The 144,179-nt window shown below is 44.3% G+C and overlaps 3 protein-coding genes, 1 long non-coding RNA gene and 2 other non-coding genes across 7 annotated transcripts; 2 read left to right on the top strand and 4 right to left on the bottom strand.

Moving 5' to 3' along the window:
• Positions 1-6,681: 6,681 nt before the first annotated feature.
• HMGB1 (high mobility group box 1) lies at positions 6,682-14,155 on the bottom strand. Its single transcript, XM_076364302.1, has 5 exons — positions 14,006-14,155; positions 10,958-11,120; positions 10,529-10,674; positions 9,370-9,544; positions 6,682-7,322 (listed from the first exon to the last, which is right to left on the bottom strand). Exons 2-5 carry the CDS (start codon positions 11,105-11,107, stop codon positions 7,149-7,151), a joined length of 645 nt encoding a protein of 214 aa, XP_076220417.1. The 5' UTR covers positions 11,108-11,120; positions 14,006-14,155; the 3' UTR covers positions 6,682-7,148.
• A 13,076-nt stretch (positions 14,156-27,231) lies between these two features.
• On the bottom strand, positions 27,232-61,832 carry LOC143174125 (uncharacterized). The gene is made up of 5 exons (XR_012997912.1): positions 61,021-61,832; positions 59,242-59,416; positions 57,290-57,386; positions 43,705-43,848; positions 27,232-27,836 (listed from the first exon to the last, which is right to left on the bottom strand). It is a non-coding gene; the product is annotated as an uncharacterized LOC143174125 (long non-coding RNA).
• A 10,210-nt stretch (positions 61,833-72,042) lies between these two features.
• On the top strand, positions 72,043-91,487 carry USPL1 (ubiquitin specific peptidase like 1). 2 transcript variants are annotated; one of them, XM_076364300.1, is made up of 9 exons: positions 72,043-72,108; positions 79,189-79,355; positions 79,932-80,060; positions 81,220-81,874; positions 84,025-84,111; positions 84,524-84,653; positions 85,864-85,989; positions 86,666-86,826; positions 88,006-91,487. In XM_076364300.1, exons 2-9 carry the CDS (start codon positions 79,257-79,259, stop codon positions 89,910-89,912), a joined length of 3,294 nt encoding a protein of 1,097 aa, XP_076220415.1. In that variant the 5' UTR covers positions 72,043-72,108; positions 79,189-79,256; the 3' UTR covers positions 89,913-91,487. The 2 variants fall into 2 exon arrangements, with proteins under 2 accessions (XP_076220415.1, XP_076220416.1); XM_076364301.1 differs by lacking the exon at positions 72,043-72,108 and having other exon boundaries at positions 77,851-79,284.
• A 3,737-nt stretch (positions 91,488-95,224) lies between these two features.
• On the bottom strand, positions 95,225-95,297 carry TRNAV-AAC (transfer RNA valine (anticodon AAC)). Its single transcript has one exon. It is a non-coding gene; the product is annotated as a tRNA-Val (tRNA).
• Positions 95,298-95,514: 217 nt separating this feature from the next.
• TRNAN-GUU (transfer RNA asparagine (anticodon GUU)) lies at positions 95,515-95,588 on the bottom strand. The gene has a single exon. It is a non-coding gene; the product is annotated as a tRNA-Asn (tRNA).
• Positions 95,589-101,575: 5,987 nt separating this feature from the next.
• On the top strand, positions 101,576-111,865 carry ALOX5AP (arachidonate 5-lipoxygenase activating protein). The gene is made up of 6 exons (XM_076359531.1): positions 101,576-101,597; positions 102,697-102,818; positions 108,041-108,140; positions 109,353-109,423; positions 110,403-110,484; positions 110,991-111,865. Exons 2-6 carry the CDS (start codon positions 102,749-102,751, stop codon positions 111,151-111,153), a joined length of 486 nt encoding a protein of 161 aa, XP_076215646.1. The 5' UTR covers positions 101,576-101,597; positions 102,697-102,748; the 3' UTR covers positions 111,154-111,865.
• Positions 111,866-144,179: the final 32,314 nt, after the last annotated feature.

Below are 144,179 nucleotides of genomic sequence, written 5' to 3'. Positions count from 1 at the left end.
CTCAAGTTTTGAGAGTGCTGAACAGAGAAAGTCCACGTAAAATTCACATTTTTGCATGTTTGCCTTTGAAAAACCGCCTGTCGAGTCTCCTCTGCCTTTTGCCCGTTCTCATTAAACCCAAGACGTCTTGGTGCTGTGAGGTTTCTGTATGCCACAGGTACGAGCCATCGCTCAGAGCGGTGCTCTGGGACTTGCAATCTCCATGTTTCTATTTCAGTGCTACGCGTGATTAATCCTCCATTTCATTCATTGTCTTTTTACTTCTGTGCTACTGGGAACAGTAAATAAGAGGGAAGTTGTAACAAGAGCCTCCCTTTTATTCAGAGACCTTCTGTTTCCTGCAGGCTGGCAGCTTCGAAAAAAATCACAGCTCCATTGTGCTCCAAAGTCATGTTAAATGATTCGGATGGAAAGAAAAACCCATGTCAGTAGGAACAGGGGACTCACAGAGGAGCGTCGAGGCCGGCGGACCACGGACACCGATCCTGGGTGGCAGCACATGCTGAGGATGCTGCACCCTGTGGCAGCACCCACATTATGGTTTTTCCCCCCATTTTGTGGGTCTGTGGAAGGCGGGAGCTGCTCCTGCCATTAGGTGCGCTTTGGTGGGTGTCCCTGAGCACCCCTGGCACCACGGGAATGGCATTGATCGCCTGGGGGTGGTGGGGCAGCAGGACAACCCTCCTGTCTAACCCGGGGAGCATGGATCCAGCCCCCAGCAGCCAGGGGTACGGGGACTCGCTCCTACCCTCCGGAGCGGGGCTGGCAGCGGTGGATGCCGGGCAGGGCAGGAGGAAGGGGCAGGGGCACTGCCGGGTGACCCCCGGGCACAGGCAGGGAGGCAGAGCCCGCCCGGGTGGTCCTGCACAGAGAGAGAGCGTGCAGACCCGAAACGCCATCGATGTAGCTGAACATCTGGTACAAATGCTCCCCAAAAATAGATCATTTCCTTCTTCCACCTCAAAGGAAACGGCGTTGGAAGGAGGCTCAGTTGCAGCCGGGCCAGTGCAAGGAGGGGTCCCCATCACAGGTGTGTTCACCAGCAGGCTCCCGCTGGGAGCCGGTTACACATCCCAGACAAGCCATCAGTCCCAGGCAGGACCCAAGGGGTCAGTCCTGCGAAACGCCCAAAAGCCCGGGCGGGTGCTGTGCCCGTCAGCCCCCATGAGCGGAAACCCACCAGCACTTTGCCATCGGTGGCTGGTATAGCAAAACCGAACCCTCTTGTCTGCAAAACCTGCCGTTCAAGCTGCTCCCGTGCCGAGGGGCTCAGGCTGTGATCAATCCTCACCTGCATTTTCCAGTATCAGTTTTACAATATCAGTGCTTGTTCGTGGCATCTTCCTTATTGGAAGGTGTCGGTAGAAACGTGTGTCAACAGAACTAAAACAAGCGTAAGTGCGGCTACAGTCAAGTCTGATAATAAAACATGAGTCACTGTTGTTCAATCATTTACTAACGCATGTTTTGCAAGAAAGTTCTCTCTTCTAGGAATCATCACCACACAAATTTGAGATTTTCTTCCTTATAAAAAGAGCACCGTGATTTTGCTTTTTACTGCATAGCTGAGTCTTCACAGGGCTGGTGCCTGTGATCCCTACCTGCAGCCCGCCGCCCCGCTCCCTTTGCATCTCCATTTCAAACCCGGGCATGAGCCCCTCGCCCCGGAGCGACCCGCCACTTAGGCTCTGCATCACGCGGCCGCGGGCAGGAGCCTGCCAGCTTTTCAATGCCGTCCTTCCTCCCGGCAGTTTTCACGCCCAACGTCTCCCTGGCACCGGGAGCGAGCGGGCAGCAAGGAGGGGGCTGCCGGGGCCACCCCAGCTGCCATCGGTACCCCCGCACTGCCGCAAGCCTGCATCATCTGTAGTACCGCTGGCTGGCGTTAGTTTAGGGGACGGGCATTTTCCCTGTGGGTAGGCTGAGGAAGAGCGTGGTCAACCCCAGCACTTCGGCAAGGGAGACTTTATTCCCAGAAGGGCATTATTCGCGTTGCTTTCTTGTGGTTCGGTTTGTGAAGGAGCAAGGGGGGGTGTCAGGGATGTCGCGCCTCGGCTGGAATTTCTTCCCAGACATTTCTTCGAAAACGTTGTTTTTAGTCTCGATAACAAATGCACTCGCCAAACATCGTAGCACGTGTCCTCGGTTTCCCCTTGATAAGGTTAATTCTTTGAATGGCGTCTTGCAGAGAGCATTTAAATGGTGACCTCTTGCTGCTGTAAGGTGCGTGGGGGCTGGGTCCTTTCCAGGCATTCAAGCTGTAGCGTTTGGTCTTTCCTGTTTTTATTGAAGAACTTTTGGGAGGTCAGAAATGTGTGATTTAAGCTTTTGCTGCCTTAGTAGATGAAAGGCTGCTGGAAGCATTAGGATGAACTTCCTTTGTGCCAAATGCCCGTCATTTAAGTCAAACACATTTTAACAATGTAAGCAAGATTTTAAAAGGTGTAGCTAAAAAACCCACGCTTGCCCGTCTTGCTCGCTCCTTGCTGCTCCGCCGTCTCACCGCTTAGCTTGATCTGGAGCACTCCTGCTGCAGGGAAGGCTTGAAGTTCTGATGCAGCAAGCAGGTAGACTAAGCTAATTTATAACTTCAGTCTTTTATTCCATCATAAAGTAGCAAAAGGGAAGGCTCGTCTCTCTTGCGGGTCACCTCTAATAGCAATCGCTTCAGCAAGATGGATTTCAAAATTAGGTGCTCTCGAGGCAGAAGCCACGCTGTATTTTTCAACAGCACGAAGCAGCTGTAAGAGCAATCTGACCTTCATTCTTAATAGTAACTTCATTGGGGGGGGGAAAATCCATCTTTGTTTTTCTGCTTGAAGTACTGTCAAAAGAAAAGCCAGGGCACAACATACACAAAATAAAAGACAACTTTTGTAAAACTATACAAAACTCTCGGAGATTTACTTTTCCTATTCTTTTACTCAAACATTGGAAGAAAATCTGAGAGCTTGTCTACAAGTACATTATTTTGGAATAAAGGATGGTGTTAATTTAAAGTGAGCCTATTCCAGACTAAATTAATATCACCTCAAAGTGTTTTTCAGATGTAGGGTGCAATCCAGTAGCGAAGTCTGGGGAAAAGTTTATTGATAAACAAACACATTTAGGCACTGCATTGGACTAGCTTATTTGTAAAACGTCCCTTAATGTATTTCAGGGGCTAAAATAATGTCTATGGCAGCCTGCCAAAGTAAAATGTCACACACTGTTTTTTTCTTCTAAAGCAGCCCCAAAAAGATGTGATCTGGAGTCTGAAGTCAAGTACAGAGTGATGGGAAGCTAAAGAATACAACAAGGGAACGTTGTTTGAAAATACTTGGCATTTTACTGTTATTAATAAAACGATCGCTACGTTTGCATCCCAGAAGCCTGTAGCTGGTCAGCTACTCCTGGCTGAGCCTGGAAACGGTGAAAATCACCTCTTGTATTTAATACTATCTTTGTATTTTGCCATGTCTGTTAGACTTGGTATTGAGTAACCCAATGCAGGACATCGGCTTTATTCCTTTAATCTTCTGTCAAGCATAGCTGGGAAGGCAGAACGGGAACATTTATTCTAACGAGCAGGTTTAACCCTTAGGCTAGCAAGAATTAGGAAAGGTTTTTTCCAAGCTCGGCTTGTCACCCACCTAGAGAACCTAATGCTGCTGCTGCAGTCCGCCCAGCTCCTCTTCTGGCGGAGTTATTCAAACCCATGTTCCCGCTTTCTAGCAAGCCTGAACCCAGCTATTACTCGGCCTTTTCTCCTTCACGCTGGGCTTGTTACACTGATAAAAGGCACTGTGAAGGGGCTCAGAGTCAGCAGTGCCAGCGTCACCCTAATTAAGCTGCAGAAATCTTTTCAGCCACCTGGTACCTGTTACTTCAGGTTTCTAGGAGCCTGTCCGCCTGGACAGAAACATTTTGTTAAATAAGCCCAACTTTTTGCTAGAGCTGGTGTGATCATTGAAAGCCCGGCAGAAGGGATGAACGCTGTCTGTACGTTTAGCTAAACCAGTTTAAAATGAGAGCGCAAACCTAGAAAGCAGGTGGTGACAATGCAGCTCCTTTCAGGACCAACCGAGATAAACAACCATAAAATTGGTATGGCTTCATTTAGCACTCAAGACACCGTAACTACTGCTTATTAATATTAAAGTTGTCTCCAAAGCAATTCCCCAATTTTTTTTTGTTTAGAACAGGAAAAGCCTTTTTATCCTCTACGTCAAGTATTTATCTGAAGGTTAAAGCCCTTAGGAAACGCTTTTTGTTTTGACAGCGACGCCGGTGCTGTCCAGTTCCCTTGTAGGGAACCACTGCCTAAACGGTTGCAATTTCACTGCTCATTATCCCTCAGCAAGCACTGACTTCTAAGGATCATGGGGAGGCAGACTCAAGCAAAAGTGTCAGCAATAACTGACCTCAGATCAAGTAATCTTGTAGTAAAGTCTGACCTATCGGTGCTGAGAATCGGGCGGAGTTTTGACCAAGAGGATTATTTAACTGCTGGAGCTCGCAGGGGACCACAGCCAGGGCACAGGGAGGTCCTTCCCGGCAACGACTCTCAGCAGCTCTGATTTTATGTTAAAAGGAGAATTAATCCACCGAACTACGGTATTCCCCTCCAGAAATAGCGGTTTCATTGTTTCAAAAGGGTTTTCTAGAATACACAAGAGAAGACTTCCGTCTGATACACGTGTGCAAGCTCAGTTGATGTATAGGCACGTACCAGCTGCTCATGAGAAAACCGTGGCCGTCCTGGAGAGCTCTGGAGGCTTTGGTACGCTTCCCAACCATCACCAGCCTCTGCAGAGTAGTACCGCGGGTTCTTTTTCTCAGAAAGTAGCACTTACAATTATTACATTACCTACCCTCTTCAGCCTTGAGCACGCTCTGTTTGTTACCAATGTGCTAACCCCAAAGATAAAGGCAAACGCCATGCCTGGCTGCTGGGTAAGCGCTTGCTACTCGTCTTTTAAGATCAGCTGAATCCTCTAGGTTACTTCTGTCAACATCAAGCACCGAGAACAAAGGCACAAGATTATAGGGATCTCATTAAGTATGTTTGTTCCAAGAACAAGAAATGTGTCTACTTTCCTCTGATGACCTGGGGAAACAAAAAAGCCCTTCAGCACAGAAAATTTATTTGTCAGCAGTTATGAACACTTGAATAGGTAATATCCAGTTTAAGAAGAAAAAAAAAATAAAATCTATCTGTCCTAGGCTTTCTATATCGAGACTTTGTGAACAGCACTGTTCTTCTGTTTGAAACAGAAAGCAGGGATGTACATATCTGAAAACACCAACACACACACAAAAAAAACCCCTTAGGATATTAAGTAAGTCATTTAACTAAGTATTTAAAACCTCTGCAATTATTAGTTTATTAGTATCATCCAGGATTCAGATGTTCAATATTTCTCCTGAAGTTATACATAAATGCAAATTGAAATAAGAATCTGAAAGTCAAAATTGTATAACAAAACAATACTCCATCACAAAAGCGTGTAAAATTACAAGAATGCTTTTTTTTTTTTCTTAAACACTGGCACTTAAGAGAACCATAATTTTGTAACCACAAAATTGCCAAATTGTCCCCCAAACTGGTAAGCAGGTATATGTGAAAATAGTTACAGTTGCCAGCACTTGAAGTTTTACTAAATATGCAAAAAAACCCTTAGCTTTGGTTTTGGAAGAGAACTATATTTGACCAAATTAGACATTGTTGGTATACCATAAACATTTCACTTTTTAATGCAAAATTTAATAAAATGTACTTTTCCATACAGCTATATTTAACTTAAAAATGGGCAAACATCAAGAGTGCGGTATAAAACCTAACAGGAAAAATACATCTTATCTCATTTTCAATTTGAGACAATATACAACTTTGTTTAAAGGGCTAAAACTAGAATTTCAAGAATACAAATATGAATTTACATAGATTTAACAAATAATAATGGTACCATTTATAGAAATCTTAGAAAGAAAAATCATTTCTCATGGGCCATTTGCTACCAGGAGAGTTTCATGGTATAAAGCCCGTGGCCATCACCAGACCTGTCACCAAAAAATAATATGGTAATTTCATGCTTTTAACTTTACACATTTTAGGTACGCTCATCGCTCAGAAGTGTTCAGAGATTTACAAATACAACTTCCATTACATGGTAACGGAGTCACACGTGTAAATTTCTCTACACCGGATGGACGTACACTCTTCCTATGGGTCCTTCTAGGACAAAATTTAACATTCCCTCCCTCCCCCCCCTCCCCGCCCCCCCCCCCCCCCCCCCCAAAGTATTTAATTTCTGTAAAATTGAACTCTATACTTCTCAACTCTCCAAGACTGGTAAACTCATGCAACTCAATAGAATATTACATTTCACAAAAATCTGAACAAATATCAGTTTGTTGAGATTGAATTTGTTTTGTTTCCAGTTACGGAAGAATATTCTTTCATCATACGCCTATATATTTCTTTTCTTACCCTATCATGATTATGCAGGGTATGCAGATCAAAGCTTTGTTTATCAGCTGGTTATATGAAAGATGAAAACTGTAATATTCCCGTGATCCCAAATGGGCATTCAATAAAGCAAAAGATGAGTTCCCCTCAAAAAAAAAAAAAAAAAAAAAAAAAGAGAGAAAAGAAAAAGTATGATTTTTCAAGGGCACCTATTAAAAGGACAACAATACTAATAAAAAAATTGTATTTACTGAGAAGCATTCAGAATGTCAACAAAACAGCTGCAACTTTTTTTTTTCCTTTTTGCAATTACAGAGTGGTATTCAGTTAACAGAACAACAATTATTTTTATGATGCATCAGAGACAACTGAAGATGAAAAATGAACTACATCCCCATATAGAACTAATTTGTGCTGTGCACCAACAAGAACCTGCTTTAAAACTCCCATGCCAATTTACAACCCCCATACTGTACCAGGCAAGGTTAGTGGCCATTGAAATACCACTAAGGACAGGGCTATCTAAAGACACATTCGGTAGTGTGTTAACTATACAAAAAAAGAGACACTGTACAGTTTAAAAACAAATCTTACACAGCCTTACATTTCAATTTTTTTTTCTTTAAAAGGAGTGAGTTGTGTACAGGGGGGTTAAATGCTTTATAGACAAGAAAGAAATTGCTCTAAGAGAGACTTATTAATCATCATCATCATCTTCATCCTCCTCCTCTTCCTCCTCTTCATCATCTTCATCCTCTTCGTCTTCATCCTCATCTTCCTCCTCCTCCTTCTTCTTCTTGCTCTTCTCAGCCTTGGCAACTACTTTTTTGCCTGCATCAACCTTCCCTTTGGCCCGGTATGCGGCAATATCCTTGGAGGAGAAAAGCAGGAAGAATCTCTCAAAGATTTAACCAGCCAAGAGCTCTGAGCAACTTCCAAATGGCACTTGGGAAACCAGAGCCACCCAGGTATCTGCCCTTTCTCCACATCCACTGGGGTAGGACCGGGAGCTGTAGCTTCAGTTACAAGGTGAACCGAGGCCCAACGCCAAGGAAAGGGGAACCCTCTTAACACAGAAATTATACTGGCATGCTGGAACGCGCTGCTTACGGCTGTTGAGGAATCTCCGCTGTTAGGCTTCTGGGAACAGGTTGGAAAAGCTGCTGCCTCGGATGGTAAAGGCACAGCTGAGCCCACTATCCCATAAGGAAATGAAGTAGGGAGACCTCTTAAGGTCCCCTTCTAGCCCTACCTTCTACGGTGCCTAAAGAAATGCACAGGAAAATCCTTGTTTGAGGCACAGAACTGTAATTAGCCATCCGAAACACGTTAGAATGACATGGACTAATATTTGCAATGTTATGCCTCAGCAAAGAGCAATTATACAGAATTCTGCCTAACTGAAGTTTACAAAATAAAAGGTATAAGAACTTCATTAAAGGGTAGACAGTGCCACCTTCTGCATGCAATAAATTTATTCTAGTGGTTTATAACACACAAAATTCAGCTCCTCTTATAGGGAAGTCAAAACTATACCTGGAAGACCAAGCCAGAAAAACAGTTAGACTTCCTGACTTTGTGCCAAAATAATAAAAACAATTACGTAACAGAATTGATCTACAGGACTTAAACATACCAGCTACAGAGAAACGTCAACACCTTTATGCAGATGGTCCACATGTTCAAATGTTCCCCACCCAGTAAACATTACACCACTAATCTTACAGTTCCCTCAGACTCCCGTAAAGCTTAGCATGAAATTTTCAGAAGATACGATATCCACCGAGTCAAAGGCCAAGCAGTGAAATACTGAGATTACTGCACCTTAAAACCCCATTTGTAAGTGTAAGAAATAAAGACAACACTAGTGAAGATTAAAATGTCTGGGAATAAAGATTAATAATTCTGCCATTTAAAAAGTCTCTTATGAGTTGCCTTGGCTGTACGTACAATTACCGTACTGAATAGTTTACATTGCACAGGAAAGACAATATGGGAAAGCTTCTAGACCTGCAGTTCCTCTCCAGCATGTAATTAGGACTCAAAAGAGGCCACCTTGCTCACTACAATGCTACAATTTTAAAGCGGTTTTGTTTGCCAGCGGGAAAAACACCCAGAGGAAGGTCATGGCACACAAATGGATATACGTGGTATACATTAGCTATAGGTGGTTGCTGACCCACTGTAAAGCATCACCAGGGGATGCTAACATGCATCCCCCTCCTCCTTTGGTTTCCTCGTATTGGGATAGGAATCTGCCTCTGGAGATAAAAACACATCTAGCACTACCCTGCGCGTGCAACACATTTCTACAGCTCCAATAACGATGACAGGATTTAGCTTTAATAATTCAAGAAATTGTATGACATGCTGCTTCATATGTATTATTAACTATGTTAATTACTAGAAAGGAGATGGACACAAACTAGGTACAGGAAAACCACATGTCTAACACTAGCATCTCATTAGTGTTCTGACATTATCCCAAGAAACTAAAAATAGCATCTATGTGTATCAATTATCCTAACATTCAGGGATGTTCATCAATACCGAACACCTCCAAAACCAGGGAGAACCATTTTATTCTTTACTGGCGTTACTTAATACTACCAACTTAACTTGGATACCGCTGTGACCTATTGTTTTAATAACACCACAGACACCATGGTACCTATTAAACCATCATTGACGGTCCTGAATTACAGATGAATGCAAATAGTTCAACACAAAGGACGGCAATTTAGAGCTATAGTAATAAACCGTATGCTCCCTTACATGGTATTTTCCAACAAGTATCATGACATTTGTCATTAGAATATGATAATCTGCAACATCAGGTACCAGAGCACACGAGAAGGAAAAAATGTCTAAATTGAAGCTTGACCTCCCCAAACCATCTCCATAAATGTCAATGTTACCTTTTCATACTTCTCCTTCAGTTTAGCAGCCTTTTTTTCATAAGGCTGTTTATCATCTGCAGCGGTGTTGTTCCACATCTCTCCCAGTTTCTTTGCAACGTCCCCAATGGACAGACCAGGATGTTCTCCTTTGATTTTTGGACGAAACTCAGAGCAAAACAAGAAAAAAGCCGAACTACAGAGGGAAAAAAAAAGATTTTTTTAATTTTAGACTTTACTATAACAGAAAGTTTTGTGACCTTTGTTACTGTTTCTTAAGAGCGTTTTGGAAAAGCACCTAGAAGTGAGACAAACAATAATTACAATGGAAGGTATTAGAACTGAATAAACTACTTTGAAAACTTAACACATCCTTGTCTCTTAAGGAATGCTGCACATCTGGTCCCATTTTTGGCAGGACCCCCAGAAGAGCAAATTTTATATACCATATGCAGAGAAAAATCTTAAAAAAGGAGAATGAGTGAATGACACCAGGGGAGCAAATGTTATGTCAGAGCTGTTAAAGGCAGAGAAGCTGCAATATTTGTTATGAAAATTAGGACTTCCAGATGACAGCATCAGCCCAAATAAGAACATTCACTTGTACAGGAACTTCCCTGTTCCTTTCAGCATTAGCTCCATTTAAAACACACACAAAAATGGATTGCTACGAAGTACTAGTGTCTGGTACCAGGTGATCCTGAAGTCAGTAGTCTTTATGCAGTGGCTGAAGTTTTAATTTTCCAAGCTGTTTTTTGTGCAAGATCATCCCTCTAACCTGTTCCATGCAAAAGCCTCTTAATTTTAAATGGACCGCAAATCAAAAATTCTGCTCAAGCCAACAGGTGGGGAGAGCAGGGCCTGAAATATTTTACTGCCATTTTACACTAGAATTACCCTGTTAACAGAAATTGGAAACATAAGTCAAAACTGCATGTCGCCGATTTCTGCATCCATTTCTAAAGGCTGACGTTTTTCTAACTTAGATAAAGACGACCAACCTAAGACCACAAACCTGTAATTCGTAACTAACGTTTCAACCTGTCTTTATGCCACTGGTCAGAAAAATCATGTAGTCTTGTATTTCTGAAGCTCCTGAACCTGAATAAAATGATCATTTTATAGATACACTCCCGTGTGATGGTCCCGAACAAGATAAACTAACTAGAAATCTACTTACGGAGGCCTCTTCGGTGCATTTGGATCCTTGAACTTCTTTTTTGTTTCCCCCTTAGGTGGTACATAGTTTTTCATTTCTTTTTCATAACGAAGCTTGTCAGCCTTTGCCATATCTTCAAACTTCCCTTTCTCCTTAGAAGACATAGTCTGGAAGGCAATTAGAATCATGGAATATCTCAAGTTGGAAGGGACCCATAAGGATCAAAATGGTATTTTAAGATTCAAAAGCATATCCAGGTCCATTCCAAAATTTCAGTTGAGGGAGCTAAAGCTAAGGCAAGAGCAACGGATAGTTACCACTAATCTTACAGCTGCACTTCATACTTATCTAAAACCTGAACTTTTAAAGAAATAATTTACAGTCTCAAATAGAATTTTACACAAAGCAATCGTTTAAGGTTTTGCGGGGTTTTTAGGTGGTTATTCCTACCTTCCATCGTTCTGAGCATTTTTTTGAGAACTCTGAAAAGTTCACTGAAGCATCTGGATGTTTCTTCTTGTGCTCCTCCCGGCAGGTTTGCACAAAGAAGGCGTACGAAGACATTTTACCTCTCGGCTTCTTAGGATCGCCTTTGCCCATTTTTGATGATTTTCTGTAACAAAGCAAAAAAGACACCTTTAAAACTTTTACTTTTTACAAACCAACGCAGGAAGTAAGCCACGACAAAGGATCATGCCAAACAAGACCCATCGGAGCAGCATTTTGAAATCATACAAATAGGAAGAAGTTTCGCTTCTGGAAAATTTACTGAAGATTTCCGCCATCGCTGTTTGAGGTGACCTGGACGCAAGCAACCCGACATCTCAAAGGGCCTTCAAAATGGGCAGTTCTGGTCTCCTGCGAACAAAAACGTCCCTTCCAACCAATCTGAAAGCAAGTATGAGCATCAGTGCAGTGGAAACTGCACTCCTTGATTACTGCTAGTGTATCAATCCTATGCTTGGAAGGAATCAATTATACTGAAAGGAGAAGGGAAAAGGTACTAAAGTATCCTGTCTCACAGCTGGCTTTATGGGTTACTAATTTTTTTCTTCCTAAAGCTCGTATTTCTATCCCCCTCCCCTGTAGGCCTTGGGTGCTCATTTGCAAAAGATGTATTTATTATTATTATTTTTGTATGCCATGTATTATCACTCTCCTTTAAGTCTACTGCAAAAACCTACTCTCTCTTTGTACGTATACCTAGAAATACAGGAATGAAACACCACACTCAGTCAAACATGTTATAACCAAGCCAGGGACGCAAGAAGTATGACATTTACATATGACTAGCAGAGCTGTGCTCAGTGTGAGGCCGATCTGACTCTTTCAGGGACTGAGAGGGAATGAAAAAAATACCTTCCTGGAAATTTCACACCCAAGTCAGACATTCAGAATATTTCTTCATAGCTCCCTGGAAAAAGCCACTTGCACCCTGACAAACTCTGCTCTGCAGCAGGAATTAAAAGGAAAAAAAAAAAAACACGTAAAAAAAAAAGCACACGCACCGCCTGCCTGTATTGCCACAGAAGCAGTGTTTCCTATCGGTTTGGCGGATAGACAGAAACAGATTTCTGCTCTGTGACTAAACACGTCCGGTTTGAAGTTTCTATCAAGTAAACAAGCGGGCTGAAGAACCAGGAGCCGCTCCTGCCTGCCATGGAGATGTTTCCAGAGCCAGCCAGCACCCGGGGCTCAGCCAGCGGCTGGGGCACTTCCCGCTGGCTGTGGGGGGAAGGCGATGGGGGCCGGGGGGGACGGGGCAGGGGTGGTTCAGAGGCGTGGAGTGACTGTGGGAAGGATTAAGCACCACGACCGAAGCGCTGCGACCGTGAGCTGGCGTTTAAAAGCCTCCTTCCCGCCATTTTGGACGTTTCCCCTGCGAGGGGGGCAGAGGAAAACTTCAGAAGTCCCCTAAGAGACCTGCTGGGGGTGGGTGGAGGAGAAAAAAAAAAAAGAAGAGTCCCGTTATTAGGGAAAAGCAGTAGAAGTTCTATTTTGTGTTCACGCGAGGGCTCGCTGCCAGCGGGCGGCAAAGCACATGCCCTGGAGCCAGCCACCGGGGCTGCGGCTTCCCGCAGGCGGCGACCCCCGGTCCCGGCCGCCGCCGCCCCCGTCCCCCCGCGGCGGGGCGCGCCGTCCCCAGGCCTCCCCAGCTCCCCGCCGCCATGAGGCCTGGCCGGCGAGGCGAGGCGCGGCCTGCCCGCCCGCGCGGCCTGCGCCGCCGCAGCGGCGACGGCGGCGGGAGCGGCCGCCATGGCGCAGGCTCCTGGCGGAGGAGGTCACCCGCCGCCGAGGCTCCTTCCATTTTGTGCGCTGAGGAGAGCGAGCCGCACCCCCCCCCCCTCCCGCCACCACCACACCCCCCCCGCGGCCCGGCGGGCGGGGCGGGGAGGCCAGGCCGCAGGACCCCCGCCCAGGGGCCGCGGCGGAGCCGGGCGGCGACCCCCGGCCCGCGGGGGCGCGGCGGCGGCGGCGGGGCGGCGCGGAATGGCCGCTGCTGGCGTCGCCCGCGCCCGCCGCCGCGCAGAGAACATGGCTCCTTCCTCCCTTCCCTTCCCTTTGTGTGAGCGCGCCCGCTACCCTGGCGCACACGCTCAGCCATTGCAGCCGGAGGAGGGAGGGCGGGCGGGCGGGAGGGAGGGAGGGAGACGGGGGGAGGTGGGTGGGTGCGGGGGGAGCGGGGGTGTGGGGGGGCCGGCGCGCTTCCAGCGCCTGCCCGAGCCCCGGCGGAGCGGGCAGAGCCCCAGCGGGGACCCCCGCTGGCGCCCGCGCCCCGCCGAGTTGTACAGCCCCTCGGCCGCGGGCCCCGCGCCCGGGCGAGCGGCGGCGGCGGCTGGAAAAAAAGTTCCCCCGAACTGCGCCCCCGCCCGCCCGAGCGCCTCTCTGCTCCGCCGCCGCTCGCCTTGTTTTCTCGCTCGCGGCTCCCGTCAGCCATGTTACAGCCGGGCGGCCGCGGGGCCAGCGGCTCCCCGGCCCGCGCCCCGCTGCCCCCGCGCTCCTCGCGGCCCCGGCGGCGGCCGGCAGCGCGGCGCAGCCCGCCCGAAGCCGCCGCCGCCTCGCCGCGCCTGTGCCCGCCGGCTGCCCCGCCGCCGCAGCGATGGCTACGGCGAGGCACCGTAAGCGGCTTACGGCGGGGCACGGCGCGGCCCGCGCCCCCCGCGGCGGGCGACCCCCGGCCGCCTATCCCCCGCCCGGGCGGGGGATATTTCCTCGCCCGTCTCCCTCCCTCCATCCCGCCGCCCCGCTCCCGAAGTCGCCCGCCGCCCGCGCCCCTGGCGCCCCCGCCCCACCCCGGCCGGGGGGCTCGCCGCCCAGGAAGGGTCTCCCAGGCGCAGCCCGGCTCGCCTTTGTGTGCCGGCGCCCGAGCCAGAGCTGCCCCGCGCTCCGCGGCCAGGCGGCGGCGGCGGCACGGCGGGCAGCGCCGGCTCGCCGCCCGGCTGCGAGCGAGCGGGCGAGCGCGCCCGGCCGGCCCGGCGGCCCCCGGCGCGTACTCACCCGTGTCAGAGTCGGCACGCAGCCCTCGCTCGGCCCCGAGCCCCAGAGACGCTACCCCGGCCGCCCGCCCGGCCCCAGCGCTGCCTGGGTCCCTGTGTAGCCCGGTGCACCGCAATGGCTGTGAGAGCGGGATCGATACGCAGCCTCCTCACACTCTCAGCGCTGGTAACATTACTCTCAACACAGCCCCGTCCCCATTGGCTGCCGCCAAGCCAGCCGCCGCGACGATTGGCCGAGGCCCTTCCATTGTCCTGACCAGAGAGCTCCGGCGATTGGGCGCGGCGCGGGACACGTCACTGAGGATTGAAAGGGCGCGCAAATATAAAAGTGAGTGGAGGGAGCCGGGCGGCGGCGGGATGCAGAGTTCCGAGGCGGCGGCTCGGCGCCGCGCCGCCGCCTGCGAGGAGCGCGGGCCGCCTCCGCCCCGTCCGCCGCTGCGGCGGCCTCCCCGCCGCCGGGGCAGCTCCCCGCCGCCCGGGAGGTCCCCCCCGCGCCCGGTCCCCGCCGCCCCGGGGGGAGCACGGCGCAGGGCGTCGGTGCCGCGGGCGCTCCCGCGACGCCCCGGCAAGCGCCCCCGCGGCACCTCCCCGGCGGGCCGCGCCGCCCCATTTCACAGACGCGGAAACTGAGGCACGGGGTTCGGGGCGCTGCGGGGCTCGGAGAGGAGAGCCCGCGTTTTCCGGCTCCTCTTGCCCGGCTCCAGCCGTCGCACGGCGCTGGCTGGCACACGGGCGCTGCCGCCTTCTGCGGCGGCGTGCGCGGTTCTGCCTGCGCGCGTTGCGTTATGTGGTAGTTTGGGGTAGGGTTTTTGGGTTTGATTTTTTTTTTTTCAGAAACGGGTAAATTATCTGTAAGAGCAAGAATCGGAAGGTCTTGGCTCTCTTCGTAATCCCCTGGGTGACAAGGAGCAGGCTGGGGTGGCCGGGCAGCCCCCACAGTTCTCGGCGCTTCTGGAACGATGCCCCGAGTGCCAGGCCGGGCATCCCAGTGCAGAGGCAGGCTGAGCTAGCAGAAAGTCGGCAGTCTGGGCCACATCTCACCTGCCCTTCGTTGCCCCTCCTCTCCCTGCTTTTTTTTAGAGTCACTTGCACTGTACGAATCATCTGGAGGACTATCGAAGAGAAGGAATACCCCTTTACATCTGCTTCGCTGTCTACATCTACTTTACTGGTGCAAACAGTGCTGGGAGAAGCACTGTTGTGATAAATCCAAAACACCTGACCTTCCCTGAAAGGTGTTATCAGTGCACTTACTGAAGTAACAGAAACTTGAATGATGAGAGCTATACAGGTGTACGTATTAAAAACTGTTCTTACCTTGTAACTGTTGTTACCTCTGGCAATACGAGTAGCAGGTAACATTAACAGATGGTCCGTATGATCCTGTAGTGTGTTTTGTAGGCTGCCTAAATGTGAAAATAGGACAAATCCTCATCTGCCAGACCACAAACCCTTCCAAAACTTCACGGATAGGAAAAGATTTTAAGAGAACATGATAATTAAGCAGATTGTCAAAATTGACTATTTACACATGAACATTTGTGACCGATAATAAAATTTAAGTATTATCATCTGACAAGATAAACTAATTGATAAAGTCTCTTTCCTTTGCTAATAGCATTCAGTAGCAGGAATTAACTACAGCAAAAAGTGAATCCTCAGAAGTCATGTTTAAGGTCCCAAGCAAAACCAGCCCCTAAATTCAAGAATAATAATACCATGTACCTTTTCATTCAGCCCGACTCTGCTTGCTTAGTTCTTAGTAAGAGAGAAACTTAGAGAATACTAGTCTATTAACTTTAGGCCTATGCAAATGTACAAGCTGTACAAATACCGAGAATTTTAAAAAAGCCCCAAGCCCACATCTTAACGTCATAATTGTACCAATTTCCAGTGCAGCCAGGCCTAAGTTCAATAAACTAGCTTCCTCTTTCTTTAGATACGAATGTGATTAAAAAGAAACCAATATAATTATACTAGTGCTAGCTCACTGCGGACACTTTTATGCTGGGATGGCTCAATTCTCTACTTGCTTGCATCCATGTTAGGTGGATTGAATCATTTTAATTGTATCAGTAGACGAGTCATGATAAACTCCTGTGAAGCTTCTCCCAGGTGGTCCCTTGGCACGGTTTGTCTCTAAGAATTAAGCCACAGAAGAGGCTGCAGGAGATTGGCTTTGCCACAGACTTTGTTTGTTTGTTTGTTTGATGATCCTCAGACAAATGTTTGTGCTCGTTCTTCCTTCTTTAAGTGGGGTGTTATTTCTAAAATGTTTATAAGACACTGTTACAGCCAAAGTAAGTCTCAAATGAGCAGATCCCCTAGCAGAGGCCATGGGGGCTGATCTGCTAGAAAGAGTTAACATAGTGGATGGAGTGCAGCGACACTCTTTACACTAAGTCTCGGTTCGGAGTGATGGCTGGTCTCAGTGTCATGTTGACATTTGTGTCATATTGGATGATGTGAAACAAAAATTGCTTTTTTTTTTTCCTCACTGGCTTACTTCTTTCAATACGCTTTTGCACAGTACCATTAAGTCCCATGGAAGTAATATATAGGTTCTATATACGATATAATAGGTTGCTGTTTAGGAACCTGGCAACACGTGTTAAGATACATTAAGCCGAGAGCTGTTCAGCCTCACAAGATGTAAACCACCTCCCAGTAAGCATCTGAATATGCAGCAGGGCAACTTTATCATTCAAGAAATTTATACCAGGGCTTCTTCTGAGTGTCATTCAGACTTTCTACCCTTGTCCTCTGGTGATTCTCCCATCCAAGAAAACACCGATCTCTCCACAAAGTCTTCCTAAGTTAACTGGGCCCCTCACGGCTGAGGAACAGGCCCCACTAATCATACACATTTTTACACATCTGCTGACAGAATATTTGTATTAGTATTCATCTGATCCCCTTAGTTAATTCGGAGTCCAGTAATTTCTGTTCCAGATCCAATGCCCAAGCCAGTAGCTGCTGCTTGGTTATGATTGTTGCCTCCTGACATTTCTCCTCCTCGAGCTGGTGCTTCTTTCAAGATATTGCCGGTGAGAAGGCAAACAAATTCCAGATCTTCTACCGCAATTATCAATCGTTTGGCAAGGCAGGGTGCTTTATGGAAGTCAAAGATCCTTCTAAGTAATGATCCTAATTCTAAAACTGTCTCATTTGTGAAGAAGTGCCAATGGACACATAAAGACAGCGGTTCTGAGATCTGAAATCATGTGAAAATACACGAACAGTAAGGAACACTAATGTTTCTGTCTCAAGGAAAGCCTTTTTTTTGGCTTGTTTGTGTCTTAAAGTTTAAACCTTTACACAGAATATGGAGCAGAGGAAAACTGTAAAAAGCACAAGCGTTATGTGGCCTAGTGTGCAGGAGCTGATAACTTTGCACATGCTGAACTTCTTTAAAGTTCCTTCCATGAGAACCAGACCTGAAAGGAAGGAAAAGGTAGGCATTTATTCCCAGCTGTTGTCTAGAGCCAACAATTTAATAAAAGGTGAGCCACAAGGAGATTCTGATTACATGACGTATTCCTGTAAAGGTTTTCCTTCATCTCTGCTAGTTATATGCTAAGGCCTGTACAGGTTTCCATATTCCAGTGGGTTTCTTCTGCGGCCATTGATGACAGAAATAAAAAGAATTTACTCATCAGTTGCAGACAGTAGCATTTTTTACAGAAGCAGTATATGTTTCTTCTCTTGTTCATGCTGTGCCACATCCCTTCTGATACTTTACAAACATGCCTTCTGCTGCAAACCTTACTGAAGTCCAGGTCTGTTTTAAATTACACTCCACATGACAGGTGCAGTCACTGAGATCACTTGAATAACACGAGCCACCTTCAACTTCACACACAGAGGCTTTGCCCACAGAATATTCGGGTCATAACAGCCCAATATGACTGCTCTGGAAAAAAAGTTATGTAGCTGCACAGGAAGTTTCAAAATCCCTATTTAGTAATTTTGGTGTTTTGCAAACTAGAGTATACTTTGGGAAAAGTCACACGGTTTGGATGTCGTATTGCAAAGAAAGAGTAAGACTATGATTTCTATTAGATATGTGTTTCCAAATACTTCAATTTTTACAATAGCCTTTGTAGCTACTTATTTGAAAACTAGTAGAAATGTTTGTAAGGAGTCTTCTGGCTCAACTTCTTTTCCATGAAAGGCAAGCGGAACTTGGATGGAAACATCAGCTATATATTCTTAACCTTTTTTTAAAACATCCTTTTGTTTTCCATTTTCTTTAGAGATAACAGGGAAAGGCTTCTCCAAAGACAGAACTGTTCTTCTAAACAATGTATTGCTGAGTAGGAACAGGAAAGTTCCAACTGAATGATGAAAACAGTTTTATTTTATTTATTTAAAATTATCCTCTCACATCATCACATGATGCTTATTACATCATCCCCCATGTAGCTCATAACTGAAGACTTCTAGCAAAGGTAAACAAGGATGGAGAATCCCAAGGAGCACAGGCTACAGAGACCACCTGGTTGGCAGTGAAGCCTGACAAAGAGATAGATGCAGAGTGGGGATCTCCTTTCTCCCCAGCTCCCAAAGTGACATTGTGAAACACCTTGGTGAGACTCCTCCAGCAGAATTTTCGAGGAAGTCACAGTATATAAAGAGCCAGACCTTAGGAAGTCTGCTCACTTGAGCGCTGTGGTTGCTGACAGAGGTGAGAAAAGGCACTTGCAGCAATTCCATGACACGCAGGAGACACAGGACGCAGGGCAGCATACCTCCCCTGGGGCAAGAAGGTGGCTGTTCCATGCCACCACCTTCTCTTGCAAATTTTGCTTTCTGTGAGGGACACTGCTGACTCCCCAGTGGTTTGGCTGGAAGGCAGATGATTTCATAGCTCGCTTTGACAATGAAGAGGTTCAGTGTCGTCACTGGACCTCCTGATTTTGTCACTCTGTCCTCCCTCCCAAGGAATGAGATCATTGTTTCTTTGGGTGAAAATTAAGAGAATATTACAGTGAAAATGGCACATCAAAAACTAGCTTGTCAGACAAATCCAAAGCTACTATTAGACTATTTTTAATGAGATCTGAAAGCCTTTCTCAACAAAAATGTTGCATTTTCAGCTCAAAACGAGAGCAAAACATCTGCAGAGACAGGGCACCTGGGCACATGTACTTATGATGGAGCTGCCGGTGATTTAGATTGACATTGTTGCTTTTGAACACTTCCAGCTGTACAGTGGCTAGGTTGTTTGCAGCGCATTCGGAAAAAGCACTGGCCATATTTGCCCTCTTCCTGAGGCTGCAGTGCCAGCCTGTACGCAGCCCAGATGAACACGGTTCTCAGTTGCTTATTACATGCAGACTTATAATCAATTTTTTCCTCCTATGTCTTATTTGAAATCTTCAGGACATACTTCAGCTATTTCCTTAAAATAATTTCTGGAAGAGAAAGACTCCTTTCAAAGAAATGAGACTTAGCATGTCTGCAAATAGTAACAATGCATGGAATGTGCTTTGCTTTACCTTTCCGGCTGGATTTGCTCAGATTGCGTCAAGTAATCTGCATATATTGGGGGCTCTCTTCTATTAGGGAGCACTGTCTAGAGAACAGGATTTCAGAAGGCCATTTGTCCTTTCAGCGTGGATGAGTGGCTGGCTACTCTAGATGTGCGAGTAAGTGGTAACTGAGGAGAAGTAGCAGCCAGACAAGGTAACCTCGGCTGACTAAAGGAAGTGGTCTGGGAGAGGCAGGCAGGGAACAGGGATGGCACTGGCGCTGCTGCAGTAATTTCCTTGCCAGGCTTCGTGTGCGAACCAGCTGATTTTTGTTGACATGTGAGCCCTGCAGACACTTCCATCATTTCTAGAGCGGATACGTTCTTAAATCAGGGTCAGTACTTACACAGTGCTTTTATCCATAGAATGAATAACGTTTAAATTTGTATGCTTTTTGAGGAATTAACAGATACACAATAAAGTATCCAAGAAAACATATTTCCATAGCAAAAGTGCATACCCACACTGTTCAGCTCACGAAGTGGGCAAAACTGATGAAGATATATCAGTATGGACTTTTCTTCTGATGATGAGTATGCCATGAACATTTTTTCACAGTGAAAATGTGTATAGAAAGTAACCATTTCATGGTAATGGTAATGGAAATTATTTAGTATTATGACGTGATTCCTTTAGCACCTTATTCCTTATGTATAAGTACATAACTTCTTTAAGCGCCTCTGTGAAGCTCTCAATGCAGAGTTTCAGACAGATGGGAACTGCATTCAGCTTCAACAGCAAAAAGGAGTTCAAGAAATGTTCTTCCAGAACTGCACTATTTCTGAAATCACTGACCTGTTGAGATGTTTGCTTTGCTGAGAGTACAACATGCAGTGCAACATCCACTTATCTCCTCAACTTTCTGGAAACACTGCATCAAATATTCAATTCCTCTCCAAAATCTCCAGACCATTTATGTGATTGTACACTCAAGTCCACCACAAAGATAAGAGTTATCAGCTGTTTCCAATAATCCCAAAATGCTGCTGTCCACCTTCACAGACACTCTCCGCTAAAGGTATTAGTACTCAGCCTCCCTCACTCCAGTGTAGAGGCAGGTAAGCTTCTGATGCTGACACCGCTATTAGACTTCTACACCTGAACAGGCAGAATCCAACCAGGCCTAAAGTGATGAAAAATATCTGAGGTTCCCTTCCTTCCTATTTTATCCAGCCCAGAAGATTCAACAGCATAGGCTCCCTCAAACCCGGGACTCCTTTATATAGCCCTCAATCCTACACGTTAAATTGGAAGGATTCCTTGAGCCAGGTATACTGCTGGGACAGAGCTACTATTCCCTTATCTATATGTTTTCTGAAAATACACAATATACAAACATCACTCTGACCTGTACTCTGATCTTTTATACAGGACTCTATCCATATCTGCAACACAGGCTAAACCATCTGCTTCTGAATACGTAGAAGACACCTTAACACCAACACAGCCCCTGATATTAGAAAACCTAGCCCAGGATTGTCTCCACAAGACAGGAAAATAATGTGAATTTATGGGATGCTGATATCCAAAGAAATAGAGGATGCAGCACATATCACTACCTGGTAACTACACAGGATCTACCGTGATGTCTACGCTGCATACAAGCAGTTACAGGAACTGCTGGAGGAAATAACCATTCACTTACAGCTTCAAAAAGGAACTTGCATAGTTTGACAGGACAGTCTCACCCTTTCACTGAATACAGCCAAGTGTATATGGTTGTCACTGAGTAGTGTCCATCTCATCCCTGACAACGCAACGGTAGACAATTGAGTGTTTCCCATTCATTCAGGGAATTGTCCACATCTTCAGCAACTTCATTAACTTGCTAACTTCCCAATGAGATATGGTGCTCAAGGAAGATTACACGTACTACAAGTTATCAGAGTGAATCACTTAAGGAGGGCAAAGAACATACCCTGGAAGAGCAGAAGCAGCCTCAAAAAACTGTTATCCTTTCTCCACCCCTCTCCTTTCTGTCCCCTTTCTCTCCTTTTCCCCATACTCCTGTGCAAAGATAAGCTGGAAAATGCACTGTGGCAGCTGTACCTGCTCACCAAATACTCACCAGTAGCATTATTTAATGGGAAAGTAATTTTCTAGCCGCCACCCCTCTCCCCCCACCCCCAGAATGGTTATCCAGTAGCTATTATACTCCAGTGGGTGCTGCATTGCACCTACCATTACATGCAGCTGTCCCAATTTATTACTGGTTCAGGAAGGAGGATCACCTCTTACACGGTCGTTCAAAGAAATGAAGTCATGCTAGTATTCTTACAGAGACTGTCTCCAGTTTCTATCATAATCATCCTGTTTCTTCTACCATCTTCTTTCCCAGAGCCATCATCTCCCTTTATTTAAGGGTTCTATTCCAGGACTTGGGAGACTCAGGAGAAGAAACTGAGGCAACCTAGGATGTAAGAAATGACATACTTTATATCGACTAAGCCTGTGATACCAAAAGGCGTGCAAGGGAATGCCCACTTCTCTCATCTCTTTCCAGCAACAGATAGTTGTTTTGAAAAGGGCTCTGTGAGCTCATCGTCGCAGGGGGACAACTTCTACTCCAAGTCACCCTGTGCTACCAAAATCTTAGTATTAACTTTTTCATTAACACACACTTGTAGTCTAAATCTATTTAGATTAGTACTTTCTTAACTAGAGGCCATTTGGCTTTCTATTCTGTCCTTATTCGCCTTTACTCCTTTTTCAGGAGTTTTAGAGGATTTTAAGTCTTTTACATTATTTTAATTCTTTTTTCCTTATTTACCATGTTTCCATGAAATTTAATTTTGTTGAAACAAATTAAGTCCCTTATTGGATATGCCCCAAGTTTCATTGAGGGAATGTTGCCACAAAGGAAAGGCATACTCTTTTAGAAGTCAAAAAGCAAGACAGTTAGGACAGAAAGTCAACGTGGTGACTTCAAATTTGTGTAAGACACAACGTTAGATAAACTTGCATTAAATTGATCTGCAGTGCTGAGAGTTTAAACAGTCTGTAGTTCAATTTAACGAAAATCTGATGGTTTCCATGAGAGATAAGTGTGGATCTGGGAGTGTGGATTCAATTCAGATGCTGATATGCATAAAAGTCATTGGGTAGGCCGAGATGCTTTGACCAGGCAGGGATTAGTCTCCTCAGGGTAAATTTAACTCAACATTTTCCTAAAGTATGGACAAAAATCAAAATGAGTAGCCACTCCCTTGGTAAGAAATACTGAAGCAGTAAAACTTTCAACAGCCTCTTTGAAGCTGTGGATTTTGATTGTTTGGACTCTTGTATGACTTAGTGGAGATAGCTTTTATAACAAAAGAAATTCTTGATACTATGTTATTTCTTCTATTACAGCATAACAGATCACATAACCATTATAGGGTTTCCAAATGTAAGCAAGTCGCTACTTCTGGGATTAAACAGATGTAAGGGATGCATATATTCACGTCCATTCACAGTCTCTGTTTTCAGTGGCCCAGACAATCTGTTACTAACAAAGGTTTTGCATTCAATCCTACAAAATTTTGGCAAGTATGTATTACCATGTTATCCATAGCACTTAAGGTTTTGATGTGTTATTGTTGCTTTACAATTAAGATTACTATTTTTATTTCGCTTCTATCTCCTTAAAAACCTCAACACAAACACAAGTACTTTTGCAACCCCTCCTGCACACCCACTCTTGCTGATTTGATAGCCCTTTCGAAGTTTATGAAGCATTTAAATGTTTTTAAAATGATCCATCCTTTTCTGACCTCTAATAATTACATACTCAGATGTGCTGAAGTCATATTAAATAGATGTTTATTTTATCTGACCTTGCAAAAACATCAATTTCTGACCGTACTAACACAGGAGTAACTAGTGAAGTAATTTTACTTCTTGTGAATACTAAAATACAGCTTTATGTCTCTTTTTTAATAGAAAAATTAGAGAAGGAATAGAAAAAAGCCACAAAAATCATCTGAGAATGTGAAAAAATAATGAGAACCATAAAAAGCTCAATCTGTTTAGCTTTAAAAAAAAAAAAAAAGATTGAGAAGTAACTTGATTACAGGGTAAAAGCACCTTCCTGGGGAGAAAATAGTGAGTACTAAAGAGCTCTTTAATCCATCAGAGAAAGGCATAACAAGAATCAATGACTGGAAGCTGAAGGCAAACAAATGCAGATGGAAATAAGGTACAAAATTTTTAGCAGCGGGCATGATTACTACTTGTATTCTCCTAGTACCTGGAAGCCAAGTCATAGAACCATAGAATCATTAAGGTTGGAAAAGACCTCTAAGATCATTGAGTCCAACCATCAACCCAACACCACCATGCCCACTAAACCATGTCCCTAAGTGCCGCATCTACACGTCTTTTAAATACTTCCAGGGATGGTGACTCAACCACTTCCCTGGGCAGCCTGTTCCAATGTTTAACCACTCTTTCTGTAAAGAAATTTTTCCTCATGTCCAATCTAAACCTCCCCTGGCGCAACTTGAGGCCATTTCCTCTCATCCTCATGGATCAGGGCTCCCTCACACTAGGTGCTGGTAAAAAAAAAAACAACAAACCAACCAACCCACCCCCTCAAAAAAAACCCCAAACAAACAAACAAAACAGAAAAGAAAAACAAAACAATCCATGCCAAAAGGTTACAAACAATGCATAAGATGAATTAACATAATAAATCAATGATAATACTATCCAATACGACAGGCAGCAGTTTCAGGCCATGGTTTCATGATACAAAGTCTTGAGTTGAGATGCTGGCTTAAGGTGATTCTGCCCTATCAAGACTGACTCTTCCTGCTCCCACAACTTCTCTACAGCTGTGAAACTTTGAAAACTGATCCTTATTAAAAGAAAAAAAGTGTTAAAAGCAGAGTTTTCATTTTTTATTTACAACAAAATGCCAGTGGAACTGATATACTTCTGCATTCGTTCTGATTTTTAAGAACTTCAGCGAATGGCTTGACCAAAATTTTCCTAACTACCCATATATCTCAGTATCATCTCCGGCACTGTTTACAGGACATCAGAATTTGCTGCGTTACTTGTGGGAAAAGACTGCATAACCCAGAGAAAAATATGCAAAAGCAAAGCATGAGGTTGCTTAGTTTTCCTCATAGCAAATCACTAGCCTGGTCACCAAATCTCAAGCATCATCTATGGATAAGGTAGTCCCCCACAACATCCTTCTCTCTAAACTGGAGAGGCATGGATTTGATGGGTGGACTGTCTGGTGGGTGAGGAATTGGTTGGATGGTCGCATCCAGAGGGTAGTGGTCAACGGCTCAATGTCCAGATGGAGATTGGTGACGAGTGGCGTCCCGCAGGGGACTGTATTGGGACCAGTACTGTTTAATATCTTCATCAATGACACAGACAGCGGGATCAAGTGCACCCTCAGCAAGTTTGCAGATGACACCAAGCTGAGTGGTGCAGTTGAGACACCAGAGGGACGGGATGCCATCCAGAGGGACCTGGACAAGCTTGAGAAGTGGGCCCGTGTGAACCTCATGAGGTTCAACAAGGCCAAGGGCAAGGTCCTGCACCTGGGTCAGGTCAACCCCCAGTATCAATACAGGCTGGGGGATGAAGGGATTGAGAGCAGCCCTGCCGAGAAGGACTTGGGGTACTGGTGGATGAAAAGCTGGACATGAGCCAGCAATGTGCGCTCGCAGCCCAGAAGGCCAATCGTATCCTGGGCTGCATCAAAAGAAGCGTGGCCAGCAGGTTGAGGGAGGGGATTCTGCCCCTCTCCTCTGCTCTGGTGAGACCCCACCTGGAGTACTGCGTCCAGCTCTGGAGCCCTCAGCATAAGAAAGACACGGACCTGTTGGAGCAGGTTCAGAAGAGGGCCACGAAAATGATCAGGGGGATGGAACCCCTCTCCTATGAAGAAAGGCTGAGAGAGTTGGGGTTGTTCAGCCTGGAGAAGAGAAGGCTTCGGGGAGACCTTCTTGCAGCCTATCAGTACTTAAAGGGGGCTTATAAAAAAGATGGCAGCAAACTTTTTAGCAGGGCCTGTTGCAACAGGACAAGGGGGACTGGCTTTAAACTAAAGGGGGGTAGATTTAGACTAGATATAAGGAAGACATTTCTTACGCTGAGGGTGGTGAAGCACTGGCACAGGTTGCCCAGAGAGGTGGTGGATGCCCCATCCCTGGAAACATTCAAGGTCAGGTTGGACGGGGCTCTGAGCAACCTGATCTAGTTGAAGATGTCCCTGTCCACGGCAGGGGGGTTGGACTAGATGACCTTTAGAGGTCCCTTTCAACCCAAACTATCCTATGATTCTATGATTCTAACATATATTGCACTGAGAAACTCCGGAGGAGCTCATTTCTTGGGCTAGGAATGCTGAAAGGAAAACAAAAGCTAGGGTAAACTCTCCACAAATGGTCCCTGAGACTGAAGGTAAACTGGGTATACCCATGGCATTTACTACCCAGCCTTCTTCCCTCCCTTCCTCCCTAGCGGTGGCCAGCCTCCTCCTACCGGCTGGTGTTCTGTATTTCACTGAGCTGAATATTCACGTTCAGATGCCAGACAGGGAAATGGTTACAACCAGATCTAAAAGCACTCATTTTTTCTTGTTCCTTGTTAAAAATTCTCCAAGCTATAGCTATAATAAGCTACATTAAAAGAATGTTATTTCATTGCAAAGTTTAAATACTTAATAGTCTTAATATTTGGCCTCATGCACTCTGCTAAACTTTTCCACAGGACCGCGGCTGCCCTGTGTGTGCAGGACACACGCTGCTCAGGAAATGAATCAGGGTTGTGTATCAAATTAGATTATTTATAGGTTGGTATATGTGCTTGCTCTAGAAGTTGTGCAGAGAACAAGACAGACAACTACAGGAAGAGAGCAATGGGCATGCGGTTAAGGCAGTTGAATGCCACACAGGAACACTCAGTTCTGCCTCTGCCTTCGCCATCGGCCTCTGTGAATGTAGAGCGAGTCGAACCAAGCACCTTGGCAGATGGCCACCAACCTTGTCTTCCTCATTTTCTGGGAGTCCAAACCAAAACACCTTGGGCCTTTTACGTAGAAATGCAAAGCAGCTGATTATAATGGAAGCTTTGGCTTTTGAGGGAGAAATGGAGCTGGAAGCACAAGGTTAAAAGGCAGGAGAACCCAATTAATATCATCGACTTTACTACTGACTGAACGAGTGGCTTGGTTTTCTCCTTGGTCAAACAGGACAACGGTGCTTTTCTGCTGTTCTGGGAATACGCAAAAATTAATCAAATACTGTGAAGCTCTTAGATATCATTGTAATAAGCCTACAAAGGAAAAAAATGAAGGTATTTCTGATTCTCTATATACAGAGAAAGTTTTGGATCTTTTCATCCGTTAATTATCCTATATTGCTACATACTTGCTTTAAAAAGTCTATACAATATAAATACTAACACGCACAGAGATGGAGCATATCCATTTTTCCCCTCAAACTCTATTTTTAATGTGATTTCACAAAGTCCTTTCCAGCTTCTATCAGGGCTATTTAACTTTAGTACTCAGTGAAACTGCCACATAGTCATATGGAATAGGACAGGGAACAGCACTCAGTGTAAACAAAAGATATTCTCTGGTTCACAAAAATAAAAATATCCTCATTCTCAGCTGTATAGCATGTCATGTAACCACAATCACAGAAATAGAAAAGCAACAGGAGAGCTAGTAAAATTTAATGCCTTTTCCTACTTATTTTATTGGTCTACATCACAGTGTATCATCATATTGAAAGCTTTCAGTAACAGTAGGCTACTAAGAAAATAGCACATTGAAAAATAAAATAAAATAGATGTACTTCATGTCAAACAAATAAAAAACAAATCTACCAACATCTTTAAAAACGACCTGAATAGAGTTCCAACAGTTACTCTGACTTCAGAATCGGAGTTAGGAGAAATACCACAATGACTGAAAACACAGGTGATGATCTCCTCCATTTTAGGTAGGAAGCCATTGAATGTAAAAATGTAACACAACGATCACGGCAATCAGGAGGTTTTGGCACATGACAACAGAAATATTTTAATGATGTCTGACAACATCCCAAGCACATGGTGTCTGAATGCTACTAAAGTAGATGTGTGTGAGACTCAAAGACAATACCGTTTTGTAGGATAATTTTCATGAATTAGAAGCAAATAGACAGGGGAATAAAATAGAAATTTAGGTTCAGGCCTACAATCAGATCTTCAGAGTAGAAACTTGCATTCATCCAGAGTCCCACTAAGTCAGTCAGGCCCCATGGCTATCGAGGTCCATTTGAACAAATCCAGTGGCAGGATTAGGGCCTAAATATGTAAACAGAAAAAGGATGAAATCAGGAACCATAGTGCACAACTCTAATTAAAGAGACACAAAACTAGTCCCAGAAAAATAATCTGAGTGTCTAGACCATTATAAGATTTACATTTTTACCACAAAACGCTGCAGCTACAGGAAAGGCTACAGTGATATCTTACATCAAGAGGTTTATACAGCATTAATTGATCACAGCATATTCCCCTTCAGGCAAACACGAGTACCTGCAGTGCGTTTGCTCACCTCCTGCGTGCCGCTGCTTTTTCGTATTTATATATAATTTGTTTTATTATTTTAAGTAAAAGAGAGTGGTCTAAAATCAATAAAGGTGATGTTTTTATCTTCATCAACTCTTCATTTCTAGACATGTAGATTTTTAGCCTCTTAGTAACATGGTAGCAAAAACTAAAATGAGATAACCTTACCATATTTTAAAACACTGTAAAACTGACAGAAAGTAATATTATTTCTATAAAAACATTCACTGTTATGCCCATCTGAAGGTTGAGAGAAGTTCTAGCTTAGCAGTGTGTTAGATGAAGTCACTTTTTACGCTGATGTTTCTCCCTAACATACTAATAAAAGCTCACAGTAGCACACACCTAGTATCATACACAATTGCTAATGAGAAAATGTACTGTCTCAAAAAAAGTCTACTTTGTAAGGAGGTTTGTCTACTGAAATACAGGCTTTAATACAACAGGAATGCGCAACAGCAGCAGTGAAGACACTACAGGAATATCAGGTTTATGGCAGAACAAGCACACAGAGCCACGGGCTACACCATGGAGTATCGTGTCATCTGAACTTCAGCAGCAGCACTTATCACCCACCCCAGGAAGGGGTCCGTGCCTTCTGCTGCACCTTGCACCTTCCTTTTCCGTCACTGCACCTTACACCTTCACCGGTACTACCTCTTTGACATAGCCAGACCAAAGACAGTATGAGGTTGTCCAGGAGTACGATACTGTTCTTCCCTTTACTATAGTAGAGTTATGCCTTCAGAGATTAGCGTGTAACCAGACAAATCAATATAAACACACTTTCTGCTCCCCTCCCCCCCCCCAAAAAAAAAGTTCAGGAGAATCAACTATCTCTGATTATTTTTACTTCTCCTACTTGACGGCTTAAGATGCAGCAAGATTCTTTATATGAAATAAATTAATAAGTTTAAAAATTATTCCAAGGTAAGTGAGGACATGAACATCTGAAATTCACTGAAAGAGATACAGATTTGTTTATAGCACTGACAGAGAGGTAAGGACTCAAATTGTCATTATTTCTAGGTGGAAAAAAAATACTATATAAAAAGTTTTCTGTTCACTATGCACATGGACATTAAGACGCCCTTTTTGCCAAGATGTGACACTGACTTTACTCAGACTACTTATATATGAGGAAACTCATAGTTATGCAAGACAGATGTGATTTCCAAAATTTGTGGGAGAAGGTAATGGTTTTATCTTCTTAGTGTTGGTGTTAGCTCAGATAGACATAAAAATCTTTATTTCCATTTTAATGTTGAATTCCCACTTGTATACCACATGCATGTCAGAAACTGGTACATGATAAAGAACCTGTAACACCGCACTTAGAATATAGTGTCGTATTTTGGCTATTTTACCTCAAGAAGTTACAGACTAAAACCTGGCTGCCGCTCAGTAAGCACACTGGGGCGGGGGGAGAAAGTGCATCCCAGCAGGGCTCTGCCTCGCTGCGTGCAGGCGGAGGTCCCAGCCGCAGAGCCGAGTGTGCCAGCAGGGAGCAGAGGGACGCCTGACCTCCCACCTCGTCTCCCCACCGGCTGTGAGCATCCAGCTGCCGGGATCCCGCAGATGTCTGGGATGCCATGAAGTGCGCTTGCTCACGAATTTACGAATTCACTAATTTTTAGCAAGCAAAAGGTCATTTACTGCCTTACCTGACCATCACTGCTTTTTCTCTGAATAACCTGAAACTAATGAAGGGCAATTAATATCAAATTCCTTTCCAAAGAGTTGTATTTCTGAGTAAAGGCAATTTTAAAATTTCTCTTCCCCGAGCATACTACATACTTTAATATTTTAATCTAGACACCTAACTACTAGACACCTAAGACAATCTTTCTTCTTCCTCTTGCAAAAATGCATTAACGGTTTATATTTCCACACCTGGTAGAAAAGTATCTATTATAAAAATAACAAGAAAGAAAATAAAAAGCTGTTTGGTTTTTTGATTCGGGTTATACCTCCCTGATACTAAAGTTGCCTCATCTCTGATTTAAGTGAGAAAAGCCTAGAAACAATTCTAATTCACACCTGTTTGCTACCATGCCCATACGACTATACGCCAGTGGAAAATTAGCCAAGAGCAGATGTTATTTCCTCTGCCCTTTCTCCAGTCCCCCTTCTCAACCTGTGAGTTCTGGGACATGCTGAAGGGGGAAGGAAAGGATGACTGTGGCTGGTACAGGACCTGGCTAGAAAAGCCTCAAGCAAACTGAAAGCTTCCTCCTGCTAGGGAGAATTCTTACATCATCAGGCAGGACCAGAATAAGGAACTGAATCAATTAATTTTATTACTGAACTACTACAGAGTATAGTTATTAGAAGACTTGACTTAATCATTTAATTGTAAAGAAATTACTGTACCCGGTGTTTATTATTACTATAAACCAAATTAAAATATCAGTGCCTCCCCAGCAAATGCAAAACACACCTTTTCATGCTAGCCACCCCACTGCGACATAACAAATCAAACTGAACAATTAACATCTAGTCCTTGGTGGCAGGTGGGGAAATATTCTAAACAATATTACGTGGGAAGCAATCGTAGGAGTGAAGAACTCCAAATAATAAACACTACAACAATATTTGAGGACAGATCTTTAAGGTTTTCATATGAATGACTTAATTGCCGGTGACAGACACAAAGCTGCACAGCTACACCACCATCCTGCCTGTTGCTCAGACACATAACTCTAGCATCACCTTAGATCCCAAATTTACTCCAAATCCTAGGATTCTTATTCATAATTTGCAGATACTTTCAGTGCAACATTTCCAGGAAGGTATTTTTCTTAATTCTTGCACTGAAGAATTCAATCAGGTCATCATCATAATCATTGCATTTTGATTCAGCAACATTTTTCTCTCTCCTTTTGAGAAATGCAGCCTAATCTCACTCTCATCCATTCAGAAAACTGCTGCGAAGACCCTTTTCCTAGCCGATCACTTGCAGAACACGTCACTGTCTCCACAGCTCTCCCTGATTTCTCCTCTAATATCTGTTACTTGCCTTCGCTTTCAAGGCCCTTCCTCACTTATCACCACCGCACCTATTGTTCCTTAACCACCGTCAGGAAGCCAGCTGTGGTTTGCTCGCATTTGAAGCTAGGCCAATTTTCATCAAACAAAGCTGAAAAGACTGTTAGATCACACTGTCCGATTTGTTTATTATTTTGTGTTTGGCTAAAAAACTTTCAACCCCCTCCCACTTTTTACTGGGGAAAAAAAAATCAGAGATGCTTCTTGTATCTCTTCCCTTCATAACTCCCACCTGTCATTCAGTGTCCAGCTTCCAGATGCTCTCTCACCCACGTTATATTTTCAAACAAACCTCTTATGCCTTTTCCTGTTTTACACCTTACATTTTAGGGAAACTCCCTTAAATGTTTGAAAACATACTTCATTGCCCTTCTTTAAAGCCTTCTCTGAAATTCAGCTTACTAAGATGCCCCTATAGGCCCTATGAGCAAAATGTGTGATAAAGGTACACACACCACAAGTGTGATACACACCACCTAATTTTAAGTATCTAAACTAGGCAAGTGTGGGACGTAGGAGACGGATCCTCCTATACAGTAAATGGAGAGAGGCTGCTGTTGAGAGCGATTTATGATGAAGGAACTCCTACAGTATTCCAAACTGTCCTCTGAAGGAGTCTCTGGATAAGCTGTGGAAATGGCCTAGGGAGATCAGTCTTTTGATTTAGATACATGAATTGGATGCCTGAAGTATGAATGTTCCCCCTCAACTCCTAGTATTTCCCTTCTCATCTGTGCATATTTTCTCTTTTCAACTGTATTATATTTACATTGCAAACATTTAGAATTGCAGATAATCTTTTCAGCCCATGTTTGCGTGGTGCCTAGCATCACAGGAACTTCAATGCCCAAATAACACTATTTTACAATAATGCAAAAACAGTCTTACAACACTATACAGTATTTTATTTAACAGTATCCGATCATGTAATTGTCATAGAAATATGTACACGTGCCAGGTAGAAGATGCACAGCTATGCATCAACTTTAACTTTGTTATTTTCTAAATTCCTTAATGCTGTAACAAAGAGCTGGAATGTGTTCACGGCTGGCACCAGTTGGTTTTCTCCCCAGTCTGAATGATGGGCAAATCCTCAAGATGATTCAACACAGTGAAAGAGAAGGGAGAGTAAGAGTGATGGGAAGGTATATGTGGATCCAGGATGCATGTAGAATTTTTGGCAGAGGAAGCAGGGTGGGAGAAACAAACCATGGAAACCCTTGTCATATGTGTGACAGATGTCATAAGCTATTTTCTGAAACAATCGGTGAGAAAATGGTAAAATGTAGGACTGGTAAGGTAAAAGTAAGAAATATAAGGAGCCCCTTCATATATGCAAAGAGTTCATGGCCCACAACACATGCTTCTCCCTGTTAAACTTATTGAACTTTAAATACACCCTATTAAAAAGGAGATTTCAGTAACATGAAGAAGGTCCCTAAAGCCCAAAATAAGGAAGCAAAACTCCTAGATATATCTTACATGCTAAGAAAATCTGAGTCTCCAAAAACATGCTTATTGCTGGGAAAAAGATAATAAAACATTATGAAGAAACAATGAGCTTCAAGAAGTTATTTGAATCAAATAGGAGTCTCACACAAATTTGGAAATCTAATCCTAGTACAAACAATAAGCAAAAGTCATACCAGGCATCATGTACAAAAGAAACAGAATAGAACAACTGCTACTGCTGATGATCTAGTTCTTGCTCTGGATCTATTAATCCAGATAACAGAAAAGAAGTTCTTTCAAAGCCCAAAGTAAGAGAAGAATTCCTCCTGAAGCAAACAAACAAAAAACCCTAAGACACAGACAGTCACAGATCAAAACCTGATGAGAATAAACAAGGCAAAATATTGGATTAAATGATCGATTTAATTGTAATAAATTTCATTAATGGCAAAGAGTTAACTGCAAAGTGTCTCAAAAGAATGGATTTGGTCCTATATTATGGTATAGTTGTTAATCATCCAGAAACTGGAGTGACTGAGCACCATGGTATAAAATCTGCAGTTATTTAGGTTACTCGGAATCATGGAAAACTGTTAATCTAACCAAAATGAGTAAGTGGGCCCCAAAAATGCCAGATCAAGTTTAAATGATGATAGACAACAAATACTAAAATAAACCCAATAGGAAACAGTCTGTGTTTTATGAGGTTTCAAATTAAAGGTGCAACTGTAGGGAACTTAGTGTAATAAAACTCAATACGTTAGGCAAGGGGAAGCTAACAGTTACCTACAAAATCGCCAGGTAAGTTTATGTTACCCACTGACATGTATTCTCCCATAGATTTAATTCACTCACACTCTCATGCTCACTTACTCACAAGCTCCAAGACTGATCTGTCCAAATGGTCTGGCCAGGATAACTTATGTGCAAAAGAGAGGACAAGGGCCATCAGCTATTAAGTCCTCACCCCATTTCAGGACTTGTTCTTAATTAGCAATAAAAAATTAGGTTTTTGAGCAGCTCATCAGCGGTGACAAGATAGTCCTTTGCCTCAGGATCTTGCTTACCTCGCCTTCCATAAATCTTAGGCCATATTGCTACCCATTGTCTGGTTTTCCTCGTTTGGAATACAGGTCTGAAATGTATACCTGCAGTCTCTTCTCCTGTTCAGCTAACAGGAAAAAGAACAGCGTGTGTGATATACTACAGGCTTGTTCCCATCCTCCTGCTGTTAGGATGCAAGGTCTTCTGCTGGCAAGTCATCTGTGCTGTGGCACACAGATACTGCTGGGAATGGTGTCCTGGAAACAGTGTCCTTCGTTATCAGTACAGGCCATTTCTTTAACTCTTTGTTTCATTTTTTCTCCTTATGCTTACACGCACATTTCCATCCACCCTGCATTTATACCAATCCTAATACTTTGTCCTGGTTTCGGCAGGGATAGAGTTAATTTCCTTGCCAGTAGCTGGTACAGTGCTGTGTTTTGGATTTAGGGTGAGAACAATGTTGATAACACACCGATGTTTTAGCTGTTGCTAGGTAATGCTTACACTAGCCAAGGACTTTTCAGCTTCCCATGCTCTACTGACTGAGAAGGCTGGAGGTGCACATGAAGCTGGGAGGGGGCAGAGTCAGGACAGCTGACCCAAACTGGCCACAGGGATATCCCATGCCATGTGATGTCATGCTCAGTACATAAAGCTGGGGGAAGAAGGAGGAAGGCGGGGATGTTCGGAGTGATGGCGTTTGTCTTCCCGAGTACCCATTACACGTGATGGAGCCCTGCTTTCCTGGAGATGGCTGCACACCTGCCTACCGATGGGAAGTAGTGCATGAATTCCTTTTTTGCTTTGCTTGCGTGCGCAGCTTTGGCTTTATCTATTAAACTGTCTTTATCTCAACCCACGAGTTGTCTCACTTTTACCCTTCCAATTCTCTCCCCCATCCCACTGGGGGGGAGTGAGCGAGTGGCTGTGTGGTGCTTAGTTGCCGGCTGAGGTTAAACCACAACATACTTCTATTGTAACTCTCTGCATAGTGTTACGTTAGTTAAACTGATCTGATGCAGATGGCTGCAGAAAGGATAATTCCATACTTCTACCTCCTCCTTCCTTTGCAACAACAGCAGCAGCCATCACTGGTAAGCCTGCTCAGGGAGCAAACCAAGAGAAAAATCAACCCTGTATTGGTAAGACAAGGATTGGTTTTTTTAGCAGTGTAGTTCCATGAACTGGATCACTGGGGCAGATGAACGCCAGTGTCAGGTGCAACGGAGGTGGTAGGACTGCCTCTGTTTAATGGAAGTTGTTCATTAGATCAGTTATGCCGTAACAGGAAAGAACACCAGATGCCTTGGCCTCAGGAGGGAACTAGGGAACCACTTCAGCGGTTTAGTGAAAATCTCTGCTCAATATGCCGCTACACTCAAAATAAAAATAATAAAACAGGCTGCTTAAACAATGGAAGAGAATTAGAAGAAAGCCAGTGTAATAGGATTATAAAAATCAATGCTGTGACCTTACCAGAAAAAAACCCAACACATAAGGTACAGGTCACCCCTTCTCCCAAAGGATACTAAAGAACTGGGAAGAGTTCAAATGTGAACAATGATAAGCATTGAAAATATCATATGAAGAGAAACTGGCAAGTTTAAAATCAAGAGTGTTATGAGCGGACATAAAAAATAATAAATGCTCTGATCAGACATTTCTATGCTTGCTATCTTATAACGCAAGAAAAAAATACTGAGAAACATCTGAAGTGTGGAAAATCCAAAACTGATCAGAAGAAATGTTTTTCACATCGTAATTTATTCATATCGATTATCAAAGAAATTCAGTTATTAATGTAAATACAATGCCCCTATCAACACTAGTATAGATCAAACCAGTTACTACATGAAGAAATCGGGAAGAAACTTATTTGGAGTTAACATCAACTGAAGCATCAGGATGTATTTACTAGTGAAACAGGAAACTGTATTACGGTTTAAGCCAATATGATAACTCCTATGTAAAAATATCAATTAAAAAAAAGGAATAGCAACTTGATTTCATTATTGAACTTTTATTCACAATCTCACACTAACTTTTCCTACAGTTTGCATTAACTGCTACTAATAGCTCCTTAACAACAGTATAGTGATAGAAGATTTTGAAACAACTAAAGTTTGGACACTTTAAGCTCTTATGTAAGCAATAAAGGCAAATACATGAAAAACAAAAATCAGCATGATTATAAACTCATTTTCTCCATCACTGCAGGTTCAACCTAAAATGTATTTTTCCTGATTTCCAATCACAGCCAGTTTCTTAGAAGTTTGTTTATTTTTCAAAGGCCTGAAATTGAACATTTTTCCCCTTACCAATTTTTTTTTTTTTAAAGGATTGTTTTAACAAGGATTCTCATCACAGATCTTGCTAAAAAGCACCCAAAATGTGACTACTTACTGATCACCCACAAACAGGGGAGCTAGAAATAGCTTAAGTACTAATTCTGTAGTATGCCACCACTATACTGCTTGGTTATCTTAATTAGATCATCCTGTTTTAGTTGGAAATGCATATTGTTACAGCACATACTAGAAAACACATTACCCCATTGTATTAGTCATTACAAAGACATACAGAAAATTAGAATTCTTTCTCAAAGAGCAAAGAGTCTTCATTTTATTAAGATAGGCAAGGGAAAAAAATGAAAGAGAGCATAAGGAATGGGCTTCGTATATTTTATTTGAGTTTTTTCCACTGTGTCTGGGAAGGTAAAGAGAATATAATAATGTCTGGGGGTGGAGGATAGTGGGGGAACAGGAAGGAGAGGCTGCCAGCACTGCCAACGCAAGGATGGGGCTTCATGGTTTAGTCAGTGGCTGGGTCAGGTAAACAGAAAGCAGAAATAAATGGTTGAAGCAACAGGCAGTACAATAGAGGGTACGGATGAAGACTCGAAAGGTCAATAATACAGACAGCACAAAGAACCAAAAATATCGCCTGGGAATTCTTTCTTGGAGAGAGAATGCAGCTAGTACCAGGACAAGAAAAACTGAGAAATTTCAGTAGCTACATAAACTTTGTGCAGTGGCACTTGAACGTAGGCAAGGGTCCTGGTTCTGTTAGAGATGGAAATTTCAGCCGATGTAGAACTGTGGGCCTGAGAAGACCTTACTGTCTGCAATGACAGAAAAGCTGTCTGGCATAAAAGCAAGCCAACAGGTTGCAGAACGGCAGTATTTCTGAATTTCTGAATCCAAAAGGCAACACACCTTTCATCTATGTTCCAGAAGCAGCAGACCATTCACCACCAGGAAATCGGAACATAAAATTTATTCCCTTTGTTTAACTTGCTCTGTTTTGCAGATGACACAGGCTGTGAATTTTTGAGTAAAAGAATTGTCACTTGCCGGATCTACCTTTTAGTTGTATAGCTTTTGCCTGTGATCATTTTAGTAACACACACCATTGACAAATATTGATCACTTTCTAAAAGAAATGAGATATTTTGCTTTTCTAAACCTATCATATGCTTGAAAATATGTACTGAATATATATAACTGGAAATATACGTCACTGTACGTTTACCTGCAAAGTTGCCTCATGTACTTTTTTCCTCTTAAGTAGAGGGTGGGCAATTGCAGTAAACTAAACTCATGGGGGAGAAGGTGTAAACTAACTTCATTTAGATGTGAAGGAATTTCTTGTTAAAGATATTTCTTTGCTCATTCCAATAGTATGAAAGCTATTTATTTGGTAGTAAAAGTTTTTGGACTGAAACAGACACTTCTGAATTTCTCGTTGATGATTAATGTACAGTTTAAGAGAGCCATTACTTTGTGACAGGCACTACAGAAGCCAAGAGTCAGATAATATATCAGCTTCTGCTCCACTTTAATTCTAATTTAATGATCACAACTCTTTTATTCCTAACGTCTTGTTTTAAATATTAAACTGCAAAAAGTTCAGCAGGATACACAGTAGTTGCCGTAAGAGCAGAACACCTGTCTTGTAGTGTGAATATCACGTAGGCATTAAGCAGAAGACACTTTAATATTAGCCAAAGCATATTTTTTAACATGAACATTTGCCACAATCCACTGTATATCCATTAAAGGAAGATCTACATTTACACTATATATGCACAAAAGAAAACTGACATAAACAAAGCAATAAAATTACTTCAACTCACATGGTAAACTTTCAGATTGTACTTATTGTTTGGTCTGTGTGTTGTGCAAGCTATTTTCCTGAAATGAACAAAACATTTCTTGTTATTTTAAATGCTTTCATCTGCAATTATTTACGCATCTTTTCCCAAGGTACACAAAAGCTCCAGGCAGGAGCGTGTCTCCATTCTAGTATATGGCCCAGAATTACATAGGAAGCCACCTTCCCAGCACCAAACAACTCACAGCGCGCTCTCACCTGCGTTAGAACAATGTGCAACTACGATGTTAGTAGAAGTATTACAGTCGTACAAGGGCATCCCAAACACAAGCCCACTTGTTGAAAGCACAGTTCAAACACACAGTAAAAGACAGCTCTAGGTCTGAAAAGCTTCCAGCTGAACCAGACTGCAGCACGGAGGAAGGCTAACCCAGTACCAGGCAGCACGGAAAGCCACAGCAGCACCAGCGAGCCTGCCGCCTGAGCGGACCCGAGGGACGCGGGGGAGGAAGACAGGAGGCAGAGGCGCGGAGGACTTATCACGGCGACAAAGGTCGCCCCGGCTGCGGAGCTGGCGAGGGCCCGTCCGGGGCGGGGGGGGGGGGGGAGGGAGGGGGAGGGCAGCCACGAGCGGGCCGGCAGCCGCGCGAACGCCGCGGCGGAGCCCACGCGGGCGGGGCGCACCGCGCGGCGCGCGGGCAGGGCGGCGGCGGGCAGCCAATGGGGAGCGGGCGCGCCGCCCGCCCCGCAGGCAGCAGCTGGCGCGGCGGGCAAAGGTCCGCGCGCTGCCGCGGCCCCACCAGCTGCGGCCCCGGCTGGCTCCGGGCGGCTGCGCCTCCCCGCGAGGCCGGGCGGGGAGGAGCCGCCCGGGTCCTAATGCCGCCGAGCCCGCGGGCGGCCGAGGCCGGGCAGGGGCCTCTCGCCTCCTGCCCCGCCGTGCTGCGGGCCCGGCCGGCGCTGCTGCAGCTGCCTCCCTCCGCTGGCTGGAGTCACCGAGGCGATGCCCCGATCATCCTAAGGGAGACAGTTCTCCGATCGCGCTGCCGGCTGGCCCAAGGCAACGTTTGACTCGAGCATCGATCCCACGGAGGAGAACCTAAGGCCGCCTGAACGTACTCGTGTGCAACACCCCCGTGTGCTGGGTGACTGGCAGAGCTGTGCGCAGCCACGGGTGAAACCACCGCCCCAGCAGAAAGGGACTAAAGGATTCGACAGGAAAAGGAAAAGGTCAGTACCTTCAGCACCTGACATCAAACCTGTCTACGCTTATAAGAAACCCCGATTAGATCCTCAAAACTCATCCCCTAAACTTGACCCTAGAGCTGTGCATCTTCATCACGCAGGATGGTGAAAAAATGAAAAAAACAGGGAAGGAAAAAATGCTCTGAAACAGGTGGGAAAGTGAGAGCAGGACTAAAACTGTACGTGCTGTAGCGTACACTGGTAAGATTCCAGGAAGTCTTCTGGCAAACGAAGGAAGGATCTTGACAAGCCAAAGCCTCTGAAACAAATAAAACTGCAGGAAGAGCGACCTGGGTGAGGCACCTTTTACACCTGTAGGTGTGGAATACTCCAGCATGTCCAGTTTCTGGCTTGCTGTTGCTACTTAGGTTTGTTAAAAGCAAATGCAGCCTTACAGGAAGGCAGAGATACTGCCCTCTGCATCTACACGCCATTCTCTCAAACACATCAGCCTGGCCAGAGCGGCAATTTCTGATGTATTTTCACTTTGCTACCTCCTTCCTCTCCTTGCCTATACTTCAACACCGACTGAAGATGAAACAGTGGTATTCTGCTACATTTTTATACCTTTTATACTCTTTTAGTGAGACATCCTTAAGTGACCTGAGATGACTTGGTCTGGGGTGCTAGAATTAGGAACAGGATCGAAATGGCTACTTTCATTGCCTTCCAGTGTTGCCTATGGAAACTGTGATCAATTTTGTTAATAGTTACTCGTAGTTTTCATTCATGTGTCTATAGTCTTGCAGCCCAAACCAGGCAAAGGATGGACAGACCAGCTGCACATCAGTGGGAGCAGAGTTAGGTGAGCATCAGCAACCTCCTCTTGAAAAGGAATAGGGACAGAGACAGAAAGACTCACACCCAGTGTACAGCCATGAGAAGTGTAAAGTGAAAAATTTATGGGAAGACCACTCTAATATGAATGTATCTCTTCACTTTGGCGTAAACTCCTCCGCTACATATTATGCATGATAGAACAGGACCATTATTTAAAAGCCAAACTACCTGACTCATGATGTTGTATCTATTCTATCTCAGCAATCTGTCTTACTCTTATCAAAACCACGGGTCTGTCATCCAGAGAACAAAAATTCTAGAGCTATGTATGTATTTTCCATATACAAATCAACGGGGACTCTGGTGTGTTAACCCTGGCTGGACACCAGGTGCCCACCAAAGCTGCTCTATCACTCCCCCTCCTCAACTGGACAGGGGGAGAAAAATACGATGAAAGGCTTGTGCGTCGAGATAAGGACAGGAAGATTGCTCACCAATTACTGTCACAGGCAAAACAGACTCGACTTGGGGAAATTCAGTTAATTTATTGCCAATCAAAATCAGAGTAGGGTAATGAGAAATAAAACCAAATCTTAAAACACCTTCCCCCCACTATTATAGTTAATACTACTATATAGCACATGGGAAAAAATCAAATCCCAAAGATTTAAAACAATATCGGAAAAATTTTACTTCACTTACTTTTCAAAACCCTTCCTCCCATCTTGCTGCTGTGAGTGCACATCTGTCACCATATTACAGATACTAAAGAAACGTAGGACTGGAACCCCAGGCCAGTTTTAGACCTGCTTCTTGCAATGTTCCAGTATGAAGCTTCTGTAATGTGTGATAATTTGTGTGACATGTTGTCAATAGGTAAATCTGTTTTGTCTTTGACATTTTTATTAAACAAGGAAAAAGTAAATTGGTAAGAAAGCCAAAATTCAAGGAGAGCTAAGATAACCAGAGGCTAACTGGTTAGTGTTTTCACAATATGGAGAGCATTAGATCTGTGCTATCAACTTCCCAAATAAGAGCATTTCTGAATCTGTCTAAATCATTACAAAAATACACAGGTGGCAGTGCAAAGTAGATAATTCTATAGTCTCTCATAAAATAGTGCAGAAATGAATACACTGAAACTGTGCCACTTTACAAAAAAATCACTGATTCTCTGTTCCAACTTAGGCTCACAAGACAGATGTAGCCTACAAACTCAGCAAATCAACGGTGTGAAAAAGAGCAACCAGACATGGTAAAACACAGCTTTTTAAAAGAGAGTACGTTGAGTAAGTAATTGATAGCACACGTGTCCAATGTGCACAAAACTTCTCAAGGATTCAAACAGGTATGAGCATCTTCCACACTTTTATATGTAATGGCATCAAGTTTCACTGTGGGCTGCAATATTGAGGGCATGCTTTTAGGCTGGCATGTTCATTTAACATGAGTCATTCAGAGTGGAAACAACATAACAGAAACATCCACAAACTAATGAATTGTGAAAGAACTATAACAGTTTCTCCCTCAGGCTTCCACCTACTAAAGCGTCACAAATAAAGTTACTATCACAAAAATGATTTAGCAAAAGAGGAATTAAACACTAAATGACAGTCAACTCTTTTACAAGTCAATCACTTGTTTTAACTGTTTTTATTTGAAACAATACCAGTCAGTACAGTCACCTTAGAAAAAATCAACAGAAAAAGACACTCCGGCCTTGATTTTTATAACTACTACAACTACAGATAAGACACCTCTACGACATGGAAATTGCAAACTAGGTTTTTCTTGATTGATATCATCCTTCAGTATTTGAGAAGTTTTAAAACTAAGAAGAACTCTGTCCTCCCTTTTTTCCCCCCCCTAAAAGCTGGTTTAAAATATAAACAGATCAAATAAATAACCAAACACCTGCCATGCAATGAACCAGAGTGAAAGATTAGCCTGGCAAAAAAACAGTTATGAGCAGCCTAACTTCCTCATCCCAAGTTACTACAGTAGCCTACAGAATCACAGCAGTTTAAAAAACTACTTATAAATATATCTAAGCAGATATCTAAGCTTATATTCATATATTTAGCACGCATACTTGTCCAATGCAGCTAGAGGAACCTAGTATGTCCTTACATTACAGTTGCTGATTTGTGGTTTGTATTTTGGCACTAGAATGAGTGCATAGCACTTTGAGGGCCAGATTTTATCTCCCACCCACCTAGAAAGTAAAAATGAAAACCTGAGTGTTGCAGAAAGGGATATTAAATAGAAGTCGCTATTAGTCATTTCCATTCCAATCTAATTTCAAATGAGGGAGACTGCTTACATTAATCTTCTCAGGTCTAACTTGTGCACTTATATCAGGCCTTTGGAGTCTGGCCACAGACTTCTCAGGAATTCATCTACTAGGCATTCTCCATACTTCCTCACCAATCCTCACCAAATCACCATATCCTCACCAGTATCTTAGTGAGGATACTCTGTTTTAATTAATGCTGCCTTAGGTATCTGTTAAGTTATGGCGCATGTCTATTCTGTGGAACTGAGTACAGTGCAGCTGGATTCTGTCAGCCAGGCTGGTACTCCTCTCCCTCCCCAGGATACACTACAGTTTTTCTGCTCTCATCAGGTGCCCATAGGAGGTATCTGTGTTAGCACAACACGTCTGAGCTCCTTATCCTTGCCTCTCAACGGGGCTAAGGGCTCTGACAGGCACACAGTGCACTGAACACTGTTACCACTCTCAGACATAAACCACCACCCCTTTGACAGACATTGTCCATCCAATTAATGCCTAATCTGCTTGTGAATCGGCTCCTGAGCCGCCACAGCTTTTAGCATGGCATGAGAAAATTAAGAGTCCTTGAGGTCTGTCAAAATCTTAATTTCACTGGAAGTAGCATGCTGCTGGAACAGCTACCTCAGCTATGAAACTAGTTCATCAGAAGAACAGTCAATCTCTGTGCTGCTATTTACTACATAGTGTATACATACCCAGGACCTCAAAAGACCTTTAAGAAGAAGCTTTACGAACTGCCAGCTGTTATCAGAACAGTTCTACTGCAATACCAACCACCAGTGGGATTCAAAGAGTGGGAAGAAAAAACAAAGGCACAAATTCTTTGTGAATTTCAAGATATCAGTGTACACATCGGTAAGAACATAATTGGTTTTGGTGAAAACAAGAATTTTTGCTTAAGGAATTGTTGGCCCAAGGTATTTCAAAGACTAAAGTAAAAGGAACCACTTCTACTATACTGTACTTACAGTAAAACTTCCACTGGTGTTTCTACTTGCATTTGCTAATTGTGTACATTATTTAAATACTGTGAAACTTCCAACAAAGTAGAACTAGTACAGTAATCTAGCATGCTGCTGTTATACTTTTTTTTTAACCTATACAAGGATTAAAAGTCTCCAGCTATGATTAATTTGTCAATAATTATGTGTTTCATATCTCCTGCAAAGTTGGATGCAATGCCTGTTACAACAGTTACATGTGTAGTGGTGAAATATGCCACCAGAGGTTAGTTATAACATTCTTTGAGTATACTTTGAGTGCAAAACTGTTTTTTTTTTTTAAAAGACAGTTCAAAAAATATTCAGTTCTAAATATTCAGAGAAACAGGCTCACAAACAGTGAGCCATAAATGGCCACTAACTAATTCTCTAAAATAACTTACTTTTCTAAAAAGATAACTTTAACTGTTTCTATATGCAAGAAGTCACTGCTAAGTAAACTAAAGTTGTTGTACACTGTTTCAGAATTTAAAATACTGCACGATATACAGCAATCCTCCTACTTTTCACATTTTAAAAGAAATTTTCATTAAATAATCAGACAAATCTTCAGAGAGATATACAAACACATTTTACTGAGAACTATCACGTACTGTTTAACAAATTACATGCAAATTCTTACCGGAACGCCACTGCTTTTGAAGATGCCATATCCGTTGTTATCCTTAAGCTATCCACTCATATCCATCATTGGTACCCTGCTCGCTTTGCACTCAACCTTCGGAACGGATTTCTGACAAGCAACCTGCACCTACCAAAATGGTTTCTAGAAAGCAAATTTAAAAGCGGTAAAACATGGAAAACAAACCAGCAATTTGCAAACCACTGCAAGCGCAATGCAAACACAGTCAATATAAAATTCATTCTGAAATGTTCATCGTATTATGCTGGACAGTAATATAACCACAGTTATAACATTATACTTTTAAATCACTAGTTCACCTACAGAAAAACTGCAAGAGCGAAGTTCCTCTTATCCTGTTAGATAAAGATCCTGTTCCATATACCTCATCTCATTAAGGGTAGTCATTTGCCTAGAAGTGATTTCTTATAAAAAAGCAGGATAAAGGAATATTGTTCTTAATCATATTTAAGGTCTTCTAAAGACTAATGAAAATTGAAGTTCCATTATGCTGGACAGCGTGTAAACACAGAACAGTAAAAGGTCCCCGATTATATAAAAACCAACAGTCTAAACAGGTAAGACAGCATGGGGGGAAAGTTCACACACAGCACAAACAGCGTGATTGTAGTAAACGTAACAGTAGTTCTGTTTTGGGGGTGGCTTTTGCTTGCAAAGAAAATGGAAGGAGATACAGAGTAAAGAGGGCAGATTGGGTGGGGGGAAGCATATGAAGTAAGCAGGATTGAAGCAGAAGTAAAGAGGTAGAATGGAAGGAGAGAGAGTGGAACAAACAGTCAATGAGCATAGGACAGAGAACAGCTAATTAAAGCTAGTGAATGTTCTCTGAATGGTCAAAGGTCCCTGGGCTTTTGGATCTTTCTGTTCCTGCTAGTTACTCTCTGACTAGGTTCTTTCTTTACTGCTCCCAGGCTTAGAGCAGAAGGGTTATACTGATTTTCAGTCTTTTCCCCATCACGACGCCCCCTCCCCACCTTTTAATATGGGATCAAGATCTCTCCCTCACCTGTAGCTTTAAAATGGGAATCATCTGAATCTGCTCAACATTATCTTTATAGAATGAGTGCCTGCAGTTCATCCTTATTTGCAAGTGATTCAAGTTCTGGTATTCTGACTTCAACTTTCTTAATAATTTCTTCGGTAATACATACCGGACAAGATTCATTTACACAGCAGAAAAGCGAAGCAAGACACTGATCTATAAAACAGCAGTTGAAAGTTTGGATGGAGTACGTTAAACATTGTGTTCTACACTGAACAACAGTTAAGCTAGGATTGGGGGGTGGGGGGTGGGGAGGGGACAGCTGCTCTATAGGCTCTGGTGCATGCAGCCAGATGGATATATTCTAACATTCACAGTAAACCGTACTTGTTCTAGTATTAACTGAATAGATTAGGCTTATATCAGAGAGGAAGATGCATTTTTATTGTCAAAACACTCATCGTTTATATCCTCTAGCATAGATGGAGATAAGTCTGTGCAAAGGGCAAGTTTGCCCACAAAGGCAAATTGAACCTACGAAACTGAAGTGGTGTAACTTTTTATGGGGCTCTATGGATAAGGGCAAATAAACTAGAATGAAGTCACTTTCTTCCGGTATAAGGTCTCCAATACAAACAGTTTCTACAGGCATAGCAACTGCAATATAATTAAAACTAATTTCTGGAATTAGGTCAGCCCTCTGAGGTTGTTTCCTTCTATGCGGAAATAAGCTACCAATATATACAGTTCTATATTGTCACAGCTCTATTCACACTATGGGGAAAGACGGCTGCTACATTAATTATACCAGTACAGATAAAGTAGCAAAACGTCTGATAGAGAACCTATTGTCTCAGATATAGCCCATTTACCTATTGCAAGACAGCTGCAATATTCCTAGTGCAGGCAAGGCTTTAGAGTACTAATTCTTAACTTAAAAAAGAGTACTAATTTTTAACTTAAAAAATAATCCCTCCTGTGTAATTTCCAGAACATCATCAACCTTTGAAATGTTAATGGAATTACTAGAGACAAACCAGACTTTGAACTTCTGCCAGATTCTGTCAGGAGTTCAGCTGATGAGAGTTTTCTGCATGCCATTCAGGTATTCAGGTATTATTTCATAATACTTTTTCTTTGAAAAATAATTTTTTTCAGCAACAATGCTGTGATAATTTTGAATGTTGGTAAAAACACTGGTAAAAACAAAGTGTGTGTTTTGGCTTGAAAAATACACATAAAAGCAATTACTCCTCCTCAGCCAGACTACAGCTTTGGAAATTATCTCTGACTTGCCAATGACAATAACAGGCAAGTAGTTATCCAGCAAAATCCCTTGAGTTCAGCTGCACAATAGTATTTCCACCACTACCTATACTTATTTGGTTGTTTGAAACAGAATCTGCAAATTCAGGCTGCACTGTTAAAAAACCCAACCTTTTTGCTTCTAAAGGAACAAACTTTAGTTACTTCCCCAAGTATTCCTAAAGGAGGAAAGAGCTAAAAAAAAAAAAAAAAAAAAAAAATGTTTTAACCAGTGTGTTCCCCTTAGGACACTATGAATGGTATCTCCCAGTTGAGTTGAGACACCAGAATCACCTGATAAAACAAGAATGCATTTTCCTCCTTACTTATGACTTGTTTTACAATAGCTTCCAAAACAGACTCAAGATAAATGCATATATGCGGGACAGAAGTTCAGTAATTCATTTAAGCTTAAGCTACAATGTGTGAGTCTAGAAAATGTACCAATTACGTTTCTGTGAACTAGGGAAACTATAGGAAGCATGAAGGCAAGCTTTTGTCTCCCTATCTCCCTCTCCCCTGAAAATAAGACCCCGACTCCCAGAAATCTTTGGATAAAGTGAAATATCTACAGTAGTTACTTGCTTATTGAAGGTGAACTGTATGTGCTTCATTAGGAGTAAGAACTGTATCGACCATAACCTAGCTAGCACATAGAAAGTACTGATAGGTATATCATAGAATCATGGAATAGTTTGGGTTGGAAGGGACCTCTAAAGGTCATCTAGTCCAACCCCCCTGCCGTGGGCAGGGACATCTTCAACTAGATCAGGTTGCTCAGAGCCCCGTCCAACCTGACCTTGAATGTTTCCAGGGATGGGGCATCCACCACTTCTCTGGGCAACCTGTTTCAGTGCTTCACCACCCTCAGTGCAAAGAATTTCTTCCTTGAATCTAGTCTGAATCTACACTCTTTTACTTTTGTCCTGGTTTTGGCTGGGATAGAGTTAATTTTCTTCCTAGTAGCTGGTATAGTGCTGTGTTTTGGATTTAGGATGAGAATAATGTTGATAACACACTGATGGTTTAGTTGTTGCTAAGTAGTGCTTACACTAGTTAAGGACTTTTCAGCCATTTATGCCCTGCCAGCGAGAAGCTGGGAGGGGGCACAGCCAGGAGAGCTGACCCAAACTGGCCAAAGGGATATTCCATACCATGTGACGTCATGCTCAGTATATAAACTGGGGAGAGTTGGCCAGGGGAGGGGTGACCGTTGCTCGGGAACTGGCTGGGCATCAGCTGGTGGGTGGTGAGCAATTGCATTGTGCATCACTTATTTTGTATATTCTTTTATTGTTATTATTATTTTTTTTAATTATTTTCCCTTCCTTTTCTGTCCTATTAACCTGTCTTTATCTCAACCCACGAATTTTACTTTTTTTTTTTCTCCTTTCAATTCTCTCCACCATCCCACTTGGGGGCAGGGAGTGAGCGAACAGCTGTGTGGTGTTTAGCTGCCTGCCGGGTTAAACTGCAACAACTGCAACTTTAAAACCATTCCCCCTTGTCCTGTCATAGAATCACTGAGGTTGGAAAAGACCTCTAAGATCATCGAGTCCAACCGTCAACCCAACACCACCATGTCCACTAAACCATGTCCCTAAGCGCCTCATCTACTCGTCTTTTAAATACCTCCAGGGATGGGGACTCAACCACTTCCCTGGGCAGCCTGTTCCAATGTTTAACCACTCTTGCACTAAAGAAATTTTTCCTCACATCCAATCGAAACCTCCCCTGGCGCAACTTGAGGCCATTTCCTCTCGTCCTATCGCTAGTTACTTGGGAGAAGAGACCAACACCCACCTCGCTATAACCTCCTTTCAGGTAGTTGTAGAGAGCGATGAGGTCTCCCCTCAGCCTCCTTTTCTCCAGGCTAAACAACCCCAGTTCCCTCAGCCGCTCCTCATAAGACTTGTTCTCCAGACCCCTCACCAGCCTTGTTGCCCTTCTCTGGACACGCTCCAGCACCTCAATGTCCTTCTTGTAGTGAGGGGCCCAAAACTAAACACAGTATTCGAGGTGCGGCCTCACCAGGGCCGAGTACAGGGGCACGATCACTTCCCTACTCCTACTGGCCACACTATTTCTGATACAGGCCAGGATGCCATTGGCCTTCTTGGCCGCCTGGGCACACTGCCGGCTCATGTTCAGCCGGCTGTCGACCAGCACCCCCAGGTCCTTTTCCGCCAGGCAGCTTTCCAGCCACTCTTCCCCAAGCCTGTAGCGCTGCATGGGGTTGTTGTGGCCGAAGTGCAGGACCCGGCACTTGGCCTTGTTGAACCTCATACAATTGGTCTGGGCCCATCGATCCAGCCTGTCCAGGTCCCTCTGCAGAGCCTTCCTACCCTCGAGCAGATCAACGCTCCTGCCCAACTTGGTGTCGTCTGCAAACTTACTGAGGGTGCACTCAATCCCCTCATCCAGATCATCGATAAAGATATTGAACAAGACCAGCCCCAAAACTGAGCCCTGGGGAACACCGCTCGTGACCGGCCGCCAACTGGATGTAACTCCATTAACCACAACTCTCTGGGCCCGGCCATCCAGCCAGTTTTTGACCCAGCGCAGAGTACACCTGTCTAAGCCGTGAGCCACCAGCTTCTCTAGGAGAATGCTGTGGGAGACGGTGTCAAAGGCCTTACTGAAGTCCAGGTAGACCACATCCACAGCCTTTCCCTCATCCACTAGGCGGGTCACCTGGTCATAGAAGGCCCTGCTAAAAAGTTTGTCCCCATCTTTCTTATAAGCCCCCTTTAAGTATTGAAAGGCTGCAATAAGGTCTCCCCAGAGCCTTCTCTCCTCCTAGGCTGAACAAACAACGCCAACTCTCTCAGCCTTCCTTCATAAGAGAGGTGTTCCATCCCTCTGACAATTTTCGTGGCCCTCTTCTGGACCCACCTCAACAGGTCCGTGTCTTTCTTATGCTGAGGGCTCCAGAGCTGGACGCTGGACGCAGCACTCCAGGTGGGGTCTCACCAGAGCAGAGCAGAGGGGCAGAATCACGTTCCTCAACCTGCTGGCCACGCTTCTTTGGATGCAGCCCAGGATACGATTGGCCTTCTGGGCTGCGAGCACACATTGCTGGCTCATGTCCAGCTTTTCATCCACCAGTACCCCCAAGTCCTTCTCGGCAGGGCTGCTCTCAATCCCTTCATCCCCCAGCCTGTATTGATACCGGGGGTTGCCCCGACCCAGGTGCAGGACCTTGCCCTTGGCCTTGTTGAACCTCATGAGGTTCACACGGGCTCACTTCTCGAGCTTGTCCAGGTCCCTCTGGATGGCATCCCGTCCCTCTGGTGTCTCAACTGCACCACTCAGCTTGGTGTCATCTGCAAACTTGCTGAGGGTGCACTCGATCCCACTGTCTATGTCGTTGATGAAGATATTAAACAGTACCGGTCCCAATATGGACCCCTGAGAGACACTACTTGTCACCAATCTCCATCTGGACATTGAACTGTTGACCACTACCCTCTGGATGCGACCATCCAACCAATTCCTCATCCACCAAACAGTCCACCCATCAAATCCATATCTCTCCAATTTAGAGAGAAGGATGTTGGGGGGGGACTGTGTTGAAGGCCTTACAGAAGTCCAGATAGACGACATCTGTAGCTCTTCCCTTGTCCACTGATGTAGTCACTCCATCATAGAAGGCCACTAGGTTGGTCAGGCAAGACTTGCCCTTGGTGAAGCCATGCTGGCTGTCTCGAATCACCTCTCTGTCCTCCATGTGCCTTAGCATAGCTTCTAGGAGGATCTGTTCCGGTTGGTAGTTCCCAGGGTCCTCCTTTCTACCCTTTTTAAAAATGGGTGCAATGTTTCCCTTTTTCCAGTCACCAGGGACTTCACCTGACTGCCATGACTTTTCAAATATCATGGAGAGTGGCTTGGCAACTACATCAGCCAATTCCTTCACGACTCTGGGATGCATCTCATCAGGTCCCATAGACTTATGTATGTTCAGGTTCCTCAGGTGGTCATGAACCTGATCTTCCCTTACAGTGGGAGGGACTTTGCTCCCCCTGTCCCCGTCTTGTGGTCCATCCACTTGAGAGGTGTGGGAAGAGAGGCAAAAAAAGTCATTGAGTACCTCAGCCTTCTCCTTGTCCATTGTTACCAGTTTGCCAGTCTTGTTCATCATGGAGGGTACGCTTTCTTTGACCTTCCTTTTCTGGCTGACATACTTCTTATTATTCTTTGAGGACCTTGCCAACTTCAGCTCCAGCTGTGCCTTGGCCTTCCTGACCCCATCCCTATACAACTAGGCATCATCCCTATACTCTTCCCATGATACCTGTCCCTGCTTCCACTGCCTGTGCATTTCCTTTTTGCCCTTTAGTTTGACCAGCAGGTCTTGACTCATCCATACCAGTCTCTTGCCTTCCTTTCCTGATTTCTTACACCTGGGGATCGAGAGCTCTTGTGCTCTATGGAAAGCGTCCTCAAAGAACTGCCAGCTCTGTTCTGCTCCCTTGTCCCTGAGGGCAGTTTCCCAGAGGGTCCTATTGACTAACTCCTTGAACAGCTGGAATTTTGCTTTCCTAAAATTCAGGGTCCTGACTTTACTCTTCACCTGACCCATATCCCTCAGGACTGTGAACTCCACCAGTGCATGATCACTGCTGCCCAGGCTGCCTCCAGTCTTGATGTCACCGATTAGCTCACTTGTGTTGGTGACAAACAGGTCCAGTATCGCATCCCCTCCAGGGCTGTCTATTACGTGGCTTAAGAAGTTATCCTCAATGCACTCCAGGAGTCTCCTGGATTGCCTACAGCTCGCCATGCTACTTTTCCAGCAGATGTCAGGGTGGTTGAAGTCCCCCAGCAGGACGAGAGCCCACGAGCGCAATGCCTCCTGTAGCTGGAGTAAGAAGGCTTCATCAATAGGCTCCCCTTGATCAGGCAGCCTGTAGCAGACACTAACCACAAGGTTCACTTTGTTGTCTCAGTCTCTAATTCGTAGCCCTAAGCTTTCAACCTGCTTGTGGCTATTCTTCAAGAAACAGCTCTTCACACGCTATCCATTTCTTGATGTAGACGGCAACCCCTCCACCCCTCCTTCCTCACCTGTCCCTTCTGAACAGCCTGTAGCCATCGATAGCCGCACGCCAGTCATGGGATTTGTCCCACCAAGTTTCAGTAACGGCAACTAGGTCGTAGCTTTCTAGCAGCACAGCGGCTTCCAACTCCTCCTGTTTGTTGCCCATGCTGCATGCATTGTGTAGAGGCACTTCAGCTGGGCTGTCAGCCGTGTCACCTTCTTAGAGGAACATCCCTTCATTCCTTTGAGGTATTTCACTGGTGTTTCCCTCTTGGCTCCTATTACCTCAGGAGCCCCTGGCTCATCTCTGTAAGACTTCAAGTGTGCTGCAGTGTACCCAGCACATCTCAGAGCAACAGGCTGAGGGTCCTCGCTAGCACCCTGTCCCTCTAACCTTGGCATGTCATCCTACAGCTTGTCATGGGCAAGCCTGATATTATCCCCCTCCCCCTTCAAGCCTAGTTTAAAGCTCTGTCAATCAGCCCTGCCAGCTCGTGAGCAAAGACCCTCTTTCCCCTTTGAGAATGGTGAATCCCATCTGACGCCAGCAGACCTAGTGCCATATAGGCCATCCCATTATTGAAAAACCCAAAATTGTGGCGGTGATACCAGCCATGGAGCCATGTATTAATAGACTGGGTCCATCTGTTTCTTCCAATGTCACTGCCCGCAACTGGAAGGATAGAGGAAAAAATAATCTGTGCTCCAGATTCCCTTACCAACTGCCCCAAGGCCCTGAAGTCTCTTTTGATCGCTCTTGGACTACACATTGCATCTTCATCGCCACCCACATGGAAGAGCAGTAATGGGTAATAGTTGGAGGGCGGTACCAGGCTAGGAAGTTTCCTAGCGATGTCCTTAAGCCAGGCCCCAGGCAGGCAGCAGACTTCCCTAAGAGGAGGGTCTGTCTGGTGTATTGGACCCTCTGTTCCCCTCAGAAGGGAGTTGCCTACAACTACAACCCTTTTTTTCTTCCTTGTGGAGGTGGTTGTGATACAGGGTGTAGGCCTTTCTGACCTTGGCGACACTTCTGGTGTAGATGGACTGTCATCCACATCATCCATTGACTGGCCTTCCACATCCAGAGCCTCATACCTGTTGTTCAGAGGCACCTGGGGAGGCAAGGTGGGCAAGGAGGGGGTTCACCTGCCGTCCCGAGCATGGACTTGCCTCCATTCACTCCTTTCCTTTAAGCTACTGCCTTCAGCCTGGTGGGGGAGGATACAGGATCCCCCTGATCTTGGTTTTTTTCTGGTGGCTGTCCCTGTTCCTGTCTCAGGGAGGGCAGAGCATGGTTCCACCAGTCTTTCTTTTTCTCAGCCTCCACAACGGTCCTTAACCTGTCCACTTCCTCTCATAGCTCTGCCACCAGGCTGAGCAGATCATCCATTTTGTCACACCTCACACAGCTGTTCTCACTACTGCCATCCATTACCAGTGAAAGGCTCTGGCACTCCTTGCAGCCTGAGACCTGGATGGCTGCATGTTTTCATGGGAGCTCTGTCTGGGTTGCCACATCCATTCTGGCAAGTGCAGAGGACACATCCATTGTATATTAAAAAAAAAGTAAAATATTTATTTTTAATAACTTAAACTTATTCTAATCTTAGGGATGGATCTGTGTTGCAAACTGACGTACTTAAAAGTTGGGTTTTTTGTTTGCTAGTTGGTCAGCCTCAGTAAGAACAAAAAAATTGAAAATAAAAATCAACAATAAAATCCTTGTAATAGTAGCATCCTGTCATAAATAAATGGGAAAGGCATACTTATACAGAAAATCTTGTTAAACAAACATAACACCTCTATATAGACAGATTATCTCATTACAAACAGTTAACAGAGCACTTTAAGGATAAACAAGGCTGGAAGCTGGGAACATACACGACTGATGTCTCCAGGAGTAAATGGTTCAGTAGGAAGTCAGTCCACAGCAAGTTACAATGAAAGACACTGTCTCTAAAAATGGAGGAGAGAAAAAGCAGTAGCAGAAACAGGCCAGACTCTAAAGTATAAACACCCTTATCACCTGGTGTTTATATAAGCAGAAGGCTGTGCTAAGACAGACACTGCTTAAAGAATCATGATCATATTCATCGATGAGCTAGAAAGTAAATCAATTCCGGAAGCAGTCGTGAAAACAACTGGTAGAACTTACCAAAAAGATATGTCTCCAACCACGGTCTTTAAGCCAAAGCAGAAGGCACTTCATCCATCTACAAACTGTACTACTTTGCCCTTTAAGAGTGTCTACAAATGAACCACTTGTCCTTTTGAAGTATCTGGAGTCCCAAAGCCAGGTCTCTAAATGACTGCTGTATTCACAGTGCTGCATAAAATGAAATTCAAGTCACTGACTATCCGTCTCTGATGTGCTGATTGGAGTCCTCATTTGATGCCAAGTACAGTATTTGTATCCTGTAAGATGGTATTCCATAACTTGGACTGTAATCCAAGAAAATGTATCCTCTTCCTCACCCAGACAATGCTCCTCTGTAGTTCTTTCCTTCCGCTGTGCTGCAGCCTCTACTGTCTTTGGAACAGACGTTGTACTTCAGACTAACTGTTCTGGCCATTGAGTATTGTTAAACCAAGCAACCAGGAAGCTGTACTACCTAACATACACAATTACCCATTCCACAGTAGAATAATGAAGTTAATCTTCAAGGCACTACACAGGCTTCATCACCTCTTCTTGGTGAGCATGTCAGGAATGAGATATCCTCTCTTGGAAGACCCTAAAACTCCCATAGCCAGATTGCAGATAAGGCAGAAGAGTCTCCTCCTTCAAAAATGTAACCAACCAGCTCAATATGACAACATTAAAATGGTGGGATCCAAGAGGAGAGTATTTAAGCTGGATGTTGATGATCAGGACAATAAATTTCTGGGCCTGCTCTCAAAAGAATATCATGATGCTGGGAACCAAAACTGACATAGTTTGTTAGGTGGTATCCAGTCCTGCTATCATTGTATAGCTTAGCTTAGGGCTTAACATCAGCTCTCACAGCCAATGAGCCCTCTGTCAGACATTCTTGGATCACAAGCCCCAAGAACAAGGTAAGATTGTCTCTCAGACAGGGGAGAGGAAACTAATTGTGTTCCAAAGAGAAATGGAACAAAGATATTCCATAATACTAATACATCAATGTGCTAGGCACAAAAAGAGGTATGCGCACAGCTTATATACTGCTCAGATACTATGCTTTTAATTTACAGTGCTAATGGCACATAATTACCTACAGTGATATGGACTGTCTCTTAAAAGACGTCACTTCTCTTAGATTGAATCTGCTGCCTGCTACATGATTTTTTTTAATTATCAAGAACTCTTAGTAATTGTTGCTTAGATTTTATATAACTTTCCAAATTCAAGAGGTGCAGAAATTTGCCCCCAATTGTTTAGTATACCCGTGACAAGCATTAATAGGGATTACTGAATTGTCTAAGTGGAAAAAAAAAAAAAAAAAAAAAAATCTGTATTTTTCATCACCCCTGAAGAAACATGCAACTTACTACAAGCATGTGATGTTTCTTCCACTTACTTAAATTAATTAAAGAGCTACTGTGAAAACACTTGTATTTTAATAGTTTTGTTTAACCAATTGCTTGGCAGGAATAGTTGCTTACTGTCTTAAACCAGATGATCTACTTCAGATACACCTGTTTCTCTCACAGTCTATATCACCTATAGAACTGAACATAGAAAACCCTAAATATCTCATTGATGTTAATGGTTCATTGAAGTTAAATATTTTTAAAAGGTGACACGTGTATTTCTTTGATTTCTTGTAATCTTTTTTCTTAAAATACTCTCAGTTTTTATTCCTGATCTTGATCTCAAAATCCTGATCTTCTACAGTATCTGTTTTTGAAGGCGGCAAGGAAGTAAGTCTATAATTAAAATTGTGTAAGTCTTAAAAAAAAAAAAAAAAATCCCCAAAGCTTTAATGTTTTCTCTTTGAAACACTATCATGCAGAAGTGTCCTGGTTTCGGCTGGGATAGAGTTAATTTTTGTACTAGTAGCTGGTATAGTGCTGTGTTTTGGATTTAGGATGAGAGTAATGTTGATAACACACAGATGGTTTAGTTGTTGCTGAGCAGTGCTTACACTAAGTCAAGGACTTTTCAGCTTCTCATACTGCCCTGCCAGCGAGGAGGCTGGAGGTGCACAAGAAGTTGGGAGGGGGCACAGCCAGGACAGCTGACCCAAACTGGCCAAAGGGATATTCCATACCATATTGACGTCATGCTGAACAAAAACTGGGGGGAGTTGGCCAGGGAGGTCGTGGCCGTTGCTCAGGAACTGGCTGGGCATTGGTCAGCAGGTGGTGAGCAATTTCTTTCCCCCATCCCACTGTGGCGGGGGGCAGCAAGCGAATGGCTGTGTAGTGTTTAGCTGCCTGCCAGGTTAAACCACGACAAGAAGAAAAACTTTTTGCTTTTTAAATAGGAAAATTTCTTCCTCTTTTTCTACCAATTACAGAACTATTTTCCACCTTCCCCCCCAAAACAGAGAGTGAAATAGGACCCTGGGTGATAGACTAGGACAGATTACTGGAGGTGGCCATAACAATTCCTGTTCCCATTCCGCACCCTGTTCCTCTCCAAGTTTCCTGCCTCCATTACTGAGGCAGCAGTACCTGCTGCACCACTGTACTTTCCAAGAGCAGAAATAAAAGTAAAGCAGCACCAGTTCTGGGTGACTTTAAGGCTCTAGGTTACAAACTGCATTGGGCTGTTGCAACACAAACAACTGAGCTACCCTTTCCTTGGAGAAAGTGGGGACCAGCTGGAGCAGGCAACAAACCAAGTTAATCCCATGATCTGAACAGAGCCCCTAACACTTACTCCAATATAGAAGCTGTTACTTCTAAATTATGCATGCATTACCAAAAGACATCTCTATCTTTGCAAAATGGAAATTGCAGTAGCTGAACTAGCTAAACACTCATAGCTACATGTTGGAAAATAAGACAAAAGTGTGGCTGGGAATAGAACTAGACATTTGTGTTCTGTGCCGGTAAAGAAGCCCTCTTTAGAAACAGTACTGCTGAAATGTTAGATAACTATATAATGCTCAAACTGTAACTAACAAATCCTCTCACAAATATAGGCATATCTATTTTAAATGCAAATGTTAAGTGGAAAATATTTATAGTTTAAGTTGCACCCTTTGCTACTTAATTATCATAATTTAAAAAAGATGAAACCTTTAAGTTCCTCCTCCAAAGAAGTTATTTACCTGAACTGTAGCTTGGGAGTCCCCAGTAGTCTGTCTGTTCTGAGATTCTCATCCCACTGAATGTCAAAGACCTAGTATTTCAAGGATGGGATTTCAAAATCACTTAGTGATGACTTAACTTTGTCTCACTAAAGATAAACCAACCTTTATTCCCACTCAGGTCAGCTCACTGATTTCAGGGAAAACACATTTAGGCAGCAGAGCTGAATACTTTCAGAAATTCTGCCCATGAGATATAAAGGTGTGTTGGTTTTGGCTGGGGTAGAGTTAACTTTCTTCACAGTAGCTAGTATGGGGCCATGTTTTGGATTTGTGCTGGAAACAGTGTTGATAACACAGGGATGTTTTAGTTACTGCTGAGCAGTGCTTACACAGAGTCAAGGCCTTCTCTGCTCCTCACACCACCCCACCAGCGAGTAGGCTGGGGGTGCACAAGAAGTTGGGAGGGGACACAGCTGGGACAGCTGGCCCCAACTGACCAAAGGGATATCCCACACCATATGACGTCATGCTCAGCATATAAAGCTGGGGGAAGAAGAAGGAAAGGGGGGACGTTCAGAGTGATGGCGTTTGTCTTCCCAAGTACCTGTTATGTATGATGGAGTCCTGCTTTCCTGGAGATGGCTGAACATCTGCCTGCTGATGGGAAGCAGTGAATGAATTCCTTGTTTTGCTTTGCTTGCGTGTGCAGCTTTTGCTTTACCTACTGAACTGTCTATCTCAACCCACGAGTTGTCTCACTTTTACCCTTCTGATTCTCTCCCCCATCCCACTGAGGGGAGGGAGTGAGCGAGCGGCTGTGTGGTGCTTAGTTGCCAGCTGGGGTTAAACCACAACAAAAGGAAAAAACAACAAACAGAAACTGATATAAACCATTTGAGACTTCTTGATGCATGATAAATCAAGTGTTTTTATATATTTGTGTGCATTACAAGTCATTGAAATTACTTTTAACTGCTCGCTGAAATAATATACTCTCAAATACCTTACCTTCTTACTCTTCAGATACGGGACTCTGTTTATTCTTTGAGGAAAACCCAATTTTGTCCATGTACAGGAGGTTGTGCTAGGAACAATAATAGTTCTGCTGAAAGATTCAGAAGAAAAATACTCTCACTGTTCTCAATATCTGTATTATAGACATCGTAAGCATTATTATTGAATGATAATGAACTTGCTTTATGCTTTACCCTTGTCCCACTTTGGCTTCTGTGGAACTATGTTCAATAACAGTTTGACTTCATGTACTGGCAGAAGCCTTTCTCACCAACAGGAAAACGTATTAAGCTAAGAATATTGCTCTTTAAATATATTAAAAATAAAGTCAGATGCATCAAGCCCTCAGTTTTTATAATTCTGTAGCATTTATAAAAAAGCATTTTGAAATTTTTAGCTGGTGGACACTATTCATTGCATTCATAGTGCAAAATAGACCCAGAAAGATTAAGAAGTATCTCCAGAACGAATTATCTTTTGTGATGATTTCATTTAAATGCATTTCAACTTTTAGAACTTCACTGAAGCAACAGTCTCATTTTCACCAGTGCTGTCCCTGTTTGGAGTACCCTACTAACAGTTCAAAAACTTTTCTTAAGTAGTTCATAATTTTTAATTATCCATTATATTTATAAAGCATTTATTTAAAACAGTATCTTCACATTTTCTCTAAGTATAAAGAGACTAAAGTAAAGGCTTACACTAAAAAAGTACTGTTCTTTCTACTTCACTGAAGTTCGTAAGCATCAGTACTGTACCAGGGTGACATTGATATAAAGTTAAGCATGTGCACAAAAACATGCAGAAAGGAGCCTCTGTTTCTGGACCCAGAAAGATACGATAATATTAAATTTTTAAAATCTAGTACTTTTCATTCTGTAGGATTTTTAGCAAAACAAATGGTATTGTTAAGGCTTCTCAGATCATATATGCATCTATAAAGATATATTTTTATATATGCAAGTGATCCAGTCATTTAGCAACAAAGACGACAGGTATCATAAAAAGGGTCTAGATTTGTGTGCACCACTGAGAAGGCTGACAAACTGTACTCGTACCTTTCTGGTAAGAAGCAGTTTGGTTGGGTTTTTTTTTCAAATTATCACTTGTTTGACTGCTGGTTGGAACACCAAACCCAGAGCCGGTGAGAGAACCCCCGCAGTTTGCAATGAGAACACAGGAAAAGAAATTAAAGTACCTGTTTAAATATTCATAATTGTTTTATTATTCTACTGCTAACACTTCTTATTGAATGTACATCGCATGCAGTTCCCATGCACAATATGACTATAAACCAACTTCTGCTGTGAGTCATTATTATGTTATAAAAATAATTGGATGTCTTAAAAAAAAATAAACACAACATACAGTAACCATTCGTCTAAAATTAAATCCTGATCCAGCGTTACCGTGCCAAGATTTAAGGATCCATTTTAGAAAAAAATTCAGACTGGCAGAAAATTCAAAAGCTGATTTTTTTCAATAGAAAATTTGAAGATATTCCAAGTCATGAATGACTTCCTTTTTATTTCCCCTGAATGATTTGAGACTTAATTATTAACACATCCAAACCAACAACTGTGGCTTAGCAAAATAGTGAATTCAGAAAATAAACACACACATAAGGAAACTCTGAAAAAGAACTCGTAGCAAAAGAGAATTGTGTCATTACGGTCATCATAATCTCCATCCTCAACAGCTACTCCAGAGGTAATAAATTATGCTAAAATAATTTTCCAGACAACAATTTCTCTCCACGCATATCGTAAGTATGTGTGCTACTGCATGTGCCTTTTCATTTCAAGATACTTTACATGTCAAATGACCAACATAAAGGCTGACAGGCTCTGACATGACACTGCATGTATGCTAATTTAAATGAAATGCCAGCCTACCAAAACCCAAATAAGTATAATTAAAAAAAATAACAAAGAAAAAGCACTTACCTGAACTTGACAAAGCACCTCTTAGCTGCATCAGTACTCTTCCCCAAATGAAGACTCTTCCTTGCAAATAAGTGAGCTTTCTTCAGATCATTATTCTGTGGCACAGGCTCCTCCAAATGGCAGAATGAATGTATTGCCATTATTGAAAATTTACAGATAATCTGAAGGAATTGAACTGAAAGCAAGAAATACAGAGGCTTTATTTTCTGTAAAGTTACTGAAAAGACTTTACTTAGTTTTCAAGAACTTGTTATTTATCAATAGCATTTAAAAACACACAGAGGATATGTATATGGACTGATTGATAAAGTAAGTATAAATGACTTAATTAAACCAGATGGACAGTTCATTTGAGCAGAAATGCCCAGGTCAAGAACTTCCATTTAATGCTACTGTGGAACACCATTTCAATAAATTTTAGGGCTGTTTCTTTTACAGTGGGCACACTGCAAAGAAGTTTTCACCAGGGCATCTGTAATGATATGTGTATTTTTGCAGAACATCTACTTGTAATTTAGAATTATCTTCAGGTAGTTCAAGTTATTCCTTCCACTGTGAATAATTCTGTAACTGCAAATACCAAATTACATCTACCATTGTTATGCTAATATATCCAGCCTTAGAAGATTGCCCTCAAGTTCCTCACAACTTTCTCTGATTTTACAGAATGTATATGGTATTTTACTGTGGATGCTTATTTGAGGACAACATTAATCACTTCTAGGACAGATTCTAGAAGCATAATTTGATGAACGTGTATTTTGGCAAGAGTGCCAATTCAAACAGAGGTGACCCTCCTGCTCCTTATTCTCATCCTTGTGCCACAACCTCATTTGCGCAGATGTATCTGCTGGTGGAGCCACTCACTACCATATGGAGGAACTAGCTTGGGCTAAAAATTGCTGCTTGTCATAGACTCCTCTTGAAGTCAGGATCAATTTTCTGATCCAAGTCACAGCATGATGACACAAATGACTGTGCTAATACAACACGAGGGAAAATGAGGAAACAAGAGCACGTAGCTAATTGCAGCTACAAATGTCAGCACTTCGGAAACTACTGTTGTCACTTAAGTGTAAATTACAAGGTAGATCACAGCTTTGCCACTGCAAGCAGTATAGGGTATTCTTGGACTGCTTTACCTTTCATTTCCATCTCTGCATCACATCCACCCCCACAATTGCACCAAAAATCAGTGCTTGTAGGGCCACACCAAAATTGCTTGGGTTACAGTTTCCTGCCAGAGGCCATACATTGTAAATTTAAAGTGGGATGAACTACACATGGCACATGAGTATACGAATAGATATATATGGGTGCGTCTCTCTCTTTTCCACTAACAACAGAACCAACAGATCATTTTTAGACAACTAAAGACAGAAGAGATTAATCCTGTTTAATGTGTCTGCCTAGGTTATGCTTGACCTTTTTCTAACTTTTGAATCCACTACCTGATTTCAAACAGTTTTGTCAAAAAGGAAGATTCAAAAGTCATTTACAGTTTAATAAGAATTCAGAGATTTCAGAATTCCAAGTACTGGGCAGGTGGATGGAGAAGACCGACCCACAAACTGCCCAAATTGAAGGAGAGGCTGCAGCATATGCCCATATTACTAGAAAACACACACATATATGCAAGAGACACACCTTATAAATACCCCAGCTGCAGCTGGTACTTTTCATTACCTCTAAGGTACAACTACATAGGAAACTAGGTGCTGTTAGATCTTGTGCTCACAGAACTACTCGACTATCCATTTAGTATTCAAATCTACTTACGTGGCATTAAAATATGAGTCCTTGGTCTCCAAATTCCAGATCTGCTCCTTGTGTTCAGTTTAAAAGTACGGTACGTACAACACTTGATAGCTTCCGGTCTTCTGACACAGCATCTCAACCTAACGAGATGCATTCTTCTTCACAGATCAGCCACTTCATCCTTTAGAACTACTGAATGAATGAATCGCATCGAGTCCTCCTGACTTAGGGGTCTTTAGCACTTTATGCTTAGCATTCAGTCTTTTGATTCTCTAATCCAATAATCAGATAACGTCTCATCAACATTATTTGAAAAGAATATAATGTCCACATCATCTTTGCAGTGAAGAGTAGCATAAAGAAATCACTCCGCTCCTTCCTAGCACCTCTTACTCCTTTTTGATTGCTTTCTATACTCCCTAAAAGTCCAGGAGACCTGTCAAGTCCTTAACACATTACTTACTATGTTACCATTCTCCCTTTCTTTTTAAATAAAAGCATACAAATAACCAAGTATTTCCCTGAAATATGCTGCTACCAACAAGACGTGGCAACAACTATATTCTGTTACTGTGGTTAATTCAGGTATCTGGAAGGGTTAAAATGTTACATAAAAACATTTCTGGTCACATGCATGTGAAAGTTACTGCCCTTTACAGCCAGTAATTTTGAGATTTCCTCCCTCAGCACCAGCTTCTTTCTTAAAAGTAAGCAGTTAACAAAACTAAATGAGAACAGTTAAAGAGGTATCAATAGGTACAAATTTTATCCAAACACAAGCAGGAAATCCATATGAATTCCCCATACATCTTAATGAGAAGGATCATACTACTGTTAATTAAAATATGATTTCTTAAATAATGCTACAGACTGTCCATCTTAATATTCACTTAACATGTACTGTTTATTAAACTCAACCAGTTGTACCTCGGCATCTACATATATTCAGAATCTACAGGGTATATTCTAACAGTGGGGGGTTTTCTGGGGGTGGGGGGTGGGGGTGGGTTTTGTTTTGTTTTTTAAATATAAGAATGCCCTCTCACATTCCGAGTCCTTGCTTTGGAAAGTTTTTAGGGTCTCAAGCCTTTCTTAGACTGCTAACCTGCACTGATGGCTTTGTTACTGTAGTCTCAGTGCTAGCGGTACCTGAAATAGGCAGAGTAAGCTTAAGTCCTTTCACACAGCTCAACTGCACATAAAGCATCAAATATTCAGGCACTCTACTCTGGACTAGTTCGAGAACTGGAACCGAGTCAACTGTATGTTAGGAAGGAATTCAATCTGATATAAAACTGTATACAAGGAATTCAATGCAATAGACAAAAACGCATGGGTGTATTTCTCTTACTGTTTTAAATCTTAAACTTGGGTCAAATTTGTAACTCCATGCTACAACATGATGCAATAAGTAAAATAATTGCAATGATTTGCTAGGGCTTAGCTTATTCAATTAACATGTTTTTATAAATGAAATATCTATTTGCATAATACAAGTGTGATAATCATAAAATCATTCTAGTGTGACCTCAGAGGTCATCTAGTTCAACTTCCTGCTCAAAGCAGCATTAATATGTGAATACTCATTAATGATACAGGTCGCACCTTTAACCTTGCAGACCACTAATCGCATGTAATCCTTAAGCAAATGCACTCAACTGCCTTTGATAGGATTACTTATCTGCAGAAGGGTTTGTGGGACCAGTTACTTGCCATACATTATTCCTAAGCACGGCACATTATAGTATGTCCCAGCTACCCCTGTAACCAGTATCACACTTTCATTTCACTTTAAACATCTTTTAAGCAGGTACTGTTTTGAGAGCAGTTTTGGAAGTGGGCCTGCTGTACATGAGTAGATTTTGGTATATGAGAATAGGATGGAGTGAAGTGGAGGGTGATAAACCAGTAAGCGAGGCAGGAAGCACAGAGTTGGATCCTGGTTTCAGGGGTGTTTCACAGGTTGATGAATGTAGGATAGAGGTCCTGCTCTGAGAGATACCTATAAAGCCAGGGAAATTAACACCATTGGCACCAACAGGCTTTTAATCATCAATGCCAGTGACCGAACTTCAGTAGAGTAAGTTTGGGAACCTCTGCTTTAAGTACAGCAGTTTTATTTTGTTCCTCTAATTTTGCTCTGATAAGGATATCCATTTTGGATTTGTATTCAGGTTTGCACCTTTTCTTTCATGCATGAAGAAGTGAATGGTACATCACTGCTAATTTAAAAAAAAAAAAAAAAAAAAAAATCACTGAAACAATCCAAACATAAAAAGGAAAAAAAAGTTGAAATGTTTTATAAAACCATGATTACCCAACAACACAAGCTGAATTACAGAAGAAACTTGCCTTATATTAATTCAGTAACTTCCCTCTGTTCTGAAGCATGAAATACAGTAACAGTTTATGCTGTGTGGCGATACATGAACTCTGCCACACTAACTAAACAGAAAAGAAAAACTCATCTTCTAAATAATGATTTTATGTAAACATTTATTACCTGCTATTATAAATAACTTCAGATATTAATACAACTTAATTAAAATTAAGTTTATTTAATACAACTGAAAGAGAACATAATATTTTATTTACTTTGTTCATTTATTAGGATTTCATGGTCATTTTTGTTTACTGTGGACACTTTACTGCGAACCATAAAAATGCTCTTTAAGTGGTAACAACAGCAACAAGAAATAAACAGTAGCAGGATATATAGAAAGAAATTGACTTTAGCAGTTTTGATAACCTTGCTCTTATGCCTATCTGAAAGGCATTTTTAAACACCAGTCTTAAAAAATACACTGAAAACCTTTTAAATTCTACAGTTCAAGACATTATTTATATGCCTTCCCCAAGCATTCATTAATAGCCACAGGCATATGCTAGGTTGCATAGAGGGCCTGTCCCTATTTGATCTGATATACTAGCTCTTAAAGTACAGGGTACTCCAAGAATTTTACTCTTCATTAGCCACAAAAAGAGTTAAATTTAGACTTCTCAACAAAATTTCCCGCCAGTATATAAGTGGCAGAAGTTAGGTCACATGATGGTGCACATGCATCAACCACACAATCATGAAACATACGTGGTTGAAAGATGCAGGTAGGAAGTAGGAAGCAGCAAGAGACAGGAATCAAGGAAGCAATTCTAAAGCCAAAAATGAGAGATCAGACAGATCCCCAAACTAACAGAATACCTTCACCAGCAAAATTTCCACCTTAGATATCTTTATTTTATACTTTTGTTAAGAAACATTTAAAATTTTTCTGATTAATAAAGCTGAATAATTGATTCTACTAAACATTTAAGTTCCCTTTTAATACCAAACTATATTGCTTTTGTGTTTTAGAAAGTAAAATTTTACTAAAGAATACTTGTTTGCAACAAAAGTAATTGCATTTCCGTGTTTGTGGAACCTTGTATAGTATTTGGCATTCTAGTTGAGACAGAAAGCTCAATACCTGACTACCAAGTAAAAGTCACTGTCCTGGCACCTTGTCTGAGGGAAGAGTAAAGAAATTGCAAGGAGATGCTCTCATGATATCTTACAAAGACAGATACGCCCAAACCTTGCTAGGTGCTGCTGCCATATAAAAAGCAGATGGTTGGTTTTGAGTTTTGGTCAAGGTGCGAAACTACTTTCCTTGCAACTTTGACAAGAAAAAGAGGGAAACAAGAAAAAGAGGAGTTGTGTCAATTATACTGTATTGTATACGGAGAACGATATCTGTATACAGATGACATAACATCAGCACATCTCAAAAACATCTGCATTAACACACCACAGGTTATATGAAAATTACCAGTGTGGCTAGTTAATAACGTTTCTAATATAAGGAAAAAGCACTATCAGGCTGAAAAGGACAATTACAGCCATTCCCTTCTGTTCTAAAGGCAAAGGTAGAAATTATGCTTTATGTAGAACAATTACTGAACATCATCACAGCTTTGGAACATATTATCTCTAATTTTGAAGTATAAAGAAAGGTTGAGAGATTGATGCAGAAGAGGACATACAATTAGATGCATTTAACAGGCCAATAGGTTGCAACACATGAGAATGAGAAGGATGATAAATTTACATCAGCAAACAAGAAGGTAGCAATACTTAGTTTCAGCTAGAAGTTGAACTATTGATATCTTAGGCTCCAGGGGAAAAAAAGTAATAGTTTTTTTTGTCACCACCATCATCCCCCCTGCCCACTCCCCATATCCCCCGCCAACACAGGACCCAAAAGTTATAGAAAAATGCTCTACAAACAGTTTGGGGATTTTTTTAAAACATGTATTTATTTAGAGAAGGATGCTGGTCTCCAGGCCAAAATGTTTGCTTTTTGAGGGTGAAGAACCACATGTATTCTTACAGCAACCAGCATAACAAAACTCAATCACGATGTGGTCTTTCAGCACCACCACAAAATAAAACCTAACGTATAAAAATATCTATGTCCTACACTTCATAAAGACAAATTATCTTCTTTGATTAATCCTACCTAAGGAATGAGTTCATACCATCAGATTTACTAGCTGTTTTCACAAATACACATTAACTCCAAGCCTGATACTACGTTTTCAGACATTAAAAAAAACACCAAAGGATAATATAATACAAAAACAGGAAAGATTTTGCAAAGGCTTGAAGTTCACACAGAGTTAGTCCCACCAAGTTTAACAAACTATCTAGACTCATACAATTCTATGAAAAATCAGGGAAGCATGCAATATGTTGGCAATTCAAGAAAGGTGAGACAGGACAGGTATTTTTAAACTCTTTAGAATAAGCATTAGTCTTTCTTCGCATTTATGCAGCACTCATTAGAAAGAGATGCCAGCAACTGGAGCCTCTGCTCATGCATACTGTCAGTGCCTATAACAGCACTAGCGTCCTTACATAGGATGTTGTTCTAAATGAGATTGTTGAAAGCAAAAAAAATCCAAGACTAAATAAGAAAAGGACCACAAGATAATGGTGATAAAATTTAGCTCAAGTATCTATAAGTACCAGAGGGAAAAGTCTCTAATGGATAGGTAACAGTATGTTAGTATAAGTTTAACTAGGTAAGTAAGAATGGATAATCTGTTACTTAAACTTTTCACAAAATACATCATTGCTCCTTCTTCTTTCTCAGTATGGATTGCCATCTTACCAACACAGAATCAGTTTACTTGAAGAGACTCCTTCCTTTTTAAAGTACCAGAAACTGGAATACATGAAAAATATCTTGAGGCATGTTATAGAGTGTAACAAGAACTGGTTAATTTCTTGGACAGTGAGTGTGTTACTTAATATTCTTTGTTCTGCTAACATCTGAACCAAATTCTGCAGGCGAGATATTTAGAAACTTTTTCCAAGAGTCACAAGGGTTCGACTTTAATTAATATGTTTGATTACCACTTATTTTCAAGAAAACAAAACAGCCAGCCTTTAAAGTTACTTTGAAAACAGAATGAAACAATTAGATACTTTTTTAAAGAGTCATGTGTTACATCAAATATTGTATACTTGCATAGATAGAATTTGGAGTTGATTTCCCTTTTATAAATACACACAAAAGAGAAACAGCACATTGTACATCATCCCAATTTTCCTAAGTCCTGTAAAACACTGCCTTCAGCTGCTATTGCTGAAAATAAAACCTAATGAATCACCTTACCGATAAATGTCTTTGAATTCTGCCATACATCAATCACTTAAAACTATAATCACAACTAAGAAAAAAAAAAAAAAAAACTAACTCCTTAGAAACCTCAGACTTTCATGCAGAAGAACAGAAATTCAGTATAAAGGCCAAAGAAAAAGGAGAGTCAAATATAACCTGCCTTTAAAGAGCAACACCAATTAAAAAAAAACAGTATGAGACCAGAAAACAACTTATCATATTTGGGCATCAAATATTATCCGTGATTTGTTAACTTAATTTCAAAACCACTTTGCTTGCTCTAATCCTTTTTATTTCGTATGTCATTAACCAATACATCTCCAAACTTCCACATTGGTTTTTAAAGTCCTTACTACCATAATCAAGCTAGCCAAGATCTTTGCCCTTACAGAGACATGAATTTTGTTTGACTGTTGTTATATTATCTCATGCTGGGTCCCATTCAATTTCTTACATCAACATTAAAATGTATTTTCTGTTTACACTGACTTGCACTAAGAGTAGCAATGCAACAGCATGATGCCACAGGGATGTAACCTAGCTATCGGAAGAATCCTAAGGACAGAAGTGCACAACACAGCGACCATGATCACACCAAACACCACCCATCTTTACACGGGTTTCTGAAGCTACATTTCATCATTGATACTTTCCCACTAGAAATATTCCTGAAAATAATTAACTTCTGAAAACCCAAAAGCTACTAAGTTTTGGCTATTGTTCTTTACTGGAATGGAGTCAGAAGCCTACAGGCTGTAGGACAGGGAGGTAAAATAACTCAAAAGAATAGAATGAAAATTAGGAAAAAGTATTTTGAAGGCCAGCTGCAATTCCCAAATGGAAATCTTTGCAATGATTTCCAAGAACACTGCATCAGGCCTAAAGTGTTCAGTTTCTCTCTTTGCTACAGAGCAAAGATGCTGCTGCTGTTAAGGATGACAAAATAAGAGCCACTCTTAAGACCCAAGGTAAAAAAAAAGTCTACCTTTAACTCAGAGCAGTGAATAGATTTCTCCTGCTTTGGCAAGGCTACAGACACCATAGTAGGGAAACAACGTAGCATTTATTTTCAAAAGCGTAAGGGAAAAAAAAAAAAGTCATAAAAATATCTTGTAAGAGGTTTTTACTCCAGAAAAAAGGATTTAAACAGGTAGTGGTTGACAAAAAAGAATCTAGCCTCATGTTTTAGCTACTGATTTTATAACCTCTGTCTCAAAAAAGATCTCCCTCTCTCTGGTTAAAATACTACGATGCAATAGCCAAAGGATACTACATGTACACATTAAAATCAGTAATGTTAGTAGTTTGTGGACTTAAAATTAGTTATGAAATGGAAGAAAGTTTACAATCACAGTAATCTTGACTTTATATACACAAAAAGTATCAAAGTTGAGATTATTGTGACTGTAAGCTTTCTTGTGGTATATATTTAACAACAGAACATTAATAATGTATTTAAGCATTAAACAGAAAAAGAGGTATACATATAATTAGTTACTGTCATCTTCTTACATTTCCAAAATGGCACTTTGCAAGTTTAAATTTTAATGTTCTTTTATTAGTTTTTGGAAAAAGAAGAAGGAAAGCCAAGCAAACATAAAACCCAAGAAACAAAACCTTCAGAGCAAAAATTTTCAGTTGGTACCTCCCACTCCATATTCAGTTTCTCAGGGACCATCATGCAGTGACAATCTGGTTAGAAGTAAGCAGCCAACGGGTGTGTAATTTGCATGTGAAAATATTTTTAGAAGACACGCATGAATAGCATATGTTCTCAGCCTGAGTACAGTCTTCTAAATATGTGCCCTAAATATTATTTCCCCAACATTCGTAATTATTTTCCAGATAATAATTCCTGGTACAGATATGTTACTCTTTGAAAACAACATGTATATCAAGCCTTAAACAACACTCATTTTAGAGTTCACCTTGAGGGCTGGGGGGAGCCTCTACATGATTAATTTTTCTCCTCCGTATCTGAACATACTGACAGAAAAAGAAAAGAGGTTTTTTTCCCTGTTACACTACATGCTCGATGTACATGCCAAGAGGCTTCAGTCATGGAAAGTGCCCATTCCAGATACGCCTTTTAGAAATATTATAATAAATTAAAATGAATTAATACTTAAACTGTTTTAAAGTCTTTACTGCTGATGTAATCACAAAATTGGCAAATTATGCTTGAAAACAGAGTGAAACAAAAGGATAACCTGATGCAGAAAGTTAAATCAGATATGTATGTTCACTTTCCTGAATGAAGGCAGCTTCAAAAATTGTATCAGAAACCCCTTCTACTCTTCCTATGTTAAGAAAAAACAGTTTAAAAAGGTAAAGACGGAAGTCAATAAAACCAGAAATAAGCCATGTGCTCATACGTTGTTAGTTAAATGTAAACCAAATCTAGTCAAACTGACACAACATGCCGGAGAAAACAACGTTTGAGTAAATAGCAGTATAACTAGATCCAAAAGTCATTACCAAGTCCACATCTGGAACACCCAAACCAATTCCTGGTGACTCTGGAGTTTGCATCATGTAGCAATTACTACTTTAGGACTGTTTTGTTCAGGCCAAGCGAAGTCCTATTGTATTGTGAGATGAAAAACCTCAGTTTCTTTTCTTTGCTAACATGCAAACTCTCTTCCTCAAGCACATGGAAAAACTCAGGTCTGGATTCTTTCTTTGACCCAAGCTTTATTCAACTTGAATGTCAGGGAGGAAAAAAAGAGGAATACCAGTAAATTATGCTGTGGTACTTAACAGTATATAGAAAGTACCTGAAATCATAGAATAGTTTGGGTTGGAAGGGACCTCTAAAGGTCATCTAGTCCAACCCCCCTGCCATGGGCAGGGACATCTTCAACTAGATCAGGTTGCTCAGAGCCCCGTCCAACCTGACCTTGAAGGTTTCCAGGGATGGGGCATCCACCACCTCTCTGGGCAACCCGTGCCAGTGCTTCACCACCCTCAGTGTAAAAAATGTCTTCTTTATATCTAGTCTGAATCTACCCTGTTTTAGTTTAAAACCATTACACCCTGTCCTATCGCAACAGGCCCTATTAAAAAGTCTGTCCCCAAATATAAGTTAACTTACAAAAAAAGCTGGGGGGGGAAGGAGGGAGACAAAACAGAAAATGGAAGCATTAGGTAGCTTTAAAAATCAAGTCATGAATTCTAACTGATCAGAGAACTGGAATCTATACCGGAGCTTTTTCAAAGTAGTCCATGCTAACAAGCACGAAAAACATCTACTTAATAATTCTAGAGCACAAACACACACGACCAAACACCATTTACCACATCATCTGTTAGGCAGTATACACTTGAAACAAAAGCTTGTGCTTGGTGGAAGCCCAAAACAAAACAATGGACCTTAGTCACTCCTGGGAAAAGTAAAAACTTAAACTACAATGAAAACAAGCTAAAAATTTATTATTGAAATTAATAAACAGAGTATATATTAAATTTTCATACATCCAAACACTGTATTTTAACCATAAATAAGTATTATTATGGCTAAAACTGCAATGCTCAGAGTCCTAAAATGCCACAAGGAAAAACATTGCTTATATACAACTATCTAGTGAAACTACTTAACATTATTTAATCAGTTTTAACAGTCAAATACACCAACTGAAAAAGAGATGAAATACACACACTGCATTTGATGTGCTAGGTATGCAGAAACACCAGTCTCAATGGCTGCAGAGCCAAGTCAGTTCCCTCTCCTATTCAACATACCCAAAAGCGCTTTACACTCCTGATGAAACTACACAGAAAAAAAACCGAACCCCACAACATTCTCCACAATGAAAGCACTAATGGATGAAAACCCAAGATCAATTTTAAATGTACTCCTCACAAAATTACTACCAAATGTCATTGCAATCTTTCTCCAGTCAGGCAAACAACTTCCTCCAATAGAGCAAAATACCCTCAAATATTAATTCAAACTTCAAAACATTGCTATACAAATCAAAGGAAGAATAACTACTGCGAAAAGCTAGATTATGTAGGTTACAATGGAGCCATCATACTAACAGATTATTTCACGATGTAAATCATACAACGCTAAACCCTTTTTAAAAATGCAACCAAGATTAAGGTGTCAGCAGAGTAGAGTCAGGCAATATGAGAGAAGGCATTTTTTGTGCTATCACTAGAACAATTTCCTGACAATTTCCACCCTCCAGCCCCAGGGACCAGGCTGGCTTCGTCCACGCAGACAGCCTTCTTGACGTAACTGAAGCGGAGCATTGACCTAAATGCCATTGCTGTTGAGCTCCTTGCAGCTCACGCTTGAGGAAAGGGGCCAATATAGATTCAAAAGGTAGCATCAAATACTCGAGCTACTTCAGCCTGAGACTGCTAGTGCAGAAATGCTTTTTCAGACAGAGCGCCCCACATCACCTCAACCTCTTGAGACTGAAACCTCCAAAACCGATGGCAAGGCAAACTCTAGGCTGCTCAAGAGATTTTCAAAAGGGAGCCTGCACATCACCGCAGCACTTCGGTAGAAGCAGAACCGGCAGAACAGCGTCTCGGTGCTAGAAGAGAAAGGCAAGACCCGAGGTACCGAACCTCAGACAAGGTTAAACCACACTCTGGGCGTGATTTTAAGCAGGTGTTCAATGAATCGCAGATTAGTCTTCAACTCCCTGCCCCGAGCAACGCGGCTGCGAGGCGGCAGCGCGGTCCCTCCCGTTACCAGGGCGGGCATTGCGGGGCACGGGGGCCGTAGGCCTACGGCAGGCAGGCAGGGTTGCCGCCTCCCGTCAGTGAGCTGCAACGGGCCCGTTGCAGCCCGAAGCTGCCGCGCTTCGCCCCTCCGGCTGGCGGGGGGAGCAGGTGCGGGCCCCCTCCTTGCTCGGGCGCTCGGGGAGGCGGCGGAGGAGGGGAGCGGTGCTCGCAGGGCCGGCCCCCATGGAGGCGAGAGGGCCGCGGCCCGGATCGTCCCCTCCCACCGCCCACGCGTAAGGAAGCGAGGAGGAAGGGAAGGGAGGAGGAGAGAATACCTCAGGCGCTGCTCGCGCCGCCGCCGCGCAGCCCCGCTCCCGCCCGCCGCTGGCTCCGCCTCCGCTGCCTGCCGGGAGCGGGGCGGGCTGGCATGGCGGCGGGGACGCGCCGGAAACTGCGCAGCAGCCGGGCGGGCGGCGGCGCAGGCCGCGCTTGACGCCGCCGGCCGCCCCGAGGCAACGGCCGGCGAGTAACGGCCGGTGAGTAACGGCCGGCGCCCAACGGCCGCGCGGCGGGGGGCCGCGCCTGCGCCCGCCGAGCGCACGTGCGGCGGGGGCGGGCCGCGCGGGAAGGCCGCTCAGGGGAGGCAGCCGGTGGGTCGAGCGAGCTCGGGTCCAGGGCTGTGTGTGCTTCGCAGGGCGCCGGGGAGCGCGACGCCGAGGGCCGGGAGCGGCGACGCGGGGAGCCGAGGCACGGTGGCAGCCAGCAGGTGAGAGCGGGGCTCGGGCCGTGCCGCGTGTCCCCGCCGCGGGGCCCGGCAGGCTGGGTGGCTGTCGCCGGGAGGGGCGGTCCCGGCGTGCGCGGCGCTCTGCGGGCGACGCCGAGCCCTTTGGCGGGCTGCGGGGGTGCCTGTTCCGTGGGCTGTGGTGGAGCGGTTGCCTTACGGGTTTCTAAATGCCGACTATTTCATGTCAGTAGCTGTGCGGTTAAGGTGTGCGTTCTCTCTGCTCGGGTACCGCTGGCTGAAGGCACTGTCTAATAAAAGATGCACTTGGTGAGGTACTAGTGCATGTGTGTATATACATATATTCCCCTTGCACAGTTTTCTTATGTTCTGACAATTAACTCTATAAACACTTTTTTACTTCTACAGTCTTTCCATAGCATATGGATCATTCTGGATGTGGATTAAAAATCAAGGAGGCTGTTTAACCATAGGTTGATCTGAAACAGTTGAGCACCTTTTGGTGTTGAAGGAAGGGTGGCAACCAGCACGCTGGGCCAGCACAGCCTTGGCAGCTGGTTAGCTGGCAGCCCACCCCTGTGCTCCTGTCCTGGTCTCAGCTGGGATAGAGTTAATTTTCTTCCTGGTTAGGGAAGAAAACCTTAACCAGGTTTATTAAGTGCTGTGTTTCGGATTTAGGGTGAGAATAATGTTGATAACACACCGATGTTTTAGTTGTTGCTAAGTAGTGCTTAGGCTAGTCAAGGACTTTGCAGCTTCTCATGCCCTGCCAGCAGGAAGCTGGGAGGGGGCACAGCCAGGACAGCTGACCCAAACTGGCCAAAGGGATATTCTATACCATATGATGTCATGCTCAGTATATAAACTGGGGGGAGTTGGCCAGGGGGCTGCTGCTTGGGAGCTGGCTGGGCATCAGCTGGTGGGTGGTGAGCAGTTGCATTGTGCATCACTTATTTTGTATATTCTTTTATCATTAGTAGTAGTAGTATCCCTTCCTTTTCTGTCCTATTAAACTGTCTTTATCTCAACCCACGAATTTTACTTTTTTTTTTTCCCCCCTCTCCGATCTGTCCCCCATCCCACTGCGGGGGGGAGTGAGTGAACGGCTGTGTGGAGTTTAGCTGCCTGCCGGGTTAAACCACGACAGCCCCTCATTTCCACTGCCTTGGGTCAGAGACTGAGGCTCTGCCTACGCTAAATCCCTTCCTGAAATCTTGCATCTCTTAACTGCAGCTGTAATAAACTGCACTGGTTTAGGCTATATTTTTTCCCACCCTAACTCACATTTTTTTCAGAAGGACTGAATGATTTGTCAACAAAACATGTAGTCCCTCTCCCTTGTCGTACACCCACCAAAGCATTTAACATGAAGAGGTTAAAGAGAAGTCTGACTGTAGAAGAAACTTTTAGAACAGCGGAATAATAATGTTGCACACTAGTTTACTTTGCAACTTCATCAGTTTTATCTTTATTTGCCTTAGTCTGTGTTAGGCTTCTTTCAGGAAAGAAATTTGTGTTTGCTTCCACGTAAGGGAGATTTGCAATTCTGCCCAGCACTTACAGGCCGCGCTGTAGAGAGAGTTACTTTGTGACAGCAACGACATCTTGTTACTGTTGCACTTGATGGAATACGTTTTGTGGCCAAAATTGTAATTTTTTTTTTTTAATGAGATTTGAATATTTATAGTTATGATGTCAGATAAAGAAAAAACTTAATACTCTGATTTCTTCTTGTATAAAGAATGGATAGGTAACAACACAATGGAACTTTTTCTTACTTTTTTTCTCAGACGTTTGTTTGTTTGTTTCTTTTCATCTGTCAATATCCCCTAGATGAAGGAAAGAAGACTTGTAAGGTGATTTACAGGAAGGTCATTTTTAAGTGTCCCTTTAGCCTTTAAATAAAGAGGAGATGTTCACTTCACTATAATGTAATCACTGTTCTGTCACCGGCTTACTGCAGTTTGTAACTGATTTTTATTTGTAAGGTACTCTTTCACAAGGTACAGCTCACTATTACCAAAAGGTCCAGGTTCCTTTTACCATAGAATCATGCAATGGTTTGGGTTGGAAGGGACCTCTAAAGATCATCTAGTCCAACACCCCTGCTGTGGGCAGTGACATCTTCCACTAGGTCAGGTTGCTCAAAGCCCCGTCCAACCTGACCTTGAACACTTCCAGGGATGGGGCATCCACCACCTCTCTGGGCAACCTGTGCCAGTGCCTCACCACCATCATTGTAAAAAATTTCTTCCTAACATCCAATCTAAATTGACCCTCTTTAAATTTAAAAACATTGCACCTTGTCCTGTCACAACAGGCCCCGCTAAAAAGTCTTTCTCCATCTTTCTTATAAGCCCCCTTTAAGTACTGACAGGCTGCAATAAGGTCTCCCCAGAGCCTTCTCTTCTCCAGGCTGAACAACCCCAACTCTCTCAGCCTTTCTTCATAGGAGAGGGGTTCCATCCCCCTGATCATTTTCATGGCCCTCTTCTGGACCTGCTCCAACAGGTCCGTGTCTTTCTTATGCTGAGGGCTCCAGAGCTGGACACAGTACTCCAGGTGGGGTCTCACCAGAGCAGAGCAGAGGGGCAGAATCACGTTCCTCAACCTGCTGGCCACGCTTCTTTTGATGCAGCCCAGGATACGATTGGCCTTCTGGGCTGCGAGCGCACGTTGCTGGCTCATGTCCAGCTTTTCATCCACCAGTACCCCAAGTCCTTCTCGGCAGGGCTGCCCTCAATCCCTTCATCCCCCAGCCTGTATTGATACCGGGGGTTGCCCCGACCCCGGTGCAGGACCTTGCCCTTGGCCTTGTTGAACCTCATGAGGTTCACATGGGCCCACTTCTCGAGCTTGTCCAGGTCCCTCTGGATGGCATCCCGTCCCTCTGGTGTCTCAACTGCACCACTCAGCTTGGTGTCATCTGCAAACTTGCTGAGGGTGCACTCGATCCCACTGTCTATGTCATTGATGAAGATATTAAACAGTACTGGTCCCAATACAAACCCTTGAGGGACACCACTCATTACTGGTTTCTACTTGGGACATTGAGCTGTTGACCGCAACTCTTTGGATGCGGCCATCCAGCCGATTCCTTAGCTGTCTAACAGTCCATCCATCAAACCCATATCTCTTCAATCCTTTACCTTTTCCTTGTTTTCTGTCTTCTGCCCTGTCAGCTCGGTAGCTCATCGGACCTTTTAACAGGCAAATTTAACTCACTAGAATAGCAGGAAAACTTGTGCTTTACTGAGTTTTCTGCTGTTTTGTGAGTTCGGTTAGCTTGTGGAAAGTTTGACAAGGATATGAGCTGTCAGGGAAGGTGGGGGGAGAGAAAGAAGAGAAGAGAGACCTCCCCGTTCTGCAGCAGCGAGCTGTTAGATGAACTCATCTACTCAAGGAAGCATAACCATAGCATTAATAATTATATGAGGTCCATAGCATATTTTGTATTACATTTTTCAAGTACCCAGGATAAAAGAAGGAAAGTAGCATAAATGGTTTAGAACATGACCCAGTAAGCTTGAAAGCGCATTCCTGTGTGTTCCCATCTGTAATGAGGATATTACACATTGCTACAATGGGTTGTTTCAGTACTTGATACAGCAGTCTTAATGGGCTGTTTTTCTTGGCAACTGTTGATCTAATGCCCGGTTTTTGTACATCGTGTAAAGATCACTCATAACTTGCTGTAATGTTACAAATACCGAAATGTACAGGCAGACCACTTGATACCACCTTGTGTGTCTAGTACTGGCAGACTCATTTTATTTGCTTGTTGTGTCTATGGCTTTGAAATAAAAGGACAATTAATTTTTTTTTAAATGCTTATTATATTCATAAGTGCAATGAAAGTCTTGGACTCCAGTACTGTAGTACTATTGCTGGGTGATTATAGTTGGGGGAGGTATTGTACATCTCAGTATTTAAGCTTTAAAAAGAAGAGCAGAAGTAACAGAGAACATAACTGAAAAAAATACTTGCTTTCCTTTTGAGAGGGATGACAGGGAAAACAGGGACTTGCAAAGAAATAAATATGTTTTATAAACCAAGGCATGCTTAAAAAAGAATAACCTGCAGGTTGTTAGTGTTACTAACCTTTTTGAGTGTGTTGTATTTCTGTGGTGAGAAATTGCCTAGAGTTCCAGTCATGTGATCTATGTATTTTATTTACTCTGGAGAGCTGAGACTGTTTCAGGCCAAGGAATTGACTAAAAGTCCCCTGAACAAGTTAGAGACGTTTTCTTACTAGCTATAGCATGGAAAGTAAAGTTGTTATGTGTTTTAGTGTGGTTGATATCTGCACAACTTGTAATTGTATAAAAAAAATCAAGTTCCTGGCTAGACTAAATATATGATAATAGAGTTGAGTCACAGTGTGATAGTGCTATTGCCACTGTATGAAAAATTGGAGAGCTTGCCTTTCCTTTATAGTCCAAGAAGCTTGTATACTTTGAGCTAATTCATTAATTTTTACCTTGAGTGAGCCCAGGACCATGCTGTTTCTTGTACACCTTCTGACTCGACTTTGAAAACTGAACATGCGCTCTAAGGCATGTGGATTGATACTTTTATGTTCTTACCTTCCACTACAACCATTAGTTTTATAGGTCAGGGTATACTGTCCTTACATGCTACAGCCCGGTAATTCTGAAAAGCGCTGCTGAACACATTGAAAGTGTCAATAGGACACACCATCATCTCATTTCGACCTTCTCTTAATCTTAGAATCATTAAGGTTGGAAAAGACCTCTAAGATCATTGAGTCCAACCATCAACCCAACACCACCATGCCCACTAAACCATGTCCCTAAGCACCTCATCTACAAGTCTTTTAAATACTTCCAGGGATGGGGACTCAACCACTTCCCTGGGCAGCCTGTTCCAATGTTTAACCACTCTTGCAGTAAAGAAATTTTTCCTCACATCCAGTCTAAACCTCCCCTGCCACAACTTGAGGCCATTTCCTCTCTCCTATCGCTAGTTACTTGGGAGAAGAGACCGACACCCACCTCGCTGCAACCTCCTTTCAGGTAGTTGTAGAGAGCGATGAGGTCTCCCCTGAACCTCCTCTTCTCCAGACTAAACAGTCCCAGTTCCCTCAGCCGTTCCTCATAAGACTTGTTCTCCAGACCCTTCACCAGCCTCATTGCCCTTCTCTGGACACGCTCCAGCACCTCAACGTCCTTCTTGTAGTGAGGGGCCCAAAACTGAACACAGTATTCGAGGTGCGGCCTCACCAGTGCCGAGTGCAGGGGCACGATCACTTCCCTACTCCTGCTGGCCACGCTATTTCTGATACAAGCCAGGATGCCATTGGCCTTCTTGGCCGCCTGGGCACACTGTTGGCTCATGTTCAGCCGGCTGTCGACCAACAGCCCCAGGTCCTTTTCCGCCGGCAGCTTTCCAGCCACTCTTCCCCAAGCCTGTAGCGCTGCATGGGGTTGTTGTGACTGAAGTGCAGGACCCGGCACTTGGCCTTGTTGAACCTCATACAGTTGGCCTCGGCCCATCAATCCAGCCTGTCCAGGTCCCTCTGCAGAGCCTTCCTACCCTCGAGCAGATCAACGCTCCTGCCCAACTTGGTGTCGTCTGCAAACTGACTGTTGATGCACTCGATCCCCCCCCCTTTTTTTTTTAATTTAATAAATTTTTTTCTTTCTTCTTCTTTTTTTTAATATAAAAATAGAATTTAAGAACAGTGCGTGTCCCGCCCCGCCCCACCCTGCCCCGCCCTCCATGTCCCCTCCACCCCAGTCATAGCTCATCCCAGGCAGCGCTGTCGAGGGGGGACTGGAGGACGTCGGAGTTCTGGGCCTCCCGCCACAGCTCCTGCTGCTCCTTCATCTTCTGGGACTTGGCGCGGTCCCAGTTGGTGATGGTGGCCTCGTCGTCCCACACCACCGAGGTCTTGGTGTCACTGACGTAACCCTCCTTCCCCATGTAGTGGGTGGGAAACACCAGCAGCGGCTCCGCCGAGAACGCCACCTTTTCAAAAGGATCTATAACCTGAGTTAGTGCTGTAGTGTAAGAAAGGGTTGAAAGGACATCATGGTGTGGGAGAGGGTGTTATTCAGTGGAACTAATGAAAAGGGAACAGTTGTGGCTGAAGGAAAGATATTACATTGATGACTTTGCAATTCAACTTACCTTAACTTCCTCCTGCATCTTAAAGAGATATGTATTTATTCTAGTTAGTTGCATTTGAAGTCAGCAGGAGCAGAACTGGGTCCTGTAGTTGTAAACCCCTGTGTTTTTCTGGCTGATTCAAGATGTAGTTAGCCTCAGTGCCAGTGAAGGAATGGACTTAAGGAGCTGCCTTCTGATATGTACCTGGTTCATACTGAAGTTGTCCTCCACAAATGTGTCTGTGTGTATGTGTGATATGTGAGAAAGGCAAAATTTGGCCCTGAATTTGAGAAATTATTTAAAATAGAATATTCAGTGTCACTTGTAAAAAATGCAATAGAGTTATATAGCAATGATACTGTGGAAGAGCTATAGTTTGCTAGGAAGTGTGTAACATTGTTAAAATAACATTAGGAGAAGTTTCCAAAAAGTGGCAGTAACAGCAGGATGCCTTTCTGTAGTTAAAAATTGTTATGTTTGCAGGATAAACTTTTAATAGTTTATTATGCACTAGAGTCACTGTTTTGAAAGATGCAACAGTGGGGTTTTTTTCGTTGGTTGTTTTTTTGATGCTCCTCAGCAGCCATCTAGAACTGCATGGGATCTTACTGTAGCCATTTTTAAAGAAGTTAGTTCTTTCTGAGGGTTAGATGCAGTAAGCTGAGGTGCCCAGGCAAGACATCTACACTCTGCAAAGTATAGTGCACTTGGAAAATATGCGAGACCTTGTAGAATGCAAAGAATAGATAAGCTTGCAAATTCAGGGCCTAAAGCTGTTAAATATGTTATGTGACTTAATTTAAAGTTTTGAGTTCATAATCTGCACTAGAAAATAAGTATTTTCAGTTAAGAAAATACTCTTCTGAATTAATTCTCACAGAAAATACAGGCTGCATTATTGTGGTATACTTTTTTTCCCCAAAATTTAATCTAATTTTTCTTTAATTGTTTTATTCACTTCTTATTTTTCAGGAGTCTTTGAAAAATCCTTAGTGGTCATGACATTGTTACAAGTGACATAAATTAGCCAGTGGCTCAGAATGATGGATACCCAGAAGACTACAAATGGTTTGCAAGTGATTGGAGAAGGGACTGGTATAGGGAAATCGACACTCCACATGGTGGGGTATTTGGGAAAAGTCAGTTGAAACTTGTTTTACATGTGTGCAAAGTTCATATTTTTCTCTGCTTTGAGAGATTTTTAATTGGTCTTAATTTTACAAAAAAAAATCTCAAAATTATTTTCCACGGAAATCTATAACAATGGCGAAAGATTATTCTAAGTAAATCTGTGCCTATGATTTTTTTACTGGCACTATTTTTGCAACTGTTTGCATTCCTATGAAAATTGATTTGTCTTTCAAAGATCTGAGCTTGTGTTCCCTGGCAATAAGTGTCCTGTGGTTTAGTTCAAGTAGAATGAAATGTTGCATAATTGTGTTGTTAAAGATACCTGATTAAATATTTGAATATTTAAATCAAAAGATAAATTTATTTAGAACACTCTACCATATGAATATATATCTTATAAATATTAAGTAAAAAAAACAATCTAGGGTTTTTTTCATATTGTATTAGGTATTATATTTAGAAGTTGCACGTTGGTTTTCTATCTTCGTTTGTATGTATGTCTTGCCTTGAGATAATATATGAAATACATAAGTTTATTCTTCTTTTTCCTTTTTTTTTTTTTTTTTTTTTTTTTTTTTTTTTAGAACTGTAGTCCTGTGGAAACAACTGCACGTGAATATTGTCCAGTCTGCAAAGAGAAGGGCCAGATCCAAGTTTTACGGACTTACCGCATTAATTTTCAAGAGTCCATTTTTCTTTGTGAAAATCCTCAGGTATTACACTAATTGACAGTTTTGTTTGTTCGTGTAGAGGCCTTTACCTTCAGCAGTTACACCTCTTCAAGACTTTGTTGGTGGTAAGGAGGCTGTTGAAATAGGACCCCTTTGAGTCCATATGCTGGATGATGTTTGCCTGTGTATAGACAAAACCATAACTAACCTGTGTACATGCAGTGTTTAGGCACAGGTAGCTGCCCTAAAGAATTAAAAAGAGTAGATTAAAATGAATAAAGGAGAGTTTCACTTACGTAACAAGGGAACACAAGTGGTACTAAATAAATCTTTGTACGAATCAGAATACAAGGCGAAAATTTGATGATCCATGTAACTAATACACAGCTCTTGCAGATGTGAGTCTCCCGTTTTTCCTTCTTTAAGTCTGGGTAATGCAAATAGGTTTGTAATTATAATTACAATGTTTTCCTTTTTTTTTTTCCTTCCTTTTAAATTTAACCTTATCTGGATTTCTGTGCTGCTTAATATTTGAGTCGTGATTTTGCTGCCTCTCCCTTCTCCACTGTTTGTATATGTGGGGAGGGTATAGCAATCCCATACGGACTGGTGCCCTTAAGTTAGTAGATAGAGACTAGACTAGACTAGATATGGGTCTCTGAGTTGTTTTTCCCATCCCTCCCCACTTTTAAATAATCATAGTATCGTTCTGGAGATTGGTAGTAGCGGATTTGACTATATTCTGGTTGCAGAATAGCTATATATCTAAGACCCTGCCAACACCTGGTGTAATGCATTGGGCTAGCCTGAAAGGTACCCTGTTGGTTTTGGCACCAGGAATCTCTCGGGCATGAGGTGATAATGCCAGATCTGTACCCCAAAGGAATGGATCTAGCAGAGTAGAAGAAGAGGACTCTCCTTAGCAAAATTAGGTTGTTTTCAGGGGTTGGAAGCATTTACTGGAAAAGTAGTGTAGATTATCACTACTGATGTATTTACTTCACAATTGCTTATAAGACAGTGGTTGGATAAAACACTTTTCCTGTCATACGTATGTTGAATTTATGTACTGGTTTCATTAACATATCACTTTACAGACATCCTACATTGCATTTTAAGAGTATGGTTTGTACTTTTTTTAGCTGTTGTTCACCTGAAATTGCTTTGTAGATTTCACTGTAACTTACTTTCTTTCCTTTAGTGTATCTACCCACTTGGTTATAAACCATTGAACAGCATAATTACTTCTGCTGATTCAGAAAATCATCAAGTTCCATCTACTCATAAGAAAAGGAAACTGTGTGATATCAGTGACTTTTCTCCTGTTGAATCACATCCAAAAAAAGCAAGAACTAATAATGTGGTAAATGTTGAGCACACTATTAATACAGACCCTGTTGTCAAATGCTATCAGAATAGCTTATGTATTCCCAAGTCAAGCCTACATGATGTATTACAAAATAACCAGCAAAAACCTAATAACAATGTGGAGTCCTGCATCCAGAAGGTGGATTTTGAAACAACCACCAACACCAACTATCAAGAAAGTCCTGCTAAGACTTTTAGTCCCAGAACACAACTCTTGCCAAATTCTGAACTTTGCTCAACAACATCTGAAATTTTGCTCAAAGATGATAAAGTTTCTGCTAATAACACAGATTTATGTCTTCAGTGGAGAAACGTGCATAATCTTTGTTGGTTAGATTGTATTTTGTCAGCACTGGTGCACTTAGAAACATTAAAGTTTGCTCTAGCAGAAGAATATAATGATGGAAAATGTTTACTTAAGGAACTCTTAACAAAATACAATCAAGCAACTGTGCTTCTGAATACCTGTAAAAGGAGTAAAGTAAAAGGTGAGTAAATTTAGCTGCTGTTTCTTCATATTCACACTGGTCTGATCTGCTACAAATATGTGAAATTTAGTACAGTGTACTTAAATATGCCTCCGTTCTATTTCAAGATCACAAAAGAATGAGTTACAACTCATTACCGTGAATTTGCAGAGTAGTGTGCTTTATCTAGCAGAATCCCGGTAACCTCTGAAATTGTTTTTCTTGGGGCAAACGCGCACACTTTGAAAGCATCAAACGCTAAGCATCTTTTGAATTTTTTGTCATGTCCCACACAGAGAATTTGTGAATTGGTTATGTAATTGAGCCTTACTTTGTTTCCTTCCCCTCTGTCGGTTAACATATTAGGATGCTGTTCTAATCTTTATCTTCAAAATAATTTCCTTTGTAGTTTATATCCTTGTATAAATGGGCAGTTGCCTTGTCACACCAAAAATAGTAAAGCTGGGAAGATAATGTTCTCTTCTGGCTTCAGCTGTGCTTATTGAAGGAATGCTTCCCCTGAGGTCTGCAAGCTGTGCTGTGGATGATAGTGCTTCCTAACCTGTTTCAGTCAAAATTAGCCAAACACGTTAACCTGGTTCATCTTATCTGGAAAGGGTTAGTGAGTACTCACATGTGCAGCTTAACAGGTTCGAGGACTGTAACCTCCAAGCACAGGGGCAGTGATGGGCAGCTGGAGGCAACCTTGCAGGCAGCACAGCTGGAGTCAGCGGAGGGTGTGTCACTGTAATCTACTAGTATGGCCTTTGATCATTTTCTGTACTGTGGATTCAGTTTAAGACTCTTAAACTAAGATCTGTTTTTCTTAGTCCTCTTGAACTGACCCATTGGTGTCATAGGTCTGAACTTCTAAGAGATCATCTGTTAAGAGAATTAATACAGATCTCTGGTTAGCCAGTACCTTTCATGAGTTTTTTTTCAATAGACATTCCAGGAAAAGTGTGTGTTTGAATATATAAACTGTAGTCCCAGAACAGCGTTAGATAACTTGAAGAATATCCTGTCTTTCCTGGAAAAAATAATAGGTACAAAATGGTTTAATCCACCTTGTGACAGAAAAAACATACTATTTTACAGAGGGGGGAAAAAAAAAATCCAAAAAGATTCGGAAGTGGTTCATACACTCTGCTTGCCAGAAAGTCAGGCTTCTTGATTTTAGGTTTTCAGCTATTACGTGGAAGCCCTCTACCATCACAGAACCCGTCTGAGATGTGTTTCTTTCCCCTCTGTTGTGCTGTTTGCAAAGGAGCTCTGATGTGCAAGAGCCCTTAAATGGGGATATTAGGTATTGGAATATAGTGTCATTTGAGATAACTTAAACGTTTTCATTTCCAGGAATTGCTGCAAAACAAATTAGTTTATTTGAGTAATAGTGGAGAGGGGATTGGATGAAGAGTATTGTTGTGGAGAATAGGTGTAGTAGTTATTCTGTCTTTCTGTGTAGTTTTTCAGCATCTTTTATATACAGTTGTTTTTAAAAACAACCAAAAGCAATAGAGCTGCAGGAAGAGTCTTTTTACCTTTTTTATATACATAGATTTTATAAGTAATAAATAATTTCAACAGCTGTTCTAAATCCTTCCTTTAATTTGTGCAGGTTATGATCGTGGTTGTATAGTAGAGGTTATGTTCCTGCTTGTGCTTAAAGAATGTGTGAATAAACAATGTAACTTGCAAATTTAAAATGCATACTAAGATATATGAAGTACACTATTTTAAAAAATTATTTTTACTGTTTTAAAGGCTGACTTAGTAAATCAGTATTTTATCTGGAACAACACATTTAAATGTTTTATTATGAACTGTATAACATCATTAGAAAGCATGTAAGCAAATTTTTGCACTTTTGATCTTAAAAATCTACTTTTAATCTCCGAATCGCCAGGGTTTGTAATGTCTGGTTACATTATCCTTAAGTGTCGTGACTATCTAGCTATTGGTACACACGTATAACTTCTGTAAATTCTTCTCTAATTTTCAAATCAATTAATACCAACTAGTGGCTATTTTACCAAGAGTTTTAGGCAAGTGTAGGTCAATATGAAAGGCATCAGTTTGCAGAGAATGAGTGCATGTTAAGGGTACCTATCCGTGTGAAAGGGTGGGGGTGTTACACAAATACATGAAGGCATATATATTTTTTTCTTTAGATGTTCTTCCAAAAGCAGAATCTCATCTCAATGAAATCAGAAACAGAATGTTTACACAGATACAGCCTCAGCTTAAGTGTGAATTGGGTAAGTAATTAGTGCCGCATCTCAGTATTTACTTTCAGGAAACTATGTGTAAAGCCTTGTATGTCAGTACATAAAAGTATGTACGCATACAAGACAGCTTGCAAATACATTTGTTTTTATTGGGGACATACACATACTTTACAGTGTGATCAGCTGTTTTGTCCCTTGACTGGTTTTGAAGTTTTAGAGAGCATATTCTTGTCTTTGTAACTGCGCTGTGGTCATGAAATTGTCATTGATAACAACCTAATAACATGGATCAGTCCCTTTGCTGTGAGGATTAGAAATAAAGCCTTGAAGGGATAACTGGAATTAAAATCATAGCAGTAAGCTTATCTTCTTCCTTTTTGAAGTACTGAAAGCTGATTTCAAATACCCAGTGACTTTTTTTTTTTTTTGCCCATTTTTGAAGGTAAGAAGGAGAGTCCAGTGTTTGCACTCCCTTTACTCTTACAACAGGATCAACAAGCTGCGAAACTATTCTTGCATTCATTTTCATGGAAGTTTGAATGTGTATGTTGTGGCTACAAATACCAGGATCGGTGAGATTTTTATTTAAGTAGCTATCTTACCTTTTTAAATCTGCATATAATAGCTGTTTTTTCTTCATATCTCCAGGTCTTGTACAACTTAAGCTTACTGGTGAAGTTTTACACAGTCCACTTTTGTAGGCTAGCATTTGCAAATAGTTTACTGCTGTGTAATGTCTTAGGAAACCACGTTATCACTTAATTAAGAAAGAAATAATAGGTAACTGTGTGAGTCCCTGGCCATTGTCACTCTGATATTTTGCTGAGAGTATACAGATTGTTGTGGTTCTAAAGAATATCTGTAATATTAATTTGGATTACAAAGAATCAGAGATTAGCTCACATAATTTATCTATTTTAAAATAGTATTACATGGAAGTAATTTCTTGAGAATTGATTTAGTTCTGTATAGCTGCAGGTACAATCTAGTCATTCAGGCTCCTTTTAGAGTCAGCAGAAAAAGAGACACCTTCAGAAGACAGCTCATTTTACTTGAAAAATACCTGTTTCTTTCTACTCTTTTAGGTTTATACAATAAAATTCTAGATCCCCAAGTGAGATGAGATTAATGCTATCTTACACTGCCAGCTAATGTGTAGTCCTGCATAATAGGATATGTTCAAGAGCCGTTGTTACATGCTGTGTTTTTTTTAAAAAGTTGAAATATCTAGGTTAGGTTGAATATAAAGGAAGTCCTTTCTGTGGCTAATGAATGAATAAACTACGTTATTTCACTTTAATATCCCGTACATTGTATTTTCTTACAATATAACCTCAGTGTAATCTCAGCTCTGAATGTACTGTTTTTTGAAAACAAAACCTTGTATAACATGGATTCTGAGATAATTTGTTACCGCTTCCTTCTCTCCTTGAGATTCTGTATTAGCTAGTAAATTATGCGGATCCTGGTACAAGCTCTGTCTTATGTTGGAAAGGAAACAGAGATAACATGCTAAGGGAGAAAGAGCAAATAATGTGAAACTGAAGGCCACAGAGCTGCTGAGAACAAATGGTGACTGATACTGTTTGGCAGAACTGAATTCAGTGCTGACTTGGATGTGATGCAGTCACAGTGGAATTCGCACAAATGGCATGAATATGAATAGAATTTGGCTTTGTCATAACCTTTTTGTAACTTTTTTCTCCTCGTAAAGTGTGTATATTTATTGTTTTCTGATCAGCAACTCAACTTACTCTTTTTTTTGTGTGTGTGTGTGTCCAGATTTAGGAAAACACTAACAACATTCACAAATATAATCCCTGATTGGCATCCACTTAACGCTATTCACATTGGACCATGTAATAACTGTAGTGATAGATCTCAAAGAAGACAGATGATTTTGGAAAAGTAAGTTTGAATACATGAACTTGAAAATAAAATACATAAAATTCTGACACTTCGTTTAGTGAATGTATCACTTTCAAAACCAAACTATTATCTTGGGTTTACAGAAATTCTAAACTTTAAACTCTGATAAATACTCACTTTTTAAGATTTTAAATCATTCTTAAATGCTGAAATGGCAAATAGTGTTTAATAAACATGAAACATAGAGCAGTGTTTAACATGCTGACTAGCACATGTGTTTGAGCCAGGTCATAAATACTTATGACCACGTAGTAAATATAGACAACTGATATCCACTGTCAGCCTTTCCACAACCCCTGCCGTTGGTGGATAAAACGGTTGTCTGATCATCTGTTTACTAGTTTGGGCTGGGAACAATGTCCTTTCCTACTGTGGTTATGGCACAGTTCTCTCTTGTTTTTCTCACCTTTTTCCCCACTCCCCAAATCCCTTATGTGGTGGTGGGTTTTTTTCTCCCCATCTATAACAAAATGGAATATCCAGTTGGGGTATTCTTATCGCTTGACTACCACGCAATCTGAAGAGTCCTGTGTGGAAGTAGAATAGTAAGGGCAGGACTACATACTCTTTGAGATGCCTTACTTGTGATTTTTCGTTAGGAACTTCTGCCACTATTTTGTTGTAATAAACTGGTTCTTTATTGTTTCTTTATTAGAGTGCCCTCAATATTAATGTTACATTTCGTAGAAGGCTTGCCACATAACAATGTGAAGAACTATTCATTTCAGTTTGAAGAAGACACCTACCAAATAACAGCTATTGTTCAGTACCAAACAGATAAGAAGCACTTCATAACTTGGTCTTTGAATCCTGATGGTAAGAACCATAAATTCTATTACAGTACTTCATGAGTCTACATCAAATACTGTTTGTTGGATTACTGCAACAGTCTCAACAGTCCATATATAATAACAGGGATTTCTTTTGTCTGTATTCTAAACTTCATATTAAAATTCTGTGAATAATTGTAGGAACTTTGTTATACAGGGTGAAGGTTTCGGTTTGGTTTAGCTGATTTGTTCAGGAGTGTTCTGTTCTGCACTGCACTCACTGGGAAAAGTTATTTGGGTAGACTTGATTCCTTTCATAACTTTCCATGAAGTTAAAAATACGGTCTCGGCATGGCTGTGGGACAGATGGTATTGGTTATTCTGAAGCCAGTTATTAATCCATTCTTGGCTGGAAACAAGGGAACCTATAGAACTATCAGCATTAATGAAGTTTCTTTTCCTTTCTGAACTTTACTGCACCTGAGGGGTGGAAGGCACAAACCCATGTTAGAAACATTACTAATGTTTCTAGTTTTGTATGATGGTTGTATCATTGGTGGGAAATCCATAATCAGAGAAGATGAAAAGTTGGTATTTTGATTCTCATGCTTCTGTAGAGAGAACGGAGTGCAGTCTTATCAAGTGTTCTGACAACATGAAAGTTGTCTAACTCATACTGCCAGAGTTTAAGAAGAAATAGGAAGAGGAAGCAGCTGGGAAGCACCTAATTAGGAACATCTTATGTATCATATGTATCTATTTTTAAATTCTTAAAGCTGTAAAATGTTTGCTCATGATCTATGAACAATTTGCAGATGATAAGGCAGATTATTAGAATGAGCAGTTTCTTTTAAACCCCTGTGCCTCCCACCCAGGCAATGAAAAGGCAGAGAAACTTAATTTGAGAGGTGGTTCTTCGCTCATACCTGTGCGGGTATTTTCAGACAAGATGTCAGCATCATTAACTCAGACAAAAAAAACTTAGCTTTGTTTTTTGGCTGACCTACTCTGACCTGTAATAATATTGCTGCAAATTCTGCTTGTGTGTGATCTTTTTACAGTGGAAACCTCCCCGTTTTCTCAGATGTAATAAAGAATGGAGGAAAAAAAACCACTTTATTTTCTGCCTGTCAGGGGAGTGGGTTAATAAAAATATTTGACAAGTGTCTGAGGATAGTGACTTCAATTTTAAAAGTCTCTACACTGGTTGCTATTTATTTTTCAGGAACTTGGCTTGAATGTGATGATTTAAAGGGTCCATATTGCAAGAGGCATAAAAGATTTGAAGTTCCTCCTTCAGAGATTCATATTGTTATCTGGGAGAAGAAAACATCCCATGTGCCAGAAGAACTGAATTCACAGTTCCAGAGTAAAAATATTGAAGATTTTCCTCTTGATAATGTACAGTCAAATTCCACAGTGTTGCCTTGTGGGTTTGATAACACTGTAGACAAAATACCTGCAGAACATCGCAAAGAGGATTCTGTGAGAACTCCAGATAAGAAACAGCAGCAGGTAGCTGAGGATGAAAGTAGTGTTCATCATGGTTTAGAAAATCTGGCACATGATGATCTTGTAACACTGATGCTTGAAGAAATTCAAGTTGACTCACAAGGTAAATCGCTGTTGAATGGACAGATGGTGGGAAACAACCTTGTTGCTGAAATGGGCACACCGCAACAGGGGGAATTAGCTTTTTCACCTAACACTCCGTATACAGGAGAGTTTGCTGGAACTAGTCTAGCTGTGAACAACAAATTCGCGTTATATGAAAATTCCAGCATTTGCTTGCCTCTAGAAGAGTTGAACCCAGCAGATATTACTCCTCCTGTGCCCAGAAAACACGGCCCTGACCCATCTGACTCATCACTTGCTCAAAGAACAGGTGACAGAACTGATTTACCTAACAGAGAACATGGGTTAAATTCAGAACTACAGCTAAACAAGAAGTCGTCACCAGTAGAGAATATTATGCAAAAATCACCTGACTTGAAAGATGCAAGCAAAATTGTGGTTAATTCTCAGGTTGCCAATTCCTTTGCTGCCAATAATTCCTTTCAGCCTTCGCACAAAGACCAAAAAAAAGGATTTGTAGGAAGCTGGGTAAAGAAATTATTAAGCAAGAATACTTCTTTTATGCCTTCAAGTGCCTCAGCTCTCAAGAATGAGAGAAGTTGCAAAACTCCCTCAATGCAAAAAATAAGTGAAGTGCGGTTGCCAGTTAAGGGAGCAAGTAACTTTGGTGGGTTTCAAAGCAGAGGTACAAACAAAACGACAGAGACCCCGAAGTCAGTGGTTCCTCAGACTAATAATACTCATCCTTTATCAAATTTCAAAGGATTTTCTCAAAGCACTCGTCTTCCAACAGCAAGTCGTACCACTATTGAAGGTCCAACTTGGAATAAGTCAGGAAGTACGTTGGGTACCTCAGGTAAAGTGACTCAGTTCCATTCACCTGGCTGTAACTCTGGGAAGGCAGAAGAGTCAGATAGTGACAAAACAAAAAAACTTCGCCTAAAACTGTTAAAAAAACTTAATGCTAAAAAAAAGAAGTTGGCTTCACTGGATAGGCTAGCAGTGGAACAGATGAAACATGAAAAACCTGTGAGTGGAGATGTAAGCACCCCATCACAGATCGAATCTCACAATGACAGTGAATTATTGCAGAGCTTTTTAAGGGAACTGCAGTATCAGATTGATGTCGCAGATAATGAATCTGAATTTAATGCTAACTCTGTATCAGGGTGTGCTAGCCATAATAACAATGATGAAATACTGGCAGAATTACTGTCCCCTACTTCAACTGTTGCTTCCTTAGAGGCTCCAAAAAGTGAAGAGGAATGTATGTATATGGAAATGGTGGATAGCAGTGTTGCAACAACAGCATCTGATGAGAAGACCAGTGTGCCGGATGCAGCAATGACAAGTGAGGACCACAACTATTACAGTCCTGTAAAGGACAGTAATTCAGAACTTCATACAATAAGCAAACCCAGCGTGAAGAAACTTGCTTTTGAAAGTCCTACAAGGGAAGATATCCTTGAAGACCTGTTCTCCATTTCAGCACCGAGCTCAATAGCAGGTGACATAGATTTACCTCATTTTGATGAAACTCTGTTTGAAACTTGGTAAATATTCGGTTTCTTGGTTTTAAGTATTTTTCAATATTATGTATATTTTGAAACAAAGCACTATTAAATTATGTTTTCTAACTAATTTAATTGCACACTGGCTGTACTTGAACAATTTGAGGGTTTTTTTCTTAAGATTTCATTGTAGCAGACCAATAAGGTTTTAATGCTTTTTATTTTTCTGAGAAGCAGTTATTTTAGCTGTCAGATATGATGAATTTTAATTAAAAGCTCCTGTGAGTCTTAATTTTTGCTGCTTTTAATATGGAAAACTTACCCATATTCTACTGAGTTTGAGAAATAATAAACTTCAATAGTCTTGATGATGTAATGGCGTAAGAAATGTTGTTTAGGTAGTAGTGATTTATTTTACAGGATCCCCCAACTCCTGAAGTCTTTTTTGTTCGACATTTAAAACAAAAAAGTACCTTCTGTAATCAGGGGTGTTTGCATCCTTTGATACAAGGATCGTTTGCAACACTAAACTCGAGGCTGGTATTCTGTCAGGAACCGTACTCTTTTCAGAATTACTGTTCAACAAGCTCACCCTGATGTAGACACCCCTTGGATCCAAGGAAGGATGGATACATAGTAGAAATTTTACTATTTAAAATTATGGCACGTACTGAGTTTTCATCCCAGGTAACTGAAAATATAATTTGGCAGAATATTCTTCTGAGCCAGGTTATTTTTTAAGTAAAATTAGTAAGATTTGGGCCAGAGTTTGCAGCACTAAGCAAGAATATCAGATGTAACTTTTAGTTATTCATAGCTGCAAATTCACTAATAAAATTAAAGTTAACTGTGAGTTAGCACCATTTCTGTTGTCACTAGGAGCTTTTCATGGCTAGAGCAGGGTACCCCTGTCCGTATGCGAGAGTGCCAAGGAGAGGGAGGGTCAATAGGAAGAAAGTAATGGAAGAGGTGGCAAACAGCAGTGAGTAAGCAGAGGGATTCACATCTTAGTGTTTCTGGATTTCTATAGCTTTCGTTTTGCTAGATGGGAGTCTTTTTTAAATTCACAGACACAGAGCTGGGGGTATTATATGCTAAATTAGATTAGCTGTACATTTTTCTTGTACTCGGAAATAACAAGGGTTTTATCAGCAAGTCTTTGTTTCAGCCATTTTTAGAGGTATTCTGCATTTTTTCATTGTTTTAGATCCCAGGTTCAAAATGTAAGTCCTCAATCTTACTCTTCCAATAGATGCAGTTGAACATAATTGTTATTACAAGGCACGGCTACAGATTTAAATGGTCTTGGATTGCTTGAACCAGGTTCAAAAAGTGTTTGAAAAACTGTCAGTGGCACTGAACTCACCTTGCCAAGCTATTTCTGTTGCAATTACGTACATGTTTATCAAACTGGCACTTCAGACAGTGAATGGTTTCATTCTTAAAATGTAAGTCTCTGTAAAGAACTTGAGCTCCTTCTTCGTTTTAAATGTTGTAATTGATAACGTTACAATAGAAAACAAATCAATGGATTCTGAATGTAAAGTGCCGGTGTACTGCTGGTGAAATGTTTGCCTGTTTGTGAATTCCTTTATTAAAAACAAAAAAATGCTGACCAAAATTAGACTTTGATTTATCAGTGAATAAAATAGGTGCCTCGGCAAGACTTGAGGGGGGTGATAGGATTTTCCTGTGGAGTTTTCCAACCAGTGGTTTCTATATATGCAAAACACTAAAAAGCGGCGTCTCACTACCCCTGACTGCTTGTTGCAGAGGTTTCCCCAAGCAGTGGGGAGCTGCCTGCAAGTGTAGATACCGTCTGTGACCAACTGGATTGTAGCTACCCCCAGCTGTGAAGAGGGAACTCCTTCACCACCGGCTCGGGACATGACGCAGACCCAGGGGTGAGTGAAGCGGCGAGCCTGGGGTTGGAGTGATGCAGAATGCATAGGGCAACATGAGGAAGAGACCCCACTGGAAGACGAGAAGGTCCTGGTGGTAAGGATTATGTAGTAGAGAAGGGTATGGGGGCACATCTGCTGTGCATATATGCAGAGACAGAAGCCAGAATCTCTGGTCGCCCCTGGCAGCACCTCCGCAAACCGATGTTGGGAGTCCTCAGTCTGCAGCTGCGTATGGGTGCACAAATGTATAGAAGCTCCAAAAGCAAATAAATAGCACTTGAGATTAAAGTAAGTATGAAACTAAATCTGTTAGTGCTGCAAGTTCTTTGCTGCCTTTTTTCTGAAATAGTTAACTAAAGATGATGCTGTGCAGATTTGTCTGTTTCCATAAATGTTTTACTGCCTCTGATCCTGTGCAAGTGCGAATTCAGCTGAGATTGAATGAAAACCCCATGACCAAAGAAACCATTTGGAATTTGGTGGTTACTGGACTTTTTGTTTTGAGACTAGTTTTAAAATGTAGGCTGGATGTTCAGCTTTTTAGTTGCCATAAAGAGAATACAAAGGATTAGTTTTCTGTCAATTAGAAATACGTTAGGTGGGCATATAGCAAATACGGTTAGTGAGCAGAAGTTAGTCAATTTTGGAGGTTTATCAATGTTATAGGGTAAATTTCCAAAAGTCTAATGGCTTTGTGCACTTTGAAGGGATTATATTTCACACGTTTCTTCACCTCTTGCATCACACGATCTTGTCAGTCTATGTCTTCTGATATGGGAAAGGCACAATTGTGGCACTTACAGATTTACAGCTTTGGAGTTCAGAGTCAGCTCTGTGATGGAAGTAGCACTCTGATTCAGGTCTTACTACTTCATGATATATTCAAACACATTTTAATAAAAAGAAAGGGCTGCCTTCTCTCATCCTGCCTAAAATAAACCAGCCCATCTGCAAAGGAGCTGCCTGGATGGATTTTCAGCTGTATACCTGCTATAGAGCTGTATACCTGTTCTAGAAATTCATTGTGGTGCTGATTACAAATCTGATTTTGATCTTGATGTTTTTCATGGCTGGCTATCGCCATTTGTTCTTCTTCCAGCATTGTTTTTTGCTTTAAATAATTATTCCCTTCCTGACAACGTATCAATGAGAGCGATTGTGTCTTGTCTGTGTTCCTTTTGCAAAGCTAAACAGCTGCTGTTCTCCATGCGAGCTCCTTCGCGCTCAGAGCAAAGCATGTTACCTTCCAAGCAGATTATGCAGCTCTAAGCGTGTGATGTGCTTCGAAGTCCACCAGGATTCAGGCTCGGAGTGGAAGAGCTTACAGTCTAAGTATAGATCTAAGACAGCATGCGGACAGAGCAAGAGAGAGAATAAGGTTAACAGGATTAGCAGGTTAAGGTTAACAGGCTGATGAAGTTTGCAGCATGCTTAGTTTTGCACCGCTATGCACAAACACAGCCTAGTTGTTTACAAGAGAGATACTGAAGCTGCACAGCACAGCAGAACATGGTGGAGCCACGAGGCACGTGAAGGAGAGTGGAGGGTGGGAAAGGAGTGTAAAGGAGTAGGCCTGGCCTACTTGTTGGGGGCCAGGTGCCTCCAGCTTACGTTTTCTACAGTGAGGCTGAAGAAACCCTCAGGAGATGTTTCTCCCTGGACATGGGTCTATATTACTCTTTTATGTTAATGACTATCTAAAGGGGCTTCTGTAATGCCCAAGACAGGGTTTGGGCTAGCTGTAATCCTGTCCCCAGATTTCCAGTTTAGAAATGGGACAAGTAGGCCGCATGTTAAAATAACCCGTGAGCTGTAAAGGTTGGGGAAACCCGCCACAGAAGTACCTGGCGAGGAAGCGTCTCCCCTTTCCTCTTTAGAAAAATGACATTTGGTCCTGGTGACTGGTCCTGTTGCAGAACCTCTCAATCAAACGGGTGCTGCTTTTGGCTGGGGTAGAGTCAATTTTCTTCATAGTAGCTAGTAGGGGGTCATGTTTTGGATTTGTGCTGGAAACAGTGTTGATAACACAGGGATGTTTTCGTTATTGCTGAGCAGTGCTTACACAGAGTCAAGGCCTTTTCTGCTCCTCACCCCACCCCACCAGCGAGTAGGCTGGGGGTGCACAAGAAGCTGGGAGGGGACACAGCTGGGACAGCTGGCCCCAACTGACCAAAGGGATATCCCACACCATATGACATCATGTTCAGCATATAAAGCTGGGGGAAGAAGAAGGAAGGGGGGGACGTTTGGGGTGATGGCGGTTTGTCTTCCCAAGTACCCGTTACGCGTGATGGAGCCCTGCTTTCCTGGAGATGGCTGAACACCTGCCTGCTGATGGGAAGCAGTGAATGAATTCCTTGTTTTGCTTTGCTTGCGTGTGCAGCTTTTGCTTTCCCTATTGAACTGTCTTTATCTCAACCCATGAGTTGTCTCACTTTTACCCTTCCAATTCTTTCCCCGCTCCCACCAGGGGGGAGCGAGCAAGTGGCTGTGTGGTGCTTCATTGCTGGCTGGGGTTAAACTGCAACAAAACGCCAGAGGTGGGGAGCTGAAGAGTAGGAGAGCCGTCACTTATTTTATATCCCTCTGTTAGTGGACTGTGTGTTCAACCTCTTTGGCTTAGAGAGAGGGTGGCCCATAATTTTTATGTATGAAATACATATTTGAGCCTTTAAGCAGTGTTTTACAGTTCTTCTGTATTGTAACTCTACCTTTTGTGTAGGTTGTTTTGTTTTTCTGTATCCGTGTTTTCACTGGCTTGCTCTTTCTATTGGTGTAGCAGAGCAAGAGACTTAAGTAATGGGGAAAGCTGTGAGAAAGAAGTTGTGCATTTGAATTTTCTAAGATAGCATTTCAAGCTCTTTCAGCGAGTATCCATCTCTCTTTTTTTCCTTCCCTCTACCTACAAGCCTTGCTTTGTCATGGTAGGATGAAATTTTTAAATGCTCTGTGCCACAGCACCATAAAAGTTACCATTAACTGGCATTATCTCCAGCCAAAACTGTAGCAGTTCCTGGGTTAACTAACCAAACATCTGCAACTATGGCTGTTCAGGGGCAAGCAGTGACAACACTGTCATTTGGTGGTGGAATTGTACTATTTTTGAAGTTTTTGTCCAAAGTTTTCTGATGATGTTCAGACCATTTCAGCTGAGACTCATTTCTCCTCCTTTAGGTCATCCTTTCCAGCAGATGAGGGAAAAGTCTAATTGCGAATGGAAGATCGTGCAGGGGAACGAACCAAACCTTCAAAATAAAACACCCTTGTGCTTCCACTCCCGGCCTTGCTGCAGTGCAAAAGCCAAGCCCAGGAGGCAGGTGGCCTCCCGCTCCCCAGCGAGGGCGCGGCTGTGCCTCACCGTGGGGCATGTGCCCCACGCCCTGCGCGGGCGGGTTTTAAAGGAGGGAATTGGGAAAACCAATGTGAGCGGTCATACTTACGGGGAAAAATATGGTGTTTCCGCCCGGTTTCGAACCGGGGACCTTTCGCGTGTTAGGCGAACGTGATAACCACTACACTACGGAAACCACCGCTGATGGCGGTTTTCCTGCGGCCCCTCTTGACCTGACACAGGGAGCTGCACGACACTCCCGCGACTGGCGGTAGCTCTTCTCGGTGGACGGCGATTCCGCGGGGCTTACAGCAGGCCTCGGGCAGCTCCCAGCGGCATAAGGGCGGCGGAGGCCGGATACAGCCCTCCCTCAGGAGAGGAAAAAGACGCCGGCGCCACAAAAAGTTGCGCTGCGTCCCTGGGTGGGCTCGAACCACCAACCTTTCGGTTAACAGCCGAACGCGCTAACCGATTGCGCCACAGAGACTCGCTGTAACCCGCCGCCGCCGAGCCGCTCCTGATCCCCGCGGCGGCCGGGGGCGGCCCGGTTGGGGAGGCCGCGGCTGCGCGTCCCCGCGGGAAGCGGCGGGCTCTGCCCACGCACGCCCGGAGCTGCCTTTGTCACCTCCGCTGCGAAACGGCTCCGCGCTGGGAGGAGTCCCCGGGAGAGTTTCGCTTTGTATTCCTGCCGCTTCTCCTACAGCGCTTTGGGTTGGTGAGGGTGGGTTGGGTTTTTTAATCGCCAGCTCTGGTGTCTGCTCGCTTTTTCAATCTTTTTTTCCCTGTTGTTTCTGTGGCCTTTCCTACCGGAGCAAGGGAGAGGGAAACAGTAGAGAAGCAGAAAAAAATAGGGTTTAAAGTTATGTCTATTGGCAGGACAACTGTGGGTGGGAGCCTGACAGCTTCTTTCAGAGACAGACCAGCCGGCAAGCGAAAGCTCTCAGAGAATATGCCGAGTACGAAGAAGACAAAAATGAGCATTGGCTTATTACTTAATACACGTTGGCCAAAGTAGCCAACGTCTTTTCTTCCTGTAATTTCAATACTAAAAGGACTAGTTGTGACCAGAGACTTGAGGAACAGAAGACAAAATTCATCCCACACCATTTAAAGATCTGTGATAATTATTTGCAAGAGTTAATGGAAAGTGGAAACAAGTCAGGGCAAAAGAAACAGCTCAAAGGGGAGTGGAGGGGAAACTGCTGCCCAGGCAGCCTCGCTTCAGCTCTAAAAAGATCTATAAAATGAATTATTAAACAATCAATTTACAGCCACCTAAAAGGTGATAACAACAGCTAACGTGAGTCGTGGAAACCAAATCATGCTAAAGTAGTGTAATTTGCCTTCAGGAATCCCAGGTCCCAGAGACTGAGAGGAAAAGCTGCAGCAAGGAAGACATACCCTTGGTGAATGAGGATCAGGTCAGGGAATACTTAAGCAACCTGCACATACATAAGCCCTTGGGCCCTGATGGGATGTACCCACAAGTGCTGAGGGAGCTGGCAGATGTCATTGCAAGGCCACTCTTGATCATCTTCGATCGATCATGGCAACTGGGAGAAGTGCCCAAGGACTGGAGGAAAGCAGATGTCACCCCCATCTTCAAGAAGCGCAAGAAGGAGGACCTAGGGAACTACAGGCCGGTCAACCTCACCTAAATCCCTGGGAAGGTGGTGGAGCTGCTAATGCTGGAAACCATCTCCAGGCACATCAGGGACAAAGAAATCATCAGGAGTAGTCAGCATGGCTTCACCAAGGGGAAGTCACACTTGACCAACTCGATAAACTTCCATGATGAAGTGATTGGCCTGGTAGATGAGGGGAGAGCAGTGGATATTGTCTACCTGGACTTCAGTAAGGCCTTTGACACTGTCTCCCGTAAGATCCTCACGGAGAAGCTGTTCATGTATGGGCTGGATGAGCAGACAGGTGGATTGAAAACTGGCTGAATGGCCAGGCCCAGAGGGTGGTGATCAGTGGCACAAAGTCTAGTTTGAGGCCAGTAACTAGTGGTGTACCCCAGAGATCAATACTGGGTCCAGTCCTGTTCAACATCTTCATTAATGATCTGGATGATGGGGCAGAGCGTACCCTCAGCAAGTTTGCAGATGACACCAAACTCAGAGGAGTAGCTCATACGCCAGAGGGTTGTGCTGCCACCCAGAGGGACCTCAACAGGCTGGAGAAATGGGCTGACAGGAACCTCAAGAAGTTCAACAAGGAAAAATGCAAAATCCTGCACCTGGGGAGGAACAGCCCTATGCACCGATATATGCTGGGAGCTGCCTAGCTGAAAAGCAGCTTGGCCGAAAAGGACCTGCGGGTCCTGATGGACACCATGTTGAACATGACCCAGCAATGTGCCTTTGCAGCAAAGACGACAAATGGTATCCTGGGCTGCATTAGGAGAAGTGTTGCCAGCAGGTCAAGGGAGGTGATCCTTCCCCTCTACTCAGCACTAGTGAGGCCACACCTGGAGTGCTGGTCCAGTTCTAAGGTCCCCAGCACAAGAGAGACATGGACATACTGGAGAGAGTCCAGTGAAGGGCCACAAAGATGATGAAGGGACTGGAGCATCTCTCCTATGAGGAGAGGCTGAGAGAGCTGGGACTGTTCAGCCTGGAGAAGAGAAGGCTCAGGGGGATCTCATCAACATGTATAAATACCTGGAGGGAGGGTGCAAAGAGGATGGAGCCAGGCTCTCTTCAGTGGTGCCCAGTGACAGGACCAGAGGCAATGGGCACAAAACGAAACACAGGAGGTTCGCCCTGAACATCAGGGAACACTTTTTCACTGTGAGGGTGACTGAGCACTGGCACCGGTTGCCCAGGGAGGTTGTGGGGTCTCCATCCTCGGAGATATTCAAAAGCCATCTGGACATGGTCCTAAGCAACCGGCTGTAGGTGGCCCTGCTTGAGCAGGGGGGTTGGACCAGATGACCTCCAGAGGTCTTCCAACCTCAACTCTTCTGTAATTCTGTGAATTTCCTCCTGTCACAGGGTGGCTGGTTGCCAGGGCTGTCTGGAAGCCACCACAGTGACACCACATGGTATCACAATGGCTGCTGAGAAGCTGCTTCTTGGGAGCAAGGGAGGGAGAGACGACAGAGAGGAAATCCCCATGAGGTGGCTCTGCCACTCCTTGGGCACCGCTCAAATCCTACTAATCAATAGTTTCCTGGGAAATCAGAGGGGCTTTTCCAAAAAGGCCTCAGAAGGGGCTGTCCTAGACCCCGCTCAACTCTCTGGTCTCCCAATGGCAGAGAAAATACCAGTTTCCAGCGGGTTTCCAGCATCCTGGTGGAGGGGCTCGGATTCAAACTGGTCTCGCCACATTGCAGCAACACTCCAGGCTCAACCCACCGAAATTCAATAAAGATAAGCCCAAACAACCGCTCTGGGGAAGGCGAGCCCCAGTGCACAAACTCGGTTACATGGGGCTCGCTGGAGAGGCAGGAGCGCTGCAGAAATGGACCTGAGGGTGAAGCACAGCCGCAGGGATGTCAGCAGTGTGGCGCTCATAGAAAAAGGCAAATGTTTTTCAGGAGAGCTGTGGGTGAGACATGGGGGGTGAGGAGGAGGCTGCACCAGGGGCCCAGAGGGTCTATGGCCTCTGTCTTCACGTGCTGTGTTTTGAGCTGAATCCGGGCAAATGGAGTATGGAGATAGTAACGAAAAGGATGAAGTCTTGGACATGTGGAGAGGGAGGGGTTTTCAAGGCAGCGCTCTGATTTCTCCCACGGTGTCATTCTTTTGGCTCTGCAAAATGAAGACAGCATTTAAAAAACTGCAGCGTTGCCCTTTTCTTTGAGTTGCACTTCATGTTTCCAGCTCTGTTCATGCTCTCCTTTGGGGTTTTGTCAGGCTTCGGAAAGGGTGCGATGCTGAACAGACTGATGTGATGGCAGGTAGTCACACACACGTATGTATATGTACTATGTATTTGGTGGTTCTGTGGCACTTTAAGTTTTCAAAGCAGTGTGCTAATATTAACCAGCCAGTCCAAGGGGCTTGTGTCCCATTGCATTTATGATAAAGCATGACGGCTGTGTGTCGCCTGACATTTATATACGGGAACTTCACAGGAGCAGCTTTTATTTTATTAGGGGACACACTTTCATTGGAGTCCTTGCAGCCGAGCACTGAGCAGCGTGCATGAGAGGAGAGAAGAGATGAACATCCTAAAAGATATTTATAGATCTGTGTTCCCAGTCCTTTCCTCTTCAGTATGAAAGCAATTCTACGAAAGGATTATTTTGACTGGCTGTTAAAGATTTCCAGAGGAGGAGATTAATGTGCAGGAAGCCTCACAGCGCAACTGGAAAAGCTTGCTGGCTTTGCACATTTTCATGAGCTTCATGGCTCACTGTGTCAAGGTTATCTTCCTCAGACAGGAAGATGTGGATTTCCAATAGCAATGCAGCAAGCAGAAGGGCTGGGGTCTGACGGCAGCTGCTGATGTGCAGAATTATCTGTGCCTGGAGAAAAACGACTGCAACTGGGAGTTACAGCGGATGCAGGCACCTTTCCACCTTTTTTTTTTTGCCTACTTGAGAAAATCCCCTATTTCAAATGGCCAGGTGGGATATGATGAAGGTGTTTTGCACCAATCTTTCTCCCAGGTGGACAGTGTTTTCAGGTGGTGCTAACTTTGCCTGACCCAGACAGCGATCCTGTGTGTATCCCACAAAAGAGGAGGCAAGAGCCACCCAGATGTTTAGGTCTCAGGGAGAGGGAACAGTTTAATGTGTAGGTATGGCAGAAGCTGTTTGCAGAGTCATTTTGGCTCCACCTTAGTCCTCCCTTGCCAAGGCCATTCCCCAAACTGCAAAAAAATTGCCAGAACCTCATTCCATCCTGCAGCTATTCCAGCACCAAGGGGTATGAAAAGATAATATTCCCTCCCCAAGGGGTTTCTGCTCTGTCTGACCATATTTAAAACAGTGTTGCTCTGCCTTGGTAAAGGGACGGGTCTTCTTCTTCAGTGTCTCTCATAACCTCTTGATTTCCTCTGCTTTTCCTTAAGCAGAGCCCTCGGAGTGATGTTGCACTTAAAAAACCCCCCAAAACCTGCAGTTCTTATTTTAAGGCAGCCATACCACACAGATTCTCGCTGCAAAGCTTTTTTTCTCCCTGCACACCCGGAAATCACCTTAGCAAGCCCTGGAGTTGATGTCATTGTTGGTTTTTTTTTTTTCAGGGAGGAGGGCGAAGCCCTGTTTTCCTCCACGCATACGTAAGGGATGACTTGGAGTGAGCCTCAGCAAGAGGAAGTGATGGGCTGGGTTTCCAGCAAAGCGCTGGTGCCGCCGGCAGATCCTGCGGCGCCGAGCGGTGCCAGGGGACAGGCAGGAATCAGAAGGGGCAGAACAGAAGAGCAAAGCGGGGATGAGGGTACGGTGAGAGGAGCTGAGCTGCAGGAAAGCAAAGAGGTGGAAAACAAAGAGCAGGACAAAAGCGAAGGCATGGGCAGCCCAGCCCTCGCAACCTGGCCTGCACATGGGGGTATTTTTTTTTTTTTTTTTGGCATTATGGCAACTTCAGACCTTAGCAGCCTGATTCCTACCCCCTTTAATATGAGACTCCTGCCAAACTGAAGCCACCTTTGGGAAGTCTTTGAAAGCAGGGAAGCGTGTGCATTTTCGTGGCAAGTTGGAGGAGATCTCAGAGCAGGCTCATCTGCTTTTAATGCCCCTTGTAAAAGCAAGCCTCAAGCTGCCTGGTAAGTTTACACTGGTGTAAAACAGCCAGAAAAAAGAGAAGGATCAGTGCCTGCCGTGGGAGGACGGCTGGGATTTGTCCTGCTGCGGATGCCCTGAGGACCTGCGCCGTCTCCTCGCCCTCTCCCATCAGCAGCTCCCTCCTGCCTACCCATGTCCATGCACAGGTCCTTTCTTCACAGTCACGGCACTGGTCTCCGCTTGGACAATATTCCTCTCTTGACTTAATTCTGTAACTGCTTTTAGGTGATGGGTTTTCCTCTTCAGGAAATTAGTAGAAGCTTAGCATTAAATACCATCCTTAAATACCAGCTACAATCCTGTGCTCAGTAGACCACAAAACATAAACTTTGATGCTCGAGTAAGAAAAGGCCATTTTGTGGGGAAAAAGAGGACTTCAGTCCTAATAAAAGCATTTGGCCTAATAAAAGGCCAAATCTCAACATAGATACTATTTATGGCCTTGCTGCTCACACAGTTGTGTCTGCGTGGACTATAGGGAAAGTATCCTAGAAAGACAGCCTTCCTCTATTAAGTTAACGGAAGGTCACAACTCACAACGTTAATCACCTACCCTCAGCCAGCATGTTTCTATATATTTGCCTGTACCCAAAGTACCTCAGAGTTTTCCATATCTCATAATACAGATGATGATAATTTGCATGATAGACTGATTAAAAACACCGTTGTAGGTAAATGTGTCCACATTGAACAAGATGGATTTTGCAGCTTGGCACCTGCTGGGAAGTCCTACCAGGCTGTGTCCCATCCAGAGAGGTAACCAGTTATCCGGCCGTGGTTTGGATGCCGGGCGGCACTCAGACCTTCTGGATAGCATGCGGTGGAGTACAGACAGACAGACAGATGGGGCAAAATTTGTCCAGGGCTCAGTGCAGTGAAAATGTTACTTCTATTAGTGTTAAATCTGTACTAAAGTTAAGGATTTTTCATAAGGCTTTTCCCCATCAGAATATGGGCAAAAGGGAGCAGAGCAGTCACAGGTGGCAAGTGATGTGCACTTTGGATGAGGATGCTTTCCAGTGATCTGACAGAAGCTGTGGGACTTTCTGCAGCCATCCAACACCGTGGCCTGTGCTTCCCTGCCACCTCTGTCACGGGGTTGAAGCCGAGGCATGAACATGGTGCAGCAATTATGTTCAGCCATATTGGGCTTCGACTACTAAAATTGGGGTACAACTGTGAAGTCTGAGCCTCTAAAATGCTGAATGCTGGCAGCTGTCACTGTCTTCCAGGGAGTTATTTGTAGGGGAAAGGATGCAGGATCCATCCCTGGTAATGAAAGACGTATTTCTGTGCCCACCCGTGATGCTCACAGCATTTATGTACTGCCCGTTCAAATATGCCAGATGGATCAGGAGCTTTTGCTTGTGACCTGGAGACCTGGGGTCTCCTCACTGGCGAGGCTGATGGAGATGTGACCAGGGAGGGCACACATCTGAGAGCAGCAGTGTTATTGAGACTTGCCAACATTATTTCTCCTCCCAGCTACTTGTGGGGTGGTCGGGCACTTGCAGGCAATGACATGATAGACTGGCTGGTCTCTTCCAGCCTTTCTGTTTCTGCTGTTCCACACAGCTAGCCAAATGCTCAGACATACTTTAGATATCAGGGTTGCTATTTTGCAGGAAGTGCAACAGGTATCTTTCCACATTATATATCCTCTTAGATGACAGACATATAATCTCTTGTTTCTCTGGGCTTCATCTGTATATGATGAGTGAGTGAGTGAGTCTGTGGCTGTGTTGGTCTGACAGGCACCTGAGTGCAATGTGCTGCCACTCTCCTGCGAAGCCATAGGAAGTGTTTCACGATTCAAGATAAGAAAGACCTTCACTTCCTCCTTCTGTGCTTGCAGGGCTGAGCTGCCACCAAGGCTGCACCGTCCACCCCGACAGCCCGCTTGCAAAATGGACCAGGAAACCCTGGGAAGCATTGCCCTGCTCGCCATCGTCACCTTGATAAGTGTTGTCCAGAACGGTAAGACAAAAATAAGCATTTGTTTAAGGGCTAAAAGGGAGCTGAGAAAAGTTCAGGATGATGTATGCTGATCTGGTCTTTGGATAGATAATCCCTGGTTATACGTGCACGTGTGCTTAGGCATGACTTTGGCTTTAGAAATGATTTTCTAAGCATGTAATTTTGCATGCCATTGTGCAGTATCTTGGCAGTCGCATGGTCCTACTCTGTGATATTCTAGAGTGAGCTTGTTATACATATGTCAGCTAATGAAAGGGGTACCTTTCAGCTAAATATGCTGGGGTACCCTGTGACAATATGCATTTTGGTTTGAAGACTGAGACCTCCTTTCCTGGCTAAAGTTCTTAATGTGGGAAGCCAGGGCTGCTCTCTAGCCGGAGCCCTGCAGCCGTGAGCAGGGGCCAGGGTCCCAGGGGGCTGCGATGGGTCACACCTTTGCACAGAGCTGGGCAAAGGGGGCAAAACTGCACCGACACATCGGAGGAGTCTGTTTGGGTTAATTGTGGGCAGGCAGCTCTCCCGCTTTCCTGCGTCTCTGGGTACTACAGTCCAACTAATCTCAATTAACTGCGGTCCCAAGAGCACTGCGCATTTCCTGCAATGGAGAAGTTTCCTTTTTTAGCTTTTATTCAGACCTCTATAGTCCCTACTATTCTTCAGAATTTTTTAAATAAAACAACAAGTTTATCTCTTGTGCAAATCTGGTTTTAACTTGATCATCATCTCTTACAAATACTTAATCATTTTAGCAGGAAATTCTGCCCAGAATACAGAGAAGGGAGTGAGGTTTGCCACAGCTGCACTGAGATCGCCCAGGTTCAAGAAGAGTCAGCAGTGGGATGTGGGGCTGATGCAAATGCTAGAAATCTTCTATGAAGGCTTCTTAGTACAAATGGGAGATTCCCACTGAGCGCAAACCCTGTGTTCAGTCCTAGGAAATGGGCTATTTTTGGGCTGCTGCAGAGAGGGGAAGTCATGGGAGCCTCAGCATAAGTCTAGCTGCCAGAGAGCAAAAAAACACAGATGCAGACTGGTTTAGTTTTGACATAGGCACTAAATGCCACATTGTTTAACCCAATGCTGTTTTCTGGTAAATGCACAGTGTGTGATGTCACAAGAATATGGCACATTGAGATCAGAGCACATACCACAATTAAAAAAAAGTGTCAAATATACATTTCTTGCTATATAAACAAATGACTTTATATACAGTTCTTTCCTCTCACTCTGAAACTCAGGCATTTGCCTTCCAGCCTGACACGCACTTTCACCTGATGGAAATTTGTCTCTGAAATTATTGATGCAACTGCTGCAAATGGGCAGCACAGCGCTTGGCAGACAACTTAGCATGCCAAGCATGAGTGGTACACAGCCCTAAACCATGATTTCAGACCTTGCATCATCTGATTTCCTCCTCCCAAGCTTTCTGTCTAGAAAGACCCAACTGATATGCAGTCCTGCAACAAATGCAATACTTAAGGCAATAGAAATGCTTATCATGGGATACCAGTTGTACTGAACTCTTCCTATGGCTCTGGTTCAGCAAAGCACTTGGGCATCTGCTTGACTGTCTTTAAGTACGTCAAGTCAGTACCATGTCAATTCAGGTTTATATGCTTTTTTGCATCTGGTGCAGGATTAGAAAACAGTTTGGGTGAATGCTGTTATTCCCAAAGCTGGAGGTGGGCTGCAGTGCTGCCCCAGTCTGATGTCTTTTACTGTCACCTTGTTCGTGTCGGAAATCTCCATATCCTACAGAATGATTCGTGTGGCCAGATGCCACTGAGTCACACATGTAGCTTTAGGTTTTGCTCTTGCATCAGAGAGATGTTGCAATTTAGCAGCTTTCAGGGCAAATCAGCGGTCATTGCTGAGCAGATCAGGACAGAGGAAGCAAAGCAAAGTCAACGGAAAGAAGGGGCAACCTGCATGTTTGCCAGCACTCACTAGGCTGAAGCTTCAGTGCGTGGTTTCTGTTGGCATGAACTTGTGAAACAGCCAGGCTTGGATTGAACTCTTGTATATTAACTTGACCAGAGTGGGACTGCAGTGGTTTCAGGCTCAGGGCAGCCTGTGCAGCCCTGGAGCCTCAGGGCATCATCTCCTGGTGCAGCTGAGCTGAATTAAACCCCTCAGCTCCAGCCCTGCTCCGCTCACTCGTCTCATGCTGGCTTGTGAAACCACCCTCTTGCCTTGAGGTTCAGAGTAAAGAGCAGGAAACAAAACCATGGTGTTGCAAGCTGCATCACACTGTAGGCTCCCGTTTCCCCAGTGACAGGTTAACAGGAGCCCAATGTTGCTGAGATGTGAGCGCAGACCCATGGTGAGGTCCACCCCTGGATGTGATCTGTCAGCTCTGCTCCGGTCCTTTGCAGAGCTTCAGCCCGGCTGAGCCTCAGGCAGCTGGGACCCACCTCTTGGGCTGCCTCCCGGGGAGATTTTGGGAGCCTGCGGGCCTGTGAGGTTGACAGGGCTAAGAAGCCACAGAACTGGGGACCCACTTTCAGGGCAAAAAGCTCACTTGAAGCAGGAGGCTCTACCTCTCTGTATGACGGTGAGATGCTGGGTTCCCTTCTGATTTACTGCTCTCACCTTGGGGATCCATGTGGTCCTGCAGAAATACAGCCGCTGCAGTGTGTTGGAGGTAATCAACCCAAGCATTTTCTCTAGCAAAGAGGTGGACATCTTGTATGAGGTGGTTGTCTAAGCTCTTTCTTGAGTCAATGGAGAAAGATTAGCACTTCAGTGGGGTAGTTTCTCTCATGCCAGTAGCTCTCTGAGGGATGGATTGACGTTTGGAGGTGCCTTTCCTCTGTTTTCCTCTGTCACCCACTGTTTACAGAAGGAAAACATCCATCTCCCCAACACTTCTCAATGTCTCTGAAGTGAGGTGAGACAAAACCTGCTCCTCATCCATGGTGCGGGTATACGTGATAACATGTCATAGTTTAACCCCAGCCAGCAACGACGCACCACACAGCCGCTTGCTCACTCCCCCCCCTCGGTGGGATGGGGGAGAGAATGGGAAGGGTAAAAGTGAGACAACTCGTGGGTTGAGATAAAGACAGTTCAATAGATAAAGCAAAAGCTGCACATGCAAGCAAAGCAAAACAAGGAATGCATTCACTGCTTCCCATCGGCAGGCAGGTGTTCAGCCATCTCCAGGAAAGCAGGGCTCCATCACGTGTAATGGGTACTTGGGAAGACAAACGCCATCACTCCGAATGTCCCCCCCTTCCTTCTTCTTCCCCCAGCTTTATATGCTGAGCATGACGTCATATGGTGTGGGATATCCCTTTGGTCAGTTGGGGTCAGCTGTCCCAGCTGTGTCCCCTCCCAACTTCTTGTGCACCCCCAGCCTACTCGCTGGTGGTGTGGTGTGAGAAGCAGAGAAGGCCTTGACTCTGTGTAAGCACTGCTCAGCAATAATGAAAACATCCCTGTGTTATCAACACTGTTTCCAGCACAAATCCAAAACATGGCCCCATACTAGCTACTGTGAAGAAAGTTAACTCTATCCCAGACAAAACCAGTGCATAACCCTACCTCTGTCCTTTGCCCTAATGCCCAGTCCGTTGACCAAGGATCCATACACCACGTCAGAGACAGCAAGAGCTTCCAGGACAGATGCCTAGACCTCCACAGCCAGATCCTTCCCAGGAGACCCAGCTCCCCCATGCCTGCCCAGCTCTGATCCTAGAGACTGTGCACCAGCAGTATCACCACTGGCACCTCCAAGTTCTTGTCCTCAGTGACCACCATCACATTGGACATGTCTGGGTTCAGCCTGACGGCTCTCAGCATCGTGGAGCCTCTCTGCATTGGCACACTGGTCTTTGGGAAGTGGCAGCGCCTGTGGCAGCGGAGAGGGAGATATATATAGCTTACTCTTGGCTTTCTCTGAAGCTGTGGCATCTTCTAGTGACTTCACGTACATGCTAAAAGGAAGGGAGGAGGTATGCTACCTATCCCAGTGAGCCCATGCAGTCCCAGACCTGCAGGAAGTCATTTCCCATCACAGCAGCTTTGCACTGTAAAAAAATTCCCGTCCAACCTAGTCCTCTTCAACTAGGTCCTCTTAGACACCATAGGCAGGTTAATAACCCCATGCCAAAGGCTGGCGTCGTGTGCAGATGGAGATGCCGGGAGCTCTTGGTGGCTGTGCTGTCTGCTCTGGGTCCCCCAGCTCCTCCAGGAGCCGGCCAGTGCACCGCACTGGTGGCAGTGGGAGAGTCTGCAGCCTGGCTCAGAGTGGGGACGCTGGCTTAAAGCACTGTGGTATTTTCTGGAGAAAGTCTGTATGTACCCAGGGAATCACTCAATGTTGGAAGGCAAAAAACTCAGTAGCTTTTAATGAAGGCAATGGAAGTACAAAAGACCTACTTACAGCATCAGTGAGGGGAAAAAAGAGGTAACTTCAGATTCCAGGGATGAAATCCTGCAGCTTATCAAGTTACAATTCTATTGTTATAATAATGTCTTTCCTGATGGGTTATCTTTTATATATATCTTTGGCTAATATTCTAAACCATAGAGCGATTTGGGTGCACCGAGATGGGATGCACGATAATACAAAGCTTGCAGCTTGTAGCCTGTCAGGGCTCTATCTGGTGTATTTAGACACATGATTGATGGTCTCTGGTTTAGTGTCATCAGATAAAACATGTTTGTCAAGTGCTTCGTACATTATCTTGAGGTGCTGCATTTTTGCAGCAGCTAACACCCTGACACAATGCTGTTGCTTAAAAGGAGGATACACACAAGATGACACATGGAGATCAGCCATCAGGACCAGGTTTTCAATGGGCCTTTCTGGAAAATGAATCAGCCCTGCAGCAGAGTGAGAATTGGGTTTGGCAGCTTTGCCTAGAAAGCTTTTTTCCCACTGGGGGCACAAAGGACCGAGTCTGGGCTGTACTTCTGCAGCAGACAGAGGTGAGGGCTGCCAGAAGTGCAGTGCAGGGATGAAGCAGGGCTCAGGGGTGAGAGCCTCCTGCCAATCACATACAAACACGTGTGGATGTCTGAGGTCACATCGCACTGTGCCCTTGCACAGAGGGTTTGGTTATACCATGCTGGCCACATCCTGCACCTCCACGCACCCGTGTCCTCTCCTGCCATCCAGCCTGGATGCTCGCGAGAGCAGAGCTAAGCCCACAAAGCCCAGCTCCTGTGATATCTCCAAATTACATGTCAGATCGAACACTGTGTTTTTTTAACAGCTTTTTTTGCTAGCAAAGTGGAGCATGAAAGCAAACACTGCAATGGCAAGGGGTTCCAGCGGCTGGGATCCTCCGCCTTCGACCGCGTCTACACTGCCAAGTGAGTAGGCAAGCCCTGAGAAGCCAGTGAGGGCAGAGTGGGATTCGTCTCTCTCTTTGTTACGGTTTAATCCAAACCCTTTTGGGGTTCAGACTTTGCTCTGCAGTCCCATTGCTGTGTGCACTGCAGCGGCGTTTAGACCCACGGTTCTCCAGTACGTTTGCTGGTGAACCCAGCTCCTTTCTGGACATGAGGTGCTGTATTTATATTGGACTTGCAGCCCTTATGTCTATTATGTCCCTTCATTTGGGAGCCCGTTCACCCAGCAGTAGCTAATGCTGGAAGTGTGATACAAGCACAGCTGGTGTCCCAAGGGCACTGCGGCTCAGAAGGAAAGAGCCAGCGGAGAGCTGCTGACTTGCTGAGGAGCAGGTTGGTGGCAGAGCCCATACAAACCCCTCGGTCCCCGGGCAGCTCCCTCGGCACACGGCTCTCTGCTTCTCTGCCACATCAGTACCTCTTGTCTTTGAGATCACTTCAGGGAAAGCAGAGGGAAAATTAATTCCAACCCAGAAGAAAAAAGAACATAAAATATTTTTTATTACCCGTGGAGTACTGATGATATGCTTGAAACTGGATGGGATGTCCAAGTGCTGCCCTTCACAGGTGTGCAACCTCTGCCAAGGGCAGAGCGCTTCCCCCTCAGAAAGCATTCCCAGCCAAAAGAGGCAGCTGGAAATCATTCCTGTGCCCCTGCAAAGACACATGTTAATTCTGTGAGACACTCCTTTTTGTGGTGCGATTCTCCTTTTGTTGGTTTCCTGCAGCTTTCAATGCCACTAACTTGATTAATATGACTTAAGTACAAGGATTTTCCAAGCCAATAAAGCACACAGCATCTATTATACACGTGCCATGATCAAACAGGTTAGAGGAAGAAAGTGGCTTTCACAGGTTCCAGGCATGTGCGTGGGGCGGTTTGTTTTCCTCATCAGGCAGGACAAAGGCATCCATTATCCGAGTGAGGGAGCAGGGAAGCAGACCTGTGGGCGAGGCAGCTGCCGAGTTCGGGCACGGACACGCCAGCCAGACCCCGGCAGCTGCCTGCTGCAGGTAGGTCAGGGGCCTCCCACCGCTCTGGGGTAAAAACCCACCTGCAGCAGCATTAGCGCAGCCCAAATTCACACCCCACCATCCTTTGCTCATGAAACATGTTGATTTTGTTTCTATTTTCCCTGTGTTCTGATTTCTCTCTGACAAATTCCTTTCTAGCCAGAACTGCGGACACACGTACCCTACGTTTCTGGCCGTGCTTTGGTGCGCTGGTCTTCTCTGCAGCCCAGGTAACACACAGGTTTTTTTCTCTCTTCAACCTTGCACCACTTTCAGCAAGGGATGGAGTGAAAATTTCGGAGGTTACCCTTCCAGGGACCAAATTCTCCTGCAGCGGGGGGACGAGTCTCACGTGGCTGTCCTGCAGCTACCCATGCTGTTTAATTAGCAGCACACTACCTGGCACGGTTTATGCCACCAGACGTGTTCCCAGACATGACTGCGGACAGTCCAGGCCAGGGACATTTCCCATATAGGTGTTACGGATGAGATTCCTCTGTTTTGGATGGAGGGTTTAGTACTTGGATGCTGGATGCTGTGTTATTCACCCCCGGGACTGGAAATGGGCTCATTTGATTAAATTGCCAGAGCTGCCAGCCCTTCCCAGCACTGAGGGCAGCCCAGGAGTATTTACCTGCATTTCTAAGTATGATCCCCTTTAATGCAATTTGAGTTTTCCTAAAGTTAAGATGAGTACTTTCCTGGGGTCTGTGGCTATTCTTTCTGGAAGAGAGGAGTTTCCTGACCTGGAGAAGAAGGGCTGTTGCCTGCAGGTGTGGGGAAAGCTAGAATTAGGGGGAAAAGGGGAAAAGCCCCTTTTTATATGCTCAGAAATGAGTATTGAACCATAGTATAGTCCTCCACCTGCTCCTACAGAAGTACATCTATTGGCTGCCTTTTATTTCTGGCGAAGGCAATGCCTGAGCCGGCACCCTCCTTCCTGAGCCCAGCGTGACACACAGTGGACTTCTGCACCAGGCACAGCTGTGGGCAGGATTACACCCACAAAGTCTTCAGAAAAGCTGGTGTGAGGGCAAGGCAAGTGCTCTGTTTGCCACGCAAAGGTCTCTGTCCTGCTTCCAGTGACTGTCCCATAGCCCAAGGCTGCAGGTTCCCGTTTCCCGGTCCAGTCCAGGCAGCAGACAGGGACAGTACGTACAGAGAGACCTGTGCTGCTGTCTGTAATGTGTTGTTTTACCCTTTACCCAGCTCCTGCCGCCTTTGCTGGCCTGATGTACTTGTTTGTGAGGCAGAAGTACTTTGTGGGCTACCTCGGGGAAAGGACTCAGAGGTAAGGACTTGCAGAGCCTCTTTACAAAATCGGATGCGAGAGGTGCGGTGGTACCAGGGGTCAGGGGAGCTGCAGGAACAGAGTAGTTGCTTCAGCAGCTCCTGCTCACAGCTTCTGCAAATGCATGTTTGTGTGTTTGTGCTACTATTTGCATAAGATCTTCCTTTATGTTGATAAAACTTGTTATGCATCTGTGGAACAAGATTGTCCCACAGCCTTTGATGGCTGAGAAGATATACAGGTCCCTCTGAAGAGCCACTTTTGTAAGCAGCGGCCTATGTTGAGCACAGGAGGCTAAATCCAGACCCAAACAGATCCTGAAAATGGCATTTAAGAGCTCACAGCTGACTAGAGCAGCAATGCGAGGCAGAGCAGACATTTGCCCCCTCCATCTCAGCCCCCGAGGTGTTTCAGCTGGTATCAACAGCGGAGTCCAAAGTCTGAAGGCTTCTCGCGTGAAGTGATGTATGTTAACGAATTGCTTTCCCCGTTTTCTGTCTCCTCAGCACTCCTGGTTACTTGTTTGGAAAGCGCATCATTTTGTTCCTGTTCCTCATGTCCGTGGCTGGAATACTCAACTACTATCTCATCTTCTTTTTCGGAAGTGACTTTGAAATGTACATAAAAACAATAACCAACGCGATCTCTCCGTTGCTGCTCATCCCGTAGCTCCCTGCAGCACTGAGGGAGTCAGCGTGCTTAATATATCGATACCCAGAAGCAGCCATAATTCAACTGTTTAAGAAATGAACCCGTAACCCTTTTAGATTGCTGTAAATCTCATGCTTGATGGGATTTGTAGTTTGATTTAACCTTGCTTTTTCCTTCAAGAAAAAGATTTATTGTGAGCACTTGGCACGCCCAAGGAATGGTAACAACTTCCAGTTAATTCTTCAGAGTTTTTTTCCATAAGTGCAGCTTGCAAGCTGATTGCATGACTGGAAGGGACATTGTATGCTTGCTTCATAACTGCATTTTACTTAGCTTTTGTCCCAAAACCCAGGAGCCTCTCAGTGTCGTTCCTGACCGATGGCTCCCACAGTTATCCTCACGCACAGGCACAGCCTTTTGCCAGCATCCCGCATGACCCTGCCCACACAAAGGCATGGACCAGCCTCTTCACCTACCCTTTCTATCCCACTTGTTGATGACCGAGCTGCCGCTGCTGCAGGAGGGTGGCAAATTGGGTCCTGTCTGGTCTTCCTTGATAAATATTCATGTGTGTAATGCTCCCAGCACTGATCTCATTTACACTTCAGCCTTTTTGTTCTCCCAGAGCTGTGGAAAGGGGTCTTGCGTAAATGAGGAGCTGGTGTATTGACAGTGGGGTTGGTTTTGTTTTGCTTGCCTTTGTTTAATAAAACAGACTAAAAGGATGAAATGTGTTTGCTCCCATCTTCTTTGCCTGGTGTGTGATCCCAATGCTCCATGACTCGGCAGCTGGCTGGTGAGCGGAGCAACGGGAGCAGCACCGGGCTCTTTGTGCGAGCTGCTAATCGCCCTGGGCACGGCCTCGCAAGGACTTGAGTTTAACAACTCCCTCTCTATTAGCAAGTTCAATTTTCTGCCTCCATCACTAACAATGTGTCCCTACAAGTCCATACCAAGGAGCGGTTTGATTAGAGAAGCGGACTGAGGTAGGCAAACAGGCCGGCGCAATCTTTTTAAACATTGCTACCCTATGAGTGCTTAAGCTCTTAAGCCTGTCTGATTACCGCATGCAGGATGGATAAAGCTGTATTTTATGACTCCTTTGGGAGGGACAGAGACTCCTTGCTATGTGAGAAGAGGGTTTGCAGAGCTGTTTGCAAAAGTAGGTGCAGAAAGCTGCCTGCCTTTGTACCACATCAAGGCTGGCAGGTTTTGTTGCTGCCCAATGGGGCAGAGGCACTTGTGCATGGCCGCTCTCCTCTGCACCTGACCATTCACACTGCCAAAATAACACACACCCTTTTTTTTCTTATCTTCTACAGGAATTTTAGATGTGAAAGATTAGTAATAAATATTTATTGCATGATGATTAGCTAATAAATGTTCTTAGTGGTTAGAATAGGTAATTCAAAAAATATAATCTAACCTTCTAACCTATAGCTGCTGAGACACCTTATTCCTGGGCACAGCACTTATGGTCCTTCCCTCCCCTCCTTCTCAAACCACTGTAACACACTCCAAACCCTGCTTCACACCATGCTTCTCTGCCACCCTCTCTCTCCATAGCTCATCGGCAGCCACCTGTCCTTGGTGGTGATCCACCACCCCTCTGCCCTGTGGGTTCAGCCCACCAAGGGATGGCAGCACCTCAGGAGGAGAGGGGTAACCCCTGTGGTCTGGAGTTACAGAGCTCTTCTGCATTGCTGGTATCAGCAAAGGCTCACGCTGCCACCACTGTTACTCAGTTCAGAGGAGGAAATGTTTCACCAGCACCACAGTCCCTGCTCTCCAGTCTGCACACCAGTCTGGTGTCCCTGAAGTCTGAGATTGTTTATGGAGACCATAACTTCTGGGAGGTGGCTTTCCCAACCGCATGTGTCCACCTTGCAGGTCTCCCCAGCTGGATTAGTCTCCCCTGGTGCCTTTTTGTCCTGTACAGCAGGAGGCAGCTCACTCAACCTCCTTCTGATGTCTCCTGCTAGCATGAGAAGAGGTGCTCCACCAGCCGGCTATAAAGGGCAGAGGATTCAAATGTCTATTTTGGGTCAGATAATCTATGCCAGCACTCTCAGGCCTCTCTGTTGACTCAACAGTTGGTTTCTACACAGCTGTATTTAGGTAAGATCAGGTCATCTTCCAAGGGAACTAAGACCCATGTTTTGCTGTAATCATTTATTTTGCAAGAATATCTCCTACTTATTTTCTCAAAGCCTTTCTGATAGCAAGAGATGAAAATGTAGGCAAAATCTATTTTCCATCTATCTATAAATGGAAATGGCGATAGTATCAGACAAACAGGTGGTACATAAATCTATCACTATGTAAATTCTCTGTGAACGTCACGCTGTGTTTTCCATGTTACAGGCAAGCCTTGTGGTTACATTTGCCTTCCCACTCTTTCTATGAAAGGAAGGCAATGTCAGTGCTATTTGGGCTTTCCTCACTGTGTTAGACAACTCCAGTTTTTGTTTTCAGCAGTAAAACCACCCTGTTCTGGGCAGTACAGTTGCCAGCACTTTGCACACCAGCTACTCAGAAAGCCACAAACATAGGCTCATTGCAGGGGGGTTGGACTAGATGACCTTTAAATGTCCCTTCCAACCCAAACCCTCTATGATTCTATAGATCCACATGCAAAAATACATACGCTACTGTAAAAGATATGCATACTGGGGTCACATACACATGAACTCACTAGGACCTACTGAGCTGCATTGGACGTGGGGACATGACTGGTGGCAGAAGTGGCAGTCCCCTCTGACAGCTCCCGTTCAAGGCTGGCTTGCAAGCTCCAGGGGCCAGCACCCACATTTGGTGCAGCGCACAGCATGGCAGCTCCTGGCCTGGAGCCAGGGCTGTATGCCAACAGCTATTGCTTTCCCATCCTCCTGATTGCACCGATACTGCTAATTGTCCCGTTCGTGTTGCCAGGCTGTGGGCTTTCCTCCACCAGAGGTGCCCCGGCTCCTTGCGATGGCATGCCACCACCACGCCGCATGGCTGTTCGTGCATCGAAATACCAGGTACACAAATAAACATATTGTCTGTGTGTGTATACGCATAGACACAGTGTGTTTACTTACTATATCTGTGTGTGTGTGTGTGTGTGTGTGTGTGTACATATATATATAGTAGGTGCTGAGTCATGTGAATGCTAGAGGCTTTTCAGGGAAGGCAGGGAAGCGGGTTGCTCAGGCACCAGCCCTCTCGCAGCTTGCAGGCTGTGTACATCAGAGACTGCAGAGACTGCTGGAAGCCGGGCTGTCGCAGGATGCTTTTGATCCGCTGACAAAGGCCTGGAGTACATACAATATTACTGCCACAGAACCACATCTGCTTCCGCACAGCACTACAACCCTCTAGTGGAAACTCGGCCCTATTGGCACGCCGGTGCTTCTGGCCATGGGATGAACCGTTTCTTTGAGGTTTGAAGCCTGACGGTGATGCAACGGCATCCACATTTCTGAACAGATGCGTTGTTGCTATTGAATGCTATTTTTTACTATTCTGGCATGTAGGAGCCCCAGTCCTGAAGCGGGACCCCCATCCTACCCATCACAAAATGAGTAGTCCTGCTTAGCACAGGGTCCGAGCAAGCAGGTAACATCCAAGTGGGATAAGAAAACTGTGTGTACCACCCACAAGGGTTTCCTGCAGTATTTCCTAGATTCCCAGTTTCCCAGAACTTGCAAAATTGGCCTGTGCGGTATCAGCTCGGTCTGAGTCACGTCTGCACCAAGTCAAGTTTCCAAATGAGTCTCTGAGGATCTGGAGAACAGTTCTGCTGGTGTGGAGCAAAGACTGGCCCTGGGCAGCTTCTTCAGCTCTCACCTGCTCTGAGATTACTTTCTTCTAGCAGAGCAGCTGGTTTAACATTCACAGAAACCTTTCAAATGCCCTGTTGGGATGGGATGCTGCAAAGCATTGAGCACTAGCCCAAGTCAGTGCTGTGCCTTTTGCAGACTGTGGTGGGAGCAGGATTAGGCCATGTGGGGAATGCTTGGAAATAGTCCACCCTCGATAAGTGAAAGGGCAGTACAGAATGAGAATAGTGGTAAAACCATGCCCTGGGTGATTTTAAATTGGTCTCATGTCCCAGCCGGAGTGAGCAGGGTGAGCATTACCATGGAAAAGCTCCTCGGTGAGCTGCAGAGCTCAGCAGCACCTGCCCAGCGTCCTTGCAGAGGACATGCTGACACCCGGGAGGGGGAAGGACTTTGGAGGCTGTGACGTCCCTTCGAGGCACCCGGGGGACATGTATGAGCTTCACCGTCCCTTTGGGTAATGACGACTGCTGTCCCCGGGGCTGTCGGCGAGGGTGCAGAACACCTCAGCTGTGGCTCCTCTCAGGGCGGTTTGGTGTCTTGAGGGATTAGGATGGAGAAGCATCCTCTGCACTACTAACTGGCTGCAGCAGAGAAAGAGCTGCTTTTAGCAGCGCTGCCGTGAATGCCAGGAAAACACGTCCCACAGAGGGGAACAGCTCGAGCCGGTGCCCGACCTCTGCCCCTTGGTGCACCTGCCCCGGCAGAGGGAGGCTGCAGGCTGGATGGCATCAGTACTGCTCCATTCATCCTGCCTGCTACAGCACCTCACTGCTCCCAGCCAGCACGCAGAGACACGAAAGCTGGCAAAAGTGAGATTCCTGCCCCAAAGGACAAACAGCCTCCACAGTGAGCTGTTTTTCCCCTGTAGAGGAGAAGTAAATAACTTTTCAATTTCAGCTGTGAGGATCTTCATGCTGTGAGATGATTTCATCAGACAGACGAGCTCCCGGGGCTTTGTGCTGGCTGCCTACTGAGCTGCTCAGATGCCATCCGCTGGGTGCTTCCTGCTCGTCCCAGGGGGAAGGAGACCAGACACCAATGGGCCAGCCGTGATGTGGGGCGTGGAGAGCGAATGGGCTGTGGTTTTCACTTAAAAAAATAAAGGCGTGATGGGATTGCTGTGGAGTTAAACTCACGGTTACAGCAGTGCTGTTTCTGCCATGTGGGAACCGGCAGGGACTGCTTGCGCTCTGTGACCTTTTGCAAGGCCAGGGGATGCTTCGGGAGGCTGCCGCCTGCTGCGCTGCTATCTGCCACCACTCATACAAACGTACGGCTGATTTATTGTTCCTGTGTTTTCTCAAGAGAGTGCCACAGCTGCTTTCGTCCCCAAACAATGTTTTCTGTGCTTTTGGCACAGCACTTCAGAGGGGAACAGTCTGACCCAGCAAGAGCCCCCTCAGTGCTCTGGGATTAAGCGGAGCAGCACGATGTCTCTTGGCCAGCTGCTTCATGCTTTTCGTTTGTGCTGCAGCAAAGGAATTTCTTTTCAAAAGGCATGGATAGAGTTAGTTTTCCCCCTAGTAGCTGGTATAGTGCTGTGTTTTGGATTTAGCATGAGAATAATGTGATAACACGCTGATGTTTTAGTTGTTGCTAAGCAGTGCTTACACTAAGTCAAGGACTTTTCAGCTTCCCGTGCTCTGCCAGCAAGGAGGTGCACAAGAAGCTGGGAGGGGGCACAGCCAGGACAGCTGACCCAAACTGGCCAAAGGCATATTCCATACCATATGACTTCGTGCTCAGTACATAAAATGGGGGGAGTTGGCCAAGGGGCAGCCATCGCTGCTCAGGGACTGGCTGGGTGTCAGTTGGCAGGTGGTGAGCGGTTGCATCACTTGTTTTTCCTGGGTTTTGTTTCTCTCTCTCTTTTTGTTGTTTTCCTTTTCATTATAATTTATTATTACTATAATTATAATATTTTATTTTATTTTATTTTATTTTATTTTATTTTATTTTATTTCAATCATTAAACTGTTCTTATCTCAACCCACGAGTTTTCTCACTTTTACCCTTCCGACTCTCTCCCCCATCCCACCGGGGCCAGGGGGGAGAGTGAGCGAGCGGCTGTGAGGTGCTTGGTTGCCGACTGGGGTTAAACCATGACAACCAGCCTGCCCACTGCCCTCAGCAGATGGGAGGGGATGGTGCATGTCCCCGCCAGCAGCCGTGGGGCCGCGGTCCTGCCGGCTGCTGCCTCCCTGTGCTCTCTCACCTCAGAGGGGACCGTGTACCCTTGCTGGTGGACAGATGCTGGTGGACAGATTTACTTCCTTCTCTCAGACTAGACAACTTCAGCCATAAACCAAAGCAGGCAGTCATTTATCAGAGTTTAAGTTACAGCTCAGTCCTGAGCTATGTTTAACAATACTGTGGTTTCTTGGAGCGTATCTCACTCCATGTGCCTTCAGCAGAGGCAGTGCCGAAGAGCAGAAAATAATAGTGTTCATGGCATAACCCCACTGCTCAGCCCAGCTCTGACCTCATTCCCCACATCCCGTGTGCCCCCCCTCCCTGCTCCCATCAGGCTTCCCAAGCATCCCCTTCAGTGCCAGCCCCACTGGTTCATCCCTCTCCATGTGTGTTGTCCCCTCCACATCCTTCCATCCGGTCTGTTGGCGGAGCCGCCTGGTGAGCCAGTGCAGGGAGCTGATCTGGCTGAAAACAACCTTTTTTTCCCCTTTATTGGCTTGTTTTTACCCCATCTCAGCTCCCTGATCCTCATTGCTGCAGGTGAGGACCCCAACAGAAATACTTATGAAGCTCGCGGCGTTTCCCCTCTGAGTGGTGTGAATGCTGTGCTGATGTATTAGTCTTGAGGCACTCCTACGTGGGTGAGGTTTCCTTCCCCTAATTCACACTGAGTTATCGCAGAGTCACCCAGAGTTCAACCCCCCCCCTTCTCTCACCTCATACTGCCCATAGGATTGACACATCCCATACAGCGCAGAAAACATGACTGTACCTGGATTCTGCCAAGCTTGCAACCTCTGCTGCAGATCTCTGACAGCACAGACCCTACCCACGACATACTAGTGACTCAGCTCACAAATGGAAGACAGCAGCAGGAAACTGGCCAGGCATGCCATGGGGACCAAAAACCCTGCCAGTCATTCCTTGTCCCACCCACTGTTGGTTTAATGGCTCCTGGGCTGCTGTATTTCAGTAAAGTACTTTCATTTCCCAAACAGGGGCTTGAGTTTGTAATTTTTTTTTTTTTTTTGACTGAAGTAGGAGGATGTAACCCTTCTGACAGGGCTTCACTGGCGGCAGCACAGTCTTGGCTCAAATTTAAAGAGGTTGCTAATAAAATATCAGCTCCAGCTCACTGGCAAAACTCAGCTGAACTTTTCCTGTTCACACACAAGCCACACTGCCTTGGAAACAGTCTTTTATGAAAAGGGAAAAACGAAAAGCAGAAAGGTAGCTAAACAGTGATACACCCCTACCTTTTCACAGCCCGGTCTCCCCAGCGAGGTGCCCTGGGCCAGCGGGCTGTTTGCTCCCAGGAGGTGCCAGCAAGTCCCCGTCCCGCCAGAGCCATTGCTTCCCTGCAGGACTGCATGCACCTCCCTGAGCCCCGCATTTCTCGGATGCGGTATGCCTGGAGTTCAAGGCTTGCCACGTTTGCACCGCAACTGTACCTAGCTCCAGTATTTCTCTGTAAAATGTTTGCAAGAGGCTGCCCTGACCTCTGAGGTGTTGAGTGTCTGGCATCACCTCTCACTCTGCAGTGGGCTGCTCCAGTGGGCTGGATCACCCCTCACCTCCCTTCCCTCTGCACCCCCAGATCCCCTGCGACACATTCTGGTTTTCCCCCCGTGCTGTGCGTTCTGAGGAGCTGTCAGCCGGCAACATGTTCAACATCCTAATTTGAAACAGTGGGACCCCACCAGGGCCGCGTTCCCGGCACTCATCAGGTGCAGGGCGCGACGTGCTGGGTGTTTGCTCACTGTGGGATGCGGAGACGCTCATCTGCGCAGATGCGGGCAGTCCGGACCTGCTGACAGCTGCGTGATGCACAGGGCTGCCCCAGGTTAACCTTTCACACCACTGCGTAGGTGTGAGGGGGTCTGTTTGGGTCTCCCACGTGCTGCCACCATGCAAATAATGCGTTGCTAGTGAAGGTCAAGACATGAGGTAGCACATCACATGGCAAGGCTGTTTTACACACCACTGAGCACATTTGATAGCTTGCAGGCACTTGAAGGAGATGGTTCATAACTCCTTGTGCTTTTCCCAACCCTTGCTTTCCCAGTCCTGGTCCTGGTGTCTCATCCTCACCTTTGCTTCAGCGACGGCACCCAGCAGATCTTTCCCTGAGCCACTCCACTCCCTTAAATGGCAGAAGACAACCCATTTCTGTGGGTGTGGTGAGTTGACCCTGGCTGGACGCCAGGTGCCCACCAAAGCTGCTCTGTCACTCCCCTCTTCAGCTGGACAGGGGAGAGGAAACATAACAAAAAGCTCTTGAGTCAAGATAAGGACAGGGAGATCACTCACCAATTACCGTCACAGGCAAAACAGACTCGACTTGAGGAAATGAATTTAATTTATTGCCAATCAAATCGGAGTAGGATAATGAGAAATAAAATCTAAATCTTAAAACACCTTTCCCCCACCCCTCCCTTCTTCCCGGGCTTAACTTCACTCCTGAGTTCTCTACCTCCTCCCCGAGCGGCCCAGGGGGACGGGGAATGGGGGTTGTGGTCAGTTCATCACACGTTGTTTCTGCTGCTCCTTCCTCCTCAGGGGGAGGACTCCTCACACTCTTCCCCTGCTCCATTGTGGGGTCCCTCCCACGGGATACAGTTCTCCACAAACTTCTCCAATGTGAGTCCTTCCCACGGGCCGCAGTTCTTCACGAGCTGCTCCAGCGTGGGTCCTTTCCATGGGTGCAGTCCTTCAGGAACAGACTGCTCCAGCGTGGGTCCCCCATGCGGTCACAAGTCCTGCCAGCAAACCTGCTCCAGCGTGGGTTACTCTCTCCATGGGTGAGAGGCCAGGAGGTCCTGGTCCACAGGTCCTGCCAGGAGGCTGCTCCAGTGTGGGCTTCCCACAGGGTCACAGCCTCCTTCGGGCATCCACCTGCTCCACCGTGGGGTCCTCCACAGGCTGCAGGTGGATATCTGCTGAACTGTTGACCTCCATGGGCTGCAGGAGGACAGCCTGCCTCACCATGGTCTTCACCAGGGGCTGCAGGGGAATCTCTGCTCAGGCGCCTGGAGCACCTCCTCCCCCTCCTTCACTGACCTTGGTGTCTGCAGAGTTGTTTCTCTCACATATTCTCACTTCTCTCTCTGGCTGCAGTTTGTTGTGCAGGTTTTTTTCTCCCTTCTTAAATATGTTGTCACAGAGGTGCTACCACTGTCGGTGATTGCTCGGCCTTGGCCAGTGGCAGGTCCATCTTGGAGCCGGCTGGCATTGGCTCCATTGGACATGGGGGAAGCTTCTAGCAGCTTCTCACAGAAGCCGCCCCTGTAGCCCCCCTGCTACCAAAACCTTGCCACGCAAACCCAATACATTGGGTTACAGCGGTTTGTAGAAAGAATCTGAGAGTCCAGAGCTGCTGCAAGATTACTTGCAGGGTGGGAAGCAAAGGGTGCAGCCTCTGCCTGTGGCTGTGAGTTGTGTTTGGCTTGGTGTAGCTAAGGTTGCACTTGGATGATGCCTGGGCAGTTATGGTGTTGGACTTGAGATCAGTGGTGTCATCCTGGGCAGGTTCAAATGCTGCTTTTAAATGCAGCCAGAAATCATAGGAGGCCTGGGGAGTATCGCTGTGTTTGCCCTGTGCTTACCCCCCTTCACAAGGATCTGCTCTCAGCCACCATCAGAGGCAGAATCATGTCGACAAGAATTTTTGGTTTGACTCAGTACAGCTGATCTTATGTTTTGATGAATTTCTGCTCTCAGCTAATTTTGCAAAGCGCACCATGGCTCTCCACCAAGGCGAGGGGAACAGAGCAGTGATGCATGCTGCAAATCAATTAAGAGACACCCTGCCAAAACTGTTCCTTTGTCAAATGATTCAGCAAATGACTACGGGATGGTACAAGTGGGTTCTATTAGTATAGCATGAAAAATTCAGCACTGTAAATGAAAGAAAGTTTAGTCCACAGGCCCTCAAGACCATAGCTGGGCAGGGCTTATTCTCTCCCTCCACCAGCAGATGACCATCAGTCACACACAAACCTCAAGCCTGGATGTCACCAACCTGCTCCAGGGCTTGCAGCGGACAAGTAGCCTCCTCCTGACATTTCCCAGGGGAGGAGACCTCTCCGCTGGCCTGGGGCATGGTGTGGTCCTTGTGCAGGAGCTCCGCACAGCCACAGCCCCAAGGGCAGTAACAGCATTGAGGCGGGTGTGAACAGTCTCCTTGTGGCTTGGGTGAGAAGGCAGGTCCTGGGGCCCGTGGTGACACCGAGCAGCACCCCACCGAGTGAGCATCCCATTGGCATCCCCAATCCACCTGGGGAAGCTCACACAAGCAAAACCTGCCCTGACCTCCGGTATTGCTATCACTTGAAAGCAACATGGGGCAAAACCTATGGGATGCAGCTTGCCGTGTCCTGAGTCACCCTGCTGGCTGTGGGCAGAGGTTGCCATCTCCCAGCAACTGTCCTCTTATCACTCCATCCTCCATGCCACAGAAAGGCGAGCCCTCACAGGCAAACACCACACCACTCCCATCCTGAGGTCCCTCCACTGCTGCTGCATGTCACTGATGGTACTCAGCACCCTTTTCCTGGACCTAGACCCCATGAGACATGGTGCTGGCCCTCCAAATCTTTGTTATCAATGAGAAATTTAGCAATGCAGACAGTGGCAGCAGCTCTGCTCTGAGACTGTTGTGTTACATGGGGGCTGGAGTGAATAGGAAGCCAAGTTGTGTCTGAACTGCCACTTGCAGGACTGGTGGCACATGCCAACCCACACTGTTGGACCCACTGCAGCTTGCACAAGACACTCAGCAGGTGGTGGGGGCGGCAGGCTGGAGCCCTCATTTATGGAAGAATTGGCATCCTGGGACTGATGTGCTATCTTCACCCAGGGTTTTTTCATACAAGTATGGCAGGAGCAGCCCTGGAGGGAGCTATGCAGAAGACATGAAAGACAAGGTGCATGTACCCTGCAGTGCCATCCAAAGCACCTGAAGCCTGCACCGTTGCACTCACTGCATCCCATGCTCGGCCTCCTTCAGCAAAAATGCCACCAAATGCAGGCTCAGGGCAGACCTAGATCAGATGTATGCCTCCAGAAGAGCCAGCACAAATACAGTGCCAGCAGCTGTTGAAGTGTGGCTCAGGGCAACATTTGGCAGGATCCTTAATGCTTCCCTCCCTCCCTCCCCTCTGGGCTGAGAAAACACAGAGGGTGATGCAGCAATCGTTTCTTCAGTGCAGCCTGTGTTGTAGCTCTTCGTTTTATAGTGGAAGTGTAGCAAGCCCAGGAATGCTACGCAACCCAGGAAGCATTTATATGTGCACAGCTTCCGAAACCTGGTTCAAACCAGGCTGCAATGGGCCTTGGCAAGTGTCAGTTGGACAAGGTCTCATAACAGTTTCATTCCCAACATGGCAGTGTTCTTTACTGTTGCTGTCTGGGGTTTTCTAACCCAGATGGCAAATGCTAATTGTCTTTTTCCTATGCTTGACTACTGTAATATGTTTTACACTAACAAGGGATCTAAAGTTCATTACTGGTCTACTTTCTTGGTCTTTCATTATAGACCACAGTAGAAATTTGTGGGAGATATGCTTAAGATATCCCTACCATAAGTGTACAATCATGGTATAGCCCTGTGGAAACTATACAAGGGTACATAACTCATTCTTTATATTCACCATCTATGTGGGTAAAGCTGAAATTATGGCATATACCCAAAGTTCTTGCACTGGTACCCTGCTCGTTATGCCAGGAGACCCTACTGATTACATTATGGAGTTTATTAGTTTACCGTTGGCAAATGTCTAGTGACATTGAGATTTTGGGTACAGGAGCCTTCCAGAATTAGGTGTGCCTTGGATGGAAGGTGCAGAGAGCACTGAAACAGAGCCAGTGCCAGTTCTAGCAAAGGAGCCCTCTGCGCAGTGGCAGGGAGGGAAGCAGAGCTGTGTCCCCTGCTCCTGAGGACCTGTCGCCATCGTGTGTCTCAAACACGGTAGCCTTGGGGCCGGGATAGGATAAGCTGAGCCTGGCTAACTCACATGCTCCTCTTCTGCCTCAGCACATATTATATCACTTAGGCTGATGCTCTTCCAACAGGTCTCAGGATTTAGTGCAGTTCATATTTGATCAGGCAGATCCCCAAGGAACTATTTGAATAGCAGAGGATATGAGTACAGAATATGAAGGCACCACCTGGGTCATTAAACCCAGTCCCCTGTTGTCCCTGGCAACCATATAATAGACATTTAATCCAGAAAGGCCCAACTACCTCCATTCCTCCTCCCCTGTGTGGCCGGAGCCTGTAACATGATATTAAAACCGTCACTGAAAGCACATTTCTTTCTGCAAAAAGGCAGAGCTCCCAGAAAATGGAAAGTCTCTGGTGTCTTTGGCCATAATATATCGGTAGGAATAACACAGTTCCTAGCAATAGCATTTCACACAGAGCCAGACTTGGCATTTCCCCAAACACTTTCTCAGCCATTTTAGAGATTTATAACTAATAATTGCATAGCTGGATAAATAATTAGACTCTGAGGTTTTGTCTTAGCTTTTTTCTTATAAATAAATCCCTTATTCACAAGCTATATTAAAACACCTGTCAGTAGTGTAATGTGCATTTCATATCGGTGACTCGCTTATTTCCTGCCTGGGTACATTGATTTTATTTCCATTATCTGTACTCTTTCATTTATGCAATTATCAGACCTGTCTTCCATCAGAAATACATCTATTCTATGTGTATAGGTGTATATCACTATATTGGAGATGATTCACATACACAAACACACATGAACAAAGGGTTACAGAGAAGCGGGTCAGCACAAGGCAGAAACCTATCATGAAATGATGGAGCCATCCTAAATTGCATCTGATTGCCCTGAGTGAATGCTGAGATATGGCAGAGCTATGGCAGAACTATAGCAGACCATGTTGTCCCACTGAAGGAGCACTCTGAAGGAAGAACAGTGACTCCCAACAACAAAATCGAACCCTGCAGAGGAACTTTTGGTTAATGTCTAGAAACACCTTCAGAAGTTCCTTCTAGGAAGGGGAAGATTAAGAAGGCAGAGAGAGCTATTGCAGTGCTGAGCTCTCACAGGACCTGGTCTTAGCAGGTATGTATTAAGCATCTAAGAAAGTGAGGGATAAAGAAAACAGAAAGAGCAGCATTAGCAATATATTCGCCTCTCGGAAATGTACACTGCTCCCATTTCATTCTTGGTGTGCCCTGAAGCTGCACAACTACTTAGAGTCAAGGACAGGAAAATAGATATCAGGTTAGATTTATAAAAGGACAGGCACCCTCAGCACTGGGAATAGATGAGCACATCGTCTTTCGTCAACTGGAGGCAGATTTATGGGAGGGAGGATGTGGGAGGCCAACAGGGCTGTTGCTCTCCCCCACCCTGTTGTGGCACGTGCTGTGCATCATGTCAGCAGGGCTCTGCTGCCCCTCATCACTACTGCAGTCATATCTGGCCCCATTTTAATTTCCCCCGCTGTCAGTCCCTCGTGCAGCTTTATCCCCTCTCCCTGTCTTCACTCTTCTCCCAAGTTAGATGAAATCTCTCTTCCGATTTAGGGAATGTGGTTTGAGGCCCACAGGAATTAGCATCTCCTTGGGGGATGTGCTGGGGGGGGAGCAAGCAAGGCAAAAGCTGTCCAGGAACTGACTGACTCTTACGTAAACAGGAATATAAACTCAGAAGACCCAGAAGATCCAAAAGCCTGTGTTTTCTCTGCACTTGATTCTCTTCCCATTTTATGGCAGCTGGGTGCTGTTGTGAGCTAAAGCCGATGGAGCTGCAGCAAGTGGGGCAGGGAAGACCTGCGATCATTACTGAATCCCACGGCAAAGACTGGGTATAATCAGCATGGACCTGAGTCCACCTGACCTTGTTAGTGAAAACTGGGCTTACTTTTGTGTCAATCAACTGGATTTCATGGTTGTGTTGGGACACAAGAGCAAGTAAAGACACAGGCTTCAGGACCGTTGTCTCGTGCCTCAGCTCTGACCATGGGTAAGGGTGACACATATTTCTTAGTGACACTAATTTCTTTTTGTCCACTTGAAGACCTTTGGCACAACACCAGCAAGTACCAATAGTAAAGCAGGTAGATAAACATTGCTTTTTCTATGTTTATGCTAAGGATGGACATATTTTGCGTCATGCAGTTGTAAAACCCAAACTCTAATGGGTTGAGTCAAACAAAAACAATCTGTAAGAACTCATTACTATTTCCTCATAACCACGTTTTTCTTTTCTCCATCGGGTCCAAGCCTTGCAGCAAGGGCCATAGGAACACTTCTACAAATGCACAGGATGCAATTCTGCTAGAATTCCACCCAAAGTGGAGGGGCTGTGGAGCCAGTGAGCCGGCCTTGGCTGCATGCCTCCCCCTTCCCAGTGCCCCAGCCACACACTGTGCTTTATTTCTAGACCTTGGGAGACCTCCTCGGCGTGGGCTTGCATGGGCATGTTTGCCGGGGCCCAGGCCATCTGCTTCCTGTGTGTGTTTCGCTCATGCCCCGTGTAGGGGTTGGTCTGAGGAGCCCCAAGGACTCTGCAAAATTTAATGTTTTGATTTTGCTGGCTGGCAGGAGGTTCACTTGCCCCTGGCTTTCGCTGAGGGGTGTTGGGGAGCAGCCGCTCCCCCACAGCCACGGCAGGGCTGTCAAGCAGTGATGGTAGGTGGCTGGGCTGCTGGAAGGGGGCCAGGAGTTTCAGGGAAGACGTTAGTCATGCTATTTACCAGAAAAGTCTTCAGTAACCACCAACTGCTCTCTTGGCCCTAGGAGGGTTGGTTTTTTTTTCATTTCTTTGGCCTGTTGAGTTTTACTTTTGCTATTACCTTGTGAAACACTCTGGAGGACCTCTGCCCTTAGCAGCTGAACCTGTCCTCTGCCTCACGAACCGGGTGGCCGTCCTCATCGCCCTGGGGCCGCAGCAGGGCTGCTCCGCTGCTGCACAGGCCTTAGTGAAGCCGCCTGGGCAGCATCCCTCAAAGAGCACCCAGACTCTGCAGCCACTGCCCTGCGCTCATCTGTCCTCTTAGAAGAGCAGTGGCATCATAAAAAAGTCAATCTATTCTTTACGCCATTAGGTGCATTTGTGCGTCACTTTACTCTGTACATAGAAGGGAATGAGGGGGATCAACTCACCTATGTTTATCATAGTTTTCACATAATTAGAAGGACTTTCTGTCTAGGGTCCATGCTGGCCCATGGAGACCTGTGCAGTAAGATGTAGTCAGGGCAGCGCAGTGAGAACAGCCAAGCTCTTCTCTGATGAGGTGACCTGTGGGACTGAGAGGCTGGAGCATACTTCATACCGGGCTACTGTGTCTGGAGTTAGGGAATTGCACTGCATAACCCGCACAGAAGACGTTCCCACTGATGCTAAGCTATGTCCTCTCCAGGATGTGATGAAGTTAGAGAAAGGGCAGAGAGGGACAACTAAAACGATCAAGGTAATGAAACAACTTGTAAGAAGAAACTAAAAAGGCTTTGGAGAGGAGGAGGCTGGGGGTTATGACTGACATTTGCAAAATCATGAAGACAGTGGATGAGGTGAATGCAGAACGGTTATTCACCATATCCCACACACTAGAACTAGGGGGAGCATGATCAAACTAGTAGTAGATTAGTTTAAGATGGATAAAAATGCTTCTTCACGTAATGGGTAGTGAGCCCTCCTCAGAGCCCTACCTTGGCTTCGTCTTGGAAAGAGCTAGATGGACCACATGCACAACTGAATGAAGGAATGAGCCAGAAACTGAGCAGTGGATCAGTCAAGGATGATCAAGGTCCAATATCTCCCCCTTTATTTATCACTGTCGTCATAACCATTGCGTACATGTCTCTAGTCTATATTCCTCGGCAATTTTGAGATAAGCTTTGTAGGTACTCATCTATTTGGCTTATTAGAAAAACACATCCTCAGCCTGTAATTCTTGCACAAAAAGCAAAATAAGAATTAAGTATTAAGAGCTGTGATTTACAAGAATGAGTAAGGCGGTGTTTAACCTAGCCAGCTAATTCTCCTTTAAATCTCTGCTGAAAGCCACAGGCAGGCTTCCAGAATGTGAGTCTTTCTTCAGTATTTCCTACAATTTGAACAAGAGTTCAGCTGGAGTTCTAAATTACTGGGGGAAATCGGCTCTTCTCCATCCGGTTTCCACCAGTTCTTCAAAGATCACACAAAAATTGAAATGAACTTCCTAAAATTTCAAAATATGCTGCAGCCATTGGAAGTTAGTGGGAAACACTAGTGCAATAACCTACCGGCAAGGTCGCACTGCACAAGAAACTTGACCTCTGGCTGCAGTGTGACTGGAGTAGTGTGAGGAGCAACAACTGCTAGATCATGTATGAGGAAGAATTCCTCATCCACCCAAGGCAGTGGAAGTCACGAGGAAAGGTTTGGGGACTTCACTTTCCATTCATCCTACATGGAAAGAAATCTGGAAACTGCCAACCCCCCCCCAATCACTAGGTCAAACCCAAACTTTGGCAACCCTATAGGAGACATGTTTTTTAGCTAGACATTTTGGTGCTTCTGCCTATGCACATTTCCAATGAAAGGGCCAGGAAACATCCCAAAGTATGTATCATGCCTTTTCAATATGCTCAGTAGCTATTTCTGAACCTTGTAAGAAATTTTGTTGTGGGTGAGCTGCCAGGCAAGTTGCAGGTAGCTGCAAGTAGAGCCTGGCAGAGCAGAGAGGAGAAGGCGAGCATGGCGAGAGCCCAGTGGACACAAGGTATTGCTGTACAGCTGGGGATGTTTAATGCGAGTGTTAACACCTAATACCCAGATCATTTGGGACACAGGAGACTGCAGGTTCAATTTTACTTACTATGGAAACCCTACACTCTGGAAATGTTTGTTGCATGTAGATTTGTTTAGCAGACCTGTGGAGAAAGCTGAAGGGTGAACATTTATCATCTCTCAGGGCTGCTCAATCTATAGGATTTACTTTTAACAGTCAGTTTGTAGCTGTGACTCTCAGCCAGAGAATAGGGCAGAGCTTCGGGCAGCAAATGTGAATTCTGAGCTGGTCTGGGCTTGGGAGGAAGAAAAGCAGAAATCTGGATAGTTACAGCCTTTGGAGAGCCCTATGGAACAGCCATTTTATAGGCTGGTCCCAAACTTACAAATTTGGGTAGTGGCTACAGATTTCTGTTCCGTTGAGAGCCCTGATGACACAGGCAGGAATTTCACACAGTGGCGGGGCAGCTTTCAGCAGCTCCTATGGGTGCCCTCCTCCCTCAGCTGTGCTGTGCTCATGGGAGGACATACAGATGGGTCCTGGAAACTTAGGCAGCTTTCCAATAATCTTGAAAAAAAAGAGGGGAGGGGTTATTCCTAGTCCATATCAATTTGCTTGTTTGGTCTATGGTGCTGTCCCAGAAATGGTAGTTAATAAATGTTTAGCTGTGGAGTGGCCACGAGCAATTAGCAGCACAAGCTGCTGAAGCTGGCAGTGCTGCAAAGAGAAATGTTTGTAGACCCACAGCTTGAAAAGTTAAAACTGTGGCCAGTACTTCAGCAAAGGACTTAAACTGATATACAGAGCAGCAAGTATGTAATACAATAATGCAGACAAACCATTTTGTTCCCCCTCTTCCGGTTTCTAAAACATGATCATCTCACACTTGCCATTAAAAACAAAATACCCTTTCTCGGTAGATCTACATCTTAGATGACATCATCAATTCAAGGATTCTTCCAGCTCCCCATGAGATTTCAACCAACAGATGGCAGCAACCCTATTCCTAATGGCACTACTGCTACGATTTTTGTTCTCATCAAGTCACATGGCTGCCAGGTTCCCAGGGATGCTTCGGGCTTCACTGATGAGCCTATGGTCAGAAGGGCACCAGAAATGTCCCTTTAACAGAGCAAGCAGCTGTGAAACACAAAAAGTCTCCACTGGCTGCACTCTCCATTGCGTTCTTGGGGACAGGATGGCTTAAATGAGACTACAGATACCCCAGAAAGCACGGTTGAGTCCTATCAGAGACATCAAACACCACAGCCCCACCAGCTGCGTGGCAGCTGACATTCAGCATCACCGGTTTTTCATACATGAACTCTGCATGTTTTATGTAACTCATTTATTTACGCACTGCCTCCACCCTCTTTGCGAAACAGCACTTGGCACAAAGCGCGCGTAGGTGGTCCTTTTGGTCAAACACCGCAGGCACTTCTCACTTCTCCTGGCTCTTTGCCACTTGTCCTGTAAAGGCATTTGGCCATTCACAGACAGCCACAGGCTTTTCCCTCCAACAAACCACTTGAAACTCAATCTCCTCACATAAAAGTTTTCTTTCTCAGCCAGCACTTACATTTTACATCCACTCTTTATTTTAAATGTACAGTTAAGTTGGCCATGCGCATCAATGGTGTAAAACTCATTTTTGTGTGGACATCCAGCAGACTCCCCACGTATCTCATACACATTTTGCTGTATGTGCAACATATAGCCCCAGGGCTAGACAGGGCTTGCCAAAAAATCTTCTTGGCCTACCACACTGTGTTGGAGAAGGGATTCGGTGGATTTGAGAAGCAGGAGGGAGTTGGGTGCTGCAGGGCTGGCTGTGCCTCGCTGAATTCACTTTCTTCTTTCCAATGCCACCGTGACGGTCATCTGCCTGTCCTGGGCACTGGTCATCGCTTAGCAGGTGCTGCACATCTCATGGTGCAAGGAGAAGTATGGGGATGAATAGGAAAAACGTGGCTGGGAGGTACTGAGGAGGAGAAGACAGGAGGCACGGGAGAGGGGGGCAAGAGCAGACATCAAGTTAGGCTGGAGTTACCTCACCACTCATTGGTGTGCTCCTAATTTGAACCAAGGCCTCAAGCAAAGAAACAGCGATTCCAGCAAGCAGAGGAAGGGAAAACCTTGAGAGAGACAGCAGGTTTGCTGGCCGTGTCCTAAGCTCTGCATCCATCAGCCATACAGTATAGGCCTCCTTAATGTGAAGGGTGCTGCAAGAAAAGCCTGTACAAAATAAGGACAGTGGCTTGCCGGTGGGCACACAACTGGGCCGTGCTGGATCTGGCCCTTACTGGAGTACTGAAAGATGCATCTTCTCTGGGTGTTGCATTTCTTTGCCAAATTTCAGCTGCCTCTCCTTTCTGCTGTGAGACAGCTCAGGGAAAGGTTCAAATAAACTTGTGTGGTGGAGGAGGTGTGTGCTCTCCATTCTCAAGCATGAATAACCCAACTTTACTCAAATTCTACAAACCCCTTCCTTTCTGGAGAACTTCAGCATTAAAGATGAAAGATCTGGAAAATTACATTAAATGACTGAAAGCAAAGCAGAATGGATATAAGTAATTTCTTAATACAACACCCTTGCTTAGATAGTTGCTACTCTACCAAAATAGCAAAAAAACCCCCAGTAATTTCTTCAGGCAACTGGAAGAAGCTGCACATTCACAGGTCCTAGTCCTCACGGTGGACTTCAACCACCCCAATTTCTGCTGGACGGGCAACACAGCAGGGCACAAGCAGGAGGTTTTTGGAGTACTCTGAGGATAACCTCCTGACACAGGCGACTGAAGAGATGACAAGGGGAGATGATCTGCTGGACCTCAGCATCACAAACAAGGAAGAATTGGTCAGGGATGTGAAGGCTGGGGCAGTCTTGGCTACAGCAACCATGAGATGGTGGAGTTCAGGATCCTGAGAGGAGTGAGCATGGCAAAGAGCAGGACTACAACCCTGGACTTCAGAAGAGTAGACTTTAACCTTTTCAGATTGCTGCTTGGAAGGATCCCATGGGTTACAGTCCTGGAAAGGAGTCCAGGGGAGCTGGTTGATTTTCAAGGATCACCTCCTGCAAGCTCAAGAATGGTCCATCCCCACATGCAGGACATCAAGCAAAGGCATCAGGAGGCCTGCATTGATGAACAAGGAGGTCCTGACAAAACCCAAACACAAAAAAGAAGCACACAAGAGGTGGAAGCAGGGGCAGGTCACCCATGACGAATACAGAGACACTGTTGGAGTGTGCAGGGATAGGGTTAGGAAAGTCAAAGCCCACCTGGAGTTAAATCTGGTGAGGGATGTGAAGGACAACAAGAAGGACTTCTACGGATATATCAGCAGCAAAAGGGAAACTGTGGGCCTGCTGCTGAAGCGGGGAGGGGATCTGGTGACAAAGAATGTGGAAGAGGCTGACGTACTCAATGCCACCTTTGCCTTGGTCATTCCAGTAAGGCCTACCTTCAGCAATCCCAGGCCCCTGAGACTCATGGGAACATCTGGAGCAAGGAAGACTTATTTTCACTGGAAGAGGACCAGTTTAGGGAACATGTAAACAACTAGACATACAGAAGTCCATGGGACCTGATGGGAGGCACCCACGAGTGCTAAGGGAGCTGGCCAATGTAGTTACAAGGCTACTCTCAAATATCTTTGAAAGGTTGTGGTGATCAGGGGAAGTCCCTAAGGACAGGGAGAAAGCATATGTCACTCCTACATTCAAGAAGAGCAAGAAGAAAGATCTTGGGAACTACAGGCTGGTCAGCCTCACCTTAATCCCTGGGAAGATGATGGAGCAAGTAATCCTGGAAACCATTTCCAAATATATGAAGAACAAGGTGACTGGAAAAAGTCAGCATGGATTTATGAGGGTTATGAAGGTGAAATCATGTTTGGCTAGCCCAATAGCCTTTTAAGATGAGATGACTGGTGGATCAGGAGAGAGCTGTGGCCTTTGTTTACCCTGATTTTAGTCAAGTCTATTTTCACAGGCAAACTGATGAAGTACAGGCTAGAAATATGAATGGTAAGGTGGACTGAAAACTAACTGAACTGCTGAGTTCAGAGGACTGTGATCAGTGGCACAAAGTCTTGCTGGAGGCGAGGCACTAGTGGAGTACCTCAGGGTTCATCCTGGGTCCAAGACTGTTTAACAGCTTCATTAATGAACTTGATGATGGGACAGAGTGCATCCTCAGAAAGTTTGCAGAGGATACAAAATGGGGAGGAGGGTTTGATGCACCAGTTGCCTGTGCTGCCATTCAGGGGGACGTCAATAGCTGAAGAAATGGGATGACAGGGATCTCACCAAGTTCAACAAAGAGGAGTGCCAAGCTTTGCCCCTTGGGAGGAATAATGGTAATGCACCAGCACACACTGGGGACAAACCAGCTGGAAAGAGTTTTGCAGAGAAGGACTTTCAGGGTCCTGGGGGACACCAAGCTGACCATGAGCCAGCAATGTACCCTTGTGGTAAAGATACCCAGCTGCCTTCTGGGCTGCATTAGGAAGAGTGTTGTCAGCAGTTCAAGGGAGGTGATCCTTCCTTTCTGCTTACCATTGGTGAGACACATCTGGGGTGCTGTGTCCAGGTCTGGGATCCCCAGTACAACAGAGACATGGACATACTGGAGAGAGTCCCTTGAAGGACCATAAAGAGATTGGAGCACCTGACGTATGAGGAAAGGCTGAGGGAGCTGGGACTGTTCAGCCCAGAGAAGGGAAGGCTCAGGGGGATCTTATCAATGTATATAAATAACTGATGTTGGGAGACAGTAAAGAAGACAGAGCCAGACTCTTCTTACTGGTGCCCAATGGAAGGTCAGGAGGCAATGAGCACAAATGGAAGTTCCATTTAAACGTAAGAAATACACTTTTTTACTCTACAAGCTATCGAACACTGGAATGGGTTGCTCAGAGATGTTGTGGAGTCTCCATCCCTGGAGATATTTGAAACCCAGCCAGACATGGGCCTGGGCAACCAGCTTTAGGTGACCTTGCTTGAGCAGGGGTTTGGACTAGATAATCTCCAGGTGCCTTCCCACCTCAACCATTCTGTGATTGTTGTATTCTTTAAATAACCTTGTTTTCAATATAAGTCAAATGCATATTTTTCCTGAAGTGAGAGCTGAGGCCAAGAAATGACACAGAAAGATGAATCAGTGGAATCTTATGATTTTAGAAAATGTTTTTAGTGATTTGACTGTTCCTTAAAGTAATTGTGTGATTAAGCCTTGTTGGTAACTTTATTCCTCGGAAGCTGAAAGCCTGCTGAATTCTGATCCACGTGGAAATTAGCCCTGCTAAAACCCCAGACACCAGACCAATAACCTTCCTCCTACATCACCATTTGGGCTAAACAAAATACATTAGGCATCTTAATTAGGTATATGCAGTCATCTTGGAAGGCCCATAGAAAATGACCTAATCCACAATTAGCTCACCGAGTCTGGATTCTGTGGGGATTTTCTTACGCTCTTGATTATGCTGCATACATTAGTGTACCTCTGCAAAACACCTCCGAGGCTGACAAGAATATCCAAGCACACACACGACTGCACCGTCCTTGTCCCTCCCGTCTTACCGCTGGTCTGTGTTTTGTCCCTGAGATGCCCCCGCAGCGGGAGCTCTCTGGAGCTCTGCTTGTGCGTATCCTAGGCACAATGGGGCCCTCTTGACTCTGCTGCACATAAATACATCAAATTGCTGCTCTCCATCTCATTTATGCAATCCCCAGGGGAGCGTTAGTGGTGCTTGCCTCAGAAGAAGATGGATAAGCCCTCACTCAAGGGTCAGGTACAGCTGCGATCTCTTGCACTGAGAGGAGGACAATGCTGAATACCCATTGCAGAGCCTCTTTACACATGGAAGGAGGGAGATAGGGACATGCATGGCTGTGATGTTCACAGAGAGAAAGGAGGTTAGAGCAGGGGTCGCAGTCACAGTACTCAAAGAGAAATGGGTACACATGTGCAGCCCTAGAAGATGTTTCATTTGGTTTTGCTCTTTTGAGCAAAAACAAAGCAAAAATAAATCAAAATAAACATTCCAGCTTCTACAGGTTCACTGAAAAACAGCCCAGCTGTAATAACAACAAATCATACACAGTGCATAACTCGTTTTTCCTTCTGTAGGTTAACCAGAGAAGGTCACAGCAATCATGTTTAATAAAAGAAGGTTTCCCTTATTTTCTGGCGCTAGCTCTGAGCAATTGGCCTGTAAGAGCTGCTTTCAAAATCACTCCCCAGTTATTCTGTCTCTTTTCTGCTCAACATTCCTTGAGGTACTTGCAGCCAAGTAGATTATTTATCTTTTTTTAAAAAAATGAAACGATTATATTAATTTAGCTCAGATTTCAACCAACACACATTATAAGTCTCTGCAGATTGTATATTAGCATGGGAATTTTGAATACACAGTAATTGAAATACATTACATTCAAATAAAGTCTCCAGAGGGCAGCTTGAAATGCTGGTTTAATTCTACTGCTTTTTTGAAAGTCTGTGCACGGTATGAAAATAAGTCACTGGGAGAGACTGTCCCTACACTGATGAACTAGTTCACTGCTTTCTCCTAATGGTACCTTGCATTTTTCCTTTGACACCTACCCCCGAGCATTTGGTTTGATTATCAACAGAACTTTAAGACTCTCTAATCCTGGCTGTAAGCAGTCTGTGTGGTGAAAATGGTCTGTATTTTATGCCTTGCCCATCACCTAGCAGGCAGCCACTTCTCGGTACCTGTTGAGCTACATTACCTGTGCTACATCCATCCTACCTGAAAGCAACCACACTGACCATGCACCCAGCCTAGCCACAGGCTCTCCTGCAGCTCTGCTTGCAGGATGCCTCTGCCAGCCCCTTCTCAGGATGGCAGCAGGCTCTGCAGACACATTTACTTCTTGTCTGGAAGCCCCACCCTTGGGGTCTTCTTCGCCAGGACTGCTGCTCTGCCAGGGCTAGCAAGTGCCACCAGGCCTGCAGAGTCTTGTTAATGCCCACAGAGAATGACTCACGCGGGCACAGCTGTCACTGCCGCCTACCCAAGGAACGGAGAGCTGTGGTAATGGAAAGCAAGCCTGCAGCTTGTCCTAAAAGCAGTGCTCACAGAGAGCGGGTGGTCGTGCCTGTGACATGCCACCACCATGGTCTCCTCGGGAGACTGACCATGCATGAGCCTCAGCCATAAGTGACACTACCCTTGGGGCGGTCTGGTCATCACTGGGTTGAGATGCTGGACACAGAGACGGCATCTGGAAAAGGAAGGGAACCAGGCAGGCGTTTTCCAAGCCAGTGCTGTCCTGCTCACAGATGCCCTGCTGGGAAACACCCAGCTCAGGCTCCCCAGCAGCTGAAGGGCGGAAACTTAGGGCTTTACACCTTCCTGTTACCCCAGACCCACCTACCAGTTCAGGTCCTGCAAACAGCCAGGGGTCTCCTAACTGTCAGTGCCCTGGCCTCCCTGGCGCTTCTCCAGCCTAAAGCAACCCACGGACTGGGGGGACTTCTCCTTTCCCTCGCTCAGCCCCATTTGCCTGTCTAGTAATACAGAAAAAATCCAAACTGTTAGTCTGTCTTTCAAGTCAGCTGGGTGCAGCTGAGCTGTGGAGCTAGGTGCTCCCTTGGAGCCTCTGAGGGCATGGTGTGAGAAGAGGAAGACAACCCCTGATGTGTCTGTGCCTGCATTTCCCCATCCTAAGGCTGTCTAGATCCCAGAGACACCCTTCTTGCTTGCTTGCAAGGTTTTAGTGGGAACTGCGATCCAGAAGCCTCAGACCACAGAAATCAGCCTTCCTCTATTACTGATCTGCATTTCTCACCCCTGCTGCCTCTACCCCAGAAGCTAAAGTTTCCACCCCAGCCTGCCCACGTGTGGACCTCACTGCTTCTGACCCCAAGCCAGTTCCCCTCCTGCCTGTGCTCTGATCACTCACCCCTGCTCGTACACCAAGCTCTTGCTCCAGTTCCTCTGGTTCACGTGCTCTAGCTTGCAAATGAACGTCATCTGCATCAGGAATTTTAATAGAAATTAGCCAGCAGAAGAGATTGAAGGATGCTTCTAACTCTTCAGGCCCTAAGGAACTCTACAGAAACAAAATATTTCAGGAATGAATTAAATGCTTGAACATTGTTCTTATCCCTAACATCAGGTTCAGCAGCCAAGACTGATCACCAAGCTGTGCCCTTGTATTGGTAAGCCCCAGCCAGAGGTGGGAAATGGGGAAATGGCATGGCTACAGCACAAGGAAAGTGCTGGGGATCTTAGTACCCTATCAGCAGGAAGGCAGGGTAGGGAAAAGCCAGCAGGAGAAACACTCCCCTTACTAAAGTCAGTTAGAAACAGCTCCCAGACACCATTAGGATGTTTCTAAGAAGGAAGTATGGTTTACCAGAAAAGGCCAGGAATGCCAGCATGGATTACCCAGAGAAGGACTGTTACGGTTACGCAGAGAGCTGGTGAAGAAAGCTTGCTGTTATGAAAACAAAGGTACCAAAATAATCTCTGCAGAAAGCGTGGAGGGAGCTGGGGAACTGCCATCATCAGGCAGACACAACAGCATTGACAGCCGTGGTGTGGGGATGCTGGCAGCCCTGGCAACACATGCAGACAACACTGGGCAGAATACAAAACTGATGAGCTGCAAAGACCTGGCAGAGCCCATGTGTCTGAAGGCCGTGGAGAGGGCACACCACAGCCTCAGAACAGACCCTCGCTTTGTAGGGTCATTTCTGACTGGCCTGAGATGGGGATCCATGCAAACAAGTCAATAGATGTCATTGCAATGCCTTCAATCTCAACTGGAAGAGTGGCAGCATGACAACGAAGTCGTTTTATATGTACGTATCCCTCTGAAATTCCAGCACCCTCTGCAAGATGCTAAGCAAAGTGATAGACCCCAAACTGCTTAAGGTTTCTGAGAAAGAATTTAAATATTCACACAGGCAATAACACCAGGGTTTAGAAGGGAATAGGATATTACAGCTAATTAATTTTTGGTGCTACAAAGCACTGTTATTCTACTCCAAGCCACAACAGGACAGCTGAAATCAGTTTCCTACAACTCTAAGTTCTTAGTGATAGTCTGGAGCAAAAATGCTAACAATGCTCAGGTATATATGTTCCAAGATGTGCTAGTCAACAGATTTTTTTCTACCAGATAGAGGTTTTGCAAAGTAGGAGTGACCTTTTAGGATAGCTGGGCAATGAAAATAACTTTGAACTGATTAATCTGAATTTTTTTGGAGGTATGAACACAAGTAGGTTTATGGAATAAAAGTTTTGCTGATTCCAAAAGGATAAGTTTTGATAAAATGAGGAGAGTTACCTAATGCTTTTAAGAACTAGAGGGCTGTGTTACCTAATGCTTTTAAGAACTGTGAAAAAGGCTGAGAGTATCTTTACTGTAAAGATATAAAAACTATATACATTAACTATGCTAAGTTTGTGTTCTAACCAAAAGGGAAAGATCTCCATGGTCAACTGGATGAACAATTATCATTTAAAAAAATATCAGGAACAAGGAAAGAGTGAAAGGAAGACATGAGCAACAAAGCAGGCCATTTCTTGTTGGTTAAGAAGTACTGGAAAGAAGTAAGCATTGCCAAATATCAAGCTGAGTTAGAAACTGAACAACAAAATAAGAAAAACACAGCAAAAGGCTCTTAGAGCAAAGGGAGCTGCTTGCAATCAGCACAGGGTAAAGATTAGAGATTACCTAGGTATAGCCCCCAAAACTAACACCCTTTTATAGGCCTGTGCTGATAAATTATTTGGAATACAGCGTACAATTCCCGCAGATCAACTTCAGGGAACATCTGAAGTGGAACAAGTACGGATTGTAAATATGAAAGAGAGAGAAGAGCTCTTCTAAATGGTAAACTGGCTGTGGACGAGTCCTCGCTGGAAATCAGAGGGCAGCTTCCAGCTTATAGAGGAGAGGGGTTCTGTAATAGTTTTTCAGGAAAGGTAGTAAGAACAAGTAGGTTAAGTCATTTCGAGCCTGGCTCCTACAAATCTTTTCAAAGTACTCCTGAAGGTGGCATTGCTATAGACAGCATACTTCTGGTGCCTGAAAGTACAGAGCACTGGCTGCCACAGACCAAATGTTATCATCAATGCAAATAAACTTATACAAACAAATTTTAAGGAGGCTCAGCTCCAATAAAAGAAACATTATATTCTCACTTTTTCACTGCATGTCAAATAGAACTATCATGTTGATAGTTTTTTATGCAAGTATTTCATCCCAGGGGGTAGAACACAAAAAAATCTTGGACTCATGAAAGAGATGTAAGTGGTATCACTCACCGTGGCCAGTACAACCTGATTACTGACTATCATAAAGACGACCTCTTGAAACTACAGAAAGCGTCGCTTTGGTTTGATGAATTTCATAGTGCAACTCTTAACTGCAGTAATTTTTTAGTTCATATTTTTCCAAGATCCACGTATGCTAAGTACAAACGTTGCTAAGTTTTCAGCTCAAGTTTCCTGCATTGTCCTCAATAGAGTATTTGCAACACTGTGAAGCTGAAGTCATTTAGTTTCTCCAAATAGTTATTTTGTTCACTGATAGTGGAAATACCTTGGACCTTTCCTTTACATTACTTATTATCAGGATAACTGAGGAAGGAAGAAGGAAAAAACACAAGCAGTGCCCCATCTCAGCACCTAGGCTGAGTCCTGGATATTCCTAGGGTAAAAGCATTGCAGAAAACCCTGTTCCACTTGAATGGTGCCCTACACTTTCCTGTTCTCCATGAGGCTGCCTGGCTCCATGGACCATGGACTTGCCCAGGCTTCTCCTGGGCCTGGGACAGTAGCTCTCACTGCCATCCTTGTCAAATGCGGCTCCACACTGAGTAATACCACATGGTCCAGCAGGACAAATCTGATCCTGATTAAGAGTAAATACCCAATTTCCCTTCTATTAGATTAGCCTGAGCGCATCAGGATATTTATTCTGACTTTATGCTTCGTCCGATCTTCTGATGTGTTGTGGAAGGACAAGCGATACCTTTTCTGGCATGCAATTACAATGGCTGACAGCAAACCCCATCGGGTGTGAAGTGTGTATGTTCGCAAAGGTGGGTGGGCACTACTTCCATACCTTGTGTCATATGGCTGCAGGAGTTTTGATTCATTACTGGGCCGTCTAAAACCAGATTTACATCTCTTAGAGCTGCACTGCTGCTTTAATTAATGCAGTGTGGGGCCGCATTTTCTCTCCCTCTCCACCAACACACAATGGTGTTTGACGGGAATGATGTTCCTTCCTCTCAGGAGTCTGATTAAAGAATAACGGTTCTGACCTGAGAGGCATGGCAGGCTCTTTTCTGCCCTGAATTGTGCAGCACTTTCCCTGCACTCGCCTCATCGCCCTGTGGTACTACTGGCAGTAACGGAGCCAAGCCCCAAGTTGGCATCACAGAAATACTGGTGGGGGAAATAATGAAAGGGAGGGCTCAGCTCTACCTCGGCTGCAGACCAGAAAGTCAGGTGGGTGGCACAGCAGAAAGGCAGGCTTGGGAGAAAGTCTGTCATGCATTTTCAGACTAATTTGGTTTGGTCTCCTTGGTTGTCATTGCAATGCCTTCCACGCTTATTTAAAAATATATTTATGCAGTCTGAGCAGTGACTAAAGTGGAGCGGGGCAGTCTGATATGCCATATGAGGTATGACAACAGCAGCATGCCCAGGCTTTCTTCTTTCCCAGAGGTGCTCCTGAACTCGCAGTTTTGCTGTTGGCCATCAGGACACGACTCCAGAGGTGCCGGCGCTTCTGAGCTGAGCGCACTCCAGCTTCCCCGTGCTTGGTGCCTCTAGCCGCTGCGTGGGCAGCCGGGGGCTTGCTGACAAACCACCTTGTCCTGCTCTTGGCTTCGACTCATGCACAATTTGGTTGTCTTCAGTTAAAAATTGTACTTACATAATTAATACTAAAACCAAGCTTTTCAAGGAGTTTTAGCTTCATTATGTCCTTAAAACTTAGGTACTTTAGCTCTTAGAAAGAGTACTTCATTGTATAAAACCACAACATAATAGTGAAGTCCTCCAGCCTTCAGTCTCATGTATCACAAGTTCCTTAAAATCCAGCTAGCTTTAGAAATAAAACCTTCGGTTATTTTACATTAGAAAGAAAAAAGCTTAAGGACAAAAGTGGAAGCATATTTTTGCTGCATGAACAGTCTGTGGACGTTGGTTGGTGCTCAGAAACCTCTTTCTGAAATGTTTAATGTGAATTCTTGGTGATATTGTTTTGCTTCTATCACATATGCTCCATCCGTAAGATTTGAGTCATTCTCGAAGGAAACAGGAGGGTCTCCATGGTGACAAACTCCTGTGGTCTGAAAAAAATGTGACAACATTTTCTTCATATCCTAACATTTTTATTTTGTGATTTTTTTTCCCCCAAAGCTGAGTTTACAATGATAAACACGTAAGAGCATGGTTTTTAATATTCAGTATAAAAAAAATTCTTCCTGAATGTGCAAAGAAACTGTCCTCTTTTAGGTACACCTGCAAAAAGTTATCAGCATGCTCCTATGTAGTGAAAACTCTCCAGGAGGGATACGTTAACACAAACTGCTGCAGACTCGCCCACACGAGAGCTACCAGAGCTGGAGAATGTTATTTCCTTAGCCTTCCCTCATGAAAAATTAACACAGAAACATCTCTCTCGTAGATCCTACCAAGATGGAGATTGTAGCATTTTGTGTGTTTATATACCCTAGTGAGTGATGGCTATAAGGCTGCTCTGAGCAAGCGGAGTACTGGGAAGCCCCTTGAAGGGGGCCAGGGCTTTGCCCCCTGCTATGATGCCAGCAACGCTCAGAGGCCCCTCTTGCACCGAGGACCCACTGTGCAAAGGTCTGTACAAGCCACCGGAGGAAATTGACCATTTTCTCCCAAAGGCCTCACATTCCCAGTAATGAAATTTGAGCCATTTTCCCGAAATCACTCGAAATTGTAAAAGACAGAATAGCCATCCTAGTTAGGGGAAAAAAAACAGCCTCTTGTACTTCACACCAGCTTGGAATGGGTCAGTCTCAAAAATACCATGGGATGCAACTGCCATTTTTGCACAGACTCAACTCACATTATATACGCAAAGTAATTCTAGCAGTTGCCTTGTTGTTGGTACATCATACAATCTGTGTGAATAAAACTATCTGGGTTTTTAATTGGAGGATTATACGGTGCAAAATGGCTGGCAAAGAAAGCCCAGTTGTGTTTTGCTCTTCCAGTGCTCTGTACTCACACTGATCCTGTTAAAAACACTCCAGAACTTTCAAAGCCCCCGTAGAACAAGAGCCAGCTGAGCTTATAAATTTTCTTATTGCTCCCAAAATGTTAAACAGCAAAATCATTTATATTACTGCTTCTTGTAAATATTCCAGATCATGCTTTTCTCAGTAAATTGCTTTTCATGTCAAGTTTTTTTCGGTATCTGTAATTACGGTAGGGTTGCACAACCAGTTCCCTAAGAAAATGGCCTTGGCTTCCCCTAATCTTACACAGGTTTTATAACAGAATATTTATATTTATTCAGTAGGGTAGCTCCTGATTTATACTGGTTTGTTACCGAAAGAAAAAAAGAAAAAGAAAAAGAAGGGCCAGTGAATTATAGAACAGGTTTTTTTAACTTTGATTTCTGGAAAAAAAATTCTGGAACAAATGAACAATTTGTAAGTGTGAAAATGAGTAACAGATAAAATGCATTCGTCAAGGACAATCTGTCAAATTAACCCACATCTTTTCTGGGTGATAGGTCTTGTGAGTAAGGGAAAAGAAACAGAAGTTACACATCTAGAATTCAGCAAGCTTTCCGCTGTCTTACGTGATGTTTTCATTGGCAGAACAGGGAAACGCGGACTAGATGAAACTATGACTACAAGGTGCAAAAATAATTAGATCATATACAGACTGCAATTATCAAAGATGAACTCATCAAATGAGAGGATATATCGACTGGAGTACATCTGCCGCCTGTCCTGAACTTAAGTCCATCGTGCGCTTTTGTTAGTAACCCGACAGCAGCACCGAGCACTCACCCGGCACACCTGCCTGGGACAAAATGCAGGTTGCAGTTGCTTGATGCCTGCCCAGTGTGGCATTGGTACCGCTGGTCCTGCCACCCCTGCGGTGGGGGGATGGCCTAGACCTGCTCTTGGGTAACTACGGTAGCTCACCTCTTTGTTAATGGTTCTTTCCCCATGCTTCTGTTCTCAGCAGCGAGCACTGGCTGTGTTAGTTCTTCTTTGCCCTCAGCAGTGGTGGTAAGAATTTAGCATCGGTCAGCACTAAATCTGTCACTGACTTCAAGGGGAGTGATGGCGCACTGCTCTTGTCGCCATTGCTAGTGGGGATCCTGGGCTCAGTTCAGTGGTCTAAACATAGGGTTCATAAGGCGTGCGAGATGTGTGGGGTTGGCAGAGGTTACACAGCACTCAAATCCTTCTGCAGGAGCAGCTAGACACTAGCTGGGGTGCCCAGGGCATCTCAAACAGCACTGGATGCCTATGTTGAGATCCAGTGGAGCCTAGCAGGCAACTCCATTTGATCATTTGAATCACTCTCTAGCCTGTGCTGATGGTACCCAGTAATTGCCATTGACTGTAATAAGAACTGAGATTCCTGTCTCACATATAGACCCCTACATTTTTTCTCAGTCGACAGGTGAATCATACTTCAACTACTTTTTATGGAAGTTTTGTGGGACATTCAGTAGTATAGGTCCAATACCAAACCATTAAAGAGAATAAGAGTTTTGCCCTACCCTTCATAGATGGAAGAGGCCTTCAAGTCTTGGGCACAAGGTTCCTTCATTTGGTTCATTTTATGGTTCTACTGTTACTGACAAATGGAAAATATTAGCTCCTATTAATTATTTCCTCCCCATTATCACCAAGCACTTTACAGACAGGGATAGCTAATCCTGCCTTTCTCCAGACACAGAAATAGCGACACCAAGACTTGCTCCCAGATACATGGAAAATCAGTGCAAAATTAAGAACAAGACCACATGATTCTCAGCATATCCACCCACTAAGTCTTGCTGACCTGTGATAAATTTTAATTGCAAATTAAATTTTTGCTGATCTAATAGAAATCTGCATTAAATTTCCATGCATCAAAACCCAGAAGCAATAAAGAAAAAAAGATGCAGAAAGAGGAGAGGTTTTAACCTACTGCATATGTATTCGAAGTATCATTGCTGTCTTGCACTTCCCATCAAGGATTCCAGCTCTGGGCACTTCACTCACATATGTTTGGGATCACATCATGTTAAATGAAAAAGCCTTGGTGTCTCCCTTCCCTCTTTTATTACATAAGGTTTGATCATGTGTGAATGTTTGACCCCCAAGTGGAGCAGAATCAGGCAAGAAGAGATCAGTTCTTCTGCCATGCTTAAAGCATTCACGTTCATTAAGTCATGGTGGGGCATACGTAAAAAAATGGAGGCTTCCAGCCAAACAAAATATATTATAGAATATTGAGAAATTGTGAGTAATGAGATGCATGATCCAGCATCACTCAGCTTTCTCATTTCCAAATTGCAATGAGATCTGAAATTGCCCACTTTCATGTCATTTACTGAGGATTAACAAAAAGATCCATTCTCTCTCACACTGTGCTCCCTAGAGAATTTCTAAATCATGTGATTTTGCCATTGTGGTCCTGTTCTGCTTTCAGAAGTGTTTCTGGAAAAATGTCTATTGTCCCCAAATGCCTGTTAATTGTGCTCAGTTTACTATGAAATGATTGTTTTTTCTTCTACTGGCTTATCCTGCAAATCAAACAGAGATAGCTCATCCATCTGAGCTCACGCTTTCTTGCACATTAACAACAGTGCAGAAGAAAGCTAAATTATGCCCACAGTTATTGCAGTCAGTCATGGTCTCCTAGCTAATCTCAGAGTAATGTCACTGGAATCCCATTATCTTCAGCAGTAGAGATTAAGCAGCTATTTTCCACCAAGTTCCTCCTCCACCATTTACTGAATTTGCAGGGCTAATATATAGTATTAACAGCTTTCCAACACAGCCTGGATTTAGTGCTTCAACGAAGCGCATGTTTTCTTGACTACCTGTACAGTGTACATGTGCATTAAAAAAGTGGGGTGTTGAGGGCAATGCAAGCAGACAAAATTCATCTGCATCTAACTTCAGCAGAACAGAACTATTCAGTTTAAAGACAGTATATATAAACCATCATTGATCAGATTAAAACTGACCATGAACAAGGCCAGAAACTGGAGCTCTAGCC

Source organism: Aptenodytes patagonicus, chromosome 1 (assembly GCF_965638725.1).
Source record: "Aptenodytes patagonicus chromosome 1, bAptPat1.pri.cur, whole genome shotgun sequence".
Classification (NCBI taxonomy): domain Eukaryota; kingdom Metazoa; phylum Chordata; class Aves; order Sphenisciformes; family Spheniscidae; genus Aptenodytes; species Aptenodytes patagonicus.
Note: the sequence above shows the minus strand (reverse complement) of the source record. Positions and strands in the feature narration are given on the sequence as shown.

What these genes read in the sequence shown, in the direction of transcription:
- HMGB1 (XM_076364302.1), bottom strand. Translation starts at nt 11,107, where the DNA reads ATGGGCAAAGGCGATCCTAAGAAGCCGAGAGGTAAAATGTCTTCGTAC. An exon ending in AATGCACCGAAGAGGCCTCC is followed by an intron (nt 9,545 to 10,528) that starts GTAAGTAGATTT and finishes TTCCCTCTGTAG; the next exon opens with TTCGGCTTTTTTCTTGTTTT. An exon ending in TGAAGGAGAAGTATGAAAAG is followed by an intron (nt 7,323 to 9,369) that starts GTAACATTGACA and finishes TTCTCCTCCAAG; the next exon opens with GATATTGCCGCATACCGGGC.
- USPL1 (XM_076364300.1), top strand. Translation starts at nt 79,257, where the DNA reads ATGATGGATACCCAGAAGACTACAAATGGTTTGCAAGTGATTGGAGAA. An exon ending in TCAGCTTAAGTGTGAATTGG is followed by an intron (nt 84,112 to 84,523) that starts GTAAGTAATTAG and finishes CCATTTTTGAAG; the next exon opens with GTAAGAAGGAGAGTCCAGTG. An exon ending in AGACAGATGATTTTGGAAAA is followed by an intron (nt 85,990 to 86,665) that starts GTAAGTTTGAAT and finishes TTTCTTTATTAG; the next exon opens with AGTGCCCTCAATATTAATGT.
- ALOX5AP (XM_076359531.1), top strand. Translation starts at nt 102,749, where the DNA reads ATGGACCAGGAAACCCTGGGAAGCATTGCCCTGCTCGCCATCGTCACC. An exon ending in GATAAGTGTTGTCCAGAACG is followed by an intron (nt 102,819 to 108,040) that starts GTAAGACAAAAA and finishes TTTTTTTAACAG; the next exon opens with CTTTTTTTGCTAGCAAAGTG. An exon ending in GACCGCGTCTACACTGCCAA is followed by an intron (nt 108,141 to 109,352) that starts GTGAGTAGGCAA and finishes ATTCCTTTCTAG; the next exon opens with CCAGAACTGCGGACACACGT.